Here is a 134,462-nt window from a genome sequence, read left to right as displayed (position 1 = left end):
TGACCTGCTGGAAAGCAGCTCTGCGGAGAAGGACCTGGGAGTGCTGGTGGACACCAAGTTAAGCATGAGGCAGCAATGTGCCCTTGTGGCCAAGAAGGCCAATGGTATGCTGGGGTGCATCAGGAAGAGTGTTGCCAGCAGGTCGAGGGAGGTGATCCTTCCCCTCTACTCAGCCCTGGTGAGGCCACGTCTGGAGTACTGCGTCCAGTTCTGGGCTCCCCAGTACAAGAGGGATGTGGCACTACTGGAGCAAGTCCAATGAAGGGCTACAAAGATGATTCAGGGATTGTAGCATCTCTCTTATGAGGAAAGGCTGAGAGAGCTGGGCCTGTTTAGCCTGGAGAAGAGAAGGCTGAGGGGGGATCTTATCAATGCGTACAAGTATCTGAAGGGAGGGTGTCGAGAAGATGGGACCAGACTCTTTTCAGTGGTGCCGAGCGACAGGACACAAGGCAACGGGCACAAACTGAAACACAGGCAGTTCCATCTGAACATGAGGAAAAACTTTTTCACTGTGAGGGTGACAGAGCACTGGCACAGGTTGCCCAGAGAGGTTGTGGAGTCTCCTTCTCTGGAGATATTCAAAAGCCGCCTGGACGCAATCCTGTGCAATGTGCTCTAGGTGACCCTGCTTGAGCAGGGGGGTTGGACTAGATGATCTCCAGAGGTCCCTTCCAACCTCAGCAATTCTGTGATTCTCACCTCCTTTATCAGAAACTATTATATATTGTTCCACATAAAACATTCAAAGAACTGGTGCATAACACTATACTTAATTTCATGAGGCAAAGAGTTGCACACAACTGCTCAAATACATACCTTTAAACACACGTGCAGCTAATCCACAAGACTTGAATCTTCATTAATTATCCTGAACAATCTTTATGTTCATTTAACCTCAGGAGCAAAGTTTTATGCTTGAAAATATCCACACCTTTTGCCTCAAAAAATAAAACGGGAGGGAAAATTAAAAAAAGAATAAAATGGATTACTTTGGGAGAAAGACGTTTTGACAGATAACAAGAGAAAGGAAAAAACTGTATTAAAAAATTCCTGAATGGAACAGGAGATGCCAGCTGCTTCATTCATGTCGGAGTATATTGTTTCATGCAATCCCCAGGTGCTGGTAGCACTGGCTGTATGCAGGAATGTTCAGAGGTCTCTATGCCACAACCTGGAGACCAAGAGCAACAGGCGACAGAAGGCAAAGACCTTACTATTCCCACACCTCACGCTCAGTCATGATATTTAGCTGGACTAACTCAGAAGTAAGGTGGGATCACACGGACAACAGTAGGAACAGATCCAGGAAGAAAATGTGAAGAGAAGGAAGTGGGGCTCCTGAAAAGGAGGTGGGGGGGCACCAGGTGCAGCTGCCAACTCTGAGCCCTGCTTCATGCAGATGGAGGTGTTTCAGCATCTGTCCGCAGTCCAAGATGCTACTTGGATCCTCAGTTTCCTCTTTGACTATCTGAGCAAGCATGGAGTGGCTCATTTGGCTAATACTGTGTATCATTTAGCAACTAGAAAAACTACCGTGTGTTACTGCCACTGCTGTATGAAGCATTTCTAGTTGTTTCTAAATCAGAAGACACTTCTACATGCTTACAACAAAGCAAGAGTAACACATACTATTTTTTTTTATTAAGTAGCTGCAACCTACAATTGCATTGAACTCTACATGCTATCATTTCTTTAATGTAAAGGAAACAAGACTGGCAACACATGTGCACATTAGTGTACAGACCTGCACTAATTTGGGTGATATTCAATGGGCAACGTTCACAATACGACCAATGCTGAGCTAGTCATTACGCCTGACTGGCGTGCCCCGAACGATTTGGCAATTATATGAACATCTCCCAGAGTGCCATAGTTAATCACTTCTCTTCTTGACACTGTTCTAGACTTATCTCAGCAGCAGTGCTGCTGGAATGTTTTGCCACTGCTGATCTCTAACAAATGGTATTTTCATCTCCATTGTTTAAAGATCAGAAGGCCAAAAGAGACTCTTATTTCCATCTGGTCAGCAGGATGCGGGTCATGGAATTTCACCCAGGAGAATGATGCAACCAAAGGTTTCTTCCCTCTGGGTTAATACGAAGGAACTAATTAATAATAAAATCATTACATTGCTATAGTTTTATAACAAATAACGAAATTAGCATAATGAAAACCAAACCCTTCCTTCCCATTTCCAGGTCTCTGAACAAAACTCTGACTGTCAGAAGCCATGTTCCCCTTTCTGTCCTCCAAATAGCAACCATACACTGCAAACAGAAAATTCATCCCACTTATCACATTACAGTCCTGTGCTAGTTCACAGACACACAGGTGTCTTTGACTACCACGCATGAATGTTGAAGGGATGTAACTGTGGTTTCCATAGCGAAGCAGAAGAGCAGAGCCAAACCATGAGAGCTAATGCATGTAAATCTCAATCTCTGCACAGAAAAGCTTTGTTGTATTTTCAGAACAGGCCTCCACTGAAGTCAGTGCAGTGACTACAGTTCAGCAGGAAGATACCAGATTAGCTTTAACTTTAGTCTTCTTGTAAGCTTGTAGTTCAAACACAACATGCAGAAGAAAAGACCACTCTGAATGAAAGATATTAAAAGATGTTAGGAGCTCTGTGGCAGCCAACACCAGTCTGACTAATGCCCACAAAATATCAAATAGTATAAAATTTCAAAGAGTTTTTCCTACAAATTCTCTTATTCAAATTCCAAAGTTTCCTCCTATGTAGTGAGTTAAGCAAATCTAAAATAATTTATCCTAAGTTACCTTTGAGGTAAATATCAACAAGCAAACTCCCTGGCACTCTCATGTGACTGCAAACTTCAGCATGAGAGAGAAATGCATTTTCCAGGCAGAGGAGATGTGTCTTCAGGATTACACTAAAGAACCACAGTAGTCGACACAAGAAAGCTGTTCAATACAGTTTGTACATACACAGCTACAATGTTGAGACTTAAAAAAAAGACATAAAGGAGGACAGTGTCAGATAAGAAGAAAAACAGCCCAGGATAAGTACAAATAAATTCCGTATGTATTGGGACAAGTTCAATGAGAATCTTGAAGCTGAAGAGGTTTGCACAAGACCCTGAAATGAGTGCCCTAAAAGGAAAGCAAAACATGAGTATCAACATGTTATTTTCTAGCAGTTGCCACTGGATATCAGTTTTTATTGCCACATAGTCTTCATTACACTAGGCTAGCATGGAGTTTTTTTTGTCTTGCCTCTCAAAATGTTTGCAGAATTTCACTTCAACTTTGAGATCGTATGGATGTGTATAAAAAAATTTTTTTCCTCTTGGTTGATTTTAATTACACTTTTCTGTATCCAGAAAATGTAATAAACCTAGAAGAGGAAAGCAAGATTGCTAATGAGAGAGACAGACTTACTTTGTCCTTGTTGGCCTGCAAACTTGGGAACTTCTGACTTTATAGGATTTAAAAACATTAATTAATTTTAACATGGTTACTAAGAAGATTAATATACCCATTTCCTTCATACAAAGAAAGTAAATACATTAATAAAATGCTGACAAAGAGTCATTAAAAAAATTGATTTATAACCCAGATAAATATGCCAAAAAATAGTTTCGAATAGCTTCCAAAATATTCAAAAAACTTGTGCAGGGACACTAGAAATATCTCTTTGCATTCAGAAATGATTCCTTCATAAAGATTATGATTATATATGATCTAATGTTTTAAAAATCCCTGCACTGAACACAGAAGATTTATTACATACAAATTTTGAAACCACAAAGTAGAAAAGCACACATAATACTGTCATAAAAATATGCCTATCTGAAGTCTTTAAGGTCTTCTTCATGGCTGCTCAGAGTTTCACAACAGTGATGAATAGTACCCGTTCTCCTAATCCAAAAGCAGGAGATTTCCCTTAGCTGTTAGGAGCTCACCCAGGTATACTTTAATCAGGCCACTATCGTACTACCCAGTATGACAGACACAGCAGAACAAGCCAGACCTTGTCCAGTAGAGAAGTGTTCATCATGACTAGCCAGGGTGCAGCTTGTGTACAGATGCAAAATACAATTCCCTAATGAAAAATTTTCAGATATGAAGGGGGAAGGGCTTTAAAAGAGGGAATATAATTTTCATGGTTCCTTACTTTTTCAAATAAGCACCTTTTCTTTCAAGCAGAGAGGATTCAAATAATTTAAGAGTTGACATGAAAGTAATATTCTATACATCACTTTAAAGGAGAGATGGCAAAAGATAACTTTCTCTCTCCTCTGATATGGTTAGCTATGGGAATTGTAGTGTCTGTAGTAAATGTGATTACAGGAAAACAGAGGATGATGGTAGCACATATATTGTTACTTCAAAGCTGCACAACAGTTTTAACTTGATTGTTTCCATTTGTTCAACATATAAGTCAATTATACAGATGTTACTGGAGTCAGGGAATATTAATACTTGTCATGTTAGAAAGTAGCACTATTTACAGCTAGAACCAATATCGTATGGCTGCACCAAGCAACTAAATATCATCTCCTGACAGCTCATATTGTTGTACCCTCATCTGATTTGTTTTGGTTTTTTCCTAATTTGATCCAAATATGGATTTCCCTCTCCTTTTTAATTTAAAGTGCGGGCTTACTGCAGACCTTTGGAAGCCATGTACTTTCAGTGACATTAAAATCATCAACATATTTCTTCCATCCTTGCTTTTTATCATGATTAGAGAAATATTCTATCAAGATACACCTATGAGATAAGTAATTATTCAGAAGGTTACCTGCAGCTTTATAGGTCTGAGAATTACCAGGCTAGACTTTATTCTGAAAACACCCCAGTGGGTCAGAAAGGTGCATCATTAACTCCCTTATCAAAAAGAATAAATATTGTTTTAAATGGTAAGCTACCTTTAGAGCTTCTTGGCACAGCTTCCTCAAAATAGGCAAAGCACTAGAAAGCATGATTTGTTCAGTCTAGGAATACTGGTAGCATCTCTCAAGTCCTGATTAGGAGATAAAAGAGGGAAGAGAAAACTCAGTCCCATTCTGGAGATTAAGATACTGTGGGAGTTGATACAGTATGTCTTTAGCTAGACATTCACAATTCTTTAGTGGAAAAGAGTTTTGTTATTAATATAGGATACTTGTAAAAGCATAAGGCTGCATGTTTGTTTGTTTTCAGGGCACCATTATTCATTCCTCAGCGTAGCTTTTATCTCACTCAATTTAGTGCTATAAAATTATAGACTGGTTATCAGCAAATTTCTCTCATACAGTCCCTGAATCTTAAATAAAAAAAAAAAAGGGTGAATAAGAAGGGCAAGATTAAACTCCACAGACTTTTGGATACGAATACTATAAAAGTGGAAATCTTCCCTCTGACTCACAAAGTATATAAACTGAGGCTACTCAAATTTTACCAAGATCTAATAGGGAATTCTTCTGAGCTCAGCAATATGCTAGCTCCAGGTTGATCAGATTATTTAAATTCTATTTGGTTCATGCATGGACGCAGATGGTGACAGTGCACTACTATTTTTCACCAACAGCCTGGGGGAACAGTGAGAAATGTGGGATTTCCTGCTGACCTGCAGGAGGACTCACCGAGATCCAGGTAAAATTTACTTAAAGTGCAGATCTGAGTGCACCATTTTGACATCTTGAGTTCAGCTGTAAAATGGAAGAAAATAAAAATCAATGGCTGCATATATAGGAAGCTGACAAAACAGAACAAGTTATTGCCTGTGCATGGCACTAATGATATCAATGGAATTCAAAGGAGATCCCAATAATTCAACATGTAGCAGGAAGAAATTCTATGGAACTTTAGCACTAAGACAAACCAGTCATCTGGACTAAAGCATTTAGATTTTTGTAACCTGATCTATCATTTATATTATTCTGGTTTTATTAGTCTTTCCAACTATGTAGGTATCATCCTTGCCTTTACTAAATAAACACTGAATTCATGCATAACAAGGGCATTTCCATTTTAGCTCTTAGAGGAGATTAAATGTATTCACATTATTAATGATTTATAACACTTTCCCCCAAATTTCACTCATTCCAGTGCTGAAGATTCATTTTTAAATTAGTTCTTCTGTGACAGATATCTATGAATGACTTTTTAAAGAGACATTCATGCAGGAGACAGTCATCAGCATATTGGGGAAACATTTTAAATATTTAAGAGAGTATTATTAATGCAACAAAGAAAAATAAGATCAGAGTAATGAAGGAACATTGCATTGGAACTGAAGTCTGTTTTTCATTATTAGAAAGAAATTCCAGTCCAAGCATTCCTGATATTTTCAGATGTTCAAAGCTAGAAGTCATTGCACACCTTCAGACTTTCAAAAGACTGAAATTCCTGTGCAGTTCTGATTTGGGTAGTCAATGGCGCTCCAGACAAAATGAGAAATGGAAATAGAAAACAAATGCCCAGTTGTCTGCAGACTAGATCAGGCATTTGAGACCCAGTTTAATATCCTGCTCTATCTATTTCTTATGTGGCCCTCCACAAGTCAGAGCGCTTCTACACGACACATTTGTCCATCATTCTAATGAGTTTAAATATTATGAAAATGAGGCTACGTAAACAATAGCACTAAGAAAATAAGTACAGGGCAAATACTGTCCAAGGAAGGTGTCAGTTTTCAAATTGCAAAGAAAATTCTCCAGAAAACTGGACACCACTCCTGGTTACAATTTTCTAAAATCAAATACTGTGGAAAATTTAGGATGGAAAGTAACAGTAGTAACCAATACTAAGTTTAGCTTACAAAAATAACTAATATTTTGTTTCTAATCACTTCAAATTAAGAGGTCTGCATTTGCAAACATTCTTTTCTTGAACCTTCTTCTTGCTGTGCGTTTGAATGAAAATGAATTTTAGCATAATCACATATAGAAATACTGAAGAAAGATACTGATGTTTGAACATCACAAGGAAAACAGACTCCATCTAACTGTTGTCGATATGGTATTAAACTTCACCTTATAAAACTCCCAGAAGCATTCTACAGATCTGCTGATGATTTGATTCTTCTTTTCCATCTGGATTTTTAATTTAAATAAAAACTTTCATGGAACTCATTATCAGAGTCTATTCTTCTGGTTCTCTGAAATGACTGATGAGCATCGCTCCATTTATTTTGTAACAGTACTGGCAATCAATGAAAGCAATTATCCTCATAATAGAGTACGCGGAGATACACAAGATTTGATGAACCTGTAAAACTTTTCAATTATCCTTTTAGCTAAATAATACTGCTAAAACATTCTATCTATATTAATGATTTATACTGCTGACCAGTCCTACTGTGCCTAACCCACCTGCCCTGCTAATTAGACAGACTACCTGGAGTTTTTGGCCTTTTCCTTGTTTTGCATTACAGAACTTTGTCTCCACATAACACATTTTTGGTGGGTAAGGGCAGGTAGTTATGTGCCTGTGATTTTTTTTTTTTAAATGAGAAACTTGTTTTTCATTATTTGGCCATAAAGAATACCATGAAAACAACACAGGTATTCAAACTGTACAAGAAATTTTACAACAGTTCTGGAGAAGCAACAAATTTTCCATCTTCATTTAAATGTAAACAAGTGATTACACAGAATATAACATTAAGATATACGTTCTTCTTAAAGATCTATGCTTTAGAATTGCTTTGTGGTGTTTTTTTCCCATTTACATCTCAAAAGTTTAAATGATGTATTTGTTCCATTACATGCATAATGAACCTATGGTAGGACCACAGAAGAGACCTTTAATCTCCCCCAGATAACAGACAAGTGTTTGAAACAACTAAAACTCCAGGCTCATTTCTTGGAAGAGCTCACCCTCCTTCATGCCAGCTCCCTCACCTTACCTTATCTAACCAAAAAGGARCTCCCACATTGCTGAATGAAAGAATCAGAATGGGTTTTAACCAGTAGCCCAAACAGAAGACCATCATCTCAGATTATTAGTACTCTTTATACAAATTTGAATGCCCCTTCTTTGTATTATAAACGTCAAAGGAGGAAACCGCAGTTTCAAAGCCTATGGTATGCACAAAGTTAATTTAGTGTTTAAATAATTCTGCTCACTTTACATAAAAATGCTTATTAATCAAATCAGAATTTCAAACTGTGTATACATTTGCATATTTCCTCACGACTGTGAAGAAAGAAAATAAGATTGTTTTAAAGGTGCATTGCTTCTTGGATTTGAGGAGTGAAGATACAGTTTTTGTGATGACATACTGAGCATTGTTTATAGCTCTGAACTTATTAATTACTGATAACATCCATGCCTGTCTTTGTATCAACAGAATTTCACTAACTACTAATTACCTAACAGTATTATTTGTGAACTGATAAGTTTGAAGTTGGTAAGCCTTTCTCAAATTGCAGTTTGTAAAGCCATGGTGGCTTCAGCTACTTCACACAATGTTTCTCTTGCTCTCAAATAACCATAACAAAGGTGAATATATATTGAAACGTTATGAATTTTACATTTCCTTGTAAATGGAGTTTGAAGCTAACAACAAAACACTGCAGATCACCTGGCTATTCCAAACTTACCAGCACTAGGTGGTAGAAAAAGCTCCAACTGTTACGTATGTGACTGGAGAGAAGCCAATAGTACAGCAGGCCACATCTCAAAGCAAGAGAAGTGCTACTCTTCTCAGCTGATGACCTCCAAAAGCAGCCACACAGGTATTAAATTACATTCTAAAATGAATTTAAACCCCATTTATCACAATCTAGCTGAAGAAAAGTGGAAAAGAATGTAAGAACCATTATATATAATGCTAGAAACCCTAACAACAAGCAATAGAAATTGCAAGTTATCATCAAGAAAAAAACCAACAGAACAACTTGTATGTCTGTTAAAATCATCGATTATAGGCAGGAAAAAGGTATAACAACAGTATAGCAGAGCTGGTATTGGGAAGTCACAACTACTGATACTTAAGGAGTTTGGAACACATATGTAGGATGTCAGAAAACACAGCCCAGGTTGCAAACACCAATTCACAACCAAGAAGAGAAGAAACTGTTTAATGAACTGTGTTGATACAGTACATGGACAGAACTTTTTTTTTTTTTTTTTGAAAGCTTTCTATTTTTATAAAAGATATGTGCTAAAGTCTTTTGCAAAATGTAGTTAGAGTTTCTAAAGAATTCAAAGATGACTTTTCCCTAACAATTTTTTTCTCATTTATTGCATTTAACATAGGATAACTATTATTTGGGGGGTGGGGGTAGACATCAATGAGCAGAAGGAAATAATGTGGTAATTCCACAAGTCCAACTGTATTGAAGTAAATAAGCCTGAAGATATCAAAACAGAAAATTAACCAGCATTTAACAGCTGAGGTTACTGCAAACCTTGCATTAGCCGACTGATATCTGTAGTAAAAGCCAGAAATGCTTCCAAGCTCACTTTTCTACTTCATGTACAAAACATAAGGAAATTTCAAGCTGAATACAGAACACGAGTAATTGTTCTGATTCAATGCAACCCTCCTAATTAGAGCACTTGGAGCAGAATGGTGATTGGCACTACCAGAACAAAGCGGGGCATTAGTAACAAACACAGCAAGTCATTATCTCGGGTGGGAGGGAGAGACCCAAGTAATTACTACCTGCAGATCACTGAGGAGTTAGCTGAGATAGATCGTGGGGGAAACTGCCATATATTATAAAACTAGCATCTTTATTGAATCCATAATTTTAGTATCCAGAGTTATACTCCAGTGTAACCGGTGTTAGACCCTGAGGTCCCAAGCTTGCCTATGAAAGTACTGCGCAAGATTCTCTCGAGGAGTAAGGTTGAGAGGTCTGACACAGCACAATTGGTTTTATGCAAGATATTTCTTTGATCCCTTATCAATCACATGTGCAGATTTGTTAGGCTCATTATGATCTTTTGTGGTTCGGTTTTATTTGCTCCTCATAAAACAATTCTAAGGCCTTTGTAAGATCAAAATCGTAACTACGTTGCTAAAGTACAGGCTGGTGCCTTCAGGAATTATTTAAAAGTGAAAATGCCAAAATGTAGAATGTCTTTTGGTTGCTGTCTCTGTCAATCACCTAGCAACAACGTGACAAAGTGCTGTATTAAATATGCATGTTAAAAAAACACGGGGTATAGAGAATAGTAAAGATGTTTACAGGCACATTCTGTTTTCCTCATGGTTACATTTACAAATAAAGAACGGACTTTGCCCTCACCTACCTAGCAACATTACAAAATCCGGTACTCCACTGCCACTTTTGTTTTTCTTTGGCCACTTCAGAGTGGGAATAGTTTGGAAACAGCAAACTGAATTGGAGTACTGTGCTCTCCACTTTGGTTTGGGTTAATGTGTCCACTTTAATCTACTAGCAAATGGTATCGCATCAGCCCAAGAAAACAACATTTTATATCTTTCCCCTAGCTCCAAAATCACAGCAACCATAAAGCTCCTTACTTACAAAAACTCACTTTTATAACACACTTTCTTGTGGAGCTTTACAAACAGCTCAAACAAGTTGAAACATAGCTACATACTTTATTAGAATATTCTGAGTCCAAATATAGCTAATGGCTCTGTTTTATGAAAGCTATTAAGCATCAAGGAAGTTGCAACCTCTGGCGTCTAAGCCATTAAAAGAGTTAATTTTTGTTAGGTCTCTTGACCTTCATTAGAAGACATTTCCTTAAATACCTTGTGCTCTGTGCTGCATGGAGTCGTGAAGTCTAGCCTAGTAAAACTGGCTACTACAGTTACAGGAGTTGCTATATATCACAGTGAAGACTCCTTGAATAATCACAGTACTGCTAGGAAATACCAAGAGATCATGATATGATATACAATCAAGCAGGCATTTCTTTAAAAGTTCTCTAGACCTTCGGAGAGCAGTTTCACCAATGCTTTTGGAAGGAGTAACGAAAAATTAAATAAAAGCATACCATTTGTGTTGTAAGCAGGTATTTCTTTTCAAAATAAGCTATTAAGATAAATAACAACATTGCCCTCAGATTTTAGGTCAACCATGAAAGCTACTGAAATTGCAGATTCGCTCAGTGGCCAGGAATAAATCATCAGGCTGGAAGTTGGAAATGGCATGTAGATAAACACATCTGTTTTGAAAAAAGCACACTAACTTTGAATGAGCACAAGTGATCCGAGGTTTGATTTTATTTCGTATGTGAATAAGATTGTCTAGCAGGAGAATTTCCTGAAGCCAAACTGGAGTTTGGTCAGGTATTGGCTGTTACCATCCTCACAAATGTCTTCTGGGTATTTGCTTAACCCAACTGAACTGGTGATGTGGGTCACAGAACTGATCAGATCAAGTCAGTCTTTCCTCTTGTTTAGAATTTTTCTTTTTTTTTTTTTCTTCTGAGAAATGGAAAGTAACAGTTAAAATTGGATTTTTTTTTTCTTTTCTACATTTATAGTTTCCCTTGTTGTGCTCCCTCAGATATGTGAAAAACAGCACTGAAAACCAAATAATTAAAAATTCATTTGAAATCTGTTTTGAGGTAGTAAGATTATATTTTCCCTGATATAGTATTCAGGTGGCCTAATTTTATCTTTTACACTGAAAAAAAGCCATGTGTTACACTCAAGCAAAAACTCTGCTACCCTTTATCATCATTTTCTAACAGGATTATGTACTCTTAGCACCATAGCTATTATAAACTCTGAGATTACAGCAGATATGCAGAATTGCATTGCCCATTATTCATAAAAATTACACTGAGCTTCACACAACAGAAAGCTGTATAGCGCAGAGCACAGATCAGTTTTGACCAGAAAAAGAGACCGAAGGGAGCAGAGAACATGAGGCTCAGGCAGTTTCATGAAAAGGTCAGGCGGCTTCATGAAAGTCTCATGCACTTTATCTCAGTGGTGAGACTACTGCAAGTAAAGAACAGTACACAAAAAAGCAATGTAAGAGGCAAATACTGGTATATTGCTTTGAGATGTAACTATCCCAAGCATGTTGATTTATGCAAGCTGCAATTCCATTTCTATTTTCTATGGGACCCTGCTGTCCCAGTAACACAAGAAATGCTAACCATATCGTAGACTCTAGTATGAAATAAGCACATGATTTTTTTCTAATCCTGTAGGAACAGGAAATTATTTGGCTAAAATAAGAGGATGCAACCAACCTCAGCAATTCACTGTAATTGTTTCCTTAATAGTCACACTAACTTATGCTTTTTGAGTGAGCTGTGGATAGATACCTTTGAGACACAGGGACCTGAGAGCATGTGATTTCTTTTTTTTTTTTTTTTTTTTTTTTTCTTTTTTTTTCACAGACTACCGGAATTTTAACAGAACTGAGTGAGAGACACAAAGAGATGCACTATGAACAGAACTCAGAATATCCACTCATCTAAGACCCTATCTTGCTTGTTTAGTGCAGTTTTTTGGACAGATGAAACATCTGAATTGCACCATTAAGGTAATCTAGGAGTCAGATGCACAAAACCATGTTCAAAACCTACCAACACACTTATATTTTTCCTGACTCACTTCAGATCAGCTGATGTCCAGTGCTGTCTAAGTCAATCTGTTGGAGATACAGCCTAAGGCCTAAAAAGAGAATTTTTCATTGCAGAGAACTCATTCCCACATGAGTAGAAAGATATCCGCATCAACTGAAGCAGAAGAAAAGAGCATTGCAGGAATTGGGAGACATTAATATTTCATTTTTTCCATTACCCTTTCAAAGATTATGAACAAAAACAAAAGGCCGCAATGAGACTTACCCTTTCTTTACATAGATCCTTATTCACATTAGAAAGAAGCAATGATTTGTAAAGATAAAGTCAACACCTTCTGAATGCTGTTATGCCCCTGAGGTTTGCTGAGGGGTAATAGAAGCTATGTTAGTGAAATTCACCTCTGTCAGGGTATAATAAAAGTGTTTTAAAATAGTTTTTTGCCTAGTTTAGGATATTTTGTTTGTTATGTTACTGAATTCGTTCATTTTACAAAGCATTTTAGTTTATCAAGGTGATTCTTGAATGATGCAAGGACAGCTATTTTTACAAGTAGTACAGTCTGACAGACTGGAATACAAAGAACCTTTAGGAAAGGAATAACACGTAGGAGGTGGGGAACAAGGCTTAGAAGAGGGCAGAGGAGAAAGAATTCAGGTTTATCTAAAGTTGCTCAAGCTTACTTCTCTTTCATGCCTCTTCTCCTCCCCCATTTTACTTGTTTTAATATTCTCTGATTGTGAATGTACTTGTCAACATTTATAGAGCTGTTATCTGTAATTATTAGTGACAGCTGGACTCCTGCAAAATAAACGAATTAAGAACAATTCCAGTGACTAGAAAGCCTAGAAGTCAGCACAGGTCTCTTTGAAGCCAATACTAATAGACAGAAAGTTTGTTATGTGCTATTACTGTTCTCCTGCCATTTTAAATATATGCCATACGTGTTAAAACTCATCATTTTTTCCTTTTTATGAAATAAAGAATGAAATAAGAAGCAAAGCCTTAGTTAGAAGAGCACAAAATGACTGAAGAGGATGTAGGTCTGTGGAATTGCAACTGATTATTTGGAGAATGAGCATAATTGCAAGCTAGCAGTAAGACTGCCATGTAAGGAGAAGAAAAAGAAGATATAAAATAAACTGCCATGATTAAAGAACACACCAATTTACCATCAGCCAGATTTAGCACTGACTCAAGTATTCCATAAAAACAAACAACTGAATTCTTACCTGCAGCTGCTACGAAATCCTTTACACTGATATCCAGACAGCACCTTATTTTCACATATACAGAATAAAATCAAAACACTATAAATGATACATTGCAATAAACAGCAATCTTGCTCTCTTCTACATTAAACAGAGTATATGCACCATTAAATTTTTTACTGCTACGATGCTTCTAAGACCTCTATTTCATACAGAATTTAGCAATATCATTAGAGAGATATCTGAGAGGTTTGGCAAGCAAGTGGAGCTTTGCAATCCAGGGTAACGGCGCTTCATCCTAGCAAAGAGAAAAGCATTCGAAGATGATGCTACTTAGAGAAAACAAGACAAAACAAAACAAAACCAAACACATATGGTGAAAGGCTGCCTTGCTGCTATATCTCTCTAGTCCCTGTGTGGAAATGGATGAAATAGGATATTGGTAACTGTTGCTGCTAAACATCAAGAAAAGAAGTCTCAAAACCAGAAAGGTTTGAAACCCGAACTCTCAACATGGAATAATAGCATTCTAGATGAAAACACTCCCAAAACCAGCTCCCAAAATGGCCATCATCTCATAGAATGTATTTTCTTAAAAGATATTTGGTTTTATTACTGTTTAAGAATATTACTCTTAAAAGCTAGCAATGATGAATGAAAAAAAGATTTCACAGTTGTGTACTACTAAGGGAAAAAAAACACTTTTAAACACTTCAATTCCATATTTGATCTAGCAAATGGGTTTGTTTCAGCAGTAACTGGGAAAGTTATAGTTAGAGAACACTGTGCAGGTAAATATCTTCAGATGAAACCAACATGCCAAAGCATGAGTAGCAGCTATTAAGGCCACAAAGCAGATGAAAGAATTAAACACTTGAATGGTGCTCCCAGAAAACAGAAAACCTGAGAGGCATGCTCAATTCACCTCCATTAGGAGAGCAAACTACTACTACTTCTACTTTTGCAGTAGAAATAGAGAGGACTTTCTGTTCCATCCAGATACAAGACCTATGATCAAGTCATGCTGGGGGAAAAAGCTAAGTCAGGCTAAGGTCTAGGATGTATGTTTCAGATACCAATGTAACTTTGGGGTGTAATCTAGTGTGTTTTTGATTAAGACCAGTACTGAAGATACTACTTAAGTTTAACCTTATGCAAATTTTGTATCCAGTAGAAACTGTGCTGGATAGAAATCATCACAAAAGTAATTAAAATTTCCCATAGCTCTTGTGCAGTTCTTCCCCTCTCCCCTAAACCCACTTAGTAAACTGATCTTCTCCCATCTGTTCAACAGCAACAGGCTTTGACAGTATCAGCTTCTCTGGCCTGAAYATTTCTGCCTCTCACTTCCAAAGGGGAAAAAAAAGACATACTAACTGTCTTTTTACTCCTTGTAGAGCAGTGCTTAAAGAGCATTTCTTCAGTCATTAGCATTGGATGGCCTACTTGAGATGCCACACTTGGTCTGCAGTTTTCCCATTTACTCATGGTTTAGTTTATAAGATACAATCTTGTTGACATGCCTCAGTTTTATAGTCCTACAGCTGAAACAAAGCATAACTGATGGTACAGCCGAGAAGAAAGAAATTTGCGCAGAACTCGACTCAGTATTACAACCTGTAATGGAAGGCATCTGTCCTCAAACTGCCAAACCCATCTGCAGCCCCACTGGACTCTTTAATGGCTATGGTCACCTCACTCAGCCAGGGCAGTGATGTTCTCATCTAGGAGACAAGCCAGAGATGTCTTAAACTCTTCAGAAAGTATCAGCATAAGACTAGTCCAAATGAGCCAAAAAAACCCCACTAAACACAGAAAAAGGTTGATCACATTGATTAAACTAAAACTCCAGGTACTCATGTGACCAGCAGCCCATAAGAGCATACTTTCGTCAAAAAAAACATACAGCCACAGCTGCTACCTTTGTTCTGCCCACAGGTACAAAATCAGGAATTCACTCTCAGTTATATCTTCCGCTGCTGCCATGATTCCGGCCCTCATGAGAATGAATCTATAGGAAGAGTAATTTGGCTACAGTGACACCTTTGGTGCTGTGCTTCAGAAACCTAATATCTTTTGTCTGAAAAAATTTCCCATAAAGAAGTAATTCTTACTGCTTTTCCTCACCCTGCCCTTTCAATGCAACATTTACTGACCTAGTCAGTTAATTCCTACTACCTCAGAGAAAAAGTCAATGCAGAGTCAAACAGCAGTAAAAAGCAAATGTTTGAGTCTGGTCCCCCGAAAAAAAAAACTTGTCTTCACCCAGCTGTGCATTTTTAGGAGCAGGAAGCATTAGTGATGCTGATGGCAAATATGCAGTTTATAGAAATTGGAAATGTGTGCCTTAAGCAGCGCAGACACTTTCTCAGCTGCTCTGCTAGCTACTCTTACTTGTCATCTAGTCATGTCAGCGAAGCCTTGGACTCTACAGTAATTGTTAGTAGTCACAAACCTTTGCTTACCAATGTTATGGATTAAAATGAATCACTCCTCAGACTAAAAGAGTTAATATTAAACAACAGATAAACCCTCTTAAAAAGCCTCTTCTGCAGGACTTCAGCCATTTTTTTAACAAATTGTGCTTGGAAAAGTTCTTTTCCATAAAGCTTTCACAGTTCAGTGTGAAAAGCGCCTAACTAAAATAATAAAGGAGCCATCTCAAAAAGCCTCATTGAATTTCCATGTAATGAGAGTAACTTCTATGTTAGTGATTTTCTAAATAAGGTGGGCAGTGCAAAAGTTCAAGAGTTTTCTTCCTCTGCGGAAAAAAAAATATATATATATATATAATGAGAAGATTTAAATAAATGAAACTGTCTTCCATCTTCCAGTTGCTTGAATGGGATCATGAGAGCTTAAGATAAAAAATACCCTAATTTTAAAAATAAACCAGCTCAAATCATAACAATTAGAAAGTCTAACTAAGGCAACATAAATGAAGACTGACAGACACAAAGGAAGAGATATCAAAGAGATGTATTGGTTTAATTTTCTTCAGAATTAATACAGAAATATATGCATCTTTTTAAGAACTACATACATTTTATTTAGATAAAGATGTGATATGGGAAAAGTAAGATTCTATACTGTTGCTGAGAAACAAAGAAGGGACAATATTTACGGTTAAGTTCATGTCATAATTTTGTGCCTGCAACAATTAGAACAGCTTGTATATTAGCAGTACAGTGAATCAGTACATTGATTTTAAGGAAACCTCCTAATGTGTCAAGCATTGGTTCTGAACTAACTGAAGTTTCTATCTTCTGAAGTTCTTGACTACTGTGATAGATGATCAAGCAGTTCAGAGTTTGGCGTAATCCTTCAGGATCATTTCCAACTTCTGGCTCAGCATGATGTTCCCCTTCACTTTTAGTTTACCAGAAAAGAAGGCCTACATGAAGTAAAGGAGGAAGAAAGAAAGAAAGAAAGAAAGAAAGAAAGAAAGTGTTCAACTATTTACCCACAATCTAAAAGGTTACTAGAGCCAAACAAGAAGCAAAGAAAAGCACAGCCATTCATTACTTATGCAAAAGCCTTCATTGAGCAATGTCCATCGGCTATTGGTTATTAACAGAAAACAGTGAGAGTTTCATTTTAATAGCATCCAGATTTAACCTTGGCAAGGCCAAGCCTACTTCTCTGAAGGGAAAAACAACAACAACAACAACAGTGACTTCCATTTCTTTTCTAAGTACAGCACAAAGCATTTCTGGTAAAACCAAACTTCTCCACAGAAGCTGATGACAAAAGTTAGCAAATACACAAAAATAAGGCTCCCAGTCCTCCCCACCCTACCCCACAGATATCCATGTATCATTGTATTGCTCATTGCATTATTTGCTCAAATTCATAACAAATCCAAACAGGAACTCACACCATATACATATACACATATTCAAAGGGAACGCACTGACTTTTTACATAGTGCATTACAACATGCAAAATCAAAACAATACAGAAAAATTTCTGGTGCTTGCAGAATCACAGATCGGCCAAAATTTTCACTGAAATGCTGGTATATTACATTTTTATTGTCTGTAGTTCAAAGACCCCCATGCCCTATTTCAATTTTTTTTTTTTTTTTTACTAGTTTTGCTTCACTGTGGCTTTGAAATTTGAAAGCTCTTTGAAAGTTCTGAAACAATCTGCTTTTGCATGGCTCCATTAACTTGAAATATATTCAAATACAGAATGTAGAGAGCCAGCAGAGCAGAATTTGCATAGATGCTTTGAGCTTCTTTAGATGAAAAATTTYACAGAAACTCAAAGGAAATACTAATGCCTAAAACCAGATAATGCGCCTGAATTGGAGTCACTGTCCTTTAGCTTTCTAAAGCTTACATGTCAACATCTTGTTTGTTTATGCCTTGTGCCTGCTATATACAGTGGGTCACAAACGATTTTATTCATGTGGTATGCAAGACTTGTAACAAACATTTGCCAGCATCGTTAGGCTCCAATTTTAAATTCAAAGTCTTCAACAATCCTTAAACTTCTGCTTGGGATCAAAGAAAGGCAACTGTTTGAATATATCAGCTTATAGACTCAGCCTTGAGTAAATGAGAACTTTAATTAGCTCATCATATATCAATCTGTGACAGTTTAATTTACTTTTATGTGAGGCTTTTTTTTTTTTTTTTAAGTAAAATTAGTATTTTCAGAGCAGTTTTTTTATCTCAAGAACCTGAAGTGCAGACAGATTACACACTTTTAAATATTCCTTTCCCTTAAAAATCTACCTAATTTGGGTGAATTTTGCCCATTTTCAGTGGATCTGCATCCATACATCATCTAAGATTTTTCTCTACTACAATAGTAGTAGTAAAATCAGAGTACTGCAGCATATATCAACGTCCTGTAAGGTAACCGATTAAAACAGCCTGAGTGGTAAAACTGGTAAATCCTAACCCTGCAAATCAGGTATTTTGAAGTGCCAGAAAACAAATAAATAAAAAAAAAATCTAATTTTGTAGTGGTAGATTTTACATCATTTGAGGTATCTTTGTCTTCCCACACCTAGCATAAAGATGGCATAAACTCCTTATCATGTGCTCTGACTAATTTAATACAAGGTTAATGATGTGCCTACACTCAATCTGAATCTGATTTGTGCTGCCAAAACATCCAGTGTTGCAGACTTCAGAATGCTAATGGTCGTGAAACCACAGCTTGAATTAAAATATATAATACTTCCCCATGCGAATGAATACATCTGTGACACAAGGGTTTTACCTTCTGGGGGTTGGTCTTTTGTTGAACCACATCCATGAAATCCTGGTCCGAGAGGGTGAAGGTGGTATCAGCAGAACTTCTCGCAGGTCCTTGATAGACTTCTCCAGAACCATTCTTTAAGTCAATTGCTGAGAAGAAGCAGCAAAGATTATTTATTTCAAAATAAAAATGAAAATTTCAGTCTAAAGTAACRTTACTTTTCTTATCTATTATTATGAAATGTCCAGTCTAACCATAACTCTCTAGCTAAAAGCCACTTGGGAAACAATGGTTTTTTTTTTTTCTTCTTCTTCAATGAAACAGAATAATTGAGATTACAGCAGGGGAAAAAAAACCAAATGATTCCTGTACTGTTCTAATAAGAGTTAGTCACACAGATAGTAACAGAGTTTTACATCCTAAATGCTAGGATTTAAGCAATTAGATAGTAATAAGCCCAAACTTCAAACTGCGCCTTTTTAGACAGCGGATGTTAAAAAAGTGTGGGCTTTTGTTTTTTTAAGAGTAAGAAAAATAGGCCAGAAGAGAGACTTAAAAATACAATTAACTAATCCACACTTCAGTCACAAGCTGCATAGTGCTTATAGTAATCAAAGGGAGAGCGATCCCTACATAACCTGAAAAATCCTGTCCTTTTATTTTTATGAATAGACACAAAGCTCCAGGACATTAGCACTGTACAACCCTTCTCTGACATGTTACAGGATGATGGGTTGGAATCCACTCATTTATCCTACTGAAATCACTGATGCTTCTGTAGTTCAGACATTAGTCTTCACAGAAGACAACAGCATATATTTCCTAACTGTTTAGACTTTTTCAGTGTCCTCTTAAATAATTACGCTAAATTTTTGCTATTCAAATAGAAAATTAGACATCGCTCTCTCCATAATGCCCATTTTCCATGTGAAGCTTAACACAGCAAGCAAGGTTAAGAGACACACATACACAGTAAGTCTTACTACTTTATTGTTTTATCATGGACCTATGCACATGGGATCCAATAATTTCACTGACATTAATACAATTTAACATAACTAGTACTGGTAAAGATTGTTAGCAGTTTGGATGTGATCTTTAGTAAAGGAGTAGGAAAAAAAAAGAAAAAAAAGATCTATGTCAAAGCAGGAAAATACCACTTAAAGACAAACAAAGGCAACTGCTCAATGTTGAAACACCTCTTGAAGGAAAAGTAGTTAACTGGATCATCAAGAAAGCCTTCAATATGATCTCAGCTTTCAGGTTAGATCTAAAACATAGACACACAAGCATATATGTTCCAACTAAATTTGTTTTGTTTTGTTTTTACAGCAAGAACTTAGCAGTTAATTCTAGAAACATACAAGTTCAAAAAACAACCCTGTGTTTCATCTGAAAATTCTTTCATAGATGAGAAAAAARACAACCCCAAAACCAAAAAAAAAATTATCTACACAATAGTTAAGATTCAAAAGATACTAATTAGTGCAACTAATGCAGAATTTAAGTTAGTAATAAAGCTTCAAGGTTTTAAAATAGCATCCTATATTCACAGAAGTCAAATATAGCGCTGGTAAAACATGCTGTTGCATTTTCCCTACTTTGCCCCATTGGTAAKGTAGCCTGCTCTGCTGGAGGTAAGCCTTTGCCAACTACCTGCCCTTCTCTTCTGGAAAGCCAAAAATTTCTCAGAGTGTCTGGAGCTTCAGAGTCTTATTTTCCCACACCAAATGCCCTGCCATAATAATCTATTATAAGGTTAACCCTGCCAGGTATTGTGTCACTTGTTTAGGAGAGTATTTTGACAGGATGTGCTCTGCCAGTTCACTCTCAGAGTTTGCAAATTCCCCATCTTTCCCTTTACACATTTTCCTCTTGGCCCCCACATTGGTTTTTTATTTTTTAAGTACAAAGCAAAATCGTTACTCAAGTGGATGTTTCTGTAAGGACATAACATCTCTAATTACAGAATCATTGCTACCTAGACAGTTTCTCTTAGCTGCCAGATTTTAAGCCACTTGCTTGACTATGGAGACTTATTTCTGCATAAACTGTCTCCTGTGCAGTCCTTTTCCAAATAATTTTTCTGAAAAGTTGAGGTGAACTGTACAGCTCAGGAATGACTTTTGTTTGAAGCAGTTAAGTCTTATTTTCTGAAATCTGTTCTAAAAAGTATTTACGCAGTTACAACAAAACTAAAAAGGGAATTGAGTGCATAATGATGCTCTGTGAGAAGCAACATACTGGATTATTATTATTCACTTGATTTTAACAGATAAAGTAAATTATCATTCAGGGACAGGTTTAATAGATATCACTAATTTGACATAAAAAGAGATGGAGAAAGCAAAAATTATTGATCACCCGTAAGAACATACTGTGTATGTATCAGAAAAAGGCTACAGCATATCAGTATTTGTCAGCATATAAGTTTTAAATACATACAAGTAACATTACAGACATTGCTGGACTTTTCAAAATAATTTCATTTATAAATTTTTACATTTCATTTTTGTACTCTTCACAGCTAGCAAAATAAAACATCAGGCAAGTTCCATTTTTTCCCCAGATCAGCTTCACCTATGTATATGATGTATTTTGCAAACAAAATCCTCTAAATATTTTGGTTGCAAAGGTTCATAGTGTTCATATGACGAACATTTGTTAAAGAATAAAAAGCCAAAACACATTCACATGGCATTAGGGCCACAAAAGCTTTCCTATACCTTCTGTGTTTGTGGGTAGGAGCTGTGTAAAATCCCTTATGATCCAAAACACCTACTAAATAATTTAACATCATAAGTAAGCCTTTAAACATTGTTCCAGTAGGCTATGCAGGTGCAAACCACTAAAGGGGGAAAAAAAAAATACAATAAAATCCATTGAGTCATTAAATGCAATGGTTACCAGCTCCTCAGGTTAAGCCAACCAAACTTAACTCTCAAAGAACTCTTAAAAATACCTGTACTCAAATGCTAGCAATGTGATGAACCATATCAACACAGAGAAACCAAGCCACTTTTGACCCACATGACTAGCACTACTTAGCAAGCCCTTATATATATATGAAGTCACAAAACACACTCATGTACTTGAAGGACACTTAAAATTCTTAATTATTTATTTTTAATTATTTCTGGACTTTAGAAATTGAAAAAGCATGACTCCCTCCATGTGCTTCATTCTACATGCATTTTTTTTTTTTTTTGATTGTCCCTTCCCAGCTGCTTCCAGAAGGGAAGCCAGATCCTGAAAGCCTGACATAACATCTCCCAAGACACAGCAGATCCTATTCTCCTGCTCTACTGAGCACTGGCTGGAAAAACAGACGTAATATATATCATACAATTGAGGATTATAGTGATAGATCAGTCTCAGCATTGTAAAGTTTAGCAGACACAAAGTTAGAATTAAAAAGGTGTAGTGACTCCAGCAAGCTTTAACAACTCCTAGACTTTAATTTGAATATAATACATACTTTACATTATTGTTACGAGCCCTCTTCTCCTTCTCCATTATCCAGGCAAGTCTCAAGAGCATCACTTACCAATCCACATCTACAGCCAACCGTAATCTCTCCAAGCACAAGTACACAAGTATGTGTAAACACTACATAATCATGGTACTATAGATATAATTGCTACTTTTAATCACATTGAGTCTTTACCACACCTCAAATTAAAACTTATTAGAAATTTTAAAAAGAGGACCAATCTAGTATTATGCACTTTTCCCTAAAATATACGAAAGATCTTTTCCATCTAGCAAGATGTTAAATTTCCATTTCCTCTTTATTCTGTTTACAAAGTATTAGCAGAGATTTGCTAAGGAAGGAAAAAAAAAAAAAAAATCAGAACAGCCAAACAACTCCCCCCCCCCAAAAGTAACATGATATCAAGTGCTTTCTTTTCATGAAAAGATGAAGGATCCCCTCCTTTTCCTTCAACTTTTTTTTCTGTCAGGCCTTATTGGAGATAAATTATGGCATCACTAATGCAAACAGTCAAAAAGTAAATGAACAAATGAAAAAAACAAAACCAGAGGAATTACCAAAAGAAAAAGAAATCCTGAAGCTTGATTCACAGATGAGACCTAGTGCGATTCTTTATTCTGTGCTGGTGAATTACACCGGACAAAGAATAATTCAAAACACGGCATATGTTGGTATTTTGAAGAAGGAACATAACTTCTCTCATTACAGAAAATGGAAAACTATCCCCAAAAAGTTGCCTGTTAAGTTTTTGCAAGACAGGCTTATAAGCTTGTAAGATAGCTCTTCTCACCTCCTGACATTCACCCTTTCTAAAGTATGCAGATGGGAATTGAAACTAAAAGACAGCACTGGCACATGGACAAATGGATATAAACTAGCAATGCAAGACATTTCTTGGTATCAGAACAAATTCCAGTCAGAGTCAAAAAAGTCTACCTTTCTGAACTGATCAAAGACCAAAAAGGATGGCTTCTTTAAGATGCACATTTATGAGACAAAGCTGTACAACACAGTTGTCTGCTACAGCAAGAAACTGGCTTGATACAAGTCTCCTCTAGTCCCACGTCTCCATGGTTAGAGCTGCCAGCTAGTCACTGCAACGTGTGTACTGCACTGCCATTTCCCCCACCACCTCGATAATGACTTGGTGCCAGTGTAGCCATGCTAGTGCTTAAACTCAAAATAGTTCCTGGGTCGGTTGGTGACCTGGATAACAGCCTGACAATGATCTCGCATGCTGTTACTACAGCTCCGCAACCAGCGATAACTCCCCAGTAGCTTAAAGGTGTCTCACACGTGCCCATGCCAACTACAGATGGTTCTTGCTCCTGAGAGCATGCAGCCCCACCGGCTGCGACAAAAAGCAAACTTAGAGACAGCTTCTCCTCCAGCCACTCATGGAGGTGATTCACTTCATACAAAAATAGAAGTTTCACATATGGACATGGTACTCAATATTGCGTGTGGCAACACAACTTAAATGAAACTCAAAATCTAAGTCATCAACTAGCTTGTCAAAAATCTAAAATTTAAGTATTATATACCTGACAGAGAAACAGAATCAAGTCATTTCAGTGAATGAAGCAGGAAGCTACTCTCCAAACTTCTGTTTTTATTTGTACACAAAAATGTTAATTGCAGCAATTAGATACATTAATTATTATCCCCCATAAGATGCTCTTGGCAGAGAAACATTGAGGTTAAAACAAGCACATATACCCAGGCTAAAATGCTAGATATTGACCTTCTAAAGCATGTAGCCAAAAAGCCTTAAAGTCCAGAATTTGGGGTTTGCTTTTGCTTTCTAAGACTACCATGCCATGTTAAGCAGAGAACTATCAAGGGGTCAGACATTTTTTTTCTTTATTCGGCTTCACAGAGGATAGCTAATTGCAATATAAGACTCATCCTCAAAGCGAATGCAACAAAATATCACCCACTCTTCATTGCCTGGAGTCATATCACATCATGTAGCTATGTAGCAGTTTTTCAGTAATTTCAGTGAGATGTTCACCATCAACTGCACATAATGATTTCTTCCCAGTTCTCCTACAAAAGTTTTATTTTTCTGAGACTTGGAAAGGAATAAAAGTGTCTTCTGCCTTCCACGGTTCCTTTAGAAACATGGTGAAAAGCAACAGATGGGTAAACCGTTCGGGAGAACCATTAGCTATCACCTAATAAATCTGAATGGCAATGTCTTTTCTCTATGGAAGCAGAAATTGCAGTGAAGGAGCTTAACTCTTTACAAAGATAAATATTTCATAACTATTAAAAACCTAAAAGCAGTTGTTGTATAGTAATAAATATTTAGGAGAGAAAGGAAGGCACGTTTTAGCGAAACTAACTGGAGAAGTCAAAGCTAGGGGACTATTAAGAATTTTGTTATTAAAAAAAATTGTAAAAAGCTCCAGTAGCACCAGGCTTATTCCTTTAGCTTTGATTCTGTCAAAATCTATGTTGCGTTACCTACATTTTCCACATCCCCTTAAATTAGAACACTTTGCTTCTGTAAAGAAAAAACACTATGTAAGACCAGTTGTCAATGGCCACAGTTCATCACTGTTCAGACAGTGAATGAACTGTCCGAAATTTCACATCCTGAATGCCAGATACCTGAAGTTCTATAACTTCGTGGTTTTACGTAAAAGTAAAGGTTATGGCTAATTAGACAGACTAGTGTTACTAATATTAGTGCTATCAAGAAGTCTCTCTGTAATGAGAGCAGCTAAATCCAGTTCCCAAATCCCATTTAATTTAAAGTAATAAGTACACAAAAATCTTCATTTATTGCATAGAACAAAGATCAAAAGGTTACAGTTAGATTTAAAGCAAAACACTGAAAATAAACATGAATAAAACACCCTTTTGGCTTCTGAAAGTTTAAAACCCACCAAAACGGCTGCGTGAGTAAACGGTTCCCCAGCAGTATTTCATGCTGCTGCTCTCTCTCCCCTGGGCTTGCCTCCCAGCCTCCTCCACAGATCCCAAGCTCAAGGACGTTAGCTGCAGATGCAGCTACAACCATCAAGTGTGACAGCAAGGAGCTGCAGGGCCCAGATTATTTCTAGCACTATCAATTGCTGCAATTTTCATAATGGCACAAAGCTGGGCAAAAGTGACAAGCCAAAAGATTAAAAGACAAGGCAGCGCAACAGAGTAACAAATTTAATATCAGTAAGAAACCTAGCAAGTAGCCCAAGAGAACCATAAACACTGCCTGTAAAAGCCTAGGAGGCTCTCAGCAAGAGAGGCCTTAAAAGATAGAAAATGAAACAATTAACATTAACTGAAGACTTAAAACAAAAACAATCCAATTTTCTTCCTTTTTTAGTGATTACTGTTTTTTTTTTTTTAATCTCTAAACCAAGAATTCCATCATGCAGATATACTAGGTCATTAGAAATCTATTAGAGTTAAATGTTAGACAGGGGTAGTAGTGCACGATTATTCTATATAATTAGAGCTGATACTAGAGTTGTCACAAGCTGGTAGCACCTTGCCAGTGAATTTACACAATTATTTGACACCAAGGAACTACAGAAATTTAGGATAGCTGAGTTTGATGCCTTTATGAGAACTTAAATAATAGAGGACACCACAGATTCCAAAGCTCACAGATTTTTAAAAATGTTTTTAATATTGCTCAACTTTGCTGAAAAAGGATGATTAATCTGTTTTTTAACTGTTGAAAATTTCAAAGAAAGACACAAAATATTCAGAAAACCATCAGATTGCACAAAGTTCTTTGGAAAACTGATATACAAAGGGACAACCTTTGCACACCAATACAACCTGCACAACAATTTTCCTGAGGAAAAAAGTAAGGACATTTTCTACAGACACCCTCCTTGTCACCTAGATATTTACATATTTACATACAGCCTCACATATTTATGACACCATAGACATTAGTCATTCATAAACACTTTTCACTGTTTTGACAGCAGGGCTTGCAGGAACTGATCCACACTAAAATTTGCAGTCACCTTTTCAAGTCAGTGGAAACATTTGGCTTAAGCTCCTAATACTAGCAAGCATCAGGAGATGTTTAAGGTAATATTAGACTCCTCACCCCACAAGGTTAAAGTAGTTCCAAATTTGCATAAAGACCAGATTTTGCCCGTTGTAACAGAGGCAAAGGGAACAGTCAAAGAAAAGTTACAACTCTTTAATCTCTTTTAGTTAGGGCAATACCTATCAGAGGAAGACACTACCTTCTTCCCACCACTTTGCCAGGGAACAGAAGACAGAACAAGCTCTGTTTGAAAAATAGAAAAGGTTCTGACTGGCTCTTGATTTACTCAAAGCAGTAATCTTCTTGCTCAGGACATACTGGCAAACATCATCCTTTGCAAACGTCCATCCACATTTCAGCTCAGGCCTAAATCCCTAAGTGTGCCTATCCTGTATTCAGCATTTTGCAGCTCTGCATCTTCCTGCGCCAGAAATTTTATTCATGTCTTTAAAATTCCCCACCAGATTTTTCTTACATTAATTTGTCCATCCATCCTTTCAACGTATATAATCTTGAGTTTGTCACAAACAAAGCAGTTCCAAAACTAAAGAAAATTATGAACCATCTTGAAGATGGAAGTAATTTTCTGCTTGTTACATGCTGTAAACATGACCATCTCTTAGTTTGCAATTATTTACTTTGATATTTTTTAATATGTTGACTGTCTTACTAAAAAACACATAAAATAAAAGATGCGACTGATGTAGCACGCACAGCGGCCCTTTACCAAGCAGAAATCTCCCCTGCAAGTGTTAAGTGCATTTCTAATACAGCCTTTAATAAAGTAAGAACACAGAAAAGACTTTTTAAGCCTTCTGTCCAGGTTCTAAGCATGACCATCATTTAAATTAATGAGAATGTAAAAGTGAAAAACTGCAGAAATGCAAGGAACGACACCTCAGAAAACAAACAAAAACTACTAATGCCAAAAATTTTGAAATATATTCAATTTCAAAATGTACACTTTGCTTTTTGCAAAAATACATATCCTTAGAACCTGAGCACAAGAGGGAAGAACAAAAATTTAAGGATAAAAAATTTGTGAGGAAGCAGTTTTGCCCAAACTGGTTCACATATTTGTATAATCCACTTATCAGGAATTCCTTCCCTTCCACCTATTGCCATGACAGGCTTTGGCCTCTGTTCATCAACCCAGTCCTTGCTTGAAGGATGGGTAAGCAGCACAAACCTTCACTGAACTTTGATTTCATAAATTCTGAATGGAAACAGGTTATGTTTTCATTGAAGTCACAAGAATAATGCAAGAAATAAATATCCAGTTGTTTTAGATTAGTTAGCTTATATATCAGCAGCAGTCTTGTTCCTGTAGTGCAGAGCTCCTTGTGGGTTAACTTAGCCCGCCTTTCTAAGTGCAAGAAACCCCCAATCTGGGAAACGTAAATAGAAATGTATTGAAGTTCTAGAGGATGACTTGTCTTTACCTACAACTAAATAGGCAAGTTATAGAAGTGTGTTTTTAGAAAGCTTATTTTAGAACTTTTTCTGACCTTCTTACAAAAACTTCACTTGTGCATTCAGATTTTTAAGCCCTAGTGAAAATTCACCTACTACCCTTGTGCTTACCTTTAAGATATCAGCTTAATTAGAATGAAAATAAGTAATCTCACTTCATTAAAAAATGCATCCATGCATTATAAAAACAAAAGCTATGACTTACTCCACTGAACTGCTGTTTTTCCATCCTTGGTGATGTCCCATTGAAATACAGCATTCACTTTCTTTACCAGCTCATTTCCAATCTCTTTGATGCGACGACCAATTTCTTCAAACACAAGGTCACTCTGCAGCCCTGCAGTCTTAAAGAAAGACAGTACAAAGAATTTTAAATAGAAAGCTCTGTTAAAAAGTAATAAATATGATTATTAGTTGAAGCACTGTGTCCAGGAAAGTGTCTATTGCAGAATGATTAAATGCAATTGAGACATATTCCACTGCAAATAATCACCTCTAGCAGTTGTCAGCATTAAAGAGTATATTCAAGCAGAAAATGCTTCATGGAATCACTCTTGAGAATTATTTCTTATCTTGCTTTCATTATTTTTGTCATTTATCACTGCAATTTAAGATATGCTTTATAATTAGGATTGTTTAAGGGCTCATAAATTGCTCTTTATTCCTTTTGCAGGATAACCATTGCTGCTTTTTCCATGGTGAACGGCATTTGTTAGTTTTTAGAACATAAAATGTTTTCACCAGTGTGTTACCTTAATTTGACATGAAAGATTTTCAAAACAGACTGCACTATGAACACAGTCAGAATTCCAGTGAAAACACAATATTTTTAGCATTTAAGACTGGGACTAACTACATTTACATGTTTAACTTTTGCAAACACTTAACATTTTGTAAGCCTTTTGTTGTTTTCCTTTAACAAACATTTGTAATGGATAAAACACTACAGTTCAAGAAGCTGCTTCAGTGATATTCCTCATATAACCACAATTGGAGTAAAGACGTCTCTCATAACTTGCAGCTCTTCTGCTGTACCTACTCACATACTAGGACGCAACGCTCCTCGCACTGCTATTTTGCCACCTCTGATTATGGCTGACAACATTTTCCATTATATAACATGTTTTCCTGTGGCTTCTGAGTTTGCCAAACTTCACTCATTCAGGATAAAGACATCCCTGGTGGATGTCTGTCTCAGCTAGTCAAGAAATTTCAGCCAAAACACCCTAATTTCTCAGGGTAAGCTTGAAAAAAAACAAACTGTTCTGCCCACATTAAAAAATCCCTATAATGATTTCACTGAAAAGTTCTAATGCCTATATACTTTGGAACCTCAAATGGAAATTTGGCAACAGGTCACTCCAATAAAAGAGGTATGACTTTACACACCTCTAAGAAAGTCTACTGAAACACAGCCAAGTTACAAGCTTCTGAAAACCATATGCACACAAGCTCAACAAAAAACTGTTCAAAACGTGGCAACAGCATTCGCAGAGCACTCTCTCTGTACTGAGCGCAGCCAGGAGAGCTGCAGGGTTACCCCTGCAATCATTCCTTGTGGCACCTGGAGGCTGTTAGTGTGGGCACTGTGAGAGAGCTGAAATATGGCACAAAGCAGGCCTAATTTTCTTGTTTCCAAACAGCAGGTAGCTTGACTAGTTAACTGCAGCTTTTTACAGCAGATTTTTTTCATCAAATGTCCACACTATAGTTCTTGAGCCCCATAGGATTTCACCAGCAGCTTGACTGCAGCTCCCAGCCTGGGACTGTCCCATGTACTCAAGCAGGACAGCTGTCCAAGCACAGGAACTACAAGGGGAGAAAACAAAGGTCACTTCAGAGACATACCATACTCCTAGAACCACCTGGTTCCACAGCAGACCCAAAGATGTTGTAGTCGCCCTCCACTGTTAAGTCTGTGGGCAGACGACTGCTTTTGAACTGGCTGCCTGTGCCTGTCTCCCCAAAACACAGAAAGTCTATGGCTTTCCAGAATGTCAGAAGACTAAACACAACCACTGAAAAGAAGCAGTTTCCAGGAATATATCACAAGCTGTATATGAATGCCACTATTTCATAAACTTTAATGGATTAAATCTTCACCCTTTATAGATAGGATTCCATGGCACAAAAAGATGAAGTTTATGAAGGCAATGTGTTGTGCACCCATGTCTCTACAAACCACCTTAAGAACCCAGGACACACTCAGCATTGTATGTGCAATTCTGTCTTTCAGGGCAAGTCCAGTACTTCAGGCTTACATACATATGTGGAGGATTTTTTAATATATATAGTGTAAGGCCTGTATCATGCGTCAGTGCTACTACATGTGCAAATAGCATCACAGCCTTCTTTCAAAATGGATCCAACAATTTCTGAACTCTGTCAGGCCTCTTTCCACCCTGTAGTGATAGCCCCTATCTACAGTAGGATGAAGAAAGCCTAAGATAAATGGCAAACCCTCAAGTTTACAGAGCCCGATTTTGATCTCAGTCATGCAAGTGCTCAAGCTTGTGGTCCTTTCTGATGCATGTCTTGCTTCTTTGGTAACACACACAGCAATGCTTATCCTAATACTTAAACCAGAGTCAAGCATGTCAAACTGCATCAACCATTCTGTATATCCTGAAATGTCTGTGTTTTTCCCCCAAATAGATCCACGAACCTCTAAAAGTTGAGTAACTTGTGTTTTCACATCTCTGAATTCATATATTCATCTAATTATTGCTAGTAAGATTAATAAATGACTCTAGTAACTTCCCCATGTTTTTCACAAAAATAAATCTAGTTATGCTGCTTTGCAAATTAATCCTTCTGTTACTTCCCCCTACCTTCACAGGCTCCCAGGCAGAAGGTTTATCCAAGGCTGATGTTATATCCACATAGCCACCTGCAATAGCAATTTCTCCAGTCTCTTTGACCTGTAATGGGGGGAAAAAATTACATTAAAGAGCTAACCTAATGGCAAAAAGTCACAACAAACAAAACGGCAACCAAGGAGTCTTCTTTGCCTTTTAAAATCACAGATCAAGAAAGGAGAAAGCATAAAAGCTCCAGAAGAGAGGGGGAAGGGTAAAGAATGCATTTTAGTCTTGAGACAAATTAGTATATGTGGTTCGCAAACAGCTCAAAAAGTCAAATGATTGTTTGCTTCTTGACAAATTATACCAAAAAGATGTTGACATTTCTCTATTTACAAAATGGTTTTAAAAAAATGTATTTATCTGAAAATTTACCTCCTGCATTATAAGTGACTGTTAATGTTACTTAACAAATAGTTCTGAGAAAAACACATTGTTCTAAAATGTATTTCCTTGAGGTAGATATGCAGTCAGCAGCAGTGCATCTAGAAAGTTTCACCATCTTTAGGTGTCTTGCACTGCAATCTGCACTGTAGATTTTTTTCTTTTAAAAAACATTGTAACACCACAAAAATGGCAAGGAGAATGGGGGGAAATACCTGAATTCCTTTCCATTTTATTTTTTGAAATAGTTAAGTCAGAAAAAATTGGTTTTCATTTCGACATTGTCTCTTTAAAGAGGACTGACAGTCAATGCTTTCCTTTCTGATAACAAGAACAGATATGGGGGGGGGGGGGGGGGGGAATCACAAAACCATTCTGACTTATGACAGTGAACAGATGAGGAAGGCAAAATGACTCCCTACATGTATTGCCAGTGAATAGGATGATAACAGCTGAAGAAGAGTAGCCAGTATCACAGCTTAGCTTATTGCATAGGTGAAATCACTAAAGAAAGACTATATACTAAAGATTATTCAAATATCTAACAGCTTGTCACTCCTGCAATGCACAACTTAACACAGTATTGAAAATAGATTTAAAAATGCATATAAAAGTTATATGGATCCTTTTAGTTTGATTTGACCTGACTTTGTTGCAAGTAAAAAGATGGCTTAATTTCAGATTAAGCTGGGCAACAATAAACTAAAGAACCCTGCAAAATTACTTTGAGTAACTGTTGAAACACTGTGGTTTTCTATAATACTGTTAAAAGTTGTAATTTCTCTTCATAGTTACTCCACACTGAAGCTTGTTAAAAAGATCTGTAGTGAAATCCCCCCAAACTCTACATATTAGCTTTGATTAAATCAAGCACAGTAATGAACCAAGCCTTCAAACACAACCGAGCATCCCATTCTGCTTACAAATTTCAGAGGCCTGGGAAGCGCATCATGAATTCTGTTAATTTAGACAGGCAAACCTTTAAAAATAAGTATCTGGGAGGCTGGAAGTCTCTCAGGACAGAGTGGTAGTAACTTTTAAACGCACCTATGCATCTCCAGTACAGTAATCTCCAAGGTTCATTTGAGGTACCAAACTGTCTGTTTAGGCTACTAGTAACCTCACATGCAAAGTTTGCACATAGTAGCCACATTGCTGTCAGAGGAAAGTATCATCATTCTGAAATTTTACAGCCGCTACCACTCCTCAGGTCTGCAAACAGCACTTACTTCCATCAGTCAACATATATTCTGCAAAGTTGTATTCCTGTGGAAACAGCTATCCGATGTTCTTGTTAACATTCCCCTCATTTGATTTTGTCTGCCCAATCCTCTCTGCAGCTACAACCATCACTGCTGCTGTGCTCACTGAGCAACAGCTTTGGCTGCAGTTTCACAGAGATGGGGTTGCAAAGCTTTGGCCATCCACTAATGACATGTAAATTGTATGTGCGTAAGCCAACAGGTATTCAGTTACCAATATAACAAACACATGGTTTAAGAAAATGACAGTGTCACAGGGCAGTACAACAGAAGTGATGAGAATTTATTTTTGGGCTCTATGTGGAGTAACTTCTCCTTAGCTTCCAGCAAGTATCCTACAGTGTGTAGTACTGGATAACAGGATACCCCCACAAAATGCTAAGAGCAAAGTCAAAGAAAATCATGAAATATAAAAACTGTATTTATAGAAGAGCAAACTGTGCCTGTTTTAGTGTGGTTAATATGTACAGCTGCTATGAAACTTCCGCTGTTAAGTAAGTCCTTCTGAGTAGATGCAACTGAAGTTTAAATCAACTTAACCTAAACTTGTCAAAGTTTACCTGCATAAACAAGCCATCAGGAGTTGATTTAAGCTAAACAAACTTGTTTAAAAAAAAAAAAGCAAAAAAAAAAAAAGCATGCACATGGTTACGGTTAACTGCAGGAAACAAGTACAAACTATACTGACTTGAATATGACAGCCTTTTGCTTTTCTGTGGTGAACACAGAAAACATGGTACAATGAGCTCTGATACTATTTAACAAAAGGACTGTATAAAGATATAATGTTATTTTTATTTTTTAACTGGAATCTTAGTGACACTGTAAACTAAGTAAGAATATTTAATCCTATTGAAATCCATTCACTTAATTTTTTTTATAGAACTTTCTTCAATGGTGTGTTTAATGAGCTGTTTTTCTCCCACTCCCTCACACCCACAATCTTTTTATTTAAATTAACATATCCTACACAGAAGCCCACAATGGTGAGTCTCTGTGTTCTGACCTTGGTCTGAAAATGGATTCTATTTCCTTCCTTCCACATTTCCGTTTGTAAAGTTTGCCCAGGAAAGACTGGTTTTGCAAAGCGAACCTAAAACAAAACAAAACAAGAAGTGAGGGGAAGGAGGATCTGTCATACTTATGACCAAATGGTACTGTGATCTCATACAAAGCTTAAAAGTATAAGCTCTACTAAAATCAAATAAAAACCCATAGAAAATAAGTCAACTAGCAATGCAAAATATAAAAATATTTAAGTAATCATACCAGATACAGGAATTAAAACGCATGCAATGAAGAGTAAAAGCAACTGTAGCAGACAGGATAACCCAAAAGCCTTTTCCCACCCTATAGAAGCTTTTGGCACAAAAACCAGAAAATTAACTGCAAAGAATGAACCTACAGACCTTGACTGCCTTGAATCTGGTCACATCATTATTTGCAAAGTGCTTCAAAACGTGTCTAGCAGCAAACCCAAATGAGCACAATCCATGTAGTATGGGCTTCTTAAATCCTGTTTTTAAAAAGCAACATTTTAATGTTTCTATGTTAGGAGTTTGCACGTCTCTTCTATGAGTTTTCACATTTTGTTTATAATCTTTTACTCCAAAAACTTTTTTCCTTAAGTTTAAAGAAACAGAAAAAGGAGAATCCTGTTGAAAAAGCCTTTGTTACCATTTATTGCTTCCTCTACTTTAACACAAAAACATGTCCACTGAGAACTGGCACTCCAGCATTATGCATACTGCCAAAGACGCACAAGAAGAATTAGACCCTGTCTGAAGAGGTGACAAAATGAAAAATAAGGAGATTGTCTGTGTTAGCAGAGGTGCATAGACACACCAGATACAGTTACATGCATATATGCATATTAAGAGCAAAGGATATATTAATGATTGAGAACTGGTGATATTAAAGTTATTGGATGCTTCCTGTCATGCTTGCCAAAACTTCTCACCTGTAGGGCATGCTTCAGGATTAACTTTTCTTTGTTACAGGGGGGAAAAATAACTCAAAAGAGTTCAGACATTTCAAAAAAGCATAACAACAACTACCACCATCATACTGTTTTGGTTATATTGACTGTTTTCGGGGGGGGGGGGCATGCTTCGTTGTACCTCCATGCTTTGGAGCAGAAACTGAATCTTGACAGAGAGTAAACTTTGTATTCTGCTGAACCTTTTCCTTCTGCGTAAGTCTGACAAAATAAGCCTTTCAAAATTGGTTTGAGATTTGCTAAAGCACAACTGTTAAGTTTTAAAGATGCTGCTTGTATTGAGCATGCTCTGAGCTTGGTACGCAAACAATAATAGATCACACTTGCAACAGCCCATGGATTCAAGGCAGGTCCAGCCTATGCTTTAAAAATAACAGCTTCCACCTGGAACTCATCTGCCACTAGAATTGTCAGCTGTCAGAAACTCTTCTTCCTGACCTCTAAACAATTCCTCAAAGCATCTACACAGCATGAGAAGTTCTCAGGGGACAACAGCTGGAACAGAAAAAAGAAAAGACAGGAGAAAAAAATCTGGCATCAGAAGATGCAGAAGGAAAAGAAACTACCTTGAAAATGGAGACACAAAAACCACTAGGACTCAATGTTGGGAAAAATGGAGATTTTGAGACAGAGCCCAAAGACTAAGACTAAGACTAGCAGCAGTCAGGATGAGAAAGAGAAATTGTGACCGACTAGGTAAGGAGAAGAGACATGACCGAAAGACAGACTGAAAGGAGCATGAGTCTGATTCTTGTCTGTGAAGTAAGTGTCCCACCCCCACCATTCTGCCAATTCTTACCTTTAAGATGTTTGAATACGCACACTTTGATAACATTCTCTTAATATCATTTCTGTACATTGTACACAGTATTTCTGAATGCACGGATATACCTTACAGTCAATTTTAAAACAGACTACTGGCATTATTTTAACAATATTGGTATTCAGCATCTCTCTTGCACAGAATGTTATAGCAGCATTTAGCTCTTTAAAAGCTTAGCATTTAAACGCAAGAGCCAAGAATGACCACAATCTTCAGAGCTCAGCAACAGATTCATATCTACAGCCCTATTCTCTCCAGTTCTTTCTTAATAAAAATAATGCACATCCACAAACAAAAATCCATATGGTAATCAAGTTACTTTTTCTCTAGACTAAAATGGAAACAAAATAAATAAAGTTTTCACTTTTTAGTACCTTGGGAATGCCTGCTATAGGAATAAAGACACAGGAATAAACACTGATATTTTTGTATAATGTTTCCTCATAAACATTATCTACAGAACAATAATCTTGGAATGACCTGAATGCATTAAGGTACATGTTTGCTCTGGTGCACACAGTCATTTAAAACATTTACAGAGCTTGAAGACAAGAATTGGATTTGAATATGTCCAAAGAAAGTTTTTCTATCATTGGAAAAAAACTTGTTGAAGATCTCTGCGGTAATTTTCTTGATCATTTAAACCTGTACTTAATATAGACATTTGAGTAGGACACTGACACGGTTCCAAAATCCAGCACAGCGGCTTTCTGTTCAGACAGATTAAGAGAGGACCTCACCTACAGAGTTAATTTTGTTTTTCCACTGTGTGTAAGTGCCAGTGCTCTCATAACACGAGCGTGTAAAAAACCACTGCTCCTCTACTTTTGTAAGGATTTTATAGGATTATCATCATTATTTTAAACACTGATGTCTCAAGTTATAAACATATTTTTCTCCTCCAGCTTTTTCAAGAGTAATTGGGTGATTCCCTCTAAATGTTTATCTAAAACCATCATCTAAACAAAATGAGCAGAACTGCTTAGTAAACTGGGGAGATGTCTTTATAAACCATATTTCATTGTAATTACTAACACCAATTTATGTAGAATTACACAAAACAGAGTTAACTAAAGAATTAGTATGCATTTAAGAAAGGAGATCAACATTTGTGAAATTACTTTAAGCACTATTTGCATAAAAGAGTATAGGTCTGCTCTATTACCTTGGTAAGAATATCATATGATGACACTTGTATATTAAAAAAAAAAATCACTGGAAAATTGCAAAAGTAAAATTTGATATAATTATAAATATAGAGCAGTATTTTTATATAAGGTTTACAATGATAGCACACATTCAGAAAAATTTCTTAATAAAATTACAATCTGCCCTTCAGTGATCACACTATATGATTAGCAAAGCCTGAACAGAAATCCTAAAAACATCCTTAAAATAAACGTTTATGAAAACAGATCATTATTCTGTAATTTCATCTGTGTAAGAATCAGTTAATGTAGCCTGCAGTCTGTCACTTTGGCATGTAGCATGATATAAATTACCAACCAACTGCACTAGCAACAGTTGCACCTCAACAATTTTTTTTTGAGAAATAAATTCTATCAGACTCCCTCTCTCCCCTCTTTTCGCCCTCCTGTAATTTATTGTGAGAAGACTACACAGAGGCATAAAAAATTCCAGTGAGTCCACCATAACTTCCAAGTTATTCAGACAGAAAGAATGATTTACTAAAGAGTTTATGGAATTCCCTCTGATGGCTTTAGATGGTCAGTTACATTATTTTCTCTTATGAAAATAGAGGTTGTTCAGATGGGAAGGTGGCAAAGAATAAGCCCTAACAGGAAAATAGGGTTGCAGACACGTTTCCACCATAGGTAGAGTCCAAGCATCGTTCCAAGTATTCCTAGCTACAGGAAGCAATGCTTCAAAGCATCACACAGAACTTTGAATTAGAAGACCTCTGATGGTCACTCTAAGAACGGCTATAAAAGAGTATTGTTTTTCCCACCTTGTTAGAGACTTACAAACAAAGTGAAAAATTGAAAATACATTTACATCATTCTTCATCCAAATATTAGTACAAGGGCATCTCTCAGCTCACCTCCAAGAGCAGCAAAACTTGGATCAACATGTAAAGGATTCCAGTCCCCACTCAGCCGATATAATATAGCCTGCAGAAAAAGGGAAAGAAAAATGGGAGTTTGCCTGGGCTTCATAGAAACCATCAGAAGTCACTCAAGACTTATGATAACTTGAGGAAATCATCACTATCTATTTTACAAGTTCTTAGATAACATGTTCTACAATAAACCAGGTAAAATAGAAATTAAATGTTATTTCGTAGACAAACTGTCAAAGATCCAGGAAAGAACCGCATCTGGTCTTGGTACATGACAAAATAATACAACTGCTTAGTGGGAGGAAAAGGCAACTTACTCTGCTAGTAAGGTCAAGCAGTTGTAAAATAATTTATTTCCTAGAACTCTTCAGTAGATTCTTTTGCTTGAAGTGTAATTTTGAAAAGAATCTTCTCCCATGACAGATTCATTCACATTTTACCAGAAAAATTTATAAATGAAACCTTTGTTTTTTTTAAAAACACTTTGCTTTTTCAACATAAGATTTATGTTAGAGAGACCAGAAATATCCACATCCTCCCCTTTTAAGAGGAACATGATTGATTAATTGCTGCTCTTAGGGGCTTCATGAGTAGCAGTCCAATACCAAGCAAACAAAAAAGAAAAACACTCAAACACACACCAAGGGACAGTCAAGTTTTCTAGACCACTTTTTAGTAGCGAAACAGAACACTTACCATGAGGAAAAATAAGATAAATACAAATTTAGTGTATTGCATATACTGAGAAAGTGACTAAATCTGAGAACTGATGAAAAATGTGGCTATGCCTTTTTCATGTCTGTGTTTGGCTTTAGCATTTCTACTATCAGATCTTAAATTTGCCATATATGTAAAGTGGCTGGCAGTCCATGGTACAAGCAGCACGACAGGTCAACATTCTGTCCATCTTTCTAGGCTAAAAACTTATTGCATGGTCAACAGATTGTGATGGAAGGACGTTTCCTCTAATGCAACCTTCCAATTACACACCACACAGATAATCAGTATATTAGGTTAAAACTAAGTTATTGAACCCTTTACTAGTGTAGTTATATGATGACATATACAAATTGAACATGACTTTAATTAAAAAGCCAGAGTTTTTACACTGAAAATAGACTTTCTTTTAATACAGGGTAATACTGGCCACTGGAACCCCTTATCCCTAAATACATCCTCCCAGCATTTTGGGTTGAGATCTTAAAATATGGTACATGCTTATGCAAATGAGGATAAGCTGCAACAAAGGAAAACAGCACTAAATTCTATTTCAAGGCAACAAGCTAATAGACAACTGGGGGGGAGGGGGGAAATCAGGAAGATTCCCTAAAAGAAATATATTTTTTATATGTCTAACATTGTTTTTTCTATCCAAATCTGAAGTAAAGGATACCGCAACTCAGAGATTCTGACTTCGTATTACCATTTTAACTCATAATCCATTTATTTTATTTTTAGTCTGTTAATACTCAGGTATATTTCTTCAAGTATATGCAGCTTCCACAATGAGCTGTAATTCTCATTTATTTGGCCTGACAGACTTCCTTGAAACACCAACTGTTTGACTCTCAGTTATGGGGGAACGTAGAAGGGTTTGACACTGCTTTTGTGTCTGCAAGTCAGGCACACACACATACATACACACACACACGGAGAAAACTCTACACTGTACCAGAGCTTAAACACGCAAATTTTGGAAAGCCAACTACTAAGGAAACGACTACATTCCTCCACGGCTGTTTGACTTGTTTACTCCTGTTGAAGGACATCTCCTTTCGCAAACAAAGGTGTATTGGTATGACTGGATCTGAAATTTGTAATTGTGCTTCTACCTTTGCTCAAAAGGCCTATTTATTAATTTGTTTTATCTTCTAATTGATCCTACAAACTTTCAGAAAATAGTAAAGATTACAAAATTCATACTAATGTAAGATTACAGCTCAGATGAGTTTGAAGAACAGAGCAGAGAACTTTTATAGAGTTTAATCTCCCAAAAGGGACAAAGAAGAGGGTAAGGTCCCTTGCTGGAGGAATAGATTCTCTGAAACTGATCTTACAGCCTCACCAAGAATTAGAAATAGCTAAGATATTTCATCCAGCAAGAAAAATAAAGTCAAGATCTCATGAAGGCAGCATTCTCCAGTCACACGAGTTGTCAACTAGCAACCTACAAGCCAAATCAAGTCCAAAAGAGCAAGCCAAATGGTCCATGTCACACAGGCCACTACAGTGGGCACCCAAGGACTGCATGGTGAAGCTCCTAGTGCTGGTTGAGGGGCCAGTAGAAAGTAATACTGAGATAACAGGGCAAATATAGATATTTACACTCTACTATGCCACGTCTAAGGTAGCTGGAGTGAAATCAAGAGTGGAAGGAGACAGCTGGAAAGGGCTAACAGTTATCAGCATCAGTGGAGAGCACCTGCTCCCTTCATGGATCCCTGTGTCTCATCTCAGTTTCCATGCAAATACAGAGGAGAAAGAACAGGGAACAGAAAGAGTGGCAACCCACTCCCCATACGAAAAAGCCACAGCACCTGGGGTTCAGAGAAGGACACGCACACACTGCTCTTCTGATTTGCTGAGTCTTTACTTGTCCTCATTCTTGTTCCCTGAAAACTAGTTAAAATTGTGTCTTCGCTGTCAAAAGCTAGAGATGAGCAGACCTGATGTGCCACTAACATCTTTGCTAAGAGCTGCCTATGGCCTTAATGCCGTCAATATCAAAGTTACAACACTATGAAAGAGTGTTTAAGTAGCGAAAGTCTTGTGACCTTAGTTCCATTAAAAATAAAAAATAAAAATAAAAGCTGACATTTTAAAGAGAGTTGTTCTTGACAGGATTCTCCAAAGTAGAATATCACCCTTCATTACTGAAGTTCTTCCTTTCAAGAGTGAAATCTAATAGCAAATCACCTCCCGATAACTGAAAGAAAGTTTCCCAGACATGACCTAAAGAAAATAATTGATTTTTTAACTGAATTAGAATTCTAAGGTCTCACTTTCATACTCATATTAATTTGAAGTTTTTAAAAAAGTTGTCAGGAGGTTATTTTCACAAAGGATCTGTTGCAATCAATTTTAATTCAAACTAATTAATTGTAGTGCCGGAAAATTCTATTTATGTATGAGAAGAAAAACGACAAATCTGCTTTAAGCCCAAATCTCAACTTAAACCTAGCTATGCATTTGTTGCTTACAAATGCTGTAATAAGAACTAGCCATTTACTTGGGGTGATATTAAGTACTATTTGGAAGACAATACTTCTACAAGACACTTTTTTAAATGACTATAGCCAAAAATCTTTGTGCTTCATTAACAAAATAGATGTAGGATTTAGGAACTAATTAGGTTCAGAGAATTAAATGTGATCAATCTATTTAACTAAAAATCTGAAGCATGGATATGAGAGAAGATGCTTGCTTTTCTGTATTGTCAACTATCCATGTGGCACTGTTTATAGCTAGAAAATGCATAGGCAGAACTGGAAAAAACACAACAGGTTATTTCAGATTTAATGCAGCCAAGTTAGGTGTGCCAACACTCTTTTCATTGACCATGGTCTTTGGCATGACTTCATTATATAAACTGCATTCCATATAAGAACAGAATTGTTTTAAAGCCTTCTTGGCTCTACTTTCTACACTCCTACAATGACAACATCTCCTGAAGTCTTGATAGCATTAAAAGAAGTGATACATCCTTGGAGGATGACAAGAGTCAATTGACACGGGGCATTAGACTGAAGTCAGTCATAATATGGTTAGATTGTTCTCCAATTAATAACACAAACTGTCAAGTTTCATTTCCTAACAATTTAGGAGTTCTGCCAGACCACAAAAGGAAGGCGATATTCAACCCGTCTGCGCCAATTTTTCTATCTTACCTGCAGACTACAATAAAGGTCAGGGGTAAAGCTATCAAAAACGGAAGCCAGCTATCCATATATTTTCCCTTCTAACTGGGGAGAAAGCTTTGCCCAAGAGCTTATCTTTCCAAGTATCTGTGTGTGTATATATGTATAAATACTTTACCGAACAGCTTTTTTTAAGCAGCAGCAGGCAGTCAAGCAATCTCGTGAGGAAAAAACAACTACTAATCTCAACCACACATTTCCAAGAGCTCAGATTTACACCAAGAACAATGAATGTTTCCAGTTCAGCTGCCAGTGCTGATGCTTCAAGGGCTCAAATTTACTACAGTACTTCAGTAATTCACTATACTTAAAATTAAGCAGCTACACTTTGAATGTCAGAGGTCCCCATTTGCCATAAAACTTTTCTTAATTATCTCTTGTGAGGATAAATACTGGGAAAGAGCAGCTGAAATTAACACACAGGAAGATAAGGGTTTGTTTACTTGATCCTTCAGATAACCCTCAGATAAATCTTTCTCACTGAAGTATGTATATGTGGAAAACAAACAAAACAGTGCAAGTTGGTCATGATAATTTCTAAATATATTTTGTGAAAATCTGGTTCATACATGACTATTTTTTAAGAAGACTATGAAGTATCAGTGTACAGTTATCTAGACTATATTAGGTTTGCAATTCAATGTTCTTTGTGGCCTGGACTATCAAAACACTATCTTATTCCCTAATATCTTTGACTCATTCAGGAAGAACCGTCAGAAATGTTTTACTGAAACACCTTCACATATGCAGGTAAAAACAGGCACAGAACAGCTCTGCATCTTTTCTCCTTCCCCACACCTCATTACTCATGTCTTTACCATTTATCCTTACCATACATCTTTCAAATTTAAAATCAACTTAAATGCTTGTTGGCACAGAAACCTCATCTAAATACAAGGTGTTACACAGAACATCAGTCATTTTTCAGCATCATGGCAGACGTACAAAAAGTCTTTTCTTTAGTAGTGCCTCTGTTAATCAAAAAGAACAAGCCACTTTGGGTTGTGGAACTTCACTACAAATGCAATAAATATTTATATATCCTTTAATAACAGCACATAGATAAGGGGAGGAAACAAATTCTTAGCAATGAAAAGCATCTCATTTATAGGAAATAACTAATAGCCCAGTACCTTTTCTTCTTTTCCCCCTTACCACACAAAAATCTAGTACAACCCTTTTTAAATTACCAAGATTAGAAAATTACATTCTGATATGCCCAGCAGGGATAAACATGGAAAAATTCAAGCAAATCTTGAAATGGGCACCATAAAATGCAACAAACTTTCTAAGTAATTACTATTATTAGGTGCTCACTCACTACACATTAGTTCAGGGATACTACAGTACAGTCTCTGCATACTGAAACCTCTAGGCAAATTAAGAAGCATTATCACATCTTTGCAAGGGTTTCACATTTCTTTGTTTGTTGTCATCTTTTGTTTTTATGCACCATTTTTTCTGGCATGCTCTTCAGATCTGTGAGCCAACAGCAGCATTTCATTCTCTCCATCCTGAAACAAATTATTCATGCTACAGACAGCAGGAATCACCTGAGGCTTTCAGGAGGCTCTCTTGTGCTGTCCTCTGAAGTTAATATAAACTTACATGTTTTTAGGCAATGCTGTACCACATTCTTTACAGAGCAGGACATAGAAAATGTTTGTTCTGTAATTATTTTTTCTCCTATGTGCACACGCTTTCATGATCTTTTCTCTCACATGACTATATCACATTCAGAAAACACCATCACCTCAAAACATTGGCCTTCCTGTAATTTTTTTCTTCCTATCTATTTAAAATAAGTCAAAGAGCTCTCCAAGGAAACAAACACCAGTTGGAAGTAACCAACATATTTTTTAAATATAATGTAAATAACTACTTATTCTACCTACAGACACATTCTCTAAAAACACACACAAACATTCACATATGCTTAAAATGTTTAGAATAAAAGATGACTTTCTACAGGGGAGCATCCACAATCCCAAATACATAAAAAGCTTATAAAGGTCTTATCATTTCTCTTCAGAATAAAGCACACATTGGTACTGAAAATAAGATAGTTGTCTTACAGATATCAAATCTGTTTGACAACAGTGATGATGACAGGCAGAAACATTTTTACAGGAGGTTTTAATTTAATAACACATTAGGCCTTTACATGTTTCCCAGACACTTTTTCCTTTCGAAGATATCTTTTTAAAAATGCTTTATTTCAAAATCTACTCTTTCATAACAAACTAGTTTTGCACACAGGAGTCTTTGCACAATTGTTTCCAGCAAGGTTAAGAACTTCAGTTTTAGCAGAACTTGAGACACTGAAAAACTAAGACCAAGTAGCTAGAGGACAGCAGCATGAGCGAGAGGACAGCAGACTCGGAATGACTCAGAAATGAAAGGAGACTCCTGCGGTCTAATCACAGGGCACTGAGGACACTGCTTGAAACCTGGCAGGTGCCAGTTCTTTCTTCTCCTTCAGAGAAAACAGCAAGCAACCATACTTCATAAAAACCCATAAAAAGCAGCAGTTTCTTCATATCCTATCAGTCAATGTTTGATCCATACCTGTAAATGTCTTGTATATTTTAAATCCTATCAGATTAGTGTACGTGTGGATTTACTGAATCTCTTTAAAATCTCAGAATAAATAAAGAATAACTATATTTCCTAAGTGGGCTTTTCTATAATGCTCGCTGTATCACCTTCTCAAAAAGCACCATTAGATGCTATATGCCACTCCTTAAAACATTTCCTATAGAATTAAAATGTCCCATACCTATATAAACATCCTCACTTTATAGATTGGAACTACATGATAGCAAAAAGGGTCATAACTGTCAGCAGTACAAACCAATTCTGGCTCTCCAGTTTAACATTTGAAGGCCTGATGTTTCAAAGCACATCATATTTTAAAAGCACAACACACTAGAAGTTCAGAGTTTCTATTAATTTCAATTTCAGCTTGCAGTGTTCACTCTTCTTAGTCATATTCCTAGGTATCAAATTCAATCTTCTCATCAGCCACCAAATAAGAAGTACCCATATCCTAGTACTCTGGGTTATCTAATTAAACAACCACCCACAGAGCACAGAAATTCTTTGGAAAAAAAGAAAGCAAATCCATTGTCCAAAAGCTGCATTTCCAACCAGTCCCTAACCCTGAGATCATGTTCCTCTCATTACTCCTTCTCACAATGCAACCTGCTGCATGAAGCAACACAGGAAAACAGATTTCCTACTCTGTTTTGGTTTATGCCCAGAGCCGCCTCTTTGCCTGCGGAAGGAGTTCTGCAAGGACTGAGAACAAATACACCATTACGACTGTATAACTGAAAACTGTATTATAAGGCATTACATACACAGGGCATTAAGACTACACACAGAGCAAGCTTTATTTGAAATTTTTATCTTTTTAGAGACTCCGCAATACTTCCAAACTTTTGAAAAGCACCTTAAAACTGACACAGTATCAAAAAGCTTTTCCTTCCAGCGGACCAGTATCGGTCCCCTGAGTTTCATCAGCTCTCAGAAGGAATTTAAAACATTCCTGAAAGCAAGGATAGCCAATTTTCCTGACCCTGCAAACCATACAAAAGGCAACATGTGGCAGAGATACCCCAAGCTGCATGGAAAAATAGCTCTGGGAGAAATTCACAGGTGAGAGCTGACATCACACTGCTTTGCAGAGCCCTATAGAGCGCTGCTCTACTGCTCAGTTGCACGTACACAACTGGTCCCAAAGGAGACTCAATGCCAGACTGAGAAATTGCATTTTTCAAAATTGAACTAAATGGTCTTTTCTACTTCGTCATTATGCATATTTCTCCCTGTCTATCAATGTGAATCCCAAAGAATATTCAGAATCAGAATTCGGACAAGTGGGAGCATGTTTTAGTCTAAATACATGATATTGTTTTTCAGTTAGTACCATATCTGTTAAAACTTTTGACATGAAATGAGTTGACATTAACAAAAATGCAATAGTACTGCAAACTCCACTTCTTATAGCTTCAGTTTTTCATTTAGGCAAACAGCACCAGTAGTTTTCAGAAGAGAAAGAGGGAAGAAACACAGAATATTCAAATTGAAGTGGCTTCCTGAAAAATTCTGTATTTTACTGGCTACTATTATACTGTCTGTTCCATCCCTGTTTTACTCTCTATTTACCGTTCCAAGGCTATGTATCCTGAATATTAATTTTGCTATCTGAAGTTACAGAACAGCTCATTTTTTTCCATCAGCCTCCTAAGAAAAACCAGATCATGCTGCAACAATATGGCAAATATTGTTTTTATAAACAACACAGAAAGCCTCCCCAAAATCCATGACCCTACAATTATTTCCTTATTCAAAAAGCAACCCTTAGCCGTCTTCCAGTTTTAATACTCACTGCAGCTTGTTTTGTTTTTGTCACCAAAAAATTAATTCTCAAAAAATCAAACTCATTTGGGAAAAGGGTGAAGAGAGAATTCTCCAGAGACACAGGTCATTAACTGTGTATCCTAATTGCATGAGGAACCATTTAGAGGAATCTCTTTTCATTCGTTCATTTAAGGCACTGCTTTGAGAGCCAGCAGGATAAGAGTAACTTGGTGATACCAAAGCTCTGTAGCTACATTAAACATTCCCTACAGGGCTGAAATTGAATGATTTATTTCTTGCTAAACAGCTAACAGTCAAACATTTTCTAGACTTCTTGATCTTCTGTCAAAAGGTCTATTCTATCCAAAAGATTTATGACAGTAAATCTAGTAAAGAATGGCTCAGGTTACAGAGAGAGAACAGGCCAGGAAAATGCCACAGCACGTGGTATTTCTACATAACACTGTGACATGGAAAAAGTCACCTAGTTCTTTGTGGAAAAATCATGAGCATCACAGAGGAAGTGTTTTTATGCCCTTATTTGGCAGGATGCAATTTAAAACCTTTTAGAAGGCCAGGTACATCTGGTAGATTTTCCTTAACCATCTTTCACCTATAAGCAGCTTATAGTATGGTATTGGCACTCATTCATAAGCACTGGTTGGAGCTTAAGTAACTTCCTAGGAATGGGAACAGATCTGAAAGCAATCAACATTTATTACACTACCTGTTGTTAGTTTTTGGTACCCCTAACCATAAGAATCAGTTTGTTCTGTCAACGGAGGCTGACATGCAGAAAACCAATCATGTTTCAGGGAACTGAAGGGTGCTGTAGCCTCTATTCTGTTAACACAGAGAAGGGTGTTAAAAGAAAAAAAAAAAAGAAAAAAGAAAAAAGGAAAGAAAAAAGAAAGAAAAAGAAAAAAGAAAAGTGACTGGGCTACTAGCCCTGTCTCCTGTCTGTTCCCAGTCTCCTCTTCACTAAACAGCACTTCTCTCCATCTGTATACATGCAAATCACATTCCTCCTCTAAAATCGGTGTTTTTAGTATCTTTGAGCTTTCCATGTAGTGCAAGTACAAGTGCAATGTGCTCAGTCTGGTGAACCTAGGGAGGTGTCTCAGCACAGTGGCAGCATGTAGTTACCATTGGACTGAAGATAAAATCCAGTATAATCAGAGTCTGTTGTCTTCACTGAAAGGTAGGAGTCATCACTGAAAACTTTTTTTTTTTTAAAAGATGCATGATAGTCTGGTTATGAGGAATTTTACTTCATGAACATACTAGAGGAAAGTTAAGGGGAAACAACCCTAACTAAAAAGATCAGTTTAGCAGTGTAATTGCAATAGCACAAAAAATGACTGCTGAATGTCACAAGAATTACTGGAAATTAAGATGAATTCAGTGGCTAATTCAAATACAACCTAGAAATTGACTGTGATGACTGAGCACCAATAGTCATTTCAGCCAATACCTTTCTGCATTTAAACAGTTAGAAAAAAGAAAAATCATAAACACCTATGCGATTTGCATGCCAGCTTCCATTTCCAAAAAACCTTAGGCAGTTATGTGTCATTCCAGACACCAAAATGTAAAATCTTCATGACACCTCCCCAAGCTGTCCTTCACATGGAAGAAGTCTGTATTTCTTCCAGAAGAGTTCAAATCATACACATTCTCCCTCAATATACAGGCATCGTCACTTAAGCACAGATGCTACCGAACAATTTGGCAGATAAGCCTGCCTGAGATTCTCAAAGTTCCCTGCCTGAGATTCCTGCAAGATCTAATTGGAGAGGAATTCTCCTAGTACACCTACCTGTCAGAGCAAATCATAAAATAACACTGTTTGGTGGCTACTCTGTGCCACTTCCTTTATTTCCAAAAATCAAGTCATTGTAACTCTAACCTGAACCATGAGAAATCCAGGCTCAAGTCCTTCCCCTAATTTTGAATAGCAGTTTGAACTGAAAATACCCAACAACTGGCTTAATATTACAAAGATTTTGCTATAATGTATGCTGAAGGCTCTCATTCTCTCTTGAAACCATTCCACTTAAGTGAATAAAACCAGAAGCCACTTACTTTGCAGTAGCAAAGTCTCCTAACCTCTGTATTATAGGGTCATTACCATCTTCTTTTATCTGACGAACTTAACATCGGATACACAGTAAAAAATCTAAACATGAGAGTTTGAGGCACAGAAATTAAGATTACTCTACGAACAAGGGGTGCATAGAAGTCATCTGCAAGTTGATGGAACTGGATCAAGTCTGATACAACCACACAAACAAGAATTTGAACCAGGGCTCCAATATTCAAAACAAGTGTTTTAACTACCAGGCTATTAAGGCAGCTGCATTTCATCTAATAATTTCTTTTCCCCACCAGCCCTTATTTCCCAAGGAATAAAAGACTATCCTGGTTAAAGTGCCAGCTGCAAGAAAACATATTCCACTGTATTTAACCACCTCTCAAGAACAGGGCACTCTCTCACTGTTCCCCATTTGTCGCTCAGCTTGCTCACTTTGATGAAGACTATTCAGAAGAGTGAGACATCCGTGTCACCTTTATCTAGGCCGTGAATTTTAGGATGCAGCAAGTACATCAGTGATAGAAATGCTGAGCTGAAATCTCTTATCTGGTTTTAATTGGTGGGGCTAACTTGGACCCCAGGCACGTGAATCAGCTGGCATGGTAACTTGCTGAGAATAACTGTCCTTCTGCATTCTCTCAGCTTGCAGAACAGGGGCACGGAAATCCCATATGGTGAAACAAGATGAGACTAAATTGAATTACTCTCTATATAATCAGAGGCTAAGCAGACATCAGTTACCACCACTCAGCTGATGCTCTCAAATTTAATAGCATGCCCCAAAGCTACTGCCACCTCAACATGACCATGTTCCCTTGAAAATACTGTTTGGTGTCTTAATACTGGTAGCTCCTGATTTTCCTTTCTTGTTTGTCTGACATCTGCATTTGCTGACCCTCAGAAGAGTAAGACATTTATTTACTCAGTTTTTTGTTTTCAGGAAGTAGCTGCCTGTGAAGCAGCTGGGACTATGGGCAGAAGGAAATGTATATGGACAGACATCTACCAGTTTTTCATGTTTTCCTGTCTACTTGCTTCTTTAACCTCCTGTATACGCAATCAGAAATTTAGCTTTTTCATAACAGTGAAACTTCAACCACTCATGACTATTTTAAGTCACTATTTTAAGTACTCTTTGCTTGCACCATCCGTTGTTACACTCTGTAAATTTTGTAAGTTTTGAACCTTTTTTCTCACTACAATAGAATATGAAACGTTCATTATTTCTTTTCCTCTATACTATGTAGTATTTTATAATTAAAGTACAATAAAATTGTATCAGCCTTATAAAGAGAATTATCTTAGATAGTACTTTGAATACACACTATCATAACTTAACCTAGCACAAATTCTAATTTCATTTTAGTACAACAGAAAATTTGAACTATTAGTGAACATCATATTCCTTTCTCCAAGTCAAACAAAACTGTTCACACCTTAAGCACACAAAACCTTACCTGATCAGCTGTTGTGACATCAGAAAGTACAGCATCAGGGGGTCTCCTGGGTGGATTCACTGTTACCTAAAAGCAAAAGAAGTAATATCAATATTTCACTGCAAAAATCTCTTATCTGTACCCATGCTAGAATCATTGTAAGGTATTTATTAAGAGAAGAAGTATTTCCAAGGCTGTTTGGGTTTCCCTCCCCGCTTTTTATATTTAAGGACAAATAGGAAAAAAAATCTGCATGCCAAAAAAAGTCTCTTCTCAAGTTCATCTCTATAGAAGATGGTGATCCTGAGGCATCAGATCAGCCTAACAGTTACAAGACCTAGCTGATCAATTTCTTTCAAGTTATCCTAAAAAGAATTATTCACCTCCAAAAATTAGTTCTCCTGTAAAACCAAAGCTTTCCATCTAGTGCCAATTTCAGCTTATATAAACCAATGTTACACAGAAGTGAAAATGAAGCTTTTAAAATAACGCTTTAAAAAGCTCAATAGAATAAAAAAATTTACTACCTCACTTTTGAACTACATCACTTTTGGGCTTGTAATAGCTTCCAGCTCTTTTTTCTTTTTTCCCTTTGATTTTTTTTTCTTTTTTGTCTTTGTAATTACAAGCTGTATTTTAAGCCCTATGGCATTATAAAAAAGCCATTTCTCATGCAATCTTCAGCTTTGTTGTTTGGTTTCGAAGCCTGTAAACTTCACCAACAGACTGCCAGAGAACATCTTAGATAAGCACAGAGACAAAATACTATAACCAATTTAAACTATTAAAATAGCTGAATTTTTTACCCACTCTTCATGGAGTTTCCCTGCCCCCCCCCCCAAAAAAAAAAAAACACAAAACAAACAAAGAGAAACTAGCTTAAACTAAAATGAGAAGAAGCAACTTGACTAAGGAACCTACTTAATGGCAGTTTGCGTAAGCTTTTCCTGGAATAAAAAAGAAATCAACAGAAATCGAGGGCTGAATAGTTTCACATCTAAAACCAGTAGAAGCTCTCTTCTATTTATTACAGCACAGCAAATATACCACTTGGCTGGGAGGCTTAATAACATCACTCCTGCCGCCTTTGTCGCTTTGGAGTACAACAAGGGCCCTACGCATTAACTCACGCGGAGGCTGCACAGTTAGCAGTAACATAGCTTAGCAGGCTTGATAACAGAACCACCGCCTAAAAGGCTTTCAAAACACAAATGGCTTCCCTATGGATTTCCAATCAGTTTAAAAGAAACTCAGCCTGAGCCCTAAAGAGATTGAAACTAATAAACTTATGAATAAATTAAGGAAACCCCTTCGTCAGAGGGCATCCAACTCCAAGGAGAAACATAATTTACAAAAGGTGTTGCTCATGATAGACCTTAACTTGGAAATATGTTCACCTTGGTTCGCAGATGTAGTGAATCTGTAAAATGACAAAAAGATGCACTGCAAAATATGCCTGCTCAGTTAGGGATTGCTTTTGGCAGAGAGGGACATGAAGGATTTTTTTTTTTTATTTGGGAAGGTCTGTGAAGACAAAGTAGGAAAATCTGTGGTTTGGAACTGACTTCTTGCTGCAGAAAGGCTGCTGACTTTGCTATCCCTGCCTTATCTTAACTAGATTGCATATTTTATGTTTTCTTCTTTCGCAAGAGGTACTGTTGCTTGAAACATGCATTCTTTACATATTAAAATGTACAATAAAGTAATTTATATAGCATTCTCATTATTCACCAAAACAGAGTGAAGACATTATGGTTGCCATAAGTACGATATTTCACAAAAAAGTCCAAAGGCACCACACTGGACTCTCTGATGCCATCATTAAAGATTAACAACATTTCATTCAACCACTATTTTTACATGCGCTATTATAAAGCTGATTACAGAAGAATTAAGGGTTCTGTCACACAGAACATTATATTCCATCCACAAAAATATTCTGTGAATTTATTATACTGGACAGAAGCTTCTCCCATTTCCCTTTGAAGCAGCATGCATCTCAAGATTCGACCTGTAAAGTTACATATGGGAAAGCTTTCATATAACTGGTACATATTTAAGTAGAAAATAGCTTACAAATTTATAAATCTGTTATTATAAATAACTGAAAATATTGAGCTTATAATACTAGGTCCAGCTGACTATTTGTTACAGTAGTGCCTCAAGGCTCTAGTCTAGAACAACGTTCTGTCATAGCTGGCCCTGCCCTTATTACCATTCTCTCTTTAAATACTATGTTTATATGAAGTAGCTGAAGAGCTACTTCATGCATTTGGGCATACACACTATGCATTGTGACATTGTTTGTCACCTGCTAACCCTCTCCCAAGATGCAGGAGTTCCACTCCAGGGGAAATAAGAACAAAATTGTTATTTTGAGCTTTTTCTCCTCATGCTTTCCAAACTCACACACTCTTAGATTTATAAAGAGCTACACCTAGAGGTTCTTCCAGAAATTGCAAGCTCAAACCTAACACCATTTATCAGAGCACGCCTCAGCAAACAAACTAAGCTTTTTACTAGAGCAAACATCTTTTAATAATAATACTGTGCTAATAAATGTGACTATATGTTTAACACATGAAAAGCATTTTACTTATCAACATTAAATATTAACATACCCTCCATATATGTACACCCAGAATTATCACTAGGTATCAGTTTATTTTTCAGTATGAATAACAGCAGTACCCCCCCCCCCCACACACACACGAGAAATAAAATGTTCTGAGCTGGAGCAGCAGAATACACTGCAATGCTAAACTGAGGAAACACAGATCATGTATTCCCAACTGGGGCTGTGAGCCTTGAAGCGAAAGTGGAAATGCAGTCATGACAGGAAAGTTGAGATGGGTTTAAGCCAGAAAAACAGACTCTGTCATGAGCCTAGTTGGCACAATGCAGCAGCCCAGGAGAAGGCCCCTAGACAACGTCTCTACGATCTCATCCTTCTTCCTGCCATCCCTCCCTGCCCATGCTTAAACAATAGCAGCCAAAAACTCTGCTCTTACAGCTATGCATAASAGAGGTAAAGCTCCCAGAAGGTTCTTGAAAACACCAAGACCTATAAATAAAAGCAATTTCTTTGTTCTTGTTCTGATCCAAGAGGTCTCTTGAAGATCATGAAGATCAAAAGTAGACTGTGAAAATAAAACCTTTTTCAGCTAGTTTCTAACAAGAAATTTATAGCTCATTTATGGAGATCTTGATTGGGAGCAATTAAACAAAAAACAGGCAGTTTCTTTTGCTTGCAAAGCTTACATCTGGGCTTCCTAAAACCTAAAGTCAATATGACTCTTGTCAAATTGGACAGTTCAACTGATAGCCTCTGCAACCTGACCTACAGCAGCAGGAGTTTAAGGACTTCAGCACAGCTCAGAGTCTAACCTGAAGTAGCTTTTACTACTTTTATGTAATTAATTGGGTCAAATTCAGCTACTTCAGGTTACAGTCTGCTAGATGGTCTACTTCAAAAGTCCTTCTTCTACAAGATTAAATACAAATCCTGCAGAGGAGCTTTCTGTCCACAACATTCTTTCCAAATATATATTTTAATTAATTTCTGATATTATTTTCTAATTCCAAGTCCACAGATGACTGCTAGTTATTTCAGATCCCTCAGTAGACATTAAATCATGTCCTTACTTCCTGTGAAGCAACCGAGTCTTCACATAAGACTTGTTATTAACACATTATAGAAAGGATTAGATACTTATTGAGAAGCAGACAGCTTTTACCAGATGTAGTGTGGTACAAGATACCAAAATACCAGTTTTCAAAGTCTCTTTTGCTTTTTGGTTTATTCAGAGCTAAAGCGATCCAACTTAATTTAGATTCTTAACATTTGCCAGACAGTCTCTCATTCTGTATGCCAACAGGACATTTAATATCTGTAATTTCAAATGTTTAAATGTATGAATATCTAATCAGTAGCATGTTCAGCAATTCACTTTCTTTCCTAGTTGTGAGAACCACTGATTTTCCAGGCCCTGAACAGTACCATTCCCCTCAGACTCTTCAATGAACAGAACTATTTAGATTGAATTTGAGCTTGCACTGCTACACTGCTCAAATGCTAATTTACCATTTCTGGTTGATATAGCATATGTTTTTCTTGCAATATTAAGTTGTTTTTTTTTTTTTTTTAATATCAATAAGCTTGAATTTACCTTGGCTTTTTCAGATGTTCGCTTTCCACCAAATCCTCCAGCTCCAACAAAAAACAAAGTGAACTGATTATAACACAATAGCTCCTTTCCACAATAGGTATTCACTGAAAGACAACAAAAGAGGAAGGCTGTCTATTCTGCCTTTGATCTTCCTTTCTTTTGTAACATGGTAGATACAGAGTTTCAATTCAAACATGCCAAAACTCAGTTTAACAAGTTACAGAACAAGGGTCACTTTCACATTGCACTAGTCAGTGCCTGACTACTGAAGATTGATGACCTGTTTCAAACAACATTATCATGAATTTTCTTTATATGAAAGCATTAAAATTAAAAAATGAGCTATCAAAATGCTGATGACATTCAAAGTGTTAAAAATATTTGACAACACAGGGCTGAAATTAATATTTATTTCAGCATTTCACACACCATTAGCAGTTTATTTAAGTATGATAGAACTGTGCCATAAAATATGATGTATTAGAAGCTATTAAGAATCCCTAGTGTGGAAAGCACATTACCAATTCATACAAAGAGCTGTATTAGTATCAGGTATGAAAAGAGCTCCAGAGCAAGCTTTAGTTTAAGGTCACATACTACTTCTTTTCGAAGCAAGTTTTGATTTGTTAAACTTCTTGCACACAATCATTGAGATCTAGCTATTTCCAATTCCTGCCTACTCCACTCCATTAAGCCTTAAACTGAAATTTACTATAGTGTTAATAATGTTTATTTCCAGTTACAGAAGAAATTTAAAAACCACTAAGATTCTGCTCAAAACAGAACTTATGTGTTTTGCAGAAATAGACAGGCTTAATGTTAGCCAAATACAGAAGAAAAATACAACTAGAAGAAACAAAGGGACAGAGTACAGAAAACATCTTTTTAAAATTTTATCCATATATTGGTGGGGGGGGACCACAAGAGTGTTTGAGATTCATTAATCTACTCTTACAACCTAATTTTCCAAATGGCTTTGGTATATCACGCCTAAAGATACCAAAATTCAGCAAGTAATGACTCAAGGACTTTCAGAGACATTCAGATCCTTCAACTTGGATCCAAGAGGGAAGAAATATTTTTTATTTAAAATATATAAATACATATTATATTATATTTATAATATGTATTATAATAAATATTTATACTTTTTTATAGATAAAAAGAATCCAGGACAGGCTATTACAGAGGGCTGTTCCACCAATGAGACTAACAGCACAGCATACCCATATGACTAACCTTTTCAAACTCTCCTGACACACACACACCCTTGTTGAAGGGTGGCAGAATCTAAAATGGCTGCCTCCAGATAGGACCAAGTACTAGTAATAAAGAAGTTTGTTCAGTTTCCATAATGCAGTATTTCACTTACATAGGCAGAAGCCAAATTTTCTCCGAAATCTTTCCAAAACCAGTATTCTTGATTTCAGAACCTCAGATGCCCAGGAACAATGACATTAGACATTACACAGCTATTGCAAACTAGCTCATTTCTCAGCTCTCATTGAGATTTAACAAGGTCTTCAGCGTGGAAAGGCTAGCAGTCACTGTTAGAGCTAGTTAAACGTTAAGCCTGTCGGATTTAACTGCATGCCCTTAAAACAACATAAACCTTCTTACCATCTACGAGCAAGACAGCTCCTGAACCTTTGTCGAGTAGATCAGCAACAGTTGAAACTGAAGTTAACTGTCCTGTAAGAGAACAAGAATACACACAATGTTTCAAGGTTTTGCTTCAATGATGAACTGTGCAGCTCTCTCTTTACATTTCTTAAATAATAACAACAATAAMGTGAGTCTGGGGATCTTTGCAAATCTTGGTTTAGCGTAAGATTACATGGGAATTTATTACAAAATTAATGAAACTGAACATAGCTGAGCATTTGGGAGTTTGGAGGGTTTTTTGGTTTTTTTTGTTTTTTTATTAGAACCTTGTTAGTTTGTGTATTCAGAGCTAACAAATCACATTTCATACTCAAATATGTAACTCACTCTAAAGATAGCTCCTATCATGAAGAGTGTACCCCAACTTCAAGAGGGTTGAGGTGATTACAGTTCTACTGAGGGGAAGCTCAACTCAGGAGCTGATACTGACTGATTTATGAAGTTTTTTTGTTTGTTTTTTAAATGATACTATTGTTCTAGAGAGCTATGTAGGCACATGTATAATCAGCCTATGAAACGGAGGTGTGGGGGAAAAAGACCTCACTGAGTCCTCGCAATCTATTATCAGACTGTCCTGAAATGAATACAGCATTCACACATTTCCTTTTTGCTACCATAAAAAAACATAACATTTATCACTGGTTCATACTTTTTCTTCCCCCTGTTCTACACTCTGGAAAACCTCATTTTTTAAAAATAACTAAAGAAGAAACCCAGACACATGCACACATATCCTGAATGAGTCTAACAACCACCTGTCAAGTGCTGCAGTTTGGAAATACATATTCACCTAGGAAAAGAGCTTGCTACTGCAGTAAATAATATGTTAAGAATTTTGACAGGAAGAACAAGAAATATTTTCAAGCCTCCTCATCAAGATGTCCATTCCTCCTTAATATACCTAATTTAAATCTTATCCTCTTAGAGGTGCAAGGATGCAACCACTGTCAAAGTAATTTCAGGTAAACATTACAAAACTACTGTGATACAACCTTGGAGAAATAATTAAAAGTTCTGCTAGTTAATATCAAATAAGAGCAACAGCATGAAGCAACAGAAGAACAGCGTGTAGCATAAATAATCAGCTTAAATAATCGGCTCATTCCTTTTCAGACCACCTAAAGCGAAAACAATTACAGATTTATTTTTATTATTTCAAAGATTAGGCATGAGTGTACTAAGTATACTACCGAAGAGCAATACCTGATCCCACTTTTCCAAAGAACAGAGTTTCACAGTTCCTTCAACAATGCAGCAGGTTGCCTCTACTCTCCCCCACCCCTTGCAAAAAGAAGATGCAACAAATCCAGTTTGAAGCAGTGTCTCCCTATTTCCATTTATAATGTGGCTACAAGAAGTGTTGTCATAGTGACAAGCAAATCCACAACACAAAGGACTGACCTGAGGTTGGTAATGGCTTATACAGCTCCAGATACTGCTCACCATGCAGCATCTATGTAAAGACAGGCAATGCTATAACAATCAATATATTCTATTGCTTCTCCCATCACAATTACAAATGAATGTACAGATATTTCAGGAAGGAAACAAAAATATTACAAGTTTACAGAAGRGAATACATCTATATAGACAAATCTAGGAGTTTGCCTACTGTAAGAACTTCACAGCCCACTAAGTAAAAAAGGTCTAAACTACTATTCAAACTGTTAGCAGAGATTACCTATAGCATACAGCTACTATTAGAAAACAGCATTTCTCAAAATAAGACCTTTTTTTTTAATTTCCTCCCCAACAAAATATATTTTCAGAGCAAGATATAAGCTTTTGCATTTTAATAAAATATATTTATAACAAGTTAGAATTTAAACACAAAATTGGTAATTCATAGCAGCTTAGGAAAACACAGCCTATATAAGTGAACTAGACAAATTACTTCTTAGGATGCAAGAATACAAAACACTGAGTTTTCCTTTCCTAGAAGGAAGCACACTTATAAGTATTATAAACATGCTGATTGCCATCAATTTATAATTACATAAAGCATAGACAAAAATAGTTACTTAATTCTTTCATACCTTTGTGAAATCAATATCTAGTCCTGGAAGAGAAGGAACACCACCAAAAATTGAAGTCTGAGCAGGAATAACTCCAAAGCTAGGTAAACAGCAGAACTCTTCACTTCCTTCAAAGAGAAATTTTAGGTGATCTGGATCCTTAGTTGACATTCCCACACCAAGAGCATATAGAATAGGCTCTAAGTGAGTATATGTATACACTTTGGTAGCCAATTCCCGGCCAATGATGTTTGCCTAGAAATTAGAAGTTAGCATAAAATAAAACTTGGTACTCTTTAATATTACACATGTATTCTTCCTACAATTCTCATATCAAGCAATACGTKTTTGAGCATTTTTTTAAAAGTATAGTTGCATGTAAATGTGCTGTGTAAGCAATAAATATGCTGTAACGCATTACTGTATTTGTTGCAGTCCAGGAAACCCTACCACAATGCATTATAGCTTTCTGCAAGCAATTTACTTCAAGAATAAATGGTGTAACTTCACATGGCTCAGCTCCCAGCCGTGTTATAAATATCTTTTGAAAACCAATCATGAGTGAAATAATTAACACTGTAATAAAATTAGGAAGAGTAAAAGTACATATAAAAAAGGAGAGAGACAGAGAACAAAAAAAATGAATTGCCTAGCAAGCCCCTGCTCCTGTTTCTGAACAATACCCTAATTAAAGATGCTTGCAGAATTTACAAGCACTTGTATCATAGAAGATTCAATACATTTAACCTCAAGAGTTCCACCAACAGTAAGGAAAGTGAAGAGCGGAATCTGGAGATGTTTCTTATTCCACTTTCTCATTCCACAGTTTAAACCCACCTTTCTTTTTGCAGACAGCAAGCCGGAGTGGAGGTTGATTACCAATGGAATAAGCTTCTTTGCTGAAGGTTTTCAGCTAGCTATAAGTGTGCCTTGTAGGAAGAGGTACTTACAGTGTCAACAGCTGAAGAGACGACTGAACCAGAGCTTGTGGAATTCATAGAAACATTTCCTTGAGACTCTATCTGACTTAGAGCATCATTCAAAACACTTATGGACTCTAGAGAAAGGAAAGGAAAAAATCATTGGAAAACAGCCAGAAAGAAGATACTTCAATCTGACATGCCACAAACATGCAAGCAAATGAGCCTTAGCTTAGTACTTCTCAATTCATTTTTAAACACAAAAAATATATACTTACCAGTTGAGCACAGTGCTGCATTTTATAGACATCTATGCACTAGTTAGCGATAAGCAGTCTCTACACCTGCTCCATCAGTTCTGCACCCAGTAGTCAACTATGACATTTATTTCAAGTGCCTGAAACACAACTCATGCTATACAGCAACAGCTAAGCCAAATAGAATACGTCAGCAAATATTTGATTTCTTTTATTCCCAGAACCATGGTATTAAGAGAAGATAATGAGCATTATTTTTCAACTGTCTCAAAAGTAAGCATCTGAAAGTTAGTACACCTCTCCTTATCTTTAAAATTATTTGCAATACAAGTAACTGGGCATCTCTCCTGGTGGTTATCCTCTTCCCTGAATCACATTGTAAGGAAAAATACAACTGAGGCTTGAACAATGTCAAGATTACAAGAGATGATGCATAGAGGAAATACAGAGCTCAGCCACGGTAAATGCAGACCATCAAGGACATCTGTCTCCTTGAAGCTCAATATGGATAAAATCGATATTGAGCATTCTGGTGTTAGAAAGGGTCAGACAGAAAGTGGTGAAAATCATGCACAGAGGAAAAAAGTGTTTAAAGTAACGGAGAAACTCATTATTTAACTACTTTTACCTTTTAGCTGCTCACTTCCACTGCGTGGGTGTCCATCTCAGTTTCTAAACTCATATCCCCATACTGACTCCCACTGTCCCTCAGGCTCCTACCAACTGTGCTTCTCTCTATTGCACAGCATTCTTCTAAATATCCCTCAAGCTAGCTGCATATTTCTCTTGTAGATTTTTGATTTCCTAAACTTCAGTTTGCTTCCCAATCTTGCTGCCAGTACCACTGTAATATTTTATTTGTGGCCCGAGTCTCATGAAAAAATAGGAACATCTACCAGACAAATGTAAAGTTGTAGCCACTTCCACTAAACACAAGCTGTGGCTTTGGGTACAGGCGCTGTCACTTTGCATAAAGCTGAAAGCATGCAAGATATAAGGAAGCTGTAACTGACGAGAACCCTTTAAAAGGAAATCCATCATGAAATGCATGAAGGAAAGGCAATATTGAGCTGCTGGGAGAAGCAGACTGCTTCTACCACTCTTGCAAGGTTAGAACAGCAGCTTTAGAAAGACATTGCTTTAGAATCTGCAAGGGAAAAGTTTTGATTTCTGAATAATTCTGAATGTTTCCCTCCTTTTTATGTCCACAACCCATTTTCCATGCAGGGAAATAATTATCATTTTTAATGGTGAAATCACAAAAGTAGATTACCAATATATATTTTACATGCAATTACATACATTAAGACAAACAGTAATAGAGAAACCAATAATTTAAAGTATGCAGAATGCTGCAGTCTCCTGTATAAGGAGTCTTTCTTCCAGAGTACATGACATGACACGACTCTAAAAATGGCTAATTATTTAGTATACAGGTGAATATTAAGGTTATGTGTTGGGGGTTACCCTAACTCTAAAAGGCTTCAGCAGAAGCGGTTTTTAAACTTTGGCCTATGGCTATATTTGTAGTCAGCAACAGTACTTGACCTGGACCATATCAGAATCATTTAAGTAAGAGTCTTGCTGATTTTCAAAGCATATTTATGTGGAAAGAGCTCTCTTTTAGGATGGAAAGTTCTTTCAAGGGCTCCTGGGTTTATTTCTTTACATCCATGATAAAGACATCTAAAGCATGAGATGCGTGTATGGCTGTAGACCCAAACTTCTTGAGAGATTTCAGTAGAAAGTATACAATATGCATACATTTATGTTCCAAAGAGGTCTTAATAACTTTAATATCAACACCATTTTTAAAAAGAAACCTTTCAGGCAGTTTACAGGGGTATAAGTAAGCTACTAGAATATCACCAAGGGAAGGGAAAGATTTTTTTTTAAAGACCAAAGAAGAAAGTTGCTTTCTTTTTTCCTGAGCTATTAGCTTACTAAACTCTTCCAGTCAAGAACCCCAATACTATATTTCTTTCATCTTTAAAGGGCTGCAACAGTAATGTGTGAGTGATGTGCCTCAACGTACTAATTCACTTCAGTCTTCACTGGCCTTCTGCTGCCTGGTCTAAGAAGTTGGACTAATACCTATAGCATTAAATTTACAGTGATATTCTAGTAGTTGACCAGATATGAAACCTTTATGTGAGGTAGGGTTACAATTTCAAAGGAGAAGTAAATTAGATTATTGTATTAAATACTACAGAGGTTAAGATCAAGTCCATTGTTATGGGCTACCGGCTTGCCAAAAAAAGAAACATGAAATATTACAAATTCATTAAGTAGAAACTACTTGCTCCACATAAATGTTTCTCTGCTTCTGGTTGCAGCACCTTGTGGTTGTCAGTAATAAATGCAGAGACATAAAAAAAACAGATTGTGAATTCATGCCCTTCAAGTTAGGAAGTGAGTTTTAGGGTAGTTCACACAATCTTCATTTTTTCTTTTGTGCATTCATTCTGTGTACTGAATGTAAAAGAGGGGGAGGGAAGCATAGAGTGGTACATTATCATGAGGTTTCAGTCATGTAAACACAAAAGGAAGTCTGAAGTTAAGGTTTCACAAGCAAACTTAAATATGACAATTTCTACTTTTCAATACCTGACTTGACAAGCCAAGAGAGGTTCTTTTAAGATCCAAGAAATAGCATGGGAGGGTATAATCTCCTCAGAAACAAAAACAGTAGGAAATCTTTTTATTGATTTTGTCATTGTTAATGTTGATTATTAATTGTCCTATTATCAATGAATTCTAAAACCTTAAATGTTCACTACCCCCAGCATGGTCTGCTACTATAGAGCAAATCATGAGCAGACAGCAGGAAAAGATTCACCTGAAGAAGCAAGGTTGAGCATAGCCATAGCAAAGCCTGGCTCTTTCCAAAAGTATTCCTCTCACTTTCTAATTTGGGGACATTGTATATGAACCATACCCCTAAAGTATGGAAGAACTGGCACCAGTGCTTAACTCTTTTAAACACATACAAAGGAAGCTGAAATTGAAGCTGGAACAATTTTTGTCTCATGTGCAAAGTTCTCATTTTTATATACACACACATATATATACATACACACCTCCCATGTATTTAATATTAATTTGCTCTACACCAGAAGTCAGCCTTTGAAATCAGCCAGAAGTCAGCCAGTGTGAATACTCAAGTTGCTTTCTGTACTTCTACAGCTTCTAAGAGAATTAAAAATGCACATGAACACAAGAGCTTGATAGAGACCTGCAAGATTCAGCTAAAACCTGCTAGCATGTTCAGAATTAAGGGCAAGATGGAGGGTAAGAGATACGGCTCTTACCAGGGGCAGAGGACAGAGAACACTGACAGAACCAGTGCTGTTTTCTTAGAAAACAAAAACAGCTGAACATCTGTGCAATACATACTACAGTACTCTGTATGTAATACACAGCCTGCAGCCCAGGGAGCTGTCCTCCACCTATCTCAGAACACAACTTGATTTCTCCCTTTGGATAACAGGAAGAAAGACTAGGACACAAAAGGAAGTAGTGCCCTGTGAAGGCAAGGCCTACCAGACCTAGCTTTGACTTAAAGGGAATACAAGGAGGCAACATGCCAACGTGCAGTAGGTCTGATACACAACTGCAACCTATTGCACATGCAGCACATGTTCAGAAGCTCCTGTATCACATCTAGTTTGGTCTTTCCGTGCATGCCCTGGTGCAGGGGTCCAGGACCTCACACTGTCTCAAAGCATGCAATCATGTTACCATGACAAATTTGTCAGCTGAGTTACAGCCAACTGCAAATGAGAGTTTGATCAATCCTTCTCTAGTAAAGGCTCAGTCAAGCCACATTATTCTGCAATTGCTGCTGCCTAAGGGCGCACATGGAGTTTGTTACAGTGGCTCAGCTGATGCACAGAAACTTGGAAAGCCACTGTAACTTGATTCTGCGTCTTAACCCGAAGGCTTTGATTACGCACTGCTTATCTTCTTGGAAGACTTCTAGCTGATTCTGAAGTAGTATAAAGTAAGTTAGAACTATGAATTCAGTTTAATTATTAGCAAGAAAATTAGCATCATCATCCATATCAGGCAAAAGCTCTAACACAAAAGGCAGATTCACAGCTGCCTCAGAGGCCGTGACATTTTCACATTGGATTAAATACACTGTTATCATCTAATCCTGATACAAGGACCAGAGGAGAATGCATATTACAACAAAACTAAATCCTCAATCTCTATGACTTCATGAGGCCTAAATTGTCACATAGCTTGTTTTAAAAAAGAAAAAAAAAAAGAAAAAAAAAAAGTGTCTGTTCTCAGATTTCTCTTTTGTTAAAAGGACATAATGCAGTGAAGGTATACGTAACCATATCTTTTGCCAGTTAAACAGGACTATAACCAGAAATGTCCGGAAGCAGACAGGAACTGCCAGAACTTCTCCATGTACACCAGGAACTAAGCTTGTAGGCTTAGGAAAAAACTATAGAGAACACCCAAAGACACCTGAGGCATTAAAAGCAAAATGAGGAGGCACGTATAGTCAGTTATTCACCCCACTGCATCAGAGAGCTTCTGAGGTGGGAGGTTGGAGCGGGGCAAAAGACTATTGCACAATCAGCAGCTGCTCATTCAGAAGGATGCAGGACAACTAGCTACCAGGAATTATTGCTTTACTGAGCACATCGTCATGATATCCAAGAAACTTCCACAAGTTACTGAATTAAACACCAAYGGCCAAATCAAGTGACAATTCGCTATTTCCTGTTAACAAAAATTGCACAAACCCTATAAAATCATTCTGGTACAGCAAGAGCTGTTTATCTTTCAGTTTACATATCAAGGAAACGAGCTAAACCTAGAAACTTTGGAAGTGCTTAAAAAAGTTACAGAATGACAGAAAGAAGGGGGAAAAAAAATAAATCAGATCTTCTTAATCAGACCGGTTTTAAGAATCTAATCATTTAGTTTTAGAGGATCACCACTAATACATGAAAATGAGATTGTGCTTCCTGTCAGCCTTCAAAGTTCAGGGTCTCCAACAGCTGAAATACACAACTGCAAACATGCTCTAGTTCAAACACTGAGTAAGGGTTGCTAAACAGGGCTCTAACTACATTATCAACCATAAATTAGATAATGAGCATTTAACTTGTTTATCCTGAAGAGGATGACTTCCCCCTGTGCTTTCAAAAAAGAAAATTCTGTGTAAAAAAAGTACAAAATAAATCCAAGTATTCAGTTATGCATGGTTGTTACAGATGTAGGAGAAATTACCTTTCAAATAACACATGAGCATCCTACTTTTTGTAATCCAGAAGAAATTAAAGTCAAAATGCTCTTATCAGTATGCTCAAATAATGAATCAAGATTAACATCTCTGATTATGGGATTTTCTAGTGAATTACAAGCAAATACTTTATCTAATTGTATTTTTTATAATTATACGTGATGGTTAGTACATAATTGCTCTTCACAGCATCAAATAACTTAATGCTGGTAATAGATTTTAATGAAATCTTCTAAGAGTTTGAACTTGCAGATATTAGGCGTTGTAGCTTTTCATTTTTAATGCAAGCACTTTAATTAGTTTCCCTTATTTAACAGTCGAATGCCTTTAGGCAATGAAGTAGAGACTCTCATAGCAGGAAGAACTTTTAATGTAGTATTTAAAAATTAAATCTGATCAAATAATTTCTTCAGCATTTTGATCAATTCTTCTGCTAATTCTTACAGATAAGAAAATAATTAAAGGTTTTTCATTCAGCCTAGCAGTACACCTCTGACTTGATGTCACCGAAAGGACAATGCTATATTTTGTCTAAGTTTATAACAGCACAACAGCTAAGGTAGGTTATCTGCATAGGGGACCTATGCTAAGGAACCCTTTACAAATTTCCTGACTATAGAAATCTGCTATGTTGTCCTGTAAGCACATCTTTTACTTCCTAAATCTAAAGTCCTGTCCAATTTTTGGTCCAAAGGGGAACAAGAGACAGATGTGGTCTATCATATGCAGAGTTTAGCCTGAAATGACTTTCAATGGAAATCCCCATCTACAACATTTTTCTGCTTGCAACACATAAAAACATAGCAGTACAAGTGACAGGCTAGAAGACAGAAGCTATAAAACTGGGATAACATTGTTATAAATGTCATTCCACAGCTAGAGAGAAAACATTTATAAGTTGACATACATTTGGAAAAGGGACATCTGTAAGTCAAAGACAAGTGAAAACAAAACAATGAATGTGATGCAGAACTACTGTACAGTTAGCCACATTACCAAGATCTGAGGAAAAGGACAAAGGGTCTACTCTTCTGGTTTTGTTTATGCATCTAAAAAATGTATCCCTTCTGTTTCTATAAATCCTAGGGATTTCAAGACAAACTGCTTAAGCATCTACTGTGTTTTCTGGCAATCTAAAGATCTTTGAAATTCAACTGGTGTTGAATATAAGGATGCCCCCAAAACCCCTGTAAGCTGGTATTTCCTGATTCGACAAATACTCAACCCTTCAGCTAAATAACCACATGTATACTAAGAACACACTGTCAGGGATATTAAACACCTGTAACTCACACTGGCAAATTTTGAGGGCAGCTTTTTGAGAAGTGTTGGAAAGCAGTGAAAAGGCAAAAAATAGTCTGTATGGTTTATTTAAGAACTATGACAACTATGGTTCTAAATAAAGAGAGAGACCTAAGACACAGGAGAGAAAGAAATCTTGGAAGATGAAAGAGAAGCAAGTACAGCAGCAGGAATGATCAGAGTCATTTTGGCAAAAGCCAGAGACAAAGGGTGAGAAGAAAGAAAGAAAAGAGGCAAAATATTGCCATAAAGAGACAGTCATCTTGGTCACCAGCAAAAGGGTTGGTGCTACCCAAGAAGAGGAGGCAGGGAGGAAAAGCTCTCTTGCTGTGTTACACCAGTTGACTCCTTAACCAGACATCTTTTTGGTATGGAAATGTCTAGGACTAATTTCAGGATTCGAGGACTGAAAAGAACATACCATCTCTTAAAACATTGCTTCTACCTATATTTGGGTCCAATCAAATAAAACATTGCTTATAATTTGGCTGTAATACATAAAATAACACAATTCACTTTACTGGAAAACTCTTACGGAGAAAGATAAGCTGTCTTAATTTGACAAATGAGAACACAAAAGTAGCCTCAAAAAGATCTGACTACTGAAAGAACAAATGATTAATGTTGCACATGCACAGAAGAATTAATTAATTTGGTAGACTTTTTATTTAAAGAAAAGCTTCAGTAAATGTCTGTCAAAAAAGTAATCTCTTTTAACCTTTGCTCGCCCAAACCATCTACATTATCAAAGTCTTCTTCACCTTGGATACTCCTGGGTTTGCTGGCACTATCAAAGTCACAGACCTTCTCCCATTTATCTCTCACTGCTTCAGGAGTCATTGGTTGATTCTTTCCTCTGACAATAGCACCCAAGGATCGTTCCCAGCGCACTAATAAAAAGAACGGAAATGGGAGACATTGACCAGAGAGTTCAAGCTGGTTATCACAGTAAGAAATGAAGAAACTTTTCTTTTCTTTAGAGCACTTTTCATCTAGGTCACTGCTTGCAAGTCTGCGGAGAAAAGGAACAGTTTAAAAGCTCTCCAACATAATTCACCAGTATCACTTTTAGTGGAAGGAACTAAAAGGGCTCACTGCTTTCCACTAATGCTTAGAAAAGCAAGAGCATTGGTTTTAAATTTCACTAAAGCCAACAACAAACTGATTGCTCTTGGGAAATATTACATCAGGTTTTGGATCCTCTCTAGCAAAAAGTTGTAGCCAGTTTGCATCTAGAGACATTCTTTTCTGACAAGATTTTGGCTATTGCTGCTTAGGATCTTCTGAAARTCTTGGGAAACGATAGGGGAAATGTGAAAACTGCTTGTTATCTATTAAAGAATGTTTATACAGTAGCCAGCATCTCCAAATTGTTCCCACAGTCATATCTCAATACTGATACTTCAGAGAAAGTTACTGGTAACTTGACATGAAACCAGTTCTGGAAACTGGTAACCAGGTAAACATGAAACCAGTTCTGGAAGAATACTGATTTCCTGGATCCCAATTAATCCTTTTTTTTTTTTGCTCCCAATTAGCAATTGGCAATGAATAAGGCCATACTGATACTCCATTAGTAGTGACCTGTTCTCATTTTAAAGGTCTCAACAGAAACTACTACAATGATGAAAAAGGTTCTTTTCTTCTGACCAGAGATGAGGAGGAGCCAGAGATCTTCAGCTGCATGAAAACTCTACTCCTCGTGAAGCACAACAAAAGGTTTTACACTGCTGCTCTGGTTTGTTTAACCTGTTTAATATGCTACCCAGGAAAAGCTGTCCAGAGCCAGTTCCAGAGCCATTAGAATGTTCATAGTCAATCAGAAATGGACAAAATTCACTGCTTTTTCAAGGGTGTGTGTGTGTGTGGGGGGGAATGTCCCTTTGAAAGAAGGGGGAAGAACTTCTTGAATTTAATGGTCCTATTTTTCAACCCACACTAATGCTGATGGTATTCATGTAGGCTGGAAAGTCCTTACTGTAAGAAAATAACACTGTACTAGGTTCCATCTACTTAGGAAAAGAGTTAATGAGCTTTCACACACTCAACTAAGTTTCCCATCTGCTCAACAGTCACTGGTGTCCGTGAGTATTCTTTCCTCTCTTACTTAAGCTAGTTTCTGGAGTCACTCAAGGCAACTACTTAGCTGGCGCAACTACTGGTAATTATAAGGCAAGTTGCCTCAAGAGGTCAATGTATATCAATAATATTTTTATAGGAGTGGCAAGGAACTTAAAAAAAGTCTGCTTACTAGTATCAGTGATCAGTGGTACTTTTATACCATGAAAAAAGGAAGTAGTTAAGAAAGGGCAGCATGTATATGCCACAAGAAAAAAAAAATTAAAAATAAATAAATACACTTTTGGCTTCAAGATATCCTTAGTATCCAAGAGTTAATGTTACTTAGGCAGATTTTCAACTACTGTTAATCAGCTCAAAGCATAACACAGCACAGCGTACAGAGTTTCACAGATTCCCATTTGTAGTGAAATTTGTCCCTTTTACTTAATATAAGTAGCCACCACAGAACCCTGGGTCTTCCCTAATATTCTCTGCTAAACAAACTGTCTTGAGTAGAGGTAACTACAAAAATAGGCTGCATAATTTTGTTGCCAAATGAAAACTCAAAGCCAACCTTGCAACACCGCAAACACTTACATTTTCCAATCCATCCGGCTCCCACCTGCCAAGAAAGAAAATCATCAGCTTATCATGTGTTACTAAACGAGGTTTTGGTGAAACAAAACTATAGTTCAGAACAAACTCAATACAGTGAAGTTTCTGAAATACTGCTAATTGTAATTAATTTTAGTTAAGCACTGGAATGCTATCAATATAAAATTTCAAGAACAAGATATTGATGGGAGATAACTACTTCCATCCAATTTATGAGCTAACATTTTGATGAGTGTGCCCATATGCATTCCATAACTAAGTAATTCATCCTTTCTGCAAGTTGCTTTCTGTGTGTTTGAATGAAACATGAACTTCATTTTGAAGTAGTTGCTCTGGTACCTTTTTAAACACGTAGACTTAAATAAAATAATTGATTTTTTTTTCCATACTTTTTTTCCAGGGTGGGGGGGAAGCAGAAGTGAAGGATATAATCCCTTCTTTTGGATACTGAATAAACTATTAATAACATTACCTTAAGTAGTACTTACTCAAATAACTAGAGAGATGCAACTTAGCCACAAACGTAACACACAGATCTCTCCTAAGAAAATATATGCTTTTGTTTTGAAGATATTCAACTTGGATTGTTCGAACCATTTCCCATTAGAACTACCTTTGGAATTGCAGGTATACGTGACAAAACCACTGACACTTTCTTTCCCTTCACACTTCCCTTAGTAGCATACAGGGGCCCACAGCAAATAAGAGCATATGTACCCTACTGAATGACATACATGCTTTGTGTATACAGAGCAGGAGTGACAATTTAAACACAAAAGTTCCAGCATAAGTAGATAGATCCCAAAATTTTAAAACAACCAATACTAACCACAGAGAAACTATGACAGATGGAAAGAAAACACTTATGTAAGAAAAGAGGCTTTCAGACCAGCATAAAGCTGAGAAAGCATATTATATAGCATACAGTTACTTAATTATGAAAAACAGCTCCCTCTTATTACTTCAGTTCAAGTTTTAAGAAGAGTTATCTTTGCATGGAATCAGAAAACGCAAATCCTGAATTAGTTGCTATTCCACACTTTGTGCTTTAATTGTTTAAAAATGCTTTACCCATTTATTTCAACATTCATCTGTTTTCACACACCCACAGAATTCCAGAGTTCAGAAAAGAATCAGACCTACATTTTCTAGAGGCTGGTAAAATTTTAATACTATTTGGTCAATACCATTTAAGACCAAGCCACTGCATTCCTTGGCAACTACAGCAGGGAACACATCCTAGGGTGCGCCAAACACACTGTGTACTATTTTCTACACAACAGAAGGTTCCCAGGAAAGAACCACTGTCTTTATGTCACTGGTCTGAGGAAGCATGAGGGGGAAATGCAACCTTAAAAAAGAAGGAAGGGGGAATATCTTGTTAAAGACACTTTTCTCATTTTTTAACCCTTTAAAAAAAAGGACAAAAACCACAGAGGTACTTACAAAGTAGAACTTATTTCAGAAAAAAAATACAGTCCTCTACCTTAAAATAATTTTTTTCCCCTTTTACCAGTCAGTGGTAAAGTCTTCCATGATTTGGTAGATTTATTATTATTATTACAAAGCCAAGAAAATACTACCTCAAAAGATTATAAAATAAGGTATTTCAAGAAATTACCTAGAAAGCACATTTCCTATGGAAGGTGTCAAACTCCTAACATAATGCCACACCACTGTATTGGTACACTGTTAATGTACAGTTCAAATTACGTGTAGCTTATGAACATACTGTAATCTTCCAGATAAATCAAATGCATGTTAATATGTTAAAAACGTATTGTTACAGAGGAGGAGGACAGAAAACAGCATATAAATAAACAAAGGACCTTATACGAGAGAAGAGAGTAAAAGAAAAGCCTGTCTTAAACAACTAGATCTAGTTGGCAAGGCTAACACATTACTGGAGAAGTGTAAGATTTTGGTCTACTTTAGACTAGAAAAAAAAAGTTACAATAAGAATTATAACAACTGATAACATTCTGAGCACACACCAGCATTTGACAGGTTTGCTTTTGCTTGGCATACTTGTCATATACAAAACAAGGTAAATATTACTCACTATGCTGAGTATGCAGTACATAATCCACATTTTGTGGTCATTACATTGTCAGAATCTCACATGATAATTCAGCTTTAGCAGAAAGTTTAAAACTGCACAGAGTAAAAGCAAATCATTAATTTCCAGCAAGCAAGAAAAAAAAATTACCTCAAACAGACTGCCATTCTCCTGACAGCTCTCATGACAAAGCCAAAGAACTAAGGGAGCAACATACTCTGGTTTGAAAGCATCAACCATATCTAGAATAAATGGGGGGTAGGGGAGAGGGAGGAGAAAAATAAAAATCATACAATAGAAATACAATACAATTTCACCAAATTATTATTCTAACACGTTCTGATCATCACTAGAGCCAGGCAGAATATAACCAACAGAGTTTTGCAGTGAAAAGAACGAACAAACAAAATGAAGTATTTGAAGACTTGTTAAATCTGAACAAGTTGTGATAGAGGACTTGTTTAGAGGATGTACTTCCTCTAAACCTGATCACATTGGTTCTGGGCCGGAAAGATGAAAGACTCTCAGTGTTGGGAACACCATAATGTGTAGACAGCAAAGCCAAGTAGCTGCCTAAACGCTCAACTGAGGAAATTTAGGCCAAAGCTTGGACACTCCCAGCTGACCAGCAACATGAAACAAGGACAAGCCAGTTGGACATAAGCCAGACAGAGCTGTACCCGAGCAAATTCCATTTCAATCTGGTATTCAGTTATGAGTAAGAGGAACATGAGAAGAATTGCAGCTGCTGAATATTTGAGAAATAACTCATTTGGAAGTGACACATTCCAAGGTTTCCAAATGAAGTATTGGGAGTGATCAGCCCCAATAAGTTTATATATTAATTGATTTTTTGGATTTTCATTGTCATCTGGAACAAAAGAAAAAAATTTGGAAAACTAACAACCTGTCATATAGCAGAAAGGTGACTTTCCAGGCAGCTCTTACCAGATATTCTATCAACTTTCTGAAAAAAGTAATTAAATTTGTTTAATTTCCTTTTTCAGGTTTGAAAATATTATTGTTTCAGAAGCAATAGATATATAGCTGTTCTTCAGCTAAAAGTCATTTAGCACTTCAGCATTTTTAAATATACCCTGAGACATAAACAGTTTGAAAAGTTTAGCATAACAGATATTTCTTAAGAGCAGACTTGAAGTAATAGAAGTTCATTTTTAGAACTTCCATGAAGGTAACAGGAGACAGAACTTCATTTAATACGGAGTTATACTTCGTAACTTTATAAGTGCATCAAAAAAGCCTTAGGCTTTTCTAAAGCATTTCAATTCATGTCACACAACCTTCTGTTCCAAAAATTAGCACTAAACTGTCACTAATGCTACTAATCCACTGTTAAACGGATTAAGAAATTGCTGGTAGAAGTAAAAAAAAAAAAAAAAAAAAAAAAAAAAAAAAAAAAAAAAAAAAAAAAAAAAAAGCCACAAACACACTACCCAGGAGATGCAGACTGCATTTATACTACTAGCAAGAACAAAACTAAAATGGACCAGAAGTTGAACATACCCAACTGTTGCAATGCTACAGCATAATTGCTTGCAAACATCTAAGAATCCATAACAGGAAAGTACTGACTATGATTCCATGGACAAATTGATAAGGCTTAGGAAAATATTTCTCAAGTTCTGATGCCCAAATCTTTAGGAGTAGTTGAAAAAACTGGGCAGGAGGAAAGGAAAATTGTGAAGGAGGGAAGAAATAAGTGATTGGAGCAATAACAAACTGTCCTATAGGGAGACCTAAGGATCTCACTCTTAAACATAACTGAGAGAAAATTAGGAGGTGGTTTTATCACTGTATGTGAATATCTTCAGGCAGAAAGACATTCCAAGTACTGAACTCCTTTTTAAGCTTAAAAAGCCAGCATCTGCAGCCTTGACATATGTGACACTTATGTAAATAAGTGAAATAAATCCCTGGAACTGACTACCTACGGAGATGCTGGGTTTTCCAATCACTTGAATTATTTAAACCTAAAACAGAACACTTTACTGAGAACTTAGTCAAACAAAGTCACTGCATACAATCCATGCATGACTGTACAAAATATATTAGTCTTCGCTATCTTGTATATCAGTCTGGAAAATGTAATGGTTCGCCTGACTTTGAACTCTGCCTATCACTAAGGGGGGGAAAAAAAAAAAAGGGGGGGGAAAGAAAAATGGAATAGGCTGATTCTGAAAGACTTTTTCAGAGCAATTTCTTTTTACAGAGCAATTTCTTTTTACAGAGGCTTCTCTCTGAATTCTTTGTATTTCTTTTGATTGTTTGCCAAAATAAATAGTCAGTCTGCTTATCCTAAGTTTGTGCTTTACACACAGCTCTGTCTTGCACAACATTCTCCTTACTGGCTTCTTAGTGCAGTTCTCTGTTAAAACCTGTTCAAATATTCAAAGATTAATAACTGTGCAATTCAGAAATACCTAATATATTGAGCACCTGTGTTCATCATCATCTCCTGTTGCTCCTGGAGCCAAGGACTACATACATGAGATGTTGTGCAAAGTAAGACATTTTGCAATCAGACAATACCATAACAAATGTAGACTCCCTACAAGTGTATCTGATTCCATATCTACTGAAACAAACCTTTCCACTGCCTCAGGATGATCTTGAAGGAGGCTATAATTAAAAAGCATTGCCATATGCAATTGTTCTTGTGAATTACAAAAATTGCTTTGTATCTTGTGACAGAAAATAAGAATTTCTAACAACACATAAAATAGGGAAGTTGGCAGTCCAAAGAAAAACAGAAGGACATTAGGAACAGCAAATTAACATTTTTTGAAATACAAAGGGTTTACATTTTGTAACTGATAAGAAAGCCATGCTTCACCTCACTGAAAAATGTCAGTACACATCGACCTTAAATAGTTCACCTTGTGGCATGATAGTCTGGGTCAGCCTGGATCCAGCAGTAGGTGCAATTGTGTTGCAGTGGATGTTGTACTTCCGGCCTTCAATTGCAATTGTGTTTGAAAGACCCAAAAGGCCAAGTTTTGCAGCACTGTAGTTTGCCTGACCAAAGTTTCCATATATTCCAGCAGCTGAGGAAGTCATAATTATTCTTAGAGAAAAAAAAAAAAAAAAAGTTAAATGTTCTCTTCAAGTTGTTTACTTACACATGATACTATTTTCTGGCTTTGATACTGCATAGTCTCTATATTCCTGCAAATGAAAACATGAAAACAACAATCAAAGCATTATTTTGTATTTTTTGCTAATAAACTGATGTCTTGTCTGGCTGATGGCAAACACCAGACAAATCCTGAAGAATAGTCACAGTAGTGGATAACTACCAGAGTCCTGAACCTTTTAGAGTTATAGTGCAAAACTGCAATAGCTACTCTGTGACAACTGGGTATGGTACTGAAAAAAAGTATTTTTCTTTTCACGTTCTAACTGCACTTCATGTGGCAATATTAAAAAAACAAATGCTTTCAACAGTCAGAAAAAAAAACATTTCCTTAAAAATGGCTTCATCTTAACATCTGTTTGATAATACATGAAGATGCGTTCTTACAATATTCACAGAATTTTCACAGAATCTTAATATATGTTAAACACATGAGGGAGGGAGAATGTTTATACTAAGGTAACAAAATCTTGTCCCTTGTCCCCTAACACTACTGCTGTTGAGACGACTGAACTGCTCACAAGGAAGCTCTAGAACCACTGCGTTTTATAGTAGTTTTGAGACCTGAAAACATCGTGCTGCATGTTTCCTCATAAATCTGAATTCAAAAGAAGAGAGTTTGCACCTTCACTTCTAAAAGCAGCCTGATCAGAATCAGTTCTAATATACTGTAAACACACTGCATAGTTGGGATCAAAGTCTATTTAATTTTTTTTGATTTTTTGCTTCATGGACAATAACATTGTTTTTAATCTAAATAAAGAGGTAAGTATTATTAGTACTGTTTCAATATGGTCAGTATGAAAAAAAGCTACAAAATCTATAGAAAGCAAGCATTCTGCAGCTGCCACACATATATACATAACCTGAAGAGACATTCACTAACAAAACGGAGCCTAAAGAAGCGTTTTCCTAAATGGATGCAACTCCTGAGCTTTAGCCATGCATTCTGCCTGCTTACTCGGCTCCTGATTTCTTCCCTTTTCTTTCCCATCCCATTGCCTGGATGGGAATGGATGTAATTTTGGTCAGAGAGTGAGGAACAAATTAACACTCCTTTAAACACGTGAGTACTGTGGTTAAGAACAAGACTGATTTAATCATATTGGCGTTTTGACACAGAAAAAACAACAGAAGTTGAAAACTTGAAGCTCTGAATTGACAGCACTTTTTCAGCTAAAGGTAATGCGTATTAAAATAGACTATGAACATCCCACAGTTACTGTAAGACAAATCTTTGCCCAAAGGGAAGCAAACTGACCCCTCAAAGAACAAGAACCACAAGCAGAACTGGATGCACCTGCCAATGGAGGTGTAGGAGGAAATCCTCTTAGACATGCAGTCACATGCATATAATATCAAATAGTTCTAATGAGCTCTAAGGAAGAGAAATGATATTTCTATAACCCTGTAGCTCCTGTCTGGGATATCTGCCTTTACATGAAGAGCGACTTTAAAGGTTTCTGTGTGTGAAGGTGGTGGCAGCAGAATTGCAAGGATAAGATCTCTTACATTTGGATGCTGATTTTGTTCATCTAGGTGACAATGAAAAAAGGACAAGAAACACTTTCACTGCCAGGGCATGCAGTCTGTGCACATTGTTGTTTTTTTTTGGGGGGGGGGGGGGTGGAAGGGGAGAAGAAGATAAACACATTTTTACCTGCCAAACTTCTGATTTTTCATATGATTCCATGCAGCTCGGGTGACCAGGAATGATCCCCTCAAATGAATTCTATGAATTATATCTAGGATCAAATTAATGGCAGTTTAATAAACCCAGGAATTCATTTGCCGACTTGAAATACACAGTTAGTTTCTTCTTCATAACAAGAACTGCATTCTCTTTCACACTTTCAAATGGAGACTAGGAAGGGGTGTTTTCTTCCTTTTTTATAGATCACTGAAGTGTTCACCTGAACACAAAAGTCAGCCAACGTGAGTCACTTCCTCCTCTTTGATGGGGCTCTCTCATCTGCGATTCACAAGCATCCAAAACTTCTGTGCTCGAGCACAGTCAAGCAAGGACTGCAGAAGCTAGACCCTCTTTGCAAAAGCCTGCCAGTTAACTGCCTCATCATCACCTGCCATCTCAGTGAAGGTTCCCCCTGTTCTTCTGTTCCTTGGCACATCAGCTTTCTTTCCTTTGTTGTTAGTTTTCAGTCTTTCAAGGCTGTTTAGTATTCAGTCAGCCAGCACTGGGCTATGAATGCAATCTGCTCACAGAAACTATTGCGTTTCACATGACCGTTTTCTGTATTCCACTCAGCACACAGGAGTGGCAGCTAGAGCCTTTCTTCCCCTTCAGAACTGCATAAGCCTAGCATGAACTGTAGCACAGATCTGGTTTGCAATCAAACAGGCAGTTAAGCACAAGCAGCTTACAAATGAGCCTTAAGGTCAAACACAATTCTCTATGGTCAGGCATAGACAGCCTTCCCCTCTTCTCTTCCTCCCTGTGCGACTGGAAGGGATGCACCTTCTATCTTTCACATAGTAAGTGAATCTCAAAGTTCATCAACTCACCCCAATCTTCATCACTTATCCGAACAAATGAACGGTCTCTTAGAATCCTAGAAAACATTGTCAGGAAAAATCAAAAAGAAAGATGAACATGTGTCTACACAAAAGTGACATTCCATAGTCAAACAGAAAAAAAAAAAAAAAGAGCAAACCCAAAAACTTTAGATTTACTTACCCAGCATTGTTTACAACAATATCTGCAAAAAACAAACAAACAAAAAAAACACACACACACTAAATGAACACATGTGCTGATGAAGTACAAGCTTATTAGCTTATTTCAATTTTTCTCCCACTTCTAATACTAACATACATGACAGGTATAATACTGTACATGTATACTCTGTTACTATTCTAGAGCTGCTTATCCTGATTAGGGACATTCTAACATTGAACAATGATTAAAAAAAAACAAAAAAAAACCCCATAAGATATTCGGGAAGAGGAAAGCCTCAGCCTACCAAAAGGACAAAGACCAACAGAGAGGAAACACTGAGAAGCACTGGCTACCTGGGAACACAACACCTGCAGGATGCAGCCATCCTGCTCAGTTTTGCAGCTTGCTCTGAGGTCCAGAGTGCTCCACGCTATGCGGTTTGCACCACCCTCTTTGTTGGGGTAAACCCGAATAGTAACAGAAATCACCACTGAAGAGCAGTTGCAAAGCCACTAGAACAACTTGGATCATAACAACTCTTAGGAGAATATTTCCTTTGGTTCCTGCTAGCTCGGATCACACGTACTTTTAGGCACTTAAATGTTAAAGTTAGATAAGCTTCACACTTAAATAGGAGCAGCATATCCAAAACAGAAACTTTATTCATTAGATATAATACCTGAAGTGTTTTCTTAATTTGCGCCTATACGTTTTGATCTTCATACGGGCTAAAGAGCTTCCAAAACATGACAGAGCATGACTGACTCTTTAATTCCATTATTTATCCTAATTTTAGACAACTAGTTACAATATTTGGTGAACTTTGTGAGCTTTTGAGACAGAAATTATCCACCATTCAGTACCAAAATTCTGAAGAAGAAAAATAAGTCTTATTTTGAGCTTTATACCTCTATTAAAAAATACCAAAAGACAAAGCAGCTGCCATTCAAACTTAAAGTGAAAAGCCCCTGCATTTGAAAGTTTCAGGTTTCACCAATTTAGAGCTGCAGATATCCAAGACTTATAATTTCAACTGCAGTCACACTGTATTTCACACACTTCTTGTCAACTGTGCTGTTTATAATAGATTTGAACTTGCAAACAAGTTAAAACAAGAAATAGGTAACTGTACCAATCCTCCCAAAAGCCTCAAGTGCTGTCTTCACAAGCTTTTCACCATCTTCCACTGAATCTATTAAAAAAAAAGTATGACTTTTTAAGTAGAATGAACTGTATACATTGCACTTCCAGTATATTAATAGCTAATTCCATGGAATTAAAAAGAACTTTGTAGAACCCCAATATAAACTCAAATTTAGCCACTATTTGCATATGGCCCAAGGCACACTCTACTGCACAATGTCTGACATTATAGGAAAAACAAGAAGCAAAATGAGTCAGAAGAGTCCATTCCCATTTTGCCTCTGACAATGGCTGCTGGCACTTTCAGTATCCCGATGTTGAGAGAACATGTGAAAGAAAAGGGTTTGGAGTATTAATTAAAAAAATGCTTTATGTCACTTGGTTTTAATGTCTCTCTCCCTACTCCAAATTACATTCCACCTTATTTAGATAGTATTGGCAAGCTGACAGTAGTCCTTTATTAAGCATGTCAACTTGTCGTTTAACACGGTCCATTATTCCTGCAGATGAAGTATTAAATCTAATCTGAAAAAAAAAAAAAAACATACCATAATTGGGTACTGCTTTCCCTCCTTTTGCTCTGATTTCATTAACCACTTTGTCGGCAGCTGAGGAGCTTTTGCCATATCCCTTGAAGTCACCTCCAAGATCATTCACTGTGCATCACAAAGAAAGGAATTTTTCAAGATTAACACTCAATAGGTTTCATGGTCTCTCCTTATCTCATCACCACATTGGAAGTCTTAAAGAGTACTAACAAAACCTGCTGCCCCTGGATCCCACTGAGAATCTCTGATAATTAGAGAAGAACAGTATGTCATGTTACTGGATTTAAAAAAAGTATAATATACCATATCATTTTTTTGAAATAACTTGTGAAGCAGAACACAGACTTTTTTCCCGTACCATGCATTCAACCTACTCGCCCTGCCGAGTTTATCCCTCCAATTGTACTATTACAGTTCGGAGATTAAGATCTACCATACCACTCACAGGTGATTAATTCTGTTCTTTCATCAAACTGCTAAAGCTACTGCATGAACTGTAAACAAGACTTAGAAGACTTTGTTCCTGTTTTCTCTTTAACTGAGTAGCTAAAATGTTACTGGTAACTTAGGTATGGAACAAATCAAGAAGTCTAAACAAAGGCAGAAGAGCCTGCCCTGGAACTCTGGATCCTGCTCCTGCAGGGGGAGGACTGTTGGCTGACACAGGCAGCTGCGCTGTTTCCAGGCTGGTCTGCATACTGGGGCACGCACCATCAACAGGACCTGCACTGTATCATTGCCGTGGACAAAGCCCAGAATGAACAAGTCATGGAGTTAAAAAACAAAACAAAACAACCCCCCCCCCACACACACGCACAAGCTATCCCCCCCAGATTTGTATAGCCAAAAGCAAAAAAGAATTAAGACAGAATATGACAATGTACTCAAGTACATTAAAAAAATTGATGCAGAAAAAAGGAAATAAACTGCTTTCCATATCCAAGCTAAGTAGATCAACAACTAATAGTCTGAACATGCAGCTAGGGCAACTCAGATGAGGCATTAGAGAAAACTTGCAAGAAGAGCGAAGCATTAGAATAGGCAAGGTGGGAGGACTGGCCAGTCCACAGCACCAAAAGTCTTTAACATGACATTAACCAAAAAATGAGTCAGGATCAGCACTAGGAATTCTGATCTCCTTTTGAGAAAGAGAAGAGACAATTTTGTGCTAAACATTTAAACAATGTCATTCAACTAGTCTTGTTAAGACGTTATAACTCTATTAAAGACATGTTTATATATGTTTACACTTCACTTAAAACAGCAATTTGCTGACAAAAGCTTAATTAAGAATGCCTTATGTAAGCAAGAATTTAACTAACATTAGTTGTGTCCATACTAGAGAGTTCCAATATTTTACCTAGATTAATTATTCAAAGGATTTAAACAGATTTGTCAAGTTTGCTATTACACACGAGACTTAAGGCTTTACCAATACATTAATAAAAGTAAGGACAACACACTAACCTCACTACTACATATAAACTACACCCTTCTACAGAAGTATTTTGGCTCACAGAATTTTGATGTGAAAGACAGAAGTAATTTGTGCCATCGTAGGCTGCATTCAGAAGGCCTTTATTCTTAAGTGTATTTCTGTCATGATAAAAGGTTACTGTCAAATCCCATTAGTTTTCAAGTATCAGTTTTCAAGCATCAGTTTTTAAGCTTGCACCACACTGAGAATCACTGTAAAACTAAAGTAGGGGATGGCAGCACCAATAAATATCTTCGTATTCATCACTGTTCTCTCACTGCACTAGTTAATTGCTAAATTAGATTAAAGCAGTTAACTGACTTAGTGCAAAATATGAAAGTTAAAACTAGAGTTCAAAACTATAGTTACCATAGCCCTCTCTGTTTGAAGGTCAAATGATGTAAACTAAGTGACCACCACATCAAGAAGTTCCACAAAAGGTATGGTGAAAGGGTGAACATGCTTGTTCTTTTTGCTGTTGTTATAGCACTACCTCAAACTAATTGGACAGTTGAACACTTGGCTCTGCTGCCCTTTTAAGTATTTTCCTGGATTAATGAAATATATTAAATCAGTATTTGAATAACATTTCAATTTAAAAGTGGTATTAAATTAATATTCAGGCATAATAATGTAACAGTCAGCACAATGAATGCAGGATAACCAGTTTTGATTTGAATCAACTTGTCAAACAAAATTACTTTAAACACATGTTTGCAAGCAAATTATTTGCTGCTGCTGAGTTCTTTCTTATGCAATCAAACTTATTTTTAGAAGTGAGATGATAATTACAAAATAAAATGCTTCAAGGAGTATTGAGAACCTATTGAGGCTTTGCAGGTCCACTCCAGAGAGTGCTTAAAAGCAGAAGTAAGCCTGGAAATATTTGGGAAAGTTCACAGAGGTAAAAAGCTCCAAAAGCATCCCACAATGCAAACTAACATACAGAGAGATACGATCAGGAGACATGCTTCAAAAGCGTGACTGTAACCCAAACTAAAACATTAATGCAGAAACACCTTCAAGTAAGTTGGAAAGAAACAGTAGGGTGTCTGGATATACTTCAGTGTGTGAGACAAAAAAATAAAACATTCCCTCTCTCCCCACTTGCAACTTTTTCTGGTGAGAAGTGTGACAGAGATACCAAGAGTGACAAGAAAAGGCAGTAGTTGGCAGTCTTTGAGGGAGAAGAGATCCATTTTAGTTGCACTGGTCAGTGTAACCAAGCCGACACCAACTCACTCAACAGAAGGTGAGTGGGAATGAGATGTGGGACTGGACAGCAGGTTAAAGACACAAGGCCTATGTCTTAAATCTGCTTGCATTAGAGAAATCCAGACATTTGCAAAAGTAACTTCTCAACTCATTTAGGTCAGAATCATAAGACAACAAGAGTGAAGAAGAAAAGCATTTATGAGTATGCAAAGCACTACCATAATCAGTGATAGGATTTTGGCAAGGGCATGGAAACAGCTGCAGATAAAAAAAGAGATGAAGTGAGGTGCCATTTCCAGAGAGAAACAAGAAGTTTCCCTTACAGTCAGTCAGTTCTGAACTTACTGATTTAGCTATTGTGCATTAAGTCCAAGAGATAAAGGAGCATTAGCAATAGTCAGGCAATATAATAGATTCTCTTCCAGAACATTCTGAAAAGTCAGAAAGCTACTAACTACACAGGATTTATACAATTAAATATTTGGGCTGCTTTAATAACCTAATTCTTGTTAAATAAGAACTTGAGGTGAAATATTCATGTTCCCAGTAAATAAGGGAAGTACCAAAGACAGCAACTACCAACAAAAATCCCTCTAGATTCTATTAAAGTTTTTTTTAAATTGTCTACATACAGACTTTTTGTATTTAATCAAGAAAGTAAAAACAACCAATTTATGAAATTTTATAAACTGAGATTGGGATTTTTATTTGCAAGTTACTAAAATCAGTGGGCAACTTCTTGCAGGTTTAATTATATACTCAGCAAAGTCTGTTTAACCCTTTAATCTTAAACTCGTCAGCAATACCTATACAAATTCACTCACAGGCAGTGAAACTACAGATACAGGTGCCAACTGCTGAACAGTGCACAGGAATATAATTTAACCATCAGAATTACTTTGTGATATGGCAGTTTGTATGGCCAAATACTCTCCAAAGAGGGTTCAACCAAATGACCATGAAGCTCTGACAGAAATCCTTTACCAAGAGCTATTTGGTGGTCTTTGGAACCAGACGGCTCTAATGCACAATGGCTTTCCATAGAGAAACAACACAGTGCACTTTCAGCACATTCTGTGTTTTCTGAGGACTACTGATACTGCATCACACTCTAACAATTCCTTTCCTTGGAGAAAATAATAGAAGGTAAGTACTCACATTTTCAAATGGCCATATTAGAAGTTTCTGAACAGTGCTCACCTGAGATAATATCTTCTCTGGCCGCAACTTACAGTAAAGATTAGTACATATAGATGAAAGTCAGGTCAGGATGATGATGATTCATATCGACTTTCCAGCAAAGATAAGCCCTTAGACAAACTTGGGTTACTTTTTTCATACAAGAAATAAAGCTTAGAAATGAAATTTAAATCTCAAGAGATAAGACAGAAAACTATTAAATAACAAAGGTTACTGTCAGAAAGGGCATGGACTGTTGAATGCCAGTTATGTAAAAAGGCAAAGGTTATTGTCTAGATCAAGTTAGTTAACATAAAACTTACCAACTACAGAAGCTCCTCTTTCAGCAAAAGCCAGAGCATATGCTTTGCCCAATCCTAGTGGGGGGGGGGAAAAAAGTCAATTTGTCTTCTGCATTACAGTTCAGAGAGAAAGTTACACAGAAATGAATTGCATTAAAAAAGATGTACCAAATTAACATAAACACCTTGAGGGTCTAAAGTAAAACTGTATTTCATCTAGAAGTTAAATTTTCACATAAATTCAAAACATAGAAGTAAACTATCTGATAAATTTAAGATGGAACATTCAGACACAGAAAAAAAAAAATTGTCCAATTGCCCATGCTCACTCTTTGCTATTGCACTCAGAAGAACCATCAGGGAAAACTGCCTGCTGCTAAATTTGTGCTTGTGCTAGTGCTAGAAAAGACATTTGTTAGACAGAAAGTTGAATGTCTTGATGTTTTTAACCTTGCAGAAGGAGGGGATGTTTCAAGTTAATTATTTACATTCTAAGCTACTAAGATACTTCCTTAGTTCAAGTGAGTCTTGCAAATTTGAAAAAGAAACATATGCACTGAAGAAAATTTAGCCATGACTGAAAATGTATTGAAAAAAAATCCATCCAATTATTTGGACAAAAAGGAATCACTTAATTGTGATAGACTACCCAGATGCACCCATAGGTTTACCTAGCGTATTAACAGAAAGTCATTTTTACCTCATGTACAGAAGCAAGACTCTTATACCTTTACTCTGACTTAGACTCTCGGTGTGTTAAACATTAATTATTTGTTATGATTAATGATTTACTTACAGGGATATTATTTATCATATCAGAAGCTACTGAAATCAATGATAAAGGTGGTTCTTCCCATGCCAAAAGATACTGATATTTGAATGATCAAAAGATGATCAAATACCTCTTTGCTCCTCAAAAAAAAAAAAAAAACATTCAAAACTAGCTCTCAAAAGAAAAGCAAAAATCAGAACTGTTTAGATTGTTTTGAAATACACTGACCTCTCTATGTAAACACACAAACAGTTTGGAATTTTCCTTACAACTCCCATGGGCCTCCAACAAGGGATGGTATCACATGTGAGGCATACATACATCTACTGCCTGATGTAACTGAAGTCCCAGAAGAGAATTATTTTTGGAGAAACCACGTAGCTGAGAAGAGTACAAAATTCAGACCAGGTCATATGTGCCAGCATTCTCAACTGACAAGCAAGGGCAGAGAGCTTTAGCATCAGAACTAGTCTTAAAGAAATATAACTTAAACCTCTGAAAGCAGTTAAATAACAACAGAGCTGCATAACAAAGAAGAAAAATACTCCACAGTAGCTTTGCCCAAGCTGAAAAGAAACTATTTTTAGATGCCTGTGCACGCGTGTGAAAACAGGTCTCATTTTAAAAATGAACAAGTTAATGTTTCAGATGCTTTAGATAAACCCCCAAATCTGACCTGTGCTATAAACTATGCTATAAAAAAAAATGCTATAAAGTAGAAAAAGACAGATAAGAACTAATATGAAGCTAAGAGAGCCTCCATTTGTGTTGGTTTAAATTCAATTAACCACTTTTCAAAAAACTGTTGTGAAGTAAGATAATCCAAGGACAGCTTTCTCTGTTAACAAACCACTTCCAAGCAGCCTAAAAGTACAAGTGTCTGCGTACCCATACTTATAGCAATCAATTTTTGCTTCGTGCAATGCTTTCTTGGAGCTTTGTTATTGATGATGTTTCTTTGTTTCGCTGTTATCTAGGGTCTTAACTTTACTTCAGTGAGATCAGTTATACAGACAGAAGCACATCAATAAGTCTGGTAAGAGCTGAAAAGCATCATACAAAGATCTGGCCTCAATTATTTTCAGGTTTGTCATTTTCAGGTGACATGAGTCAAACGTTCAGTGGCTTTCCACAAAATTTAACAGTCTTGGTCCTCCTCTGCAAGAAGTCACATAATCTAGGCCCCAAAATATCCCCTCCTGCTACTTGCAGCTCCACAAAAAACACTGCAGGAAGGCAGAGCCTCCTTGGAGGATTATGGAACAAATTCCTTCAGTCGCTAAGAACAACTGCAAACTTTGCCGCTTTTTGTTCCAAACTCACAGGTCGCATCTTTGCACTGAAAGCACTCAAGAAGGCAAAAGTCAAAGCACGCATTCAAGGGAAGAAAAGAAAGAAAAAAACACAAGAACTTTTCCTGCCAAAACCAAACATTCCAGTGCAGAACCACCTTCCCCGGGGAGGCCAGGCTCAGTGCCCCAGACAGCACAGACCAGCCCTGCTGCAGAGAGAAACCTCTCTGTCCTTCCGCTCCCGCGCTGCCCTCTCTCTTGTGCTGGCACACGCCTCCGTCCTGCCACAGAGAGCCAGGCTGGAGGCAGTGCGGACATGCATCAACTTAAATCGCTGGCGGAACAACAGTGTGCGAGATCACGAAAGTTACAGATGTTAATCACAATGTCAGAGGCAAAACTGGAAGGAATTAGGATGCTAAGCGCAGCCGGATGCCCACTGCTGACGGGTGCGAAGTGCTGCGTTACCCCTCGTAGGTAACCGCAGAATAAAAGGCACATCTGTGGGCAGGGCACCGACGCCGAGCGGCGCACGGGCAGCGACTCCGGTCAAACTGCGACACCTCCCAGGCACGGCAAGAGACGCCGCCGCAAGCCCTGTGCGGCCCCGGCGGCACCGGCTGGGGCTGCCGCGGCGTCCGGGCTGCCCCTCACCAGCCCGCCGCGGCGCAGGCCCGCCACGCTGCTCCCCCAACCTCTCTTCGGCGGGGGAAGGTCCGTTTCTGGCCAGTGAAGCTGCTCCTAACTGCCCGCAGCCGCCGCGGAAGGGCACGGGGGCACCGCGGGAGGTGACAGCCTCCGCCGCCTCCCCCCAGAGCCCCGCCACCGGCCCAGCCGCCGCCTGCGGGGGCAGAGAGCCGCGGCAAGGCCCCCGCGAGCCGCTCACCTCCTCCGGCGCCGGTCACCAGCACCACCCGCCCGTCGAAGCGCAGCCCCGCCGCCATGGTGCTGCCCGCGCCCGGCCCCGACGCGCCGCGCAGCGCGCAGGCGGCGGGACGGGCTGCGGCGGGGGTGGGGCGCCCCGCCGCCCTCTGGGAAACGAAGTCAACGGCCGCGCCGCGAACTTCAACGGCTGCGCCGCGGGCGCCCCAACAGCCGCCAGCTGGAGCGGGGGTGGAGGGCGGCTGTTGTTTTCGGGCCCCAGCCCTGCCTCCTGATTGCGTTTTCATACCTTAAAGACAAGGCAAGCTGCTTGTGAAATATTCGCTCTTTAACATGCGAGCTTGTCGGGCCTGCTCCACAACACACGCGGTTTTGCATATGCCTAAACAGGCCACAGGCGGGTAGGGTGGATTTCAAGATCAGGCTGTGTGAGTGTAGACATCTTGCTTCCGGTTAAAGTTGATCTGAAACAATTTTTACTTTTTCCCAGTCCAAATCACTGCTTTCTGTGCTCGCTTACTTGTTGCAGGAGTTCTTCTGATTAAACAATTATTGTGAAACATACCGTTTGTTAACCTCCTTGAGTGGAAGACTTCACTGAAGAACTGACATTAAGGAGATGTGTTAAGTATCTGAGAATCTAGATTCACCAACCCCCCCCCCCCCCAGTATTGTGGAAATATGCTAACTTTAGGGAACTACTTCTAGCTTTCTATATTCCTGCATCTTAGAAATGGGTTGTTTTCCTCAGGAAACTCAATGATCATTATGTGGACACATATATGCGTGACTGTATATGCAGAAAGCATATATTTGCTCCCAGTTTCCAGCCTTTTGAAGAGTACACTATATTGTCAATCAGCCTAATGAAACATTACTTATTCACAGGTCCAAAACTGGTGAGTTAAAAATACACAAAGATAGAAGTTTTGTTTCCCCTGTTTCTTTCTGAACTTGACTGTCTGCCATACTCTTTGGCATTCAGAGTAAACGCCCTTGGATGCAATTTCTCATTTCCAGACAATGAATTCATTCATTGTAAAGCATTTCTCTAACACTTATCATCTCAGGGTCTGTTTCATTGCTCTGTAAAGTCAGTGCAGAGAAATCCATCAACTTTGCTGAGCATTGGCTCAGGTTGTAGATGAGCTGAGAAACATCAACTATATTTGCTTCCAAATAAGCCTGCAAAATGGATAAACAGTTTCCTTTTTATAGACTGGAAACCAGGGAATGGCTGTATAACATACACAACTGTGTAGCTGAGGGAGCTGGATGCAAATTCCCCATCCTGTAATCTTAGCCTTTCTCTTCAAGATACTAATCTGATTGTTCTTTGTGATTCACTTTTAGCAGTTGGCAGTAACTATTCTTATAGTTTGTGGAACTGACCTATGCATTAAATAGTGAGCATCTATTCATTATATCATTGCAGAATCAGTATGGTTTGGGTCCCGGTCCCTCAAAACGTAACTGTATTCAAGTATTACAAAGCTACTGCTACAGAGCTCAGTAGATCTAATCAGGACTTTCTAACAGTACCTGCCCAACTCAGGGCTGATGAACTTTATCTGAACTACAGGCAGGGATCTCTTGGAGTTGTTCCTTCTTTTGGGCTAGCTCTCCAAGTCAATTGAGAGTGCCATAAGCCTGAGTATCCAGGAGCTGTAAACTCTCTGCTGCGTTGTGTTGTCTGTCTTAAATCTAGGAGGTGTTCAGGGAATCAAGGACAGCGTAAAGAGTCCCCAGAATTCGGAGTAGCTGGCTAACGTATTTTGTCTGGGAAATCATCTGCATACTTCCTCTGCACAGCCAACCTTTACTTCATGTATCTTTCTTGTACAGTTGATCAAGTTTAAATTATTTACACAGCTAGTAGAAAGAAAAATTGTATTTGCTGCAGATTATCTCCTTGACTATTAGTGCTTTATTGTCTACACTGAAGAGAGGTGATAGCTATTTGGAGAGCAAAATAGGGAAGATTAGGGTATGTGACCTGAAGTAGTCTGTAACAATTACTCCTTTAGAAGTATGAGGAATAGAGATGTATTATTACCTGTGATTGTATTACCTGTAGTTCAGTTTGAATGGAGGTGTTAAAATAAATTAAATGCTATACTTGCAGTTTATAGTTTGGACACTAGGGGAAGTATTGTACTACAGTAAAACTTATTAAATCTACATTTTCAGATACCACACCTCTAGCAATGAAATTTTTCTATAAAGAACCTAAGAAAGGCTTATGCAAAGATGAAATCAAAGGGACACTGCTTTTAATACTGACTAGTTTTACTAAGCCAATAGATTTACTTGTATAGTGGCATTCTTCTGGCTGCGTAGGCATGTTATATGTACTCATTGGGAGTGAGAATAAAAGGTTCCTGAAGCAGGTAAGGGAACAGAGGCCAGTTAAATAGTCTACTAAAAGGAGTTTAAGTATGGGAAATATTGTTGAATGTGTGCAGAAAGAACCCACTGCACCAGATGTGCATTATTACAGAGCTGGATAATCTGACTAAAATACCCTCATGACAAATTACACTTTCTAAGATAGCCTCTTTCATTTTAATACAGCTCAACACAAGACCAAATTTTCCTACAATGAAAAGACAAGTACAATTAGCTTTATATTACATAGAGAACGTTCTTGGCTCTGTACACTTGACAGTACAAAGAGGCTGTTTCCTGTCTGAGTAGGACAGAGCTATAAATTAGTTTGTGATTGCTCTGAGGAAGTAACAGATTGGGTTCTTAATCTTCTGTGTGCTTTGGTTCTACCTCATCCACAATGCTTAATATTTTCGTTATTACTTCTACACTGACAGACAACACTTCCACTTGGCAGAAGTGAGGGAAGTCTCCCAGAAAAAGAGCGGTGCCCCCTCCTGCAGGAGCAGTCTGGCTGGCCCCGCAGCCCTACCCAGCAGGAAAAGCATGACAAACATCTTACCTTTAAAGGTACAGTACACAGAGGACAGACTTACACTGATGCAGTACATAGCTAATGTGTTATCTGCTGAGTGTTATATACCCTCATTCACACCCACGTTTTTATTAGGGGTTCTGGGGTTTTGTTTCTGTAATGTCCAGTAATTTTAGGATGTAATTTGTTAGGAGAATGCATGCAACCTAACAACATAAACACCCATCTTAGTCAACTCTGCTTACATTTCTGGAAACATCTAGTTCTGACTGGAAATACTCAGACACTTAGACAGGAACTAACCTAGTCATCCTTACACCATCAGCTTGATTTGCATAATCCCTCATAGCATAGAAGCAGCATAGTTCTGTGTCCATAGCTATAGACTGTGTCCTAGGAAAACTTGGTTTAGGTTTTCGGTGCTGCTTCTGGGCTCTTGTATGATCTTGAACACACCATTTCAGCTCTGTCCTTTAGGGTCCTAACTTCTTCTGTGCCCTGTCAGTTTAGATCATAGTCTATTCAAGGAAAGGACTCTAATTTTTAATTTGCCTGGAAGCCAGTGGTTACATGCTGCAAGTGAAATCAGGCCCAGAGGTACCGCCCTAGCATAATTTGTCCTTTAGGTGGCTAACACACCTTGTTAACAACTCAGGATCTTTTACAGCTGCCTCAATTTGGTACACAGACTGTGATCAGAATTAGCAAAGAGGTCACACTTGAAAACAATAAATCAAATTGCATAGTTTCCTCAACAGAATTTTTTTCTGGAAAACAAAACAGAAAGTGCACTGAAGTGAAAATATGTCATTTTAATATTTTATGTTCAGGTGAAACTTGTCCTTGTAAAAAGATACAAACAGCCACTCAAAATACAAAGGAATTTGAAGGGTTCTCCTAACAGTTGGAAGTGATTTGTTCCAAAAGTCATAGAAGTATCAGAAGATAATTGCATCAATCTGAAACAAGGTATAAGCAGAAAACACCACCACCATTAACCCCTGTGAGGTGGTATTAGCTGGAAACTTGGATGTAGTGGATGTCGAGCCACAAATCAATAGCAAGTGTCAAACTGACTTTTAAATGAATGAATCATAATAGGAGATGAATAGCAGGATATCCAGGTTCCATACTCAGCTAGACAGGCTTTAAAGTGGTTGAAACTGGTAATGAAATAAGTGAGTCAAAAAGGAAGACCAAATGTACTTTATTTTGTCTCTTAGTGAACAGTGTTAACCAGCATGAATCTATCATTACCTCTTTTACTGACATAGCAGGCTTTTTAGACCAGGAAAAATTTGCAGAAAAAAAAACAGATATTATCCTGTAACACTGAGTAGAAGAATTGTTTTCTTTAGTTATGCTTCAATGTCTACAGCAGTGAGTTCTTTTTTAAAAAAAGTGAGTTTTCATGTTGTGCACCAAAATAAACTTGCAGTGTGTTCTAAAATCACTCATTCCACAAACATGTTAGATACATTTTTTGATTTTGCCTTTTTTTTTAAGCTGGAGTTGTATATATTGTGGGTACTGTGCTACTGTGCTTTTAATCCCATCCAAAATATCAGCTGTGTACAGCTATAGACTGTGGCCACCTTTGAAATAATGTGTATGTGGGGGGGGAGTAAAAGAATTGAATGACTTGCTCTTATTCAATGTATATTTTTTAATATTGCTAAAAGATATGTTTGGGTTATAAGGCTCATTTTCAAGAGCTTAATTTGCTTTCTAAATGGTTCTGCTCACAGAAGTTTGTAGAGGCCTATTCACTGGGAACAATTTCTTCACAAATGTGAGGGAAGGGGGAAACCAGATGCTTCTTACCACGTCCTGCATCTAGAAATTGAATCCAGTCTGCATATGTTAAAAATTGTGGCACCGTTCTATCGAACTGTACGAAAGCACGGCCTACACCAGATGGTACCTCTCCACACATGACATCAGCCATAGCGCTTTAAAAGTCCCTGGGGTCTTTAATTTAGCATCTTCTGCTGTGACCAAAAAGGCCTCACTCAGTGCAGTCATTGCCTCCATTTTCTCTCTCTCTGCAGTCATCCACTGCCTGCCAGGGCAGAGAGGTGGATGAAATGACTCAGCCCTTAGCTGGTCACAAAAGTTTATCTCATACAAACCACTTGTATGGCCCACTTCACCCCATCTGTGATCTCTCAGTAAAAGTGGTCAAAGAAAACTGTTTAGACTAGGTATACAATTTTATGGGACATAAACCCCTACTGGAGAGTTCTTCAGCTAGCATATAGTGATTGTTGTATTTATTCCCTCATCTGCAGAAATGGCAAATAGTATTATTTCTGTTCTAACTTGCCTTCTCTTGCATTCTTTTATGGGAGCCTACATTAATCAGTAAGTAGATTTTTTTTTCTTGCCATTTAATCTATTGTTTGTCACCATCAGAACTTGAAAAGCAACTTTCCTGATCTGATGTTGAAGAGCAGCATGTTGTGCAGTTAGCAGTGAACATATTCTTGTGAACCAATTGTAATTGCAAACATTTTTATAGCTTTTGTCAACAACCCACGTCATAGGAGGTCTCTGATATCCCTGTTTTGGCAAGAAACATGAATTTTGGCATTTGTCGCATATACCACACAATTAATTGGAAAAGCCATGCTGAGGGCACAGGCAGAGCACTATGGAACACCATTTAAATACATGAGAGACTCAAGTTTTAAGGGAGACTGAAGCCATGGGTCAGTTGGGGCTTGGTGGACTGCTGAGCTGGTATGTTACGATACACTAGCAGAACAAACCCATTAAGCAGAAACTAGTTGCGTGTGCACATCTCATTAACAGCTTTGAAAATACATCCTGTGGAGAGAAGTTAGGGATGTGCCAGGAAAAGGTTATGGTGTTGCTCTCATAACGCAACTATTCCATTTCATCCTAAATGTGCCCTTAGTAAAAATCCATTAACTTAGTCTCCTTGTAGGTGAAATAGGAGAATAAAAACACATGGACTAAAATAACAGGTAAAGAGATTAGCAAATAACCATATGTTGCATTCTCTGGAAATCAGATATATATTGGCATTACTACCAAATTATGGGTACATAGATTCTACAAATTAACTGAATCTATACTGAATAGATGGAAGACTTGAAATCCCTCCTGAAAAGACTGATTCAGTACAGTGGCTTCCTTGGTTAATGGCCATATCAAGCTTTAGAACAGGAAAAAGTTTCAAGAGGCTGTGCTGTTATAATAAATCCAGGCAGCTCCTTTACTGAACAAAAAAATGTGCATAAAAGATAAGCTCCTTTTAAGCTGTACCTCATAAAATGGCCTCTTCTCTCATGCTGCCGCTACGTACATTCTGGAGTTCTTAATCCTGTCCAATCAATAGCTCAGTAAATTATAATATTAAGAAGCTTTTTCTGTGCCCAACAGCAGACATAAATTCTTTCCCCCCAAATATATGGCAGATCTCTACCTGTCTCTCAAGAATACCCACTCCACCAGCTTCCATCCCAGCCACCTCCACTATTCAAAGGAAAGCCAAGCACCACGGGTTCAGATCAACTCTATTCTGTGGTAAGAATTCCTTCCCAACCTGAAGAGCAATTGTAGTCAAGAGTACAAGTATGGAATAGCCCACTAATTGAGAAGCAAGATGAATAGACAGAGAACAGCCAGTCAACTGTTTAATGACAGGAATACCTCTTCCTCCTCTAGGTTAGTAGCCATGATTCCTCTCTGGCACTTGCCTTACCAATTAGGAATGAGGCAGGAAGCCTGAATTCCCCATCCAAGGTTCTCTGAAGTCTTAACTGTAGCAGAGACTACTTTTCATCAGTACTATTTTGTAAGGGGTGTCCTTCCCTGTTACTGTATTTTATCATATGAATTCAGTTCCAGCTTTGGGATAAACTGTAGTATGCAGTGTCATAGCATACTGGAACTATAAGCTTGAGCACATCACCTTACTTAGCCAGATAACTAAAAAATGTTCTTTGCATACTGTAGGCAATAGACTTATCACAGTGAAGGTGACAAGGCAACCATATGAAGTATCAGTGTCTGATCAAAGCCCTTTCTCCCAGAGAAGTGCTGAGCTTTCCTTTCCACTCCTTCTCCCTAATAGGTCATCTTGTGATGGCACAGCAAATGTACCTTTGGGAGTGTCCATACCATTGAAAGCAAGGTAAGCCGTCTGTAACTGAGATAACTTTTGAGATGGGCGAAGAGACTCACTTTAGTTCCAAGAATGACATCATTTTTCTGTTGCTGAATTATCAAGATCCTTGCAAGATGAAACCAGCTTTCTGAAAAGTAACAGCTGATCTCATGTCATGTTGCTGGACCAATGCAGTTGTTTCCCCCCACCTCCTACCCCAGCAAAAAGTGCTGCCTCAATCTATTCTATGTCTGCAATCTCTTAGCAGACCTAGCAGATAACACACAGTTGTAGATCTTGGCTCCCCACAAAACAAAACCTCAAACAAAGAAAGCAAAAAAACCCCACAGTATCTCAAGTCCAGACAATAAAGTAAATTGAGATCACCAGCTAAGCATTTCTGGGCTGAGGAAAGACTGTCATGTCACAGGAATTCTTAAATTAACGGTAGTGGATTGGAGTATCAACAGCCAGGGAACTCTCTCTTCAAGAACCAAGCCAAGCTCAGCTACTGGAATTACTGGAATAGACTCTTCAAATGAAAGATGACTAAATTCTGCTCAAGAAAACCAAATAATTATTCAACACTATTCCATAATGGAGTAGAACTGATGCATTGCCATTCCCATGCAAGAACAGAAGGGTAGGTGTCATAACATGGGTCTTATTTGGGCTGATTTGTTTTATCTATGCCATCATACTTTCTGTATTAAAAACATCATGTGACCTAAATGTAACAATATTTTTCATCCTCTGCTTACTGTGCTTGGCCAGAACAATCAAGCATAAAACTATGAGAAACTCAATACAAAATACTCCACAAAGGCTGTTGCAAATGCAGAGCTCTAAATTGCCATGTTTAAAGACTGGCAGAGCAGATACTCTGAAGAACAGCCAGGAAAGACTGGAGAACAAGAGGATGAAAAGCCAACAATTTTCTCTCAGAAATTATTCTCTTCAGAATTATACCCATCAAGAAATTTCTTTGTACTGAAGAAAATCCCAGATATTTAGCAAGAAAGAGTCGGTGCACCAGGCCACCTATAGCTACATTTAAGGTTGGATAACTGCTAAATAATAGATTCCACAGAAGTCAGACTGGCTTTTACTTCATTTCAGCTTATATTTATGTGCATAATAAAAACACTTTTAAATCCAGATATTTACTAGAAACTGACATAGGAGTTATTTTGTCATGAAGCCAATAGGAAGTGTGATTTTAAAATCCAGTGTTAGGATTTAAAAGTAGAAAGTGGAAGATCTTATGTGTCATGGCAAAAGTAATTTTTATCTAAATCACAGTAACTGTAGGAAGCTCCACCTTTGTCCTCCACCTACCACAGCAAGACTTTCCCACAGGGGAGAAAACAAATAGCAAACAGGTTTCGGTTGCTTGGGAAAATTGGGCAAGTAGCTTGTATCCTGACTCTATTATTCTTCATTATTACAGTCTGCTTTTTTGCTCGATACTGTGGCAATTATGGGCCATCCCAAAGCTACGAGCTGCCTCTTTCCCACATGCTCCCTAATAGAAGAAATGCCCTGAGGGATGTTTCTCCAGAAACCAGTATGCAGTGATAGCAAGTAGAAATTTACAGATTGGCAGAAGTTATTTTTCAGCTCCTGTATTTCCCAAACTTGCAAGAAAAGGCTGATCTTGATTCAGGAAAGTCCTACCCATAAGCATCAGCTTTAAAATTGGAAACCAGAACTATAATTGTTAAAACCGAGTACTAAGAAAAGACAGGTCACTTCAGCACTTTGTGGTTTAAACATTAAGAAACCTTGATTTGTGATACAGATGAAGCAATCCTGTAACAGAGCTAACTCTTAGAGCCTGTAATGGGATACTGCTTGTACATTTTCACAGAAGGAAAATAAATCACATCATAAACTAAAATGTATGATACTTTAGGTATGAATGTCAAGGTTACAATGTAATTTCTGCAAACTCCAGCACTAATACATTAGTAATGAATTAGTTCATTAGTATGAATTAGTTTTTGAGAACTTTTTTCTTTTTAAGAACAAATGCAAGAATTATTTTTTAGTAAAACTGAAAATAACAACTGCATTACATAGCCTGAATAAATTGTCCAAGTAGTAGCCACAGTGTGGTTTTTGGTAGTTTTTTTTTCTTGTTTTGTTTTTTTTAATGATAGTGAACTTTGTTCTCCCAAAAGAAGTTTCATCTATGAGGGAAATCACAGAAATAAGATACCATGGAAATTTTCTGGACGACTGTAATCTCCTTTGACAATTAAGTTTGTTTTATGCAGAGCACAGATGTTTGCCTCTTAACTGTGAATGCTGGCTGACCTGCCCAAATCTCAATGAAAAACAGTTGTAACAAGAAGTTTTCTTTGCAAATGGTTATGCAAACTGGAGTCTTCATTTCATGCTCATGCTAAAGTATACCCTCTGGAATGTATACAAAAGCACTATATTTGTTCTAAAAAGTTTCAGAGGTACGTATACTGAAATCAATGTTGAATGCTTACTATACTGATGAGGATAGAGATTATATACAAAACAGCACTGACAACTAAATCAAGATGTAGATTATTCCTTCAGATTTCAAATTACATTGCAGAAACACAGGAAATTGGTATTTAGGGCTGTTTCTTCAATTAAGTGAAGAGTAACATATTCCATCATACTGTTCTCCTCCGGGCAACAAGGATAGGGAAGGAATAAACCAGGAAAAGCATGTAAGGCAACAGAAAAGCCCTGGTAGCAGGAGACCAGCTGACTGATGAGCTTATTCTGCTCAGCTTCCCCCTCCTCATAACAGTCATTTTTGTGAGGGACTTCTGAGGACAGTGCCGACTCTCTTCTCTGCTGGACCATTAAAACAAGCATGTTGAGGTCCCTTTAACACTTACATGGAGAATTCCAGTTTACCTTTAGTCACATTATAAATGGTACGCAAGTGGATACAAGTGGCTGGAAAGGAACTGAAGCCAATTAGCATCAAAAACAGTTTGTTACTTCCTTGGGATAATGCAATGTTTTTAGGGAGAGATGGGGAAAAACAATAGACTATCTGCTCTTTCCCTTATTTTACAGGAATTTGCTTTAAGGGAGAGGTTGAATGTTTTTTAAGATTAAGCCCCAATTGCTGAAAGCTTCCAGACTCCTGCTAGTAATCTCTGAACCTTCTAAATGGAAATAAATCTTAAGAGAGTTTTATGGCAAGAATAATGCTCATAACTTACCTGATTGTTTGTTTTTGCTTGTCTACGCATATACACACATACATACAAACATAATTAAGGGTTGGTCAAAAGTTCTGATGAAGCCCTGCTAAGATGACACACAGGAAATGACCATGATAACATCCCTGTATCTTGTTTTCTTTGTACAGCTGAGACTATAGTTGTTTGATGCACATTGCAAAATGTATCCAAGGTCTTACTTATCACTTTGCAACTCCTCTAAAAGGTTATAACATAGTTTTAACTTCCACAACTTCAACAACATACATTTTGATGGCATCAAGCACTAATGATTAACTAAACATTAGAAGGGCATTACAAATCTGAAACGTCTACGATACTGAGATTTAAAGTCTATTGTAAAATCAATCCATGATGAGTAGATTTTAGTATTTTAAGAATTTCTGTCATTTGCCCCCTATTAAAACAGTGTTGTATCAGTTTTACTGCATACACGAAGGGGCATTATTCTATCCATAATTAAACAGTACTGCTGTTACCTTTTCATTTTTAAATTCAGCTAGACAAAGACTATGGATTTAGGATAAATCACATTTGTGCTAAAGGACTGATGCTTTAATACAACTACAAGTATACTACAAGGAAAACTGCTGTCAATTTATTTCTGAAATTTGATAATTAAAGCCAGTATCTGTGTGTGCTGCAGGAAAAATAAATGAACTGCAAAATTTTACAGCTTAGTTTAAGTGTTATGTCATTTACTTACAAAAGTAGGTCTTTAGAAATCCTGTAGAATTATTTCCTTTAATCAAAGAAATTGCTTCTTTGTGTTTGAAAAGGAATACCAGATAAAAACTATTTTTACAGTATCTCAGAAAATGACTAGATTGTGAGCTAAATGTAATTTCTCATAGTTGTCAAGTTTTTATGTTTATAATCACTTTTCAAAAAGCACTTTTCACTTTTTCTATAAAGTATACATATGGCTAGATAATGCAATGGAATACCAAGTTATTGAATGTCTCAAAATAAAGACACTTCGACTACAATTACTCATATACATTTAAGTAGGTGTCTGTAAACAATATACAAAAAGTATGCAAGCAATTTTTGTCCCTGAGAAAATATGAATTTGAGCAATCAAAATACTTTGGATCATGGTTGAAGCAAATGTTTAATAGTTTACACAGCAAATTTGTATAGTATGTCTGGTTCTAAATCAATGAGATGCCCTGTCCTTTCAATAACTTAGCAGCATTCATTCAAATTGTGCTATTTTGTAGATCAGTATACGATTTGGAAATGGGATTTTCAAAGAAGAGATCTGCAGTTTCTAAAAGTCAAGGTCTTTTCCCAGAAAGCCTGGGAAAGCAAGAACAGGTAACTTTCTCTTTCCAGGTGGGAAAAGAAAAAGAGCATGTGGGGCTAATGAGTCAGAAACTATATACTATATGATTTGTGAGATTTCTTCATGATGTTGCATTACTATAACTTAATTCTGACTGACAAAAGGGCAATGTATTTATTCTTTTTTAAGTAAAACAAGAAAAGGGATCTTGCTGATATTCCATCAGCTAACAAATGAGTATTCTAAACTCTGGACAAATTCTGGTGCACTGTCATTACATCAGTTCCTAATTGCTCCAGGATAATAGTGCATTCATCTTTTCCTCTTTGCTGGACACTAGTGGCTTGTATAAAATGAGTTGATACTTTGAACACACATTTCTCCAGCACATTTTTGGTTCCTTTCTTGGCACATTCAGAATCTAGTGACTGAATGAATATGAATAAAAGTGAACTTTCACTCTAGAAAAGTCACAGGTAATGCTGAAGACATCGGACAGAGGCTGTACCGCTTTGGTTGCCAACACAGGCCAGGTTTGCTCTTTGTAATTTAAAAGCAGCAGAAAAAAAAAAAACTTGAAAAGTTTGTAGTGCAAATATTCTTTGGTTTACTCATTAAAACAAAAAGACACAGCAAACAGCAGAAACATTGGCAATTAAATAAACTGCAAATTCTTTATAGGCTTCCTAACAAAAAGTCTTCAGATGTTTGAAATGTATGAACTTCATGCTTTTAAGCACAGTACAGTGTCTAGAAAGTCACATTTTTTTCCTTGAGGGCAAGGCAGAGAGAAGAGGGAAAAAAAGATGGGTGAGGGGTGGGGGGAGGGGGGGGGAGTGATTCAAGATGACACTTTTCCATTAGTTAAATAGCATGTAACCCAAGGACAAAATTAATTTCTGTTTCTAGATTCATTATACACAAAGCAAACTGGCTTGGAATTTATTTTCAGATGCTTAAGCTTTCTGAATTCACATCATTATACACATCAGCCTAATGTATAAAATACACTGACCCACACCTTTTCAAAGCAATAAAGACATATTAGAAAAATATCATAGTAAATTGCATAGATAAGTCACTGTGTTTTACCTTTCAATTTTATATGCAGAGTTTAAAATTATGTACCGCAGATGTTTTCTAGGGAATACTTTTTCCCAGTCAGGCTGTTTTACTGTAGGTTATCATTCCTGAAATAATCAAAGGAAACAGGCATCTGTGTAAATCTGTAAGGATCACTTGGTAGGCAGACATAAACAGCTTTCATCACTGGCCTGCAGACGAACAAGCCAGTTCAGACTTTATGGGACAGCATCACTGATCTGAGTATTCAAAAACTGAATGGTTCATAAGGGCAGCACTAGGAAGCTGTGATCTGTTCAGAGAGCATATAGACTATAAATGAATCAAATATATATTTTACAAGTAAGTCAAAGAAATTACAGAATGTACCATCACCATGATAGTCTGTTACCAACAATATTGGACTGATAGTTTAGAAACATTTCTGTAAATGAAAGAGACAAGGTTTGGATTGTCTGGCAACACATTATTTTGTTTCATGTAGTTATCTTGCAAGAGTCTTGTGTCTTGCTCTACTTGGACAGTTCTATTTTATTGTCTTTATCCAGCTGTTTCCATGGGCAAGGCACAGTAAGACAATTTCATGTGCAGACTTTCTTCCAGGTGGACTGTGAATAGCAATAGATAGCTGATGATAAGGAATCAATTTAATAAAGATCTTTTTGAAATACTTGTCTTAAAAAACAACAACAACAAAAACCTTTTGCTTGCTCCCTTATTCCTTCATAAATCAGCAGTGTTCCATCTACAAATAATACATGGGCAGTCAACTTTAATCCAAGTACTTATATGTTCCCTTCATCTAGCATTTTGTTGACACCATCACAAAGTTTCTGCAAATGGAGTTTATAAGGTCCAAAAGGATTGTACAAGGCAGCCAAAAATTCACAATCAGAGAAGTGATCAAACACATTGTTGACACGTCCATGTGATTTTGCAGTTAGGTGACGCTGAATGATTTGATGAAGTAGCTCTCTACAATCATTTAACAGTTTGGACAAAAAATTCCTGTCAAAGGTATAATCCACCTGATGGAAACTGACCACGGTCTTAGCCAGCTGATGAACTTTCTTCTTGAATTTCTCCATCAAGGCTATTTCATCCTGATTAAATTGGTTGTTCCTGTAGAGAATTGCCAATTTGAGGACTATTTTAATGAGGTTTTTAATGATCTTCTCTGCTTCCTTTTTATTTTGTGTGTATTCCTTTGTCACTCGGTAGAGCTCATCTAAAACATCACTGCTTGTGTCATCTATCAAAGTAGTTGCTATTGATTTGGACACCATTTTTCCAAGGATCTTCTTCTGGGCCTGAATGGCCAAACTTTTGGAATTGAAGACATCTGTGGCCACTGGGGAAAAAAAAAAATGCAGTCAATACTTCATCACAGACATAATGCAGAGAGTAAGGTGAGGAATATTTCCATGTCTATCCACTCATCTCTCTCCTAGTAATTTCCACAAAAATAATGTAAACTTACTGTATATAGCTGCAGAAAAACCTGTCTTTTCTAAGCCTAAAACTTTGTTGTCTTTAGGTTTATATTCTTTTATACTGTTTTAAGCTTGGGAGAACAAAAGAAATATAAACAGAAGATGCTCAAAAAATAGCTTAAAATAATTATATATGGATCRGTGGGATTTCTGTCTGAGGCAATAAATCTGCTCTAATTGATCAGATAACGCCTAAGTTTGATCTGATTTTCATATTCATAATGAAATCTGAAACCAGCTAACTTGGCAAAATCATTTTAATATTTTCCATGGGAATAGCTAAGAACTGAAAACTAAAGGAACCGAGCAACCATGACTGTCCCAAAGTCATGGCAATTGCCAGTGTTACTCAGCTAGAAATAGTAATTCAGTACATCAACTACTGTAAATCTTTTCCTTCTAAACATTCTACAGGATCAGTGAATTCAGATCCCACGTGTATGTATATATACATATAGAGAGAGAGTGAGCCAGTCCTCTGTCAGCACACAATACTGAGATTCTCTGGATGCAATCTGAAGATGCTAGTTTCCAGAGCAAAAGTGGTATATATAAACCCTTCTATGTCCTATACTCACTGGAGAGGTAGCCAAAATGAATAGTCTGGGGATTACCGTTACACTTGTTAGCATGACCTCATTAAGGAATCCTTTTCTGATCATTAAAGTAAATTGTAGAGCAGGTTTCTACCTCCAAAACTATGCTAGTTTGCATCAATATACCCAATAACTGGTTCCAGTCTTTGTAAGGTATTCAAATACTAAAAAACCCTCAAGCATTCCTTCAGAAACTTCTTTTGTGAAATTTTACCGCCCGTGTTCTATTATCAGTGACAATTACTTACAGCACGTTCTCGTAACCTTTTCCAGTAGGTCACATGTGAACTCAAAATTTCCATATTGAATGGTCTGGGAGATGGCTGCAGCTTTCTCAGAGTCTCAAACAGGCTGCAGGGAACCCTTCATCTGTTTATATTTATTTCACATATGGAAGGTTTTCTTTGCAAACACAGGGGCTGGAAACATTTTTTTCTCTTTTAATGAAAACAAACTCTGCAGATGCCATACAGTTAAGTCTCTGAACTTGGAAAAAACTTCCTATTAGCTGTTTGTATTTGGGCAACTGGGTGTCTTAAAATCCAGGGTGTCTCTAGGTTTCCAGCAAAGAAAAAGAAACTTGTCCTGAAGGATGAGTGAGATACAAATCTGTACTTAGCCTTCAACAGTACCTTTGAGAAATTTTTTAATATGCTTTTTTTCTGTGATCTGGCAAATTTTCAAAAAGGATTCTCTCTCAAGTCTTTTAGTTCATACCTATATTTTGTTTTGAAGCATTAATTGTTTGAGCACACTTTTTTAAAATAGCATATCTTTTTAAATTTTTACTACACGTGGACATTCAAAAACCAAAGAACCCACTGTCAACTATTTTAGGGATAGCACTCAAGATCACAAGACAGACACGTTTCTAAACCACATCGATCTGGGAAGAAGTTAAAGATGCTAAGTAGGCAGTCTGAACTGAAGATACTTGATTCAATATTTCAGTTTTTAAATATAAAACTGTATCTGTTATTATTCAAAAAAACCTAATCAGAATATTTCAAAGGGTGGTCAAACACTAGAACTCAATAGCCAATGTTTTATAAAGATCTACACGTAAACATTAGCTGTATGAGTTATGTCTGTTTAATATAAAAAGAACTAGAACCACAAAACTTAGAAGTTTCCAATCCCCCCCCCCCCGTAGGAATATCAATTGTTCTTTTATTTCTTAAAGCCTTCCAATTTACTACTCTCTCATGATATCTCCTTTCTGACATTCCACAAAGATATACAGGCATTTGTATTCTCCTAAGAACAGTCACTGTGTTTCAAAATATCTTCCATAAAGTTGTGAACAAAGCACAATACTGTATATATATATACATATTGTAAAAGGTTCTTTTCTAAGATGCTGTGGGTACTCTTATTATAAAATGCTAACTACATCACAAAGAATGATACTTTATAATTGAACAGGATCAGTACAACCTGCCTCCAACAAGTCACGCAAACACCCAAAATTCGTGCTAACAATTTCCACATAGCAATAGACGAAGTACCAATTTTAAGCAATCCAAAATTTGACAGTTTTTCCAACACCAAAATATGACAGTTTTTCAATACTAAAATAACTTTCATTACATGATTTAAGATTAGACAAAGCGGAGCGCCGCACGTAATTATCATTGCAAAGCAAAACAGGAGTTGCTCACTTACAAAAAGTATGAAACTCTTAATGGCATTTCTAAAAATTGTTCAAGTTTTGACACTATGCAGCATGGCCTATTTTCTCTCTACTTAGCAATACAACACGAGTCAGCTTCATTTTCTCTGTATTATTACATGTGTTCTAATTTAATTGTTAAATCCATGAATTTCATACCTCTGTCTGTCAGTCAATCCAAAAAAAGACATTTGCAAATTGTTTGTATTTTGTTATAAACAGATTTTTTCTCATTACTGATAACAAAAAAGAGCTACAATGTTATTTTACAGCCAATTGCTTCAATAAAACTGAGTTTAAGCACCGAGCGTCTAGAACTCCAAAAAAACATAATATTTCCTTTAAAAGAGTAAAATTATTACTTACTTGCTCGTCAAAAGGAATTGCAATTACTAATGCCAATAGCAGAAACACGTTTCACGTATAGATACAAAATATGCTACGTGAAGCCTGCTGCTTGCTTGTTCAGCTAAATCTAGCACATACTTTATCGTACACTTTGAAACACCATCGGAACCTATCACAGAGTTAAGATGTTTTTTTTCCTCTCTCCATAACAGCAACTTTTCTCAGCTACCTTTCTCTTCCGTCTGAAATGCTTCATTTTACTTTGGCACCTCAAAATGCAAAAATACATTGCAGTGGTTTCACTTCCTTGAAAAGAGTGCTTAAAGGAAATTGCATTGCTGAGCAAGCAATGTAACACCAATAGCCGTTACTGCTAACTGACAACTGAAACAGCAGAAATGGAGGGAGAAGAAAGGTTCTGCAACTTGATAGGGCCTGGTACTTGTTAAGAAGAGGTTAAAATATTAACCCAATATCTGCAAATGCCAAGARCAGGAGACTCGCCTATATTTGAAATGTCTGATTAGCAGATCATAAAATAACAGACAGGGGCTGCTGTCAGCTGTATGCTTCATTAATCCCCAGTTCTGAACGTGAGAACAGTCACGCGTCCAGTTTAAAAGCTCTGACTAAAATTTCAAATGCAAGCACCTAAAAATAAGCATGTAAATCCACATTCAGACAACTGATTAGAGCAGTCTGATTTTCATAGGTGCTGCTCACATGTAGTCACCATTTAGGAGGGGTTACAGTGGATGATCAATATATACAAATCTCTGAGTACACCTATTTCACTGACAGTTTCCATCCTGAAATAACGCCATTTCTCTGGTGGCCTGCAGAAGCCTCAGAATTTGGGCAGGTAATACAGCTAATTTTAAACATCTCATAGATAGTTTTTCCTCATGATTCCTCTTTATAACCCCTGTTTGTTTTCTATGCAGTTTTACATTTCACTTTTAAATATTATATTGCTGTATACCCCTTTGAAATCAATGGGATGTCATTTCCTGTACAATCAATACACATAAACATTTCTGGTTCACTGCCATGATTATGTTCAGTGGAGCCACCCCTCTGCAGAGGAATGCAGTCTCAGGTGAAAGGCTCTCAGGGAGGAATCCTCCCTCTGTCACTCAGAAATTGATGGGACCTTAGGGATATCAGGGACATCTGAAAAGTCTTCTCATTTATTTACAATTTAGAAGACAAGCCAGTTAGTTACTAGAGGCCAATTTCTGTGAAAGTTGGGAGCCTATTAATTATGATGCTTGGGTTTTTTTTGTTTGTTAGTTTGTTTTTGTTTTTTGCAAACAACAGCAGGTGTTTAGTATTAGTTTTGTATTTTATGCATTGAAGTAAATCAATACTGGACATGCCCCTTTTTCGATACATTTTCCCCAGAATATTTACCTTAGAAATGTTTTCCTCAAATCTTTAACTGTGTAGAAAGTGTGAACTTTCAGTGAAAACTGAGAATTCTGGATCAGTAAGCTCTCAGGAGGAGACTGGTATAAAAGTACAACAAGGCTCTTACTTATGGCTGTGATGCTCATTATTCCTGGCATCAAAGCCAGTACACTTCCCTACTTACTGTGGCAAATGCTTATTGCCAAATATCCTATTTCTCAACTACATTTAAACTAAAACTGAATGTATTTGAAAAAAATTGAATCAGATAATTTCAGTACCCCAAACCAAGGCAGAATGTTTTTGTCCTCCCCCCCCAAGGTAACAATCACTGGTACAATCAATAGTACATACAGTCAAGTTTGTGTATTCAATCGAATGTATATTGATAAAATTGTCTTTGAGTATTTTTAGGCTTGTAATAAAGACAAACCTGAAGAAAAGCATCCAGTAGAAACTTCCAGTGAACCACCTTAAATTCTATGGACAACTCGAGAGTTAAATTTTTTGATGCAGGTTCCATTTCTGGTATATACTCATGATACTTTAATATAACAGCCTTGGCTGAAGAGGAAATTTGACTATGAAGCCATTAATGATAACATTGCAATGTGAGACTGAGCTCTCGTTTTAATGATTGACATACCACGTACTAACTGTCACTAGTACCTGCAGAGTAAGCTTGCCCACTGTAGAGTGCAAGATCAAAAAATGAAAGGGATTTTGGGGTAAGGATACAAAGAATACATACAGAGGATTAGGAGAAAAGATCCAGCACCAACTGAGCACTTTATGCATGATTTAAAAGACTGTATCACAGAGTTTTGAGAAATGTGGCAACTGATTTCCTGTCTGGCTTCCTGTGTGGACAAGTGTGTTTGCCTCTGTATAAACTGTGGGTTAAAGCTAAAGCTACAAGTCTGTGCACATGCTTAGATTCTCATGTTCAGTCACACTCGTGGAGTGAGAGACAGAGCATCGTTCCCTCAGAGGGAGGCAACTTGAAACCAAGTGGGATTGACAATACTCATTTCCAAGTATTTGTGACCATGAGTCATGCCCTTCCAAAACTGTGAGAGCACCTGAAAATCAAGAGATTAGAAAACTGCTGAATTTTGATATCTTCTTGCACTCTCTGTTTTCTGGGTCTTTACAGGGCTATATTTGTTTTCGAGAAGGATAAAGGCTAGAAATATTAAAAAAATAAATACATTGAGACATATAAATACATGACTTCACATATAAATATATGACTTCAGTAAGGTAAAGCTCAAACCATGATAAACCGCAAGAGCTAGCATCAGTAAAGGAACAGCTCCTGAAGTATATAATAAGCAGAAATGGAGTCATAAACCTTTGGTACTAGCAGAGCTGTCACAATTTTCACAGTGTATTAATTACATAAAAGATTTAAAAAATGAGTGGTAGAGCATGGACTATACATTCTTCAGATATAAATAAAGTAAGCTGATTTTTCTAACTGCCACCATGATTTGTAGCTTCTTCTTAATCACCATCTGATGGAATGAGTCACGTTTTCAAAGAGTTTTTTTTCCCCCAAAAGACTCAGTGCTTTGATTCTAATCTGTACTGAAGTGCTTCAGAGCTTTCTTAGGTAAAAGACATGTTAAATATAACTTTTTAAAAGCACAAATAAAGTCCTTGGAATGTAAAAATTACTCCAAAAATGCAGCAGTCCCCAAACAGCCACTTCAGAAAATTGCTAGTCTTTGTAATTGTGAGTGTTTCTTCATGTGTTGGCTTTTCAAAAGCTGATGAAGCTTGTACGAGACATGCTAGAGCAGACAGCTCTGACAGCTTTCACTCTTGAACTTCAGACAGAGGGACTCTGACTCCTAAGCTGGCTGATGGCAAGAGTGAGGAGAGACCAAGGCAGCCACAGAGTTTACCAAGTCAAAGACTGGGAGAAGGGCAGATGGCTTAGGCAAGGAGCATCAAAGAACAGAAAACCCAGAGGGCAGACAGCTATGTGCAGAAGGAGAAAAGGAATACAACACAGTTAAGGGAAATAAGAAAAAAAAGAAGCACTACTTTTCAAAAGGAGAAAAACGTATCAGAAGAAGCGAAACTCACCAATGAATATTTTCCACAGCAGTATTTCAGGTAACACTCTAACAGCTTGTGGGACATACAGGGATTTCTACAGCTATGATCTTCCTTCACAGAGTAAAGTCAGAGGACTCTTGACTTTTCCATCTGCCACAGCAGCGTAAGAGTTCCCTGGTTTATTTCCTGCCTTAAAAGCAATAGCTGTGTTTGAACTTTAGTTAGTTAGAGAAACATCTGATCGTGATACAAAAAAACGTCAGGAGGCGAATCCAGTCTTTCCTTTCAGCTTCCCTCTTTCCCAATACCAGCTGAAAAGGCAGGACACTGGTAACACCACCTTTCTCTCCCAAACGTGGATCTATTTTGAATTACAGGGGGCCTAGACTCTGAACTGTAATTCATAACTTGCCGCCCTGCCCTCTGTTTTGACACTCTTAGAAAAGCAAAAGGCCTGCATAGTACTCATTTCTTCCACATACATCTGTCTTTATTCACTTCAGGTACATATGCTCCTCATTTGAAGAGCAAATATTTTACTTGGCAACTTATTTTTGAAAAGGGAGATTTATACATGAGTATCAATTTTGACTAGAAAACTGATCTGAAGTTTTCAATGCATACAAAATATATGTTCATAAAGGTAAATAACTTTTGTCTATATTTCTCTTAATAGGCACAGTAGATTGTACTAAATTCTCACTCACCATCATCTTTACCAACTAAGCACAATATAAGAATGTTAATTAGTCAAGCAATGTGTACTAATTTTAACATTCACATTGGAAGATCTTCAAAGGAAAAAACAACCATTCTGAAGCCATGCCTAACACATGGCAAATACTGCATGAACAGGCTAACTGGATTTGGAAGTCAGCTCTGGAGCTGGAAGTCACTCTGCAGCAATGGATGATCAAGCAATTTTGGAAAAAAATCTGGTTAATCAAGCAATTTTTGGAATATACAGTATACCTAATCTGCATACTCATACTGAAAGGGAACACACATTCAGCAGCAGAGAACAAGGTAAAGAAAAGCTACCAAACACCATTGGGAACACCTTTCTTATTTAATAAAGTCCTGGAGAAGTCACACTATATTTGTTATGTATGTTCCTGATTTTACTATTTAATTTGTACCTTTACAATATTAAAACGTCCCAAAATTTGACCAACAGAAAAAAGTCACTTCCCAGTTGCAAAAAAACACCACCAACAACAAAAAAAACCCTGAAAATAAAATTTCTTCGTTTCTTCTTTGAGTTTCACAGTCCCATGAGAGTGGTTTGTGCCAACAAGTTATTCTGGTTTTACATGCCTCTGCTTCCCACAGCCACCCTCTGCATCACATGATACATACTGTAGCTGATTTAGAAACTTAAAAAGCCTTCTTAAAAGCCCTTTTCCTCAAGCCTATGTATTTTTTTTTAAACTAACAGTACAGCTTTAATAAGAAAATTAAGATTTTAACCTCTTTCCATATACTTCTGATGACTGCTCTTACAGAAGCATTTATTAAAATATATTGGATATTTAACAGAGAAAATGACAGTCACGCAGAGTAGGGTCATGAACTAAATTTGGTATTTCACTCCTTTGCTACCATTTGTTACCCTTGCTGGAATGTAGCAACAGGTGCTGTGATATTAAATATAAAGCCCATGTATTTCAGCTGTTGGCCATTTCAGGGCTACATCAGGTTCCTCTGTATCTACCAGGTGTCCATGCATACTCAACAGTAATGCTGCACAAATCTTTTCATTTTCATTTCAAGGTTATTCCTTCAAAATAAGCAAATGCAACCCAGATACTGCAGTCTTTTGTCTAGCCTTAAAAACACACAGACTGTGCAGCAAGCCAACAGCACCAAGCTCCCTAACCCAAATAGCACTTGTGATAAAAATAATTGGCCATTAAAATTGAATGTTTTATCAAAAGTAAAAAAAAAAAAAAAGACAGGTATCTAATTGTTTTATGACCAACCCTGCTAAAAGAATGTCTTCACACAAAACCAAAAGCTTAGCTGTGGGCACAGGACATAGAACAGAAGAGCTTCTGGCTTGGATGCAAGAGGAAAAGCATGGAGACAGGCAGCCCTAGGGAATGCATTGCGAAACTTAAACTTGACAAAGCAAAAAAGGTAGAGGAAGTTAAGATACATGTGGCAAAAATACAAGGAACTGATATCTGCCCATATGGTAGAGACAAGATGACAATACAGCATGACAGGAAAAGGGAAATCAATTTCAAGAAAAGGTAGCGACTTGGCAGTCAAAATGCAAAGGGGTTATATTTTGTATAGAATGTAAAGCAAGCCACAGCAGAGGAGAGTTAAAATGACAGAAAGATTTGTGAGTGATCTTATACTGACTTTGAAAATAGTTAATAATGTTTTTCTTCTATTTCTAGTCCTGGTTCTCTGCTCTTTTTGATGTCAGTCTGTGTGGTACTCTCTCTGTGTCCTGGAGATATGGTAGGTATCCTTTGGTATCTCTCTCAGTGTAAGGTTGAAAGAAGACTGGACTGCTCTTTTACGCTATATTTATATGTATTACTGTTGTCCCTTCCACTGGTTGCCCTGAGATGCAAGATGGAATTTCCCCCCACCACTGTCATGCATAATTGGGCTTCTGTTTTTTTTCTTTTTAAAGAAACTTATTCTGAGGCACCTAGGAGTGCCACAGCTATAGACAGGATATAGAAAAAAGCAGGAGTGATTCCAAAGGCACTAAATTCTCTGATGTTTGGACAGTTTGTTCTTTTTTCAGTATCAAACTAATTATCACATGCAAGAGAATAAACCATCTGAGAATTTTCCTTACCAGATACCTTGCTATTCTAAAGGCCGAGGACAGTGGTGACACCCTTCATCTCTTTTGCTGCCCATTACAGTTTTAGTTTTTCAGTACAGGTTTTGCTATTTTTATATCATGAAGAATAAGTTTTCCAGAATAAAATACATGGTTGTACATAGAATATATGCTTTGTTTACTCTTCTGCACACACCATCCATTGTACATTTACTTATGATTATGGGGAATTAAAGTTGATGGCCCTGCTGGTCTCTTCCATTCCCACTACTGAAAATATATTTCCTTTGTTTTCCTTTTCCAAAAGGAACAAAATACCTAAACCCTCCAGTTTTAATTTTTTCCTCCCAATGTTTAGTAGCCATACCCTGTTCACTATCCTATTCTCCATGCTACAACTACCAGGACTTTAGTCCAAACTTACAGCCTTAAAAATCAGAGGTTGAAAGTATTTTCTCTCCTGGATTCCCCTCACTCCCTTACTGTCAGTTCAAACAGGCCTCAAAGATCTACCTTTTGGAAACTCTGCTTTACCTCTTGTTTGTTTTCCTTTGGTCTTCCTTATTCCTGGCTTCTCCAATTCATAACCAATGATCAAAACAAGTTATACATTATGCAAAATATTTCTATACATAAGATTATTAAAAACAAAACAATCCTCTTAAAACCTTTGATTTAATCAGTTTTCAATAGCACCTGAATTCTCAAGCATAAATTGCTAAGACTGTCAAAACAGAGACCCACCTCCCAAAGTATTGTAGGGTTTTGTTTTGCTTTCATTAATGTCATTATATCCTAGTAAAATATAAAGCATAAGGGGAAAATTAGGCCTCTAATACTGTTAGAAAATTGTTCTTCTGTAAAATTTACCCTTCTGGTTAAACATCCTGTGTGTAACACTGACATTTTCTTTTATATCAGGAAGCGTTATTATTAGGATGCAGAACCTTGACTGATATGTAGCAAGGCACTAACAATCCTATTAATTTTTAAATTCTGTAAATATATTCACTGACTAAAACTAGATGATCTCCAGGGGTCTCTTCCATCCTCAACCATTCTGTGATTCCATAAAACCTGGATCTATCTTGTGGTTCCTCCCTTTGGCCAAAGCATAAGAGGCTGAGTACATCATTTTCTCCAGCTATTGACAATTGCAGAAGTTAAATGTGCAGCTTCGTTACTTGGAACTGGCATCAAGTAGTATTTTTAAGTAGGCCATGAAGAGTACAGATCAACTATGAGGGGCTTATCTATATGACCCTCCTTTGGCAGGAAACACTGTAGTAGCTTGTGATTTTCAGGATTATTATCCAAGAGGTAAGAAGGAGGGAATGCAAATTTGAATCCTGAAGAAGGACAGGCCTTCCTGTGGTGACAATAAACACCAACCACCTAAATTTCAAAATCAGTTAATGACATTTTTGCAGTGTCAGAGAAAATAAAAATGTCAACAGTTTCTCCTACCCTCACCACAAGATACTCCTATCCTCTTTCTCCATAAGGTATTGCATTAATTAATAATAAGCCACAATAAACTGATCAATATCTAAAACCATAAATTACATCTTTCAATTGATTATAATGCCAATGAGTTGTTGCAAAGTAAAACTCAGTTTAAATATACATCCAGGGCAGTTTTAAAATGTCTTGCATGAAGGACTTTTAAATCTCCAATCCTGAGCTTTTAGGACAAGACTGGGAGCTTGGTGAAGATGTCTTACTGTGGATGTAGACAGTACAGCCAATTTCTTTATTCTTATCTCTTCAGGAAAGTGTCAACTATTTCTGTTCACAGCTGCTCAGAACCAGAGAGAGACTTTTACAAATGATTCACTGTTTCATGTTATTTGTAGTTTCTGAGATAAAGTCTAAGCCACTATTCCTGAGTGAATACTTTTTATTATAAATGTTTCTGAATGAACATCAAAATTAATTCATTTTCTCTTTTGTTAGTGGGAAAAATAGCCCTTGGAATCACTAGTTCAAATATTCATCAGTGTCATTTACTCACTTTTGCTAATATTCAACTAAAGTTTTCTCTTTTCTATAAATAAACTATCTTCCTAGAATAGTTTGCTAAAGAGGACATAGCAAAAACAAAAAGAGATCTCATGAAAATTTAAGATCGAAAAACAACAAAATTTCTGCATTTTCTGCTTTTTCCCAGTCAAAATTTTCTATATACCTTGATGGAGCTCATTAAGTGGAGGCTTGTCTGTGCATGCACTGATTCAGTGCTGTATTAATTCCTGTAACGAAGTGAAATGCAACCACTTTGGGATCAAGACCTGATGGGATCATTCTTAAAGGTCCATCAGAATCACAGGTCAATTTCTAAATACCTTAGAGAATCCTGCAAGTACCTATCTATATCTATAACTACTTAAAGTACATCTCAGAATGTCTCTGAATTTCAAACGAGAATCCTTCCAAGGACAAATGCTCTCAAATAAATGAAATGCTCTCACTTTACTGCAATGGATTGTCATACCATAAACTGCCAGCACAACCACGACTTTGCACAGACACCAACATTTGTATCTTGCAACGTCAAACTGAAACATAGATTTCCCCTATTGCTACACAAAGAACACTGGCTGATCTTTCATTATTAATCTGTATAGTTATAACTATTGATGCTGAATTCAGGAGGTAAGGAAAAATATCTCCAGATTAGTTCATGCAGGGTGCATCTGTTCCTCTGCATTGTTTTTGCAGAAACAGATCTATGATGAACATTTCAATCCCAAGCTCCTCAAATTCAGTCAGCCATGAGTTGCAGGGGTGGAGGTTCTCTACTTTTCATTGCTAGCCAGTCAAACACCAGAAATCAACAACATAACCAGATTGTGGCAGGGAATCAAATGAAAAAAACAAACCAAACCCTAAAACTTAACCAAGGCAGGGAATCTTATGAAGAAAAATAATGTTTATGAGAAAAGATGCCAAAAGGATGAATACAGAATAAAACTCTAAAAGGAGAAATTTCTTAATTTTTCTTCTCCCCACTCAAAACAAAATTGGGTCCAACTGACAGCAAGTTTAATGCCTATGCTTTTGCTGACACTGGTGATAAGGAACCAAGTTGCTGGCAGTCACATTTGCATCACTAATCACACAATGTATCCTGTTCAGTAGTCATTACGGAGATGTGTCCACAGAAGAAAAAATGCACAACTACCATCAAAAAACTAAAATAATTCAGAAAATCAACTGACCCAAACAGAGAAAAAATGAAAACCTATACGCTTCCCACAGGAAAAGAATTTGTTACTATCAGTATGTACAAAACTATCTTTCAAGTTGGTGCTATTTTCTAAATACTTTATTCTATTTTTATTCATTTCTATTTTTATAATGCAGAAACAGTCAGCTCAAGCACTAAAGTTTCTTATGTACTCATATACAGCAACTGTTACTACTGACTAGCAGATCACTGGATCTAGAGTATCTACCCAGTGAGCAAACAGGAAAAATTAATCCTTAAACAAAAAGTTAGACTTTAAAACCGTTATGAAATACATCTGTTTATTTTTATCCTCCTGCTTCTTCTATTGAGTATGATGAAAGGAAAAAGAAAAACAACTGTTGCTTAAGAAAGTGGCATGAAAATTAATGTTTTTTTCCATACCTCTTTATGAAATGTTCTCCTATTACCATAGATTGTAATAAAATTGTAATAGAAATCAGTCCAGGAGGTTGCAATAACACCTGAAATACAGTTTTTGCTTGCTTGTTTTATTTATTACCCAACTGTGTTTATTGAGACTCCAAACATTTGGGAAGAGAACAACAAGAAAAAAGTAATTTGCTACTCAAGAAAAAACCCTTATGAAATCATCGCATTTAACATAAGATTTGACCAAATGATAAATACTCAGTGATGAAAGCAATCGTGTGCCTCTGAATAAGAGATACAAACGATTATTAGTATCCTAGTCTCACATTTCCCTTATGTCTTCCCCGGCTCATGTACTACAAAATACTCATCATTCTTAGAAGCCATTCATTTAGGCAGTTCCTATGTTTGGAAATAATATTGTTGAAGAACAGAGCCTTTCTGAATGTATGTGCAAGGCCCTCTGCCTATCTAGATATAAAAAACTTCTTTGATTCTCCAGAGATTGCCTATTGACTGACTTTTGCTCCCTGATCCCTAACTTTTGTCTAATTTATGGCTACACATAGTTTGCAAATTCCTCAAAAAAACCCCAATCCTAAGGGTCTGAAAAGTGTTAGAATATAGTAAATGCTATCATAAACAGATAAATGAAAGGGAGAAGGAGAAAGTAAGTCACCAAAAGAAGACATCCTGTAAAATGAAAAAAAACAGATATAATTTGAAAAGAAAGCATCACCTGCCTGTTTGTGGAGTACTGTGTCTAGTTTGGGGCTCCCCAGCATCTCTCCAAAAAAGGCACTGGCAAACTGGCACAAGTCCAGCAAAGATCCCCCAAAACAGTTGGGGAGCTGGAACACATAACTACAGGACAGGCTGAGAGCAAGGTTTGTTTAGCCGGAAAGACGACTATCAGGGGACCTAAATGATATCTGTAACTACTTACTGAGTGGTTCCAAGAAGACAGAGCCGCTCTTCCTGGAGATGCATAGCAAAAGAATAAGGGGAAATGGGCACAAGCTGCAGCAAGGGAAATTCCAGTTAGATATAAGGAAAATACTCTTCACAGGGAAGGTGGTCAAATACTGGAACACGTTGCTAGAGAAGTTGTGGGATCAACACTTGTGGAGATACTAAGAGCTTGGCTGGAGAAAGCCTAAGCAACGTCTTCTAACTTCAAATTTGGATCTAACTTTAAATTTGGCTCTGCTTTAAGTGGCAGGTTGGGCCAGAGGACCTCCAAAGGTTGCTCACAGCCTAAGTTATATATGATTCTATTTTCCAGGTAGCTCAAGGGGCTGTATCTTATTCACAATTAAACACGTTAATCTTGCAGTTCACTATGGATTACTAGCTTTGATTGCATCAGTATAATTATRTTAATGGAATTTTCTTAGAGCAGTTCAGCACTCAACCCAATAATTGTTGCTAAATGATTAACCTGAGTTTTAGTGATCCTGTAATGTAGCCTACCTGCTACAACAAATGCTCACCCCATGGCCTCTACTCAAATTACCACCTAGCTTCCTCATTTGCTCCAACTGCACAAAACCCACCAGTTCAGCACATCATATTCTAAGCCTGTAAAACAGGCAATATGAGTTCTGTGTCATCTAAACCATTTACAGAAAATTCATCTTAAAGGTTAGCCTGACTTGGTAAGGAAAGGTCATCTTAAAGGCTACCCTGATTTGGTAAGGAAAATAAGTAAAACCAACCACTCTTTTAATTTTTGAGGTGAGAGATTCAGAGCTGCTACCAGAGTTTTATGGTTTAACAGCCTTAAATCAGTGCTCTTACTGAGAGCTGCAGTGCCTACATCTAGATGTAATTCCACCAGCTACATTAGGAATCATGTAGAGTTGCATCCCTGTCCTCAAATCCATTTGTTGGTTTCCTGTATCTTGCTTCATTAAATATACAATCCTCCAAACATCATTAAAAAAAAAAAAAAAAAAAAAACTTACTTTGACTTGACTGGATCTCCTGATTTTATTTTTCCCAAGTTTATGATTTCTCCTTCCTCATTAAGGTGCTCACTTCTTTTTCCATCCACTCCCACTATTTTGCACCTCTGGCAATGTTTTTTGCTGTGCATATGTGGTATAGCATTACAATGTCCAGTTAGTAATGATTCTTTCTTGCTCCTCTTTCATAAACTTACTTCTTTCCCTTTTTCTTTTTTTCAAAATTAAAATTATATATTTTGCCTTTGGCTTGTCCTATTACTCTAGAACTCTAACAACCTATAGAAAGGACTACATGAATTACCTACTTGTTAATCACTGTTTTGATTCACAGAACTGTGTACATGACATTTATAACCCCARTAACCTCTTAATTCTCTTCATCTGCAGTAGGGAACTTATCAATGCAATAAAAAGCCTTCAACTGGTGAATCCGGATCACAAACATCCTTTGGAACCAGATGATTCTTCCTATCTTCAAACAGAACTTCTTAGAATACTATCAGCAAAAAGCCACTGTTTCATTGGCCTTAATGTTTTATGGAGATTATTGTTTTGACAAGGGAGGGTAGAAGTGGGGCAGGCAAAACAAAGGAAGCACATGTTCCCTAGCTTGGGGGGCAGAACATGGGTCTGAAATGGGGGTGGGGAGGTAGGTACTAGTTCTTCTGTGCTGGTTCACTTTTGTTTGGAAAACTGAGGTCCACAAAAGAAAAGGAGTCAATCTCCAACTTTTGCAGCTGTCAAGGCTACCACAATTCACACAAAACCACTCAGATTTGGGTCCAAAATGGGACTCTGAGAATTTCCATTTCTGTTTAACCTTAAGTTTTTCATGTAATTTATTCTAACTATGTCTGAAAACAGTTTGTAACTTCAAAAGTCGCCATGAAATGGGACTGTCACCATCCAATACGTTTTGCATTTAAGTATAGATAACATTCAACTTGAATAGTTTCAATCTCCTCATTTACTGTCATAAAAGCACAAAAGATTCTAATACAGATGCTAGTTAGCTTTGGATATGGTGGGATGACAGAATCTTATATTGACACACTATATATTACACTCCCGGAAATGATGTGGATGGAATAAGAGCACAACAGCAGACACTTTATTATTTAAATCAGCAAGATGCTATCCTAGAAAACTCTCAGACAAACCTAAAGAGCTCAAAGACCTGCCTGAGAAAGAAGTGACTGCAAAATGGCAAAGCAAATTCAGGTCTACTTACAGGAGGGAATATTTACTTCTTAAAACAGTGAGTGCTCCATGATTTTATAACATTTGTGTGTCTGCTCTGAGTTCTAAAAGGAAAAAAATGGGAGAGCTCATTCCTCAATAATCTCATCTGGATTAAAAAAAAATGCTAATTGTGTCTATATAAAGCTCTGAGCACTTTCAGGAATGCAGAGAGGTCCCTCTCCCATGAAATATGGAACTTAAAACTGAGTATTATAAAGATGCAATAGGTGCTCTCACAGCTTCTGAATTTGTAATATATTGTTTCATAGGTTATGTATTACAAACCCTCTGATATCTGATATTATTTTACCCTACCTTTGAGACATTAGATTTATTTCCTGTTATTTTCTAAATATACAACATAAAACCTGTAAATGAAGCTGAAGTTTTCTGAAGCTTTACATAAATTACTATTTCCTTTTATGGGAGAAATATTATGTAAAGAATCCATTAATACCACAAAAACTTGCATGTACTTAAAAAGGTATATTCACAATATGTGTTTTTAATATCAAGAACATTTCCTTTCAGACCACAGCAAGCAATTAAGTCAAATAACAGCCTGAAACCATTTGATACTTTCCTTGGTACATGACTTCTCTACCATACACCATATTAAAATTACAGCATGCAGTAATATCTTACAGCCTGTTTCTTGATTTCACCATGCTCTTTGTTTCATCCAGTACAAGAGTAACTACAGCAAAATGTGCCAGGTTTATTTATAGCATGCCAGTTGGAATCTGTGTATGTAATGCAGATTGATGCCATGTATCTACATATCACTGTTCATATAGTAACAGCATACATAAGTAACAGCATTGTGGTATACAGATGAATATAAAGATTCTTTAAAAGTTACTCAGCATCTTGACTGAGCCCCCCCCCCCACATTTGATGTCAGCATTCTAATATGGACCATGCAGAGATCAAAGACAGAAGCTGAAAAGCCTAGATGCATTACTGCATACCCCATATCCAAGAATTAATATAAAATACAGTTAAGTCAGATTGTCTTCTAGCAACGTGTTTTAGTCCTAATTTCTGCTGATATAAATGAGATTAGACTTGAGGTCAAAGAATATACCTTTGTTCAGTTAAGTATAAAAAAATTAAGAGAAAAATCTTTGGGAGTTCGTAATTCAAAACTGAGCTGGACTTCCGGGTTTCATTATAACAATGAGTATAATTAATTTTTATAGCAGTAAAACTTATGGGCTTTGATCTTGTTTTGCAGATTTAAAAAGAAAATACATATTAACCCATTAAGTCCACTTCTACAGACATCCCAATATTCTCTAAATACTGCAATTCACTTCTATAAATAGCTAAAAATAAAGTATTGTTCACTTCAGCAACAGATAATTGTCAGAATACACGTGACATTCAAGGCTATTACTGTGCCCTCAATCCTCCTTCCCATTCAGGCTGATCTTCCATCATATGGTCCTAGAGTCAAGTCTGGAAGTTACAACTAAATTTCAGAACACCTCATATCCCTTCACTGGCCCCTGCCCAGCAATGCAGGTATCAACCACCTCAGCATCTCTGTTTCAAGCAAAATGGAAATATTCTGCCTTTAATTTTCATCTTACAAACAGCATTCCAGTAATAATTTCCATGTAGTTTTTTTCCTCCTTTCACTCTTCAGCATGTAGCAGATTAACTACTGTATTTCCATCACTACCTTTTACCTTGAGGTGTATGATATTTAGAAAAGTAAGTATTTTATAAATCATCTAAGTGTACCCCCTGTGTGATTAGTCATTGAGCTTTACCTAGTAATTCCCTGGATGGTCCTCATCATTTGCAGCTGAATCAGAACACCTATCTAGAGGGATGATCACTCTTGCACTAGAAGGAAAAATCAACCACCAGCTTTGGTAAACTACAGAAGAGATTGTCTGTCCTCAATACTAAAAGCCTGAGCCTCAAAATCCGGTTTGAATTTGTGAAGCATCAATTTTCTTTACGCAAAAAGCACACAGCCCTATTCTTGATGAAACTAAGCTGGTTAATTGAAAAATTCTGAATACTTAGTTTCTGCCACATTCACTAAGCCATTTTGATCAGTGATCTTTCTTGCGATGTTGAATCAGACTAGATAAAGTAGTACAAAGCTGCAATTCTATGTATTCACCTGTTAATCCCAGTCTTTATTCACATCTACTAATCCCCTTTTCCCATGCATCTTATAAATTATTCCTCTACATATGCGAGCAGATCATCAGGAATGCATTTACAGAGTGACTGAAACACTTTCTCAGTGATACCTGTAGCTCATCTTCCCACAATGGTGACTGTTTTTATTTTCCACTCAAGCCTATTAAAATCACAGTGCAGCAAAACTCAATTATTTTCCCAGCTAAAAATAACTAAACTAAAAAGTTATCCTGTCTTTCCTCTCTCAGTCACCTGCTCCAAATGCATTTTGCAGCATGAAGATCCTGGCATCTCAAATTACATCAAAAGAAACAAAAAAATTTGCACAGAAAGACAAGAGTCTTTTCAGAGAATTCTGAGAATCTGAGCCAGCTAAGAAGGTAAGAGGTTTCTTTAAAGAAACAAATTTACATTTCAAATATAGCCAACTTTATAAAATTGTCTGGAACTTCCTGTATATAAACCAGAGGACCTTTCATGCTCTGGCATGCATGCTGATCTCTCCTGCCGTACAACTGTGGGAGAGTGCTCACACTGCCATATTCCTACTCCCACTTTCTCTTTTTCAAACAGTTTCTATGGAGAAATATTTTTTCAGTTCTGCTTTTCAATAAATCAGTCCTACAGAATCCTCTTGGGAAAAAAAGCTGCATTTTAGTTCATCTGTTCATTCAGTAAGAGCGGAAAAGGAAACAAACAGGGAGCATCTTTATAACTCTTATCAAAACACAGGCTATCATGCTTTGTTATTAGGCCCAGTCTATCAGCATTTTTACCATTATGTTTGATTCAGTCCAAACCTACTTTTTTGAGGATCAAGAAAATACTCTTTTATGCAAATAGATACATGCCTACAGTAATGTTATTCTTCAAGTTGGGGAAGCTGTAAGAGCGTGAGGGGGAAGCCATCTGAAATATTCTGAAAACGTCTTGGTTTCACCAAATGCAAAATGCTTGCGTTTCCTTACTACTTGCTAATCTATTTTTTCTGTGCCATACTGAATCTCTGTAAGGTTGAGTCTCCCTAGGGACTATTCATAATCATGAAACATCAATTCTGTTCTAAGAAATCCAGCTTATAACCCCACTATTGCCCTATTCTCTTCTGTATAAATGGTCTTTTGTAAGTACACACTTTCAGGAAATTACCCTCCTCCTCCCCCACACACTCTCTACTGTCCGCTTCCCCGACTCACACAAAACACCCCCCTCCCCAAATCAACACTAGCGAATAATTGTATTTTTGTTGGAGCACTTCCAGCTGCTCCACACGTTCCACTCCAGAAGCAGTAAATGAAACCCTTTAGCTTTGGCACACTTCTCAGTTTAAACACACACACACACACACGTGTGTGCACTCATTCTGAAAGGGAAGTAAGCAGCATCAAGCTCATTCCCAAAATAATGACCTTTCACTTCTCCCCCATACAACTTCCTCTTTTGTTAAAAAATACAGCACTTCCAATTTCAAACACTCTTCCTCTTTCAGTCGGCTGTTAGCGCTTTAAAACACTGTTTCCTCCATTTCATTCATGTGCTCCTAAGCTACCACTGCAGAGACAGACATAAGATATCCCTGGTGTCAACACTTCGGTGATTTAATTTCCAGTGAAATCTAAAGAAAATTCTTCAGATGATGTGCCAAGACATCTTCCCTTCCCTTTCAACGACCAAAAGCTAAAGCAAGCAGAAACTTTCTCATGCTTTCTTCTGGCTCACAAAAGCAGTTCTGGCAATGCTAGATATATTTTTCCATTAATGAGGCCTTTAAAAATATTTAAAATCATACCTTCCTTGCATTCATCAGCTTCCGAACTCATGGTGTCAGCGTAACTCACTGTAGTCCAGATTACAGCTGACGTGAGCTTTGAGAAGCAGCAAGTCAACTTCTAACTTCTCAAAGGGGGGGAAAAAAAAAGGGTTGGGATTTTAAGGGGAAAAGTCTGTGAATTCAACAAATCACAGCTAAGCTAYGTGAAAACGATTCCGCCCCCTTCTGAACAGCACACAAACAACTGTCTGGAAAAACAGCACCTTAACAGAAACTCTTATTTTCCTTGCCAGCAGTTGCCGTTTATGCATTTTATTCCCCCTAGTCCCTTAGTCTGTAGAGAGGGTGGAGTTTTTACTTGTTACGGCTTGCCAACGTGGTCTGAGAAAGCAAGCGTACAAGACCAAATAAACCCTGAGTGTGGAACAGTGTCTGATTGCGGTGACTGACAAACAGATTGGGGCTCTGATATACTGCAGTAATTTTAATTTAAATCAATTTTTTTTAGCCTAAACTATACATTTCAACACTACTTGCTATCTAGAATTAGTTCTGTAGCATCTGCAATTGTAGTGACTAATACAGGATGACTAAAATGCTTAAAGCATGAAAAGCAGCAGCCTTCTTTAGGTAGTTTAAGCTAAAGCTAAAGTTATTTTACTTTTTCCTTCACCATGTTCAACATATGGTGCTATCTACTCTGAAAGGAGCAACTGGTCTCTGATTCTTGAAAAAACTATTTGATTCCTTTGTGTTATAGACCCCCCCCCATATTAATAAAGATATCATTTTTAAAGGCACATTATACAATATTGTTTTACAGCATTCCCCTAACTAGTGACACAATAGAAGTTATGAAGAGGACACACCTTCAGCACAAAAGCGATGGGAATTATTTGGAAGCCTATTTTCTGATTGGCATAGTCTTCAGTAAAATCCCAGGATAGCTAGGAAATATCTTTTCCTTTTTATTGCTTTACTATATTTTTAGTACAGCAAAGAGAACAAAGCCTCCGTGGAAACGTTACTGCTCAGGCACAGAAGCAGAGGCGTGAGCTCTCAAGAGGAGCGCCGACTGCACCGCCAGCACGGGCATGCAACCAGCTGCTCCCCGGGGGCAGGATTCCTCCCAGCCGGCCCCTAGCTAACAGGGTTCAACATGCACCCCTGAAGGGGCTGGAGGGTCTTTGGGTAAGTAACACTATAAAGCAATTAGCAACTGCGTTACTGGAGTCTTAGCCAAGGAGAAATAAGTATATTTCAAGATGAAATCAGAAAGCGCCAAAGCTCCAGTCACAAGTTTAGTGCACATTCAAAAAATTCTTTGCGCACTTCTGACTGTAAAATTCAGCTACATCCATTAAAGTGTATTGGCAAGTAATGTAAAGCTTACATTGTAGGTAAGAAAGATGTTTTTATAGGTAAAAGGCATGGAGTCAGGAAAGGCGATATGAATTCTTGAACCAAGGCAAATTTGCTTTGTGAATCAGGGTAAATAGTATTTCAGAATGTGAGTAATTTTTGTCTTGCTTTGAGTGCTTTTATTCAGGACAGGGACGGCCTTTTACAATGTACTTGTGCCTGTGCCATGCCTAAGAAAGACAGATCTCATTTCAGTTGAAGCCTCTTGGTGACGCTGAAATATTTTTACCTGCAATAAGCACAACTCCATAGGTCTCTTACAGACACTCTTCAAGAAGCTAGCTGCCTTCCACAGGCCTTACTATCTAGCGTGGTGTGGCAAAATACAGCAGTTGTGTCCTTCAAAGCACAGAGACTGAAAGGCAATATTAATGTAAATGGTATCATAGAAGAAGAATAATTACAACACCAGACTAGCTAAAGCAGCCACATTTTCAAGGAAAAAAAAAAAAAATTACTCCTCCACATCTTCCTGCTCCCCAAACACTGGTTTGGGGTAATTACTGGATAGCAGATTGAAACCACTCAAAAAAACCCACACAGAATAGAAGAGGAACAGGAAGAAACATAGTGTTAGCCAAGGTTAACTGTAATAGCCTTTGGGGTCCCTTGATTAAAGGCAGTGTTCGTATGGAAATAAAATAGCCAGAATATAATCTGGTATCAAGAGCCTTCCATAAATAGATTTAAGCAATAGATGTCTTTCTCCTGTAGTAGATGACAGATAGACAAGGAGAGATAATGAGCCTTGCAGTTAACTCTCAGGAAGTTTTGTAATTTTAGATTTCTAAAATCTCTCAGACACATTAGAACTCTGAAGACAGATAAGAAAAATCTCATTATTCTTATTTGTTTCTGCTCTACAGAGTCCAGATTGCATCTCCTTACCCAGCTTTCTTCCATTTGTGTACAGGGTTGCAATTCAGACTTTAGACTCTTTTTTAAAATATTTTCATTTTGGTTGTTACACTTCTTAAAAACACATCTGTCAGCTGAAAAGACTCCAAGCAGCCTGAAGACAGTTTAGGTAGGTAATTTTCCAGTCTTATGATAAATTGTGACTTCTAATGGCAGAAGCTTATTGGGGCATTATCAGCCTTGGAGTCTCTACCTGATGAACAGTCTTTGAACTCCAGTAAAAGTAACAGAATAAGGTAAAAATTAAACAGAGACTCGGTGGATGATGCCCTTGCACAGGCAAGAGACAATACTGCAGTAAGCCTGGAAGCTTAAAAAACCCTTTTATTGTAAACTGTGAATGAGATATGGTGTGAGAAGGGCAAAACAAAGAATGACAAAACTCTAAAAATAGACTCTGTAGGCAAAAATAAATTTCACAGGACAGCTTCTCTTGGGTGGGAGGGGAAGGGAGGAGGAGGAATAACTTCCTAAAATGAAGGGCTTAAAATCCACCACACGTTCTCCCATTTGGACAGACGCTATCTCTGAGGGAAGGCCAAAATACTCGGAGGAAAATCAGATCTAAAGTATGTGGCAGAACACACACAAAAATTGGGTTCACACACTCATTTTCAGTGGTTAAAAGTTTAAAAACTATGATGCTGGATAGGACAAGGAGGGTAAAGCAAACTGTTGTCTTTTACACACTCTTTCCTTAAAAAAAAAAAAAAAAATTCTGTTGTACGTGACCTAAAAGTCCCTATCTCTGCTAACACTAAGGCCAGAACACCACACACAAAAAACAGATAATAGCCAGGCCTTGGCTTACTATAGCAATATATAGGGCATTCTTGAAGGAAGGGTAGCTGTGGAAGTACCTCCCCTACCCAGCTTAAAATCTTGCTCATGTTCTGTTTCTCAAAGCACACTTAGTCACCTCTGTGTACATAGGTATCTTCTTAATAGAGGAACAGGCAGCAAATTTTACTACATCTTTTATTAATTTTTAAAATAATGAAAATTATATAAAGTCTAAAAAAGTCCTGCAATGTCTGCCAAGAAGACACTGAAGCTTAATATTTAAATATCAAAACAGACAATAATGTTTTGGTTTACAAAAARGAGGAAGCAGCCCTACTACATGAAAAGGACCAGGAAGAACCTTTAAAGAGGAGGCAGCTGCCATGGAAGCAAGAACAAATCTGCTACTGCAAAAAACCGCATGGCCATAGAGCAGTTCTACAGAAGGAAGTGGTAATATTATATTTCAGACATTATATATTCCTGGAGAAAAAAAAAAACAAAAAAAAACGAACATCCCCCTCTTTAGCTAACATAGTTAAAGTTGTCAGCTGGTAAGTTTTGCTCTTCCAGAACGTCAGCTTAAATGGATTGCAAACTTCTAAAAAACAAAAATAAGGTACATGTCCAACTTTAACTCCCTGCTACAGGCAATAGTCACCAATCATTTTTTCTTTATAAGCCAACTGCACGTCTTCTGCTGGCTACAACTGTACTGAACTATTTGAAGCCACATGACAGCACTTTGATTGTGGTAGAGGAAATCTGCGTTTCCCAGCCTCACTCTCAGCTGTGATAAAAGAAAAAGATGCACAAGTGCCTTTAGAGAGCCAGTACTCATAACTGCAGCTGTGATTTCTTTATGCTATGCCAATAGGCATGCCACAGACATTTGCTTTCCCATAAATTGTCAAGGGTGAGGTAAATGAGAATGCTATGGGATCACTATGATGAGAAAGTAAAGCTTTGCACTAAACTGTCCCATCATGTAGGACTAGGGAGATGAAAAAGTAGCAAGTGCACAGCTGTTTTCATCGTGTAAACTCGCTGCTCAAGGAAGATACCATACTTGCATGTGTACAACCTAGGGATTACTTAAAACTTTGCCATTTAGCAATCGTGGTAACATAAAAGGAAGTTTACCCCAGAACCTTCTCTCCTCCATAACCCCAACATCCGTACCCATTTCTGATATAAGGGTTATTTGTTGACTCATTTTCAACCTCTGCTACTCTTCAACGGGAGCGAATTACAGGCATGAAAACGAGGTAGTTCCCTAGGAGGACATTGGACACAGTCCTAAAGCAGTCAGATGTGCTATTATATCTTGATGAGCATCAGTTGCAAAACATAATGACATTGTGAGACACATCTGTCACTATAACTGCATTTCGTAATTTTATAATTCTCAAGTATTTGAGTTTTGCTCAAACTGACGTTCTGAAAGGGAATGAGATGAAAGACTGCTGTATTTTGATCCAAGGTTTTCCAAGCAGAAATAAACGCAATAGATGTGTTCTGCATACATCTAGGGAAATTTCAAACACACAGCCCTATCAGAACAGCAACAAGGCATTCGTAACATCTCCAAAAAATGGCACAAGTCTTTAAACAAAGGTTTGGGGCAAAAAAAGGGGACAAATGGTTAAATTCAAAAGCCTGGACAGACCATCAGGGAATTAACTGCAGTAAACTTTTTTGGTAAGCATCTCCTTGCTTTCTGTAGAAGTTACTGATTGAGTAAGCAACAAAGACAACATATAAATTTGCCTCTGACTTGCTGTGTTGGTCCTTCTCCGTATCCTTCTCCAGTATCATTACAAATTTTCAGACAAGCAGCCCATAACTGCACAAAGTTTCAAGATGTGCAGATTTAATAAAATGGGAGAAATTTGTCTTTTCTAGCCCTTCGCTATTAGTTTCTGCTAGCAGATATGCTTTTGTGTTTCCCTGTGGTGTGCTGAGGTCTCCCTGTGCTGGGCCACTGCCTCCGGTGGTGCTGCCCCTCTGCTGGGGGGCAGAGCCCAACCCGACAGGCATCTCCCAGCTGCATCTCACTGCCTGCCCCTCTGGTGCTGCACACGGATCAGGGAGGCAAGGTTGCCAAGGGCAGCACTATCTTTAGATAGGCCTCTCCCTTCAGACTTCATGCTGGCTTGACAGCAAGGATGAACTGCTGCAAGAAAAGACATTCTCTCTCCTGACACATCCCTCAGCTCTTGCATCCTGTTGCCATCACAGCTAAAATAACACTGCTGCAGGCAGAGGCGATGGGGAGGTAGGGTTCACGTGCTTCCTTGGTCCCGTTTGACATGGTCTCCTTGGCTGTGCCCATAGCTCAGGCAATGCAGCCCCACTCACCAAATGCTGGGGTTGCTTGTTCCCTGAACAGGCACCTTCTGAACTTACATGGGTTTTTGCTTTGCTATGTGTCAGCTCTCCGCAGTCCCAGTTCTAACGCACATTTGACATTGGCAGCAGTTAGGTGAGTAATATGAGCAAAAATAGCTTGGAGCCACTGAATTATCCACTGCTTGGCATTACAGGTAAAAAAGTGGGGGAAGGAGTTTGCTTTTATTTTAAGAATGGAGACAGACCTTATTAACAGATTGTTCTCAGATTCCTGCAAATAATAGGGTTAAAAAACTAGAGCTACAGCAGAGCCCGTCTCCCTAGAGCAACCAGATTTTACAAAACAAGACTGATCAGAAACCTTAATGCTTAGTCTGCTTGAGGGTTTAGCACATACATGCTAAAGAGATCAATCTGTTTTATAATTGCTGCTTCTCCACAATTAGATAGCCATCTTGCATTAAGTACTGAGCAACTATGATCAGTGGAAAACCACCAAAAACGATGACTTATGTGCAAAAAAAGAAAAGTTTCTAGGATCTGATGATTTTATGAAATACTGGACTAGAGAAAGTTGTATACTTCGAAGTCTTTGACTGCTAACCTAATTCCACATCTCCAAAAGCAACAGCAAATTTCAAGATAAAGGTTCAGAAACAGATTGCTGCAAGATAATCAGAACTGCCAGAGCAAAAACTGATTGCAGAACCAAACACTTCCTGAAATAAAAACAGAATTTGAATTTAATTTCTTTCTCTAGACATTTTTCTCATGATGGGCTGGCAGAAAACAAAACGCCTATAAATTAGCCAAATCATTTCTGGAATATGACAGGGAAAGAGAGATTTTATGGTATTATTTGTAAAGTATTAAAATGCCAATGTAACAAAGGTAAGAGATAGCAGACTGATAAATCAGCTTTCCTTTTACAGATTCACGAACTCTTCCCACCTATGTTTATGCAGTTAATAGACTTGCGTAACTAGAAAGTCCTACAATTAATTTCCACAAAAAATTTTTACTAACTGCTAGCTAGTAATTCTGAGGAAGCTTCTTTGAGTAGAATGTATTTACATATAGTTACAAATACTTTTTGTAGAATTACCATGAAAGAAAATTCAGACAACAAAAATGTTTAGCAGGATTAGAAACATGACAGTGTATGAGTCAACATCAAATATTCTTTTAAACAAAACCTTGCTTAACGTCATCTACTTCTGCATGCAATTCTACTGTTTCTTTCATTTGCATATAGTCTCATAAGACTTTAAAGCTTATATACTTGAATTGAATTTGAATTGAAAAATTCAAATTGAAAATTCCTCAAGTTCAATAATAAAGAGCTTGCACTTCTTTGGAAGAATAATACTAATAATATTTCTAATACTAATACTAATAATATTTCTTTGGAAGAATAATACCTTACCTCCAAATATCTAGAAAGAACTCTGCTCCTACAGTATTAAAAGCAGTGCTGTATATAAAATTTCCAGGGAGATTTTAACTAACCAGGAACAGTTCAGAAAAGCAATAATAATTGAGAGGAAGACTGAATTTACAAGAGAATTCTTCTAGAAGAAAGAATTTAAATAAATAAATACTGTTAATCCTCTACTAAATGCCGTTTGGGATGCTTCAAGGCGACTAACTAATAAAGGAAAAAATAACAGGTTAGTTGTTAGTCACTGCTTTATTTGCATTGGTTGTTGCTTTATTTACTCTTACAGCAGCCCTCTACAGAAATGGTCAAACCACCTAAAGGCTGCTCCAGGAAGCTCAACTCAAGTGGCCAACAGTAGGATTATTTTGTAAATCTCTCTACATTGTAACTGTGATTTCTAGAAGGGAAAGCATTTTTCATCAGTCATAACATAGGGAGAGGAAAAGTGTGGAGGGAGGAGCACAGAGTCACAGGAAAAAAAAACAGATTTTCAGTTTTCTTGCACTATATCCAAGTTGTTCTGCTTTCAGTTCTGCGCCTAAACAGTTACACACAGACATTCAAATCAGCAAACCAAAAAGCTATTTTAAAGTTATTTCTTAACCCAGAGGTAGAGAACACCATCAGTAGTTGTGTCACTTTCATTATTGCAAAAGAGAATGTAACATGCACCATCTGTGTAGCACGGGTGCAGCAAAAACAAATTCCAGTTCTTATGCAATTTTGCCAACTTGGGATTTAATTTTATTTTACATTAAAAGAGGACTTTTGACTAGCTGTGCAGTGTTGGTATTGTTTATGCAGTTCTGTAACTAAAAGAACTGGATGCAATGACCCATCTGTTGTTGCTATAGCCAAACTTTATTTCCAAGATCTGTTTGTTTTATTACCTTTCACCATAAAACACACATATACCAAGGTAATTTTCAGAAAATTCAGTCCAGTGAAAGCTAGAGAGACAAAATTAACCAAAGCATTAGCAGGTAGAATCTACAAGCCAAGTCTGAAAAGTATGGGAATTACAAGTTTTGGCCTGATCCTTGATGCATGCTATTCTTTATCATTAACTGTTTTATCCTTTTGCATTACAGTTTTCATAGTGATTCATACAATGTTGCTCAAGCCACTTGCTGAGGCACTTGCAATACTTTGAGCTATTGGGCAGACCCACAGATGCTACTCTGGCCTATGTTTCTCTGTGGTTAAATTATAAAAAGTCCAGCCCAAGTACCACCAAGTGACCCCCTCAAACGAGTCTCTGTTCTGCTCAGCCTGTTACTTCATTCTCTTTCTCCCATCTGTGCTTTCCTCCTTGCCTACTTCCATACCCTCTCCTTCAGCATCCACTCTGCATCCTGCTAGTAGTTCATCAAGGCCCAGCTCGTCCTTTCATTTCCAAATGGCAACAGCAAAGTATGCAGACGCAGTGCCACAGGAACACGCATCTGACTGCGGGCACAGCTTTCAGTCAAAGTAAGCAAAACCCGGGGCTCCACCACAAGAGTAAGCAATGCAAAAGTGCGTCTAAAGACCTGCTGCCTGATCACCAAACTGGCAGGATAAGCAGTAGCACAGGATGATAAAGGGATTCAAAATGAGCCCACCGAGTCAGGGGGAGAAGAAATGCAATGCTGCCAAACAGCATGTAGAGCACCAGTCCTGGTTTCCACACTGACTTCATAAAACTTACATTACACAGACTCCTGACTTCAACTCTTCTTGCCCAGACAGACAAGTAACACAGGGAGGGTAAGAAGGTATACACACAAGGGGCTTCATAAAGTGGAGCTTGCCTGACTAATATTAAACATAACTTTGTTATGAAATTTTAAAGTCCTGTTAGTCTCATTTGTAAAGCTTACAAAGTTCATCTACGCAATACCCATAACAATGTCAACAACATTTGCAATAGCACAATAATGTCACAATAGCACTTTTGCAGTGTTGACAGTCTGAGAAGACAGCACGACAGTAACCACTTTGCACACTGCAAAGACTCCCGTGCAGTATAGATTTTCCAAACCCAAATCACTGTTACAAATATGTTGTCTCAGATTTCTGGTTTACAAATAGCGATAACAGTTGTTTTTAAACTGCTGCCAGYGATTTTCAGAAGCTCTGTGGTAAAGAGGTGAGGAAACTTAGCCTCAAAATGCAACTTTCTTTGTGAGCAATCTGCTAACAATCCTATGCTTCAATGATAGCACAGCCTCAGCGCAGGACGGAGGCTGAGTATATTGAAGGCTGCGTTAGCTTGATCTGCACCTTTGGGCCTCCAGGTGAGCAGGACTGTTGCCATGGAACAGCACCCTGCCACATTACATGACCGCTAATGAATTTCACAGGCCTACATTTTTTCCTTTCCAAACAAGTTTGCAAATTCACACACAGAGCAAATGCTGTGACTTCTGAGACATGAACTCCATATAATGCTGTTGCCGTGACTGCAAGCACAATCTTGCATAAAGCCATTAATAATATGATGGCTTTACAGTAGCTAGGTAACTATCGTGCATTGACAAGCATGCTTATTTATCCAGCAGTTACCATTTAGTGAAGACAAGGTTTCAGTGCAGGATAAAGTATAACACAATTTATCAAGAGCAATCATGCTGAATAACATTAAATGACTTGGTTGCTACACACAAATAGGCAACAACCAGTAATATTTGCTAAATGTTCAGAAGATCACAGATGACAATAAAAATCACGTAGTCAAAATTTCGCTGTCTTTTGAGGGACTTGCACCAAGAACTGCAATAGCTACAAATGCAGGTTTATCACACTCTTTCTCCAGATATGAAAAACTGCATTTCTGGCTTTAATTCTTCCTTTAAAAGAGTGCACACTGGTCATTACTGCCAAGATAGTTATTCCAAGTAAAAGACACCATTATAAAGAATCAGACACTGATGAAGAGACTAGCAAAAACAGAGATAGGAATGTGGGATCCTGTAGTTTGACAGAAAAGTACAGAAGATTTGAGTTGAACTCAAGATTTTTGTGACACAAAAAAAATAAACTTCCCAGAGATAGTTTATGGTAAAATTCTTATGAAGTGGTTGTGTTATTGTACAACATAGCATCCTTCGCAACAATGAAGGAAAGGTCTAAGAAGAAATCTGAGGAGCAGAATGCCAAAATTACTAATATAAGAAATCCTGTATCAAAAATTGAAAATGCACAGAAGTGTCACTAGATTCTCTAGATTAGGGAGTAAATACGCTACACAGAGACCAAAAGCTTCACCACAGAGGATGAGAAGAGATACTTAAGCCAGATCTGCTCTCAGCAAGATACAAGAAAAGAGGTATTGCCAGATACTTCTGCATCAAAACACAGTGCTGGAATTACTTTAATTAAAAGGAGGCATTTTAATCAAAACCAGAGTATCTRATATTACATAGCCAAAAGACAAAAGAGCTTGAAAACAAAGTGGCTGAATTAGTGTTAAAAACATTATGATTTAAACAATCCTACTGAAGTTCATGGCTAATACGGTACATTTCTTCTCTTGTAAAAGGTGTTGTAGTAATGTTGACAGAACAGCGTACTGAATATTAAAATAGGAAAGTTTTTGTTCATATAAAAACAACATGCATATGGGAAAACATGYGTCTCAGTTTGAGGGCTGTGTTCCAATTTCAAGCTAATAATCCAAGCATTTTGCTAATACGTAACAATCAAACTTTTAGATGCCAAAGTCATTAATCATGCAAATGCTAAAAACATCACTTGCATATCAAATGCAATCTTATCTAGATAACATTTCAAATCAAACAAAACTATAAAAATACCAAGCTATGAGAAAAAAATTCCTTTTAGGTCAAATTTAAATAAGAGAGATTAAAAGAGGGATTTAAATGGATATTAAATCTAAGCAGAATTTACTTTTTAAAAATTCAGTTTGGTTACAGTTTACATTCACAAGGCAGATGTAGCTAATTATGTGGTGTTCATTCAAAGAACCATATTGATTTCTGCATGTTCCAAACTGGTTTTAAATCAGTTTATTATTTGCCTAAAGCTTAGACTGAACTCATCTTAAGAATTTGAAAAAATACTTGTAAGAACTGGATTTCTTTGGGTAAAATGGTAGGTAGGATTGTTCTGAACAAGTGCTGAAAAATTGGTTCCTGTGACCCAAACATAAATTAAAAAAAGATAATTTGTGACAACCTTAAAAGGAAAATTTTCAGCACTCACTTATCCTGGTTCGTGGTGATATTTTCAGAACTAAAGTGCATTAGGAACTCAGCATCACAGGCTGGTCTAAGTCAGAGTGACTGTCTAAAAAAGTAGTATCATCTTGCTCTTCTTCCTCTCCACGTGCCATGCTAGCATAGGCACACAGTGTCCCCAAAAGAAAGATTCCAGTTAAAGCTAACTTTATATATACATATATTTATTTATTTATTTGGCCAGGAGAATTTTAACCTAAATTAGCTCTCAGATCTTGTGCATTGCTGCACAGCCATATGAGCATTTATGCTGGCATAAAGGTGAGGCTGATGAAGGGGAGGAACGACCAGACAAGGAAAGGACAAGACACCTGCTTCAGCAGTGAGCCTAAGGTGCACCATCCTTTTGAAGAGTTAGGCTCACAAGTCAAATATTCATTCAGAAAATGAGATACAGATGCTTTTGAAATTTTTACTTTAACTTATAAGACAGTAATTCTGCGCAATTGTTAAGAAAGAATAGCTATTAAGAGTAGTCACTAATAACACCGTATCTTCCACTGTGTGTTTTGCCAAGAGAAACCAAAGTTCTTCACAAAGAAACAGTGGCATTCTCACTGTCATTCACAGTTTACTCATTTTTCCAGATATTAGAGAGGCTTACGCTAGTGAGCAACGCAGGTAAATTTTAGGTGTTATCTCTAATGTTTGGCATATTAGCGTTACATTGGAATGTCAACACTAGATTTTTTTGATTGCTTCTAAGAGTTCCAATGAAAATAAAACAGGAATTTTAGCTGGAGCCCAAATAAGTTTCTTTAACAAAAGAAAGCCCAAGTCAAAGTATTTTATCCACTTTACAGGAAATTCATCCTTTAGTTCTTAGAATGTTGTAGTAATAGAAATAACTCAAATTTGTACTGTCCCAAACCTAATACCATTCCACAGGATTATTCCAAGACCTTCACAAACTATTTCAAGTATTTAGTTGCAAGAAAGAGACGTAAATAACAAAATCTGAATGACACTTCTTAGTCTATTTGTTCAATATCTTCTTCATTAAAAGCTGAATTGCAGCACAGCCTTAAGATAGTTAACTGCTTAGGTAGCCTGTCTGTTGGAGCTGCACTGCACTCAGCACTTCACAGTGTGCTTTCATAATTCAAGACTCAGGACGTAAAAGAGTTAATATCTTTGGTCATTATGGGGAGTAAACAGGGCAAGAAAAATAATAAAAAAAAGATTATCCACACATTCTGCCACTACTGGGAAATGTATTACATGTTAATAAATGACTTTGGCATTCTTATAAGGACTCCCATCTGACAATCTATGTGCTGCACAGATGTGAACCTCAAAAATAGATCTCATCCTCTATCTTACAATGGGAAGAAGAGATACTAACGGCTCAGAAGGAGCGTCTGGGAGCAAAGAATATGAGGCTCTTCTCCCTGCCTGTGCTCAACCGTGCGATGAAAGGCTGCTCCTGCCTGCCGGAGCCCTGTGCAGGGCAGCCGCCAGCTTGGGGAGCTGACAAATCATTTTCACTTGTCATTTTTGTCAGCGGCTGATTTAAGCCACGGAGCATTTATTGTTAGCTTCGGCCACTGCCACAAGGTGGCAACAGTGCCCCGAAAATAGCAGGTCTTCAGGCTTGGCTTTTGTTTCCGCTACCAAAACGAAACAGGACGTGCAAAGCTGAAGTGCAGATAAAAAATAAAAAAGTTGCCTCGCTTCGCACATGCCCGCATATTAAAATTTCATATTGCAAATCATACAAAATCAGATGGTCATGACAACCAAACACCTTTAATGTAGCAGTCATCACCTGAGATCAGTTATCAACACATCAGACAGCAGCAGACAACGTTTATCATTTTTCCCCAAATCCCAGCTATGATAAGACTTCAATTTTGCACTACAAGACGCCGATGTCTAGGTAACAGTGTAACAGATGACACAGTGATAACAACTTGGCTCTATGACTTTAAACGCATAATAAAATTTTAGGTAACCTGCAAGGTACTGATGCAACTGTGATACTTGTGGTATCTCTCCTCTGCCCCCCGTTTCTGCCTGGACTGACACGGCTCAGCCCCCCTGCTCCACCTGTACCTTTTCCCTTCCCTACCCTGTCACTCCGCTTTCCAGGAAGGGGAGCATGCACCCTGCTGTACCAGGGGGAGCTTTCTGGATAACCCACTCGCTCTCCTGGCTCCAAAGTTAGCGGCAGCCTTCCCTCTCACCAGACGAGCAGAATTGCTTCACGGATGGATGAAACACGGGGGATGCTGGAGGAAAGAGGCACCCGGGCTGCCCTAGGCCCCCTTTTTCAGGGGACAACTGGGAGAAAGGATGTTCCTCCCAGGGAAGAGGCTGGGCAGACRCAGGGCCCAGGCACCCAGTGGGGATGGCGAGGGGACTGCAGTCCTGCCTTAGCCACCGGGAACCCAGACGACCTCCCGCCCGTGGTGACATAAAAGTGTGAAATACTGATACCAAAGGGCAGAAACTGCCACTCCTGTGAAGAGGTCAGATGGGGCTGCCCATCACGAGCAGGCAATGCCCTGGATCAAGACTGCACACACCGCTTTCACCAAACTGGCAAAACACTCTGAAGGGTTACTGCTTTCTTTAAGTGCTTCCAAGAAAATACAAAGTCTCACTACTTCCAGATGAAGGCAAAACTATTTTGAAAATTATGAGCAACTCAAATGGCAAAGAAAGGAAATTTACCAAAAATTGGCCAATAGTAGTCCTTTCTGTGCACGCTGTAAGACAGAGATTATTTGATTATTTTGGGAAAAAAAAACACCAAAAAACCCCACAAAACAATCCTTTCCTCCTTATTATTCACATTTTTTGGTGAATGCCAATTAAAATCTTATTTTTCAAATTCAGTTGAATTGTAGCAATACAGACGCAATATAAGACAAATTATGACAGTTGGGTTTAATCAGTGTTGGGCTACATCTCCCTATCATGTCTTCAGAAGTCTGAGAAAATAAAACCAAATATTAAATACATATTTTCTACTTCCTGGTTAGCTTAAAACATTATGTCCTAAATGAAAGTACAAATGCTTTCACATTCCCTATGAAAAAAGAGCAAGCAGGAATTACCACCACTCAGAACATTCCCAAATTACATTAAATAATGCTACTTAGGAGGTAAGAATTCCCTCAATGTTTTGATTAGCCAATGTTTTTTTCTCTCTAAGCAAAATTGAACAAGTCTCCATCATTTATCCATATCAGATATGAGATATTTGTCTTCCATGACATAACTCTGAAACTAAAATAACAGTATTAAAGAACACATTAACTGAAAGCAGCAAAACATCTTTTCTGTAGAAAGCTTATATATTCACTTAACTAAAAAGCTATTTCCTTCAAATTGGATTGTTTTATCCACACAAGCTTACTTGATCTCAGCTTAGTTGATTGTAGGTAGAAAGCAGCAGCAAATCTAGTAGATTCTAGAGAGGAAAAGCAGAGGTGAAATGTAGCATTATGAGGCCAGGCTACAAATATATTCGACTGTAAGCTAATGCGGTGCCTTCCCAAAACAGATCATTCCAACACCCACATAACAAAATGTATTTTTAACATCAGAAAAAAGTCAACAGAACCTTACCTAACAGTAAACAGCGAACATGTTTGGGCAACATAATACTAAAGCTGTCATGTTTCCCTGTTTCCTGAGAGTTTGGTTCTATAATCCACTGTGGTTTTTCACTCCGCAGTTTATATTGTAAATGTGGACTGACCTTCAGGCTTGTGACCAAGTCAAGACCATTCTTCAGTGGACACTGCGCAAGTAATCTAATTCCTTTTCAAACTCCCTAAGGAATTCAAACACAGCACTCTCCACAGGTAGATACCTGGAATCCAGCAGGAGGTGAAGTATTCCTTGTATTAAACAAAACAAAACAGGGTATAAAAGAAAACCTCACTGCAATATCACAGGCAAGAAAAACACAAAAGGATATTTATCTGATCAACAGTAACAAGACTTTTGACCCTAATGACTACATTAAAAAAAAAAAATCCTACTTGTCAGAGAGGATTTTACCACATTTCTGGCATTTATTCCAATACCAATCAGAAATAGATGAAATACAAACACTTAAAAGTGAATGTATACTGAACAGAAAAAATCTACTGCATTAAAATATACAAGCAGTTAAGGCTAATAAAATCTTTCTTAATATATTGCTGCTGTCTGGAGAAAAATGTTGCCAAAAAGATTAAAAGAAAAAGCAAAAAAGCTAGCTAACCAAAATGTGTATTTTGTGTGTTATTTTGTGTGTATTTTGTGCTTAGTTTTTAAGAAGCATACAAACACACTCAGCATGAAGTGTTATAATTTTAAGAATAAGGTATCGCAAATGTCAGTATGACACTACAAAGCTCCTTTGCAGACTCTATTGACAATACACAAAAAATGAGTAACTGTGGGGTATCAATTCTCCATTTGGTTTTCCAGTTCCTTTGAAATATGGTCTCTATCAGCACTGACATTCCAAGAAGCATTACATATAAATGCTATCTCCTTTCTGTATTTTAAATACAGCTTAAAAGTTATTTGCAGAGCTATGGAGGTACATGGGCCAGTGTGCACAAGAGAAAAACGAAATAGCTCATAGTTAATAATGTTTGTGCTACAAAGATCTGAAAACAACTAAGAGATTACTTTCATAATGTATCATATTTTGTAATGTATTTGAAGATCACAGAAACTCATACTCCTCTTATCTGATCTCCAACTAAGCACCGGTTATAGCTTTTTACCAGATGGTTCCTAAATGAAATCAAAATTGAACTGGCTTTGAGATATTCAACACTGGCTGAAATATGAAATTTTCAAAATCTTTTAGTTCCAACCCTCAGTATAAAAAAAAAAAAAACAACCTATTTCTACTCTGAATTTCTCTATTAGCACCTCCACATAATTTGATCTTTATCATCATCAGAAAAAAAAACCAATTCTTCATTCTCTCTTGAACAACCACCACCCACAGGCTTCATTCCAGAGGTGAAACTCCCAGACAACAAATTCCAGGGTGAAGCAGGCAGTGCCTTTCTGTCCAGAGTAAGGTGCCTCACTGGGAGAGGCACCGAGACCTCCTGCATGCCAGTATTTCCTGCTGAAGCTCAGGCCAGCCCTTCCTTAACCCACTGGTGGTTGTGAATTCCAGCTGAACTGGCCAACTCTCTTCGGGGGCCCAGGCATCCGACCCAGGGCTGTGTGCTGACATCCCTAGGTGCATTATTGGCATTTTCCTCTCCAGATCTCCTGTAGATATTAAAAAATCCTCCTTAAAATATAAACTAACAGAATTGATTTCACACAGTATCAGTACAGTAAAAACATGGTAGACACTGATACTACAAATACCTATTCTAAAATGGGTTGTACATGGCAGTTAATTATTCACAGATGTTTTA

General features: G+C 37.3%; 2 protein-coding genes and 2 long non-coding RNA genes across 14 annotated transcripts in view; 1 reads left to right on the top strand and 3 right to left on the bottom strand.

The window, feature by feature from the left end:
- Window positions 1-3,275: 3,275 nt before the first annotated feature.
- On the bottom strand, window positions 3,276-5,661 carry LOC112978044. The gene is made up of 3 exons (XR_003257734.1): window positions 5,595-5,661; window positions 4,899-4,993; window positions 3,276-3,361 (listed from the first exon to the last, which is right to left on the bottom strand). It is a non-coding gene; the product is annotated as an uncharacterized LOC112978044 (long non-coding RNA).
- Window positions 5,662-16,656: 10,995 nt separating this feature from the next.
- Window positions 16,657-84,165, bottom strand: HSD17B4 (hydroxysteroid 17-beta dehydrogenase 4). 5 transcript variants are annotated; one of them, XM_026091091.1, is made up of 24 exons: window positions 84,089-84,165; window positions 81,160-81,213; window positions 76,966-77,073; window positions 76,407-76,466; window positions 75,293-75,314; window positions 75,121-75,167; window positions 74,258-74,342; window positions 72,341-72,528; window positions 69,594-69,685; window positions 67,367-67,391; window positions 65,470-65,598; window positions 57,914-58,020; window positions 56,985-57,218; window positions 56,350-56,401; window positions 54,904-54,975; window positions 53,284-53,387; window positions 49,136-49,201; window positions 37,284-37,353; window positions 33,809-33,915; window positions 33,406-33,492; window positions 30,724-30,813; window positions 28,098-28,236; window positions 18,930-19,057; window positions 16,657-17,088 (listed from the first exon to the last, which is right to left on the bottom strand). In XM_026091091.1, the coding sequence occupies exons 1-24, from the start codon at window positions 84,144-84,146 to the stop codon at window positions 16,999-17,001; spliced, it is 2,214 nt and encodes a 737-aa protein (XP_025946876.1). In that variant the 5' UTR covers window positions 84,147-84,165; the 3' UTR covers window positions 16,657-16,998. The 5 variants fall into 5 exon arrangements, 4 of the variants coding, with proteins under 4 accessions (XP_025946876.1, XP_025946877.1, XP_025946878.1 ...); XR_003257731.1 differs by lacking the exon at window positions 16,657-17,088 and adding an exon at window positions 20,108-20,178 and having other exon boundaries at window positions 18,982-19,057; XM_026091092.1 differs by lacking the exon at window positions 81,160-81,213 and having other exon boundaries at window positions 84,089-84,163.
- A 2,750-nt stretch (window positions 84,166-86,915) lies between these two features.
- LOC112978043 lies at window positions 86,916-97,452 on the top strand. Its single transcript, XR_003257733.1, has 2 exons — window positions 86,916-87,042; window positions 90,451-97,452. It is a non-coding gene; the product is annotated as an uncharacterized LOC112978043 (long non-coding RNA).
- TNFAIP8 (TNF alpha induced protein 8) overlaps window positions 96,248-134,462 on the bottom strand; it is a 65,084-nt gene continuing 26,869 nt past the window's right edge. For 2 of the 7 annotated variants that reach the window (XM_026091098.1, XM_026091102.1), the window contains exon 2: window positions 96,248-98,103. In XM_026091098.1, coding sequence (XP_025946883.1) covers window positions 97,538-98,103 — 566 coding nt within the window. In that variant the 3' untranslated portion in view covers window positions 96,248-97,537. Of the gene's footprint in view, window positions 98,104-100,879; window positions 101,145-117,933; window positions 118,014-131,748; window positions 131,770-132,436; window positions 132,564-134,462 lie in introns of those variants that run through there. The other 5 variants (XM_026091099.1, XM_026091100.1, XM_026091096.1 and 2 more) reach the window with 5 other exon arrangements.

The sequence above is a fragment of the Apteryx rowi genome, unplaced genomic scaffold, assembly GCF_003343035.1.
Source record: "Apteryx rowi isolate R43461 unplaced genomic scaffold, aptRow1 scaffold_899, whole genome shotgun sequence".
Lineage (NCBI taxonomy): Eukaryota > Metazoa > Chordata > Aves > Apterygiformes > Apterygidae > Apteryx > Apteryx rowi.
The sequence above is the reverse complement of the archived record's forward strand: the minus strand, read 5'-3'. Positions and strand labels throughout refer to the sequence as shown.

What these genes read in the sequence shown, in the direction of transcription:
- HSD17B4 (XM_026091091.1), bottom strand. Translation starts at nt 84,146, where the DNA reads ATGGCGGCGGGGCTGCGCTTCGACGGGCGGGTGGTGCTGGTGACCGGC. An exon ending in ATTGTTGTAAACAATGCTGG is followed by an intron (nt 75,168 to 75,292) that starts GTAAGTAAATCT and finishes AATGTTTTCTAG; the next exon opens with GATTCTAAGAGACCGTTCAT. An exon ending in CAAACCCAGGAGTATCCAAG is followed by an intron (nt 58,021 to 65,469) that starts GTGAAGAAGACT and finishes TCCTTTCTCTAG; the next exon opens with AGTCCATAAGTGTTTTGAAT.